We start from the raw sequence: 144,179 nt of genomic DNA on the forward strand, positions 1-144,179 counted from the left end.
CCTGAAAATGCTGATGTAGGCATTAGGGCTTCTAACACCAAAAACGTGGCAGGATCATTAGCCCAACAGAAATGCAGCTACAACCATGCACATTAAATGGAAAAGAAGCAGGACTCATTGTGCAGAATTTGCAATAATGAAAAATGGTGGGGAGAATTGCATAACTGGGGTACTCTATTAGAGGGCAATAATTCAAAGGTGTTGAGTTATATTTGCATCTTCAGCTTTATATAGATCAAAATAATTGCCTGAGAAAAGCAATAGAATACTCATTATTTAATAATACATTTTTCCAGAGAAATAAGCAAAATTTGTCATAGAGTTCAGTATATGCTATATGTTCTGCCAGTTATGACCGGACAGCTCAGGTGAACAATTCATAGGGCTGATGACGTGCATTGTGGGGTCTGAGGCTTTTTTGATCACTGGGGCAATACAAGTACAAGACAAAAGCATAAAACCCTAAAAGCAAGCCATTCTTCAAATACTGAAATCTAAATCCCATTTTATTATGCTGTCAATGAACTGCCGAGATTCTCCTGTGCTTGTTAACATGATAGCAGACAGATGAGAAGAAATAAAAAGTACTGGCGTGTGAAAGGCAAATCAAAAGGGGAGATTGAAGGGATTTCTCGAGTTACTCAGGTGAGTCTTTAAGCCCCAGCCAGTGACCCAGCCAGTGGTCAGGACGGTGCAGGTTCCGTTTGGTTGCTCCGAACACTTAGACACGGTATCCAACTGTCTGCCCAAAAGGCTGAGAATTTGCAGTTTCTTTGTAAGCTTACTGCACAATTAACAAAAGAAGGCAATTTGATACTAACTAAACAGAGAATGAATAGTCAATAACGTTGTATAAACTTTTTCAAGTCACAAATCTTAATGCAGCAGGAGCGACTTTGCATGTTACTGGAGTTTTGCTTCTTTTTTGCTCTCTACACTCATGTTTTAGTTGTAAAATGTATTTTCTAAAATGGAACCCTAACCTGTTGGCAGATAATGGCAACAAATCCCTAACATAAAAAGAAAGATAAACCACAGACTAAACAGAAGTTACAGTAAATTAATAAAACGAAGAACATTGTGGTTAGATAGATCCTTAAATATGCAGAACTGCAAAATAATTATTTTATTACTTTCAACATGAGTAGCATATTATTTATGAAAGAAATTATTCCAGTTTAAACAAAGTATATTTTTTCACTGCTGGATTTCTAATTTTTAAATTTAAAAAAAGCATTCAAAGTACCAGAAGCAAGATTTTGAATAAAAAAATAAAACATGGAACAAGTTCCATGCTATCATAACTCAAAATGAGGTAGAACATGAAGAAGAAATGAAGCAGACAAAATGCAAACACAAGTATATTTGTTGAATATCATTTCACAACTTTGAATGCAGTTAACTAGAGTTTATAGACCTCAACCTGAATACACTTACAATGGAAACATTATTGTTTGCATGATGGTGTATATTTCTCAGAATGCACTAGCTGTCAAGTTTAAGTAATACTTTACATACTCTTTTCATAACTGCACAATTAGCTTTATGAAACCCAGCTGTTCAAAATAAAGCCTGGACTAGCAGTGCCATCTAGCATCTTTTAAAAAACCCCAGCAACAACAAAATCTCTGTGCACTTACAGAATTGGTAGATTAGCATTTATTAAGACTATCAATCTTCGTAATAGATCTATGCATCAAGTCATAACCCTCAAGTGAGTAACAAGACATGTTTTGATAATCTGTGTATTACCAAATATAACATCTGTACACGTCACAAACCATCTGGACAATAAAAGTGTCAGACAAAATTCTTTAGGCTTTGAAGGAGCTCAGTTGAGACTGGGAAGAGGGGGACTGCATTTACTCAGTGTTGGGTTATAATACATGGATGGTGTGAAACTGGGATAGTGTGGGAAGAAGGAACAGTAAGGTTTTCTTCTGGGAACAGAGGCCAAGTATACAAACTGGACCCATTTTCTAGAGAAGACTACTGACTGCCTGGAGCCCAGGTTAAAGATGTGAAACAAATCTTCCCACTCTAATACTGCTCTCTGATTATTATCAATTTTTCTGGTTGAAAGCTCTGAAGTTGCAATGAGAAATTTGAGGGCAATCAGAAGAGACTTCAGGGCTGACTGAATGAGGGCTCAAAAGCAAGTGTTTTTTCCTCTATCCCTGCATTTTCAGGGATTGATAAGAATCAGAGACATAGCAGATCAATACCAGGGTCCAATCCTGGTGTTGGGGGTTTTCATCCCAGGTCATTCCATATGGCACCAGGCCTGATCACAACAGGAGGGGCACACCTGTCCCAAAGGGGAAAATGATTGTTGTGCAGGAGTTAGTAAGTCTCACTGAAAGAGCTTTAAAGTAGATTTGAATAAAATCTACTTTTTTTATTTATTATTTGAATAAAATAGGGATAAAATCAGGCTCCCTAGAGTAGGCCTGAGGGTGGCATGCCAATGTCAGAGGACAGTGTGGTAGTAAAGTCCTTCAGTCTTGCTGCTTCAGTGGAAAGAGAGGGGGATGGAGATTCATGCAATGACAAAGATTCAAGGGTTATTGATCTGTTAGAAACCATGGAACCACCAGAAAATGGTGACTTAGCAATTAGGGCTTCTAAACACAAAAAGGTGTTGGGATCAATATCCCAAGAGAAGTGCAGCTACACCAGTGTTCATAGCATGGACAACAAACAGGAGCCATTGAGCAGCAGGAAAACAATCGCGCAGCTGAGATAATGAAAAAGTGGTGTGAGACTTGCACAAATGGAGTGCTGTAATAGAGATATAAATTCAATAGGCAATGATGAAGGAACAGTGGGGTATGTTAGGGAGTGTTTTGATTGTCTAAAGTTTAAAGATGGTGACAATAGGATTGAGTGTTTATTGGCAAGGATGGGGGGAAGGCCAAGAAGGCAGGTATCCTGTTGGGAATCTGTTATGGAGCACCCAGTCAGGACAGAGGAAAATGTGACATATTCTACTAACAGTTTGGAGGAGCTTGTGGTCATGGGACACTTCAACTTACCAGGTTCTGCTAGAAATATAATACAAAGTAATTAACAGTAACAGTCTGTAACATTCCTGGAGCATGTGGAAGATAAATTTCTGTCATGGTTTAACCCAGTCAGATGGGTTATATATCCCCGTTAGACTGGGATATGTAACTTTAGCAATGATTTGAATAAAGAGATCAAGGGCACCATTAGTAAGTTTTTCAATAACATCCAGGCTGGGTGAGAGTGTTGATCTGCTGGAGGGATGAAGGCTCTGCAGAGGGATCAGGACAGGCTGGATCAATGGGCTGAGGCCAGTGGTGTGAGGTTCAACAAGACCCAGTGCTGGCTCCTGCCCTTGGGTCACACCAACCCCAGGCAGTGCCACAGGCTGGGGCAGAGTGGCTGGAAAGGAGCTGGGGGTGCTGGTGGCAGGAGCTGAACATGAGCCAGGCTGTGCCCAGGTGGCCAAGAAGGCCAATGGCATCCTGGCTTGGATAAGTAATATTGTGGCCAGCAGAAGCAGGCAGTGAATCCTGTATTCAGTTTTGGAAGATGCTGAGGTGCTAGAGTGAGGTCAGAAAAGGGCAACAGAGCTGGGGAAGGGTCTGGAGCACAAGTGCTGTGAGGAACAGCTGAAGGAGCTGGGGGTGTTTAGCCTAGAGAAAAGGAGACTAATGGGATACCCTAATGCTGGAGGTCTTTAAAAGACTTGTAACTGTGGCACTCAGGGACACAGTTTAGTGGTGGGCTTAGCAATGTTGGGCTTACAGTCAGACCAGACGACCCTAAAGTTCTTTTATAATCTAAACAGTTTTATGACTCTATGATTCCACCATTTCTTAAGCTACACAAAATACCTAGAATGCTTCAGATTACCCAAAAAATATTTGCTTGTGCCAATTAAGAGTTTTTCATAGTTTAATAAATGAATTCCTCATTCTGAAATCTGATAGGCTTCTGCTTTGCACAGGTACATACTGACATGTTACAATACATGTGAAGTATATTCATTTTCTCCTTTCTATATGGAGTTAAAAGACTTCAGATTTGCAAAAGTGTAACAGTGAGCAAAATTTCATCCACTTTTATTGTTTGTTGAACAGAATGAATTGCTTGGCATTGCATAAGACAAAACATGAAAACAAATACTGCCTCTCAGAGCCTACAATGTAGAAGACAGGCTCTGAAATGACAGGATGTACTGGGAAGCCTTGAAACACATTCATTAATTATTGTCATTGTTGGTAGCAAGCCTTTAGAAAGAACTTGAGTGCAAACAAGGATGGGAACACTGTAGCATATGAAGCTCAGGGAAAGATAAGTGAGATATTATTGCAAGTTCAACCACATTAGCTGATTGATACTATGGTATATAGAAATGGATATATAACCACACATTTTTGCCCTATAGCTAAAGATAGCGTCTATATTGCATAGAACAGATTCATTAATTGCTTTACAGAAATGATAATGAGATTATGGATCTTTCAGTTAAAGCCTCTGAAGCATCATTACATGTTGAAAAATAATGCCTTGCTGAATCATAAACAGATTTTACCTGCCACAGATTTCCCTTGTTCCTGTGTATTTTTGTGAGGATACCACCTTAGAAAGGTTTTGTTGATATAGAACTCTAAATTTAAGATAAAACTTGCAATATTTTAGATTATTCTGCTCATGAAAGAAAATTTTCTCACCATCTGACAAAAGTTTTGTGGGGACAGAAATACAATACAAGGCAAAAATTTAAACAAGTATCTTTGGAACAAAAATAACCTCATCAACTACAGATGCCAAATAACTGAATTCAGGCAACCAGTGTGACCAGTCTATGAAACACCTCCAACAAACTTTCTTTCTGAAGAAAAACATACAAAAAAACCAGTCAAGACAACATACATTCTGGCTCATATTTCAGAAATGAAATTATGTCAGTGTAGCAGTTTGGCAGCCACTGTAACATCTCCTCCAACTATCCCAAAAGCTCTTTTGCTAGCCCTAGTAGAAAAAAATTCTATGGCTACATATATATAAAAGTTTATTTTTTTTCAAGGAACAAGTATCTTTTTCAGACACAACTATTATCTACTTATTACAGCTGGTATTACGTAAGGTTTTGTGGGCTTCAGCTACAGCTCAGCACTCAGCTGAGTAAAGACTCAAACACTAAATACATATATGTGATATTCTCATTTCTGTGTTTGCACTTGGACTGTTTGTTTTCCAAAATACATTTTTTTCCTCAAAGGATAATCTTCTCTGTAAGAATTATTTGTAAAATGTAATGTCTTTTTGAAAGGATCAACATGCCATGTGTAGAGAAGTGAAGCAAGAGATTGTCAACACTATAGATGTTTTTACCTCTGTAAAGAAAAAGAAAATTACAAATGGTGGGAGCATGCTATGTGTTTATATGTGATAATACAATCACCCTACCCTTGGACCATTTTTGCCATTTTCTAAGAAACTGTTATTTTCCCTTCTAATTTTTTTTCTGTTACGGCATGCTGGTGTGATTGGGAATTCATGCCCCCGCCTTTGTCCAGACCTAGGGAGGCAAGGTCCCTTCTATTCATGCAGCTCACATCAGTTCATTCACATCACATGCCTGCAGAGCTCAGGGCTTGATATAAGTGTGCTCCCATTCGTCAAGCATCATCCCTTTAATGATTAAATAGTAAGAGTGTTTACAGGAAAGGAAACAACAAGTAGAGATTAAAATGGGGGGGAAGGGGTATGATAGATTCAAACTAGATTCTCACACACACAAGTAACCCACTGGCGCAAAACTGATTAGCTGCCTAAGGCCACTGAGAGTGTAGGCACAGGATGTTTTCCTAAAGGGAGGAGGGGCGAGCTTGACCTTTTAATTTATAAAGGGAAACCACACACCCAGGTGTTGCAGCTCTGCTCACAAAGAACAATTAGGACATAATCTGGGTTGTTTATTTTGTTGGGTTCAGAGGTCCATGCTGAAAGATCAAAAAGGTCTTATAGTCATTCAGTAATCTCCATGCATGTGATGTTTTTCAACAGTCTTTTGTGTTGGGACTATTTAGTTATTTGTTTGTTTGGAAAGAAAAAACAGTCTCTTTAAATAGGAAATCCCACTTGAGCTACAACAAGGCAAATTGCCCCATTCATGTTAAAGATGGATTTAAAAGGAAAGGAACAGCTTCCTCAGGAGGGGAAGAGGATGGGGCAGGCACTGATCTCTCTGATAGCAGTGATGGGACCTGAGGGAATGGTGTGAATTGTGTGTAAGGTGAGGTTTGGGATATCAGGAAAAGGTTCTTCACTCAGCGGGTAGCTGGGCACTGGAACAGATCCCCAGGGAAGTGGCCACAGAACCAACTTGACAGATTTCAAGAATCTTTTGGACTGCACTCTCAGACACATGGTGGTGCAGGGCCAGATTTAGACTCAGTTATCCCAATGGGTCCCTTCCAACTCAGTGTATCCTATGAGTTTCTATAAGAGTCTGTGATGAAGAAAGCATTTAGGCATCAATTACAACCAGTATTTTAAGGGCAAGAATGACACCAATGTCACAGACAAAGTTACACTATTACCTCTGCAACTTTCTCATAAAGAAAGCACCAAGCTTGCATGGCTCTTCTGACACAAACTGAGCCAGCAAGGCAAAGAAACTGGGGCAGTGTTTAAAAAAAATATGAAAAAATATTTCTCAGGCTGTCAGCGCAAAACAAATAGTAGAGAAACAGAAAATTCTGTGGCATACCCAACCTCTGCTATGTTGAATCTCTCCAAGGATTTGTAGGTGCTCTTCTAAAATGACTGCCTATCAGCAGGGCCTCAGGTTTCTTTAAAACAGTTCTTTACCAAAGATGTGCACAGTAGACTCTTTGGCAATGGTATTGGTTCAGGGATAAACCTGACTGTAGCAGCTTGTGTTACAGTTTCTTTTTTTATATAAATGGATGTGTAATAGAGTACTTTAATAATAATATCTTCTGTCAATACAGGAAATCGAAGTCCCTTAGCAAGACAAAACCTGTCATTTATTATCATTGTATATATTGTTGTAGACGTCATTTATTATAGTTGTGTATATATATACAACTTTTAGCATAATGTAATGTGCTGGACAATCTTGTAGAACAAAAGAGGTTTTTTTCCTCTACTGAAATGCTGAGAGAGTAGAAGGTAAAAACAGACATTCTTCACAACAAATTCCTTTCCAAATCTTTCAGATTTCTTGTCACTGCCTCTTCTGTGGCTGCAGTTCTTGCAGCTACAGAGGACTTTGGCAGACTGGATTGCAGGCAAACCATACACTGGAAACTCTGAAACCTTGAGACTGGCACAGAAAGATGTCAAAACTCACCATTGGAGTTACTTTACTGCAACAAATAACAGGTTGGGATACCACAATCTGATCATTCCTCTTGCAAAGACTTGTACAGGCCCCACGTTAACACACTGTTGGCCTGATTCAGAAAATACAGATAATAATGGAGACCTTTTTCCAGCTGATGTAACAGGGTGTAGGTTCAGAAATTGTAAACAGCCTTTTGTCTGGGTACCATTTCTTTCAGTGTGTGAACTTACATTAAAAAGTTTATGATGGCAACACTTCACTGGGACATGTTGGCACACAGTATCCAAAAGCATTAGAAAGGAAATAATACAAGGTGCATTTTTTTCCTTGAAATATTTGTTTTATTTCTAATGTTTGCTGGCATTTAAACTTACAAAAAGAAATTTTAAATAAAGACAAACTGGCTATTTTGTCTTGTCTTCACTATTTGGAAACTTTCTAGCTTCATAGGAAGAAAATAAAACCCCAAGTCTAAATTCTCAAGCTTCCAGTACAACCAATAAGGCTGTAAATGTTTATTTCCTTTCTTTCTTTTTTTTTTTTTAATTTTCCCACAGAACTGTAGTGAGTTTTTTCCAAAGAAAATAGCATACAAAAAAAAAAAAATCAGCATTGTAAGATCTGATCCACTGCAACATTTTGACTAACACAGAAAACAGTGATGTAAAGATGTGAAGCTTCACTTTATCTCACATTAATATTTTCCACAGGTTTGATAATCTAAGACAAAAAATACAGTGGAATCAGTTCTGTTATCTTTAGCTTCACTGAAGAAAATCTACAGCATTCTGTAGGATTAAAACTAATCTTTCTTTCATCAGAGTAAAAAACCAATTTTCCAGGACACAAAGAGCTAAGAGAGATAAAATCTGTTTCTGAATGCATCTGTTGGTTATGAACACAGGTTCAGCTAAGTTTTTTTGTTCTTTTTAACTGATGGAGAAGATTAAGATGTCAAAAATACAACAAAAGCAGAAAATAAAATTTAAGTTTCTACATTCCACCCAAAAATAAATGTTCTGAATTCAAATACCAGTTTCTTCAATTTTAAATAACTGGAACATATTTTCTTTGTATAATGTTCATTTTTTGGTAAGTGGGGGTAAGGATGTTGCACAGATTCATACATTTTTAGTCCAGAAGACAGTGAATGTCACACTCAAACTGTGCTCCTCCTTATGGTGTTGACTTGACTCCACTGTTGGAGAATTTTGCAAAGCTCCTTTTAACTACAAGTTATTAGATGCAGGGATTATGTGGAAGATACACGCAGGAAAGAGGAACTTTCTGCAGCGTAACTTAAAACACAAGACTGACCTGATAGCCATGATACTTACTCCTGGCTCTAATATTTATGAAAAAAATGGAAGCTTTATCAATAACAAATGTAAATTTGTTACCATGTTTTAAAGAAAGTCTTCCACGTACAAAGCTACAGAGCTGCAAGGCTGGTAGCAATTAAAAAAAGAAAAGACATATTTGTGAAACAGAGAAGCAAATTCAATGGTTTATTTCTTGAATTTTTAACTACATCAGTTAAGCAAAAGATCAACTGAATAGAAAGATGAGCAAGATTTTATTTTGTCAGATACTTTACTGTTCCAAGTATATGAGAAGAAAGAATGTAGTATTCTTTTCAGATGAAGTAGCAGACTTAGATTCTGGAGATTTTGCTCTTGCTTCTGTTACTGGCCTTCTGAATTGCCATAGCAAGCACAGCTTGTAGCTCAATTTCATAGATTTCCTCTGAGAGGTATTTAGTGATGTCTTGGTAATCTGTCATAAATTGCATTTTTTTTTAATCTTTTACTGTGATCTTACCCTTTGTAAAGACAAAATATATTTTAGGAAACTGGGAGACAATTTTTCCACCCCCATACCCTTGGGCAAATAATGTTAAAACCAGGGTTATTTGCAGGATCCAAAACGGGATTTAAGGCAGATTTAGGCACCTAATCAATTGAAATCTTGAAAGCCTTTGGTCAAAAATTGTTTAATGTTCCTAGGAGCATTAGGCTTCAACAAAGGTGCATTGGCATCTATAGATCAACTTTTACTGTGTTAAAATGCACCTGAGCACCTAAAACTGGACAGGACCAAGAAACTCTGCACACTAGTACATACGTATCATAGGTACATATATATCATGGTGTCAGCACATGTCCTGCTGGAGTTCTGAAACTAAATCTCCTATTTCCATGAGGGATTCAATCCATTGAGTGTTAACAATCAAACAACAAATTACTTGAACATGAAGACAGACTCAATTATCAATTGCCACTCATTCGTTCTTCATTAGGTAGTCATCAAAAACATACAATGGAGCAATAGCTGGAACACAGATCTTTTAGAAGAAAAGTTTAGCCTTAGGTTACAGCTGGTGTTTCTCTGGACACAGGCACACAAAGTAGAAAAATTTCATTAGAATTGATTAAGAAGATAAAGAGAGATTTCACCTAACACAGCTTAAGCCCTTTTTTGTACTGTAGAAAAGACCAAAATCTGCTTCAGGAAGAAGGATTTGAAAGAGGAGGTCCTATCACATTAGGAAGAAATGTGGGTGAAAAGTGATCACTGTTCTGCTTTCAGATCTGTTTCAAATTATTGGTTCACACTTGATCTGTGCAAAGACTTACCTGATGTGCCTATAAATTCAAATGAGAAGAAGGGATCTTCCCCTGTGCAGAATCAGCACCTTGGCTGGTATTTAGGTAGCTGGGTAAAAGGCTTTCTCTTTAGCTACACAGACAACAGATTAGATGCATCAAGATGTAGCTTCTTCTCGAGGAACCAAGAATCATACTTAGGGACTGTGATGGTGATCATCAGAAGTGCTGAAGCCCTTTATTGTGAGCAGATTCTCATAGTAGTTCTGCTGCACAGAAACAGAGCTCACTCTCAACCTAAAGATGCCTCCAGATACCCAGTAATTTTTGGCAGTTCTTGCAGTGTTTCAGCTCAGATTGCAACTTTGTTATTCATACATTTTCTTATAAAAATGAATGTTTAGGTATCTTACATTTACTAGTAAGAAATGACAGTCAAGTCATAATCCACAACATCTGTGGATCTGAATCAAACACTGTATGTGTCTGGTTCAGGTATCTTAACCTGCTGTCACATTTATTACAGCTAATTCCTATAGAGCTGCAAAAAACTACTGGTAGGTGGGTCAGGAGTGAGGGTGTGTGTATGCACAAACAGTTCTGAAAAGTTTGATTTGGTATAAATTACAGCTTCCTGACTTTTTATTATTGCATTATTTGTTTAAATTCTGGATATCTGATGATGCGATTCTTGGTGCAGTTTCTCATATCCAATATCTTTATAGAAAACAGCACAAAACCTGGCTCAATACAATTCTTGCAGTTATATTTTTGATGCAATTCAAAACAGCAGAGGTTCTATGAGTAAACAGGCTTCAGAACTGGTCTTGGACAACTTACAGGACCTGGACTGGTAACATAGCCTTAAGTAAGAGTGGCAAATAAACAGCATCATGACAGAAGAAGGCACTCTGAATAAGATAGCATCTTGTGACTATCCCTTTTCTATGAAGGCTGATAATATCACCAGCAAAAGATTCCTCCTCTAGCTCAGTACTACAGGAGTGAAAGGAACTTAGATTATCTGTTATTATCTGCCACCACCATCCCCAGCTAAATACCTTGGTGCATCACACACAGATCCTACTTAGGCTGTCACAGCAGACCCATGCCCAAGACAGCAGAACAAGGGTCTGATGAGGTCCTCTTTTTCTCAGCTCTAAGGATGCATTCTTCAGACTAATTGGTTACAAATGTTCACTTACCAGGCAAAATTATTCATATGATACAGTAATGCAACAGTGAGTCTTGAATACTTCAAATGTTGTTCACTTGTCTTTCTAAATCAAAATCAGACAGAAATTATTATGGAAAAAAAAAATCAGCACTTAAAGAAAATGTCATTTTTAATCTAGAAGAAATTCATATCCCAGAATTTAATAGATTGTTAGCATTCTTTTATTTTCTTTTTTTTTTTAATTTTATTAGAGAACAAACCCTTCCTTAGCTAGAAATAAAATGTGGGGATTAGAAATAGAAGTAGAAGCCTTTTCACAGTACTGATCTTTTTCTCTACGATGTGATCAAACACTCATACTGTCTCACAGGTATTCAGTGCACTGCGTAAAATGAAATGCTAAATCAAATTTTTAGTGGATGTGCACATATGACACAATTATAAACATTGCCAAAAAAATATATACCAAATGAAAAAGAAATCAGCATACGTTGAATGAGCAATAATTACTGTCTTCCTTAGTTAACACTGGGAATTTCCAGGGAATTTCTAGAATTGCCACACACTGATGTGTCTTCTGCAGTTTGGTCAGTGGAGGAAAACCACACAGAATCTGTTGAAGTCATCTGCCCAGAATCAACTGAAAATTGAATCCTGTTTATTCTTCAGAATTAGAGTTTTAGAGAGAGGATCCTTATAAGAAAAAATGGAAAAGAAATTATTTTGAAAGGATGAGAAAGCTTGTTCTGTTCTTGATTGGGCTGTAGTTTTACAAAAGCTTTCACTTAGTAATGCAAGCATTTTGATAAACTTTTTATTGAAATCTATTCATTTCCTTCAAAATCAGAAAAACTACAGATAAAGACTTGAGCAAACATTTAAACAAGTCTTTGCACCAGATCAGGTCAAGTTAGAACAAAAATTCCTTTCTAACTGCCTTTTGAAACTTCCTATGAAAACGATCAAACAGCTTCTCAGTGCTCTTCAATGGTTCTTCTCAATGATCACCAAAACAACTGAGCACTCAGTCCATAAAAATTAATTTCTCCTGAGAGGAGAGGATGCATAATAGCTACTTGGAAAATTATGAAAATGTTAGTATCTTTCAGAGTAGAAAAAGTGCCCTTAAAAATAATTTTCTGAGCCTTACAGTTTGGATAATTTTTACTACCTTAAAAGTCTTTATCATCTCACTCCTGATACCCAGACTTCTACAAAAAGAATTCAACAACTTACTATTTACTATATTACTTCAACATCAAACTATTTACAGGCTATCTGAAAGTATGACTAGGAAATTATGAATAAATCTGCCCTAAGAGTACTTAACTCTACCTGTAGCTTTGAACATAGGTGCTGTCATGTTGAAATTTATTGGAATATGCAGCTACTTCAGCACAGGTGTAAGAACCACAAAGAATCACAAAATGAGTGAGGTTGGAAGGGACCAGAGTGGGTCACCAGGTCCAATCTCCCTCCTGCACCTTGAATATGTTACTCAGAATTCTGTCCACAGTTTTCTTGAATATCTGCAGTGAGGGAGACTCCAGAAGCTCTCCAGGCAATCTGTTCCAGTGTGTGGTCACCTGCACAGTAAAGAATTTCTTCCTCATGTTCAGGTGGAACTTCCCGTCCATCAGTTTCTGCCATTGTCCCTTGTCCCCCTGGACACTGCCAAGCAGTTTCTGACAGACATTGATGAGCCTTAGTCACCTTGAGGCTGAACAGGCCCAGCTCCCTCAGCCTTTCCTTGTAAGAGAGGTATTCCAGTCCCTTAATTGTCTTTGCATGTCTCCCCTGGACCCACTCTAGGAGTTCCATATCTCTCTTGTTCTGAGGAGCCCAGAGCTGGACACAGCACTCCTGACATGGCCTCACCAGGGCTGAACAGAGGAGCAGGATCTCCTTTTTTGAGCTGCTGGTACTGCTCTTCCTAATGGAGCCCAGGATACCATTGGCCTTCCTGGCCCCAGGGGCACACTGTTGGTTGGGCACCACTTGCCGTCCACCAGGACCCCCCAAGCCCTTCTCTGCAGACCTTTCCAGCAGGTCTAGCCTGTACTGGTGCATGGAGTTATTCCTTGCCCAGGTGCAGGACCCTGCATTTGTCTCTGTTGAACTTCAGACAGTTCTCTGTCCCTGTCTCCAGCTGGTTGAGGTGTCTCTGGAGGGCTGCACCACTCTCCTGGGCATCTGGAGAGCCACTCCTCCCGGTTTTGTACTGTGCAAGAAATTTTCTAGAAGGCTGACAAAGGGCTGCAAAGTTCTGCAGACCCATGCCCAGTTTTGCCTGAAGATTTCTAACAGATTAGAAGAATTTATTTATGGATATTGTTTTCTATGTCATGATTTCATGAGTTGACTTGTACTTACTTTTCTGCCATCAGTGTCAGTAGTGACCTCTTCATAGATACAACTTGTATATTCACTTCTATTGTAGAGGATAATTCATTTTACATGTTAGCTGATGTTGACTGGTTTGCTTTTGTTGGAAGTCCAGTCTGGATGTAGTCATTCCTGGTGGTAGGCCACTCCCTATTCCTAGTTCTATTCAGTTTTCAGAAATTACATCTATATGTGTCACTCATCAATCAAAATACTGGGAGACAACATCCTGGCCTCCATTTTTCTGCTGACATTTTATGGATAGGATAGGTTATCTAAGGGATAGGATAGGCTGTTCTCAGGGTCCACAGTACTGTGAGCTTCTGAACAGATTTTCAAGGACAAGTTTATATTTTGGAGGATGAATGGCTACTCCCCTACATCCCATCTGATGATAGTAAACAATTGCAAGACATTTCTTCTGAAGGCCACCAGGGAACAACATGTCCACTGCAGCTATGCACAAGCTACCTGTCTTAGACTTCTGGAGGAGCACAATTTCTGTAAACCATAGAGAAACTAAGAGTTTTAGGTCCCTCTTCTCCCTCTCCTCAGAAATATGATTCTGGTGGTTTATCTGATGACATGATTCCTTGAAAAATATGTATGCATGACCATAGAAAGATTGTTTGGTAATCAAATGGTATGAATGGTTTGAATCAATATATTATCTGTAAATGTTTTTAAAAATTCTTTTAATTGCCATTTAGCAACCATTAATCTAGCTAGCTCTCTCTCATGCCTCGAGTTTTTTGTAAGAAACATTAACCTGCCACTTTGCTAGCTGACTAACTAACCAAGTTAATAATAGAATTAGTAATAACAGAATTGTTAAGCTGAAATGTTTTCTGACTTTTGATGTCTGACAAAAGCACCAACAAGCAAAGCTGTCCTCGGCAGTCTGAAGCAAGGGTCACCAACCACTCCTTTGTTAAACTGTACAGCAGACTCATAGAAGTTCACACGACATTAAAAGTACTGGTCTTAGATGCCTCAGAAGCTAAGCAAATCTTTTTACCCATATTGAAGCTATGGATTTTATAGGTTAGCCTACCTATTCAGCCCTTCCATATGCTCTTCTCTGTTTAGACAGCATTTTGAATGTGAGTAGCACTTTTTGCAGTCAACAGACAACATTTGCCACAACTAAATAACTTGCCCTTTCCTGTTTATATAATTTAGAAAGATATAAATGGCTCCAAGATGACATTCTCTTCTCAGTAACCGCATGAATAGAAGAACTTAATGATTTAGGGCTGGAAGGAATATCAGAGGCAAGGCAGCATCACAAACAGGGTCCAAGAGGAAGAATGGATGTAAACCCCTCTTTCTTTGACCTCCTCCATTCTCTGGGTGCATGAAGTTCTTGTATACTTTTGAAAGCTACTCAGAGTGATCTTATAACGTATATACAGGCTTTTGTTGCTTGTTATGAACATTAATGGCTCTTGGTACACAAATCCCAGTCTGCTTTATGGGGTACATATGTCTGAGCTGCACCAAAATAAAAAAAAACCAAAAACCAAAACCCAAAAATAATAATGAAAAAAAAAAAAATAAAACAACACCCCAAACCCTAAACCAAACTAAACCACCAAAACAAAGCAAAAATCATCAACAAAAGAGAAAAAAACCCAAACAAACAAACAAAAATACAATAACAGAAAACAAGACCTGCAGTAGTATTGCTATTATTTAGAAACATCCAGGGAAGGTATTTTAGCAAAAGTTGGCATGCAAAAAAAAAAAAAAAAAAAAAAAAAAGGTGTATAATTTTCAAAGTTTCTTGCTTTGAACTACATGTAGGATACATGAAATGTGACATCCATTTTACCAGATATGTCATTTAGGAGATAATCATTATCATCAGTAACTGGCAACATGGTAAGGTCTGCAATGATTTGGAGCTGTGTGGCCAGTTGTTACCCATATGCCATAAAGAAGAATAATTAATCCTTAAGCCTTGCAGAATGGATGACTGCTCTTCAGAGAGTTGCTTAAAATCTTTAACATGCTGCAAACATTTTAAATAATGCTGGAAAGAAAATACCATATTGTTATCCTTTTTCTCCGTGTTTGATCTTAATAAAAAGTTAAACAATCTGCTAATAAACATAGAACTAATTAAACTGCATTTTCAAAACCATAATCCGCAGCTGGAGAGTACCCTATAACAGACAAAAACCATCTTATAGAAGATCACAACTCAGCAATAAGCTGATTTTGGGGGACTAATTCTTTGATACAGAGACTAGAAAACAGCAGAGTTTGGCTATTCTTTTTGAAATCCAGGACTGCATAATAAGAGCGTATCTAGCTTGGGCAATTATGTATGAGTCATCGTGTTCTTACATACAGTATTAAGTGTACTTAATACTAATGCATATTCTAAGCTGCAAAGCATTTAGGAACATATCTTCTATGCTCGAGCTGACTCCACTTTTTGTTCTTGCCTTCATGGTATCATTGGTGAGACAGGTTTGTCCTATATATGTGAAAATGTATAGTCTTCATAGAGGCGGTGTCTAACCCAGCACAGCAATTACATGGAAATAGAGGTGGAATGTACCCTCTGAGAGACACCACACTGCACATCTCCTGGGTGATGCCACCCTCGGGAAGGCTGACACCTGCCTGGCTTAGCAGCAGCTCCAGCCTGGACTGCACAGCTGGAGACATGGGGAGCTGTCCCTTCCTTCTGGGCCATGCCCCAGGCTTTTCTGCTAGCCAAGGGCTCCCTTCCATCCCCCTTCTTCACGCTGAGAGGTGCTTACTCACAGAAGTTGTCCCAGTGACTGCTACAAATTAACTGACAAAGAAGAGGCAATGTGTGAGCTCCCCCTGCAATGTGTGAGCTATTAACCAACTCAGAGGGAGCCCAGCTGGCTACCCTGGTCGCCTGTGGTGAGGCAAGCTGTTCAGCTGTTGGGCTGATGTTCCTAGCTGTCAGCTCTGTTTCAAATAGTTCCACCAGCAAAGCCTGGAAGTGACTTATTCACTCCCTTTCAGTAGCACTCAAGAAGGATGGAGCTGTGGAGTTTTAATATGTCTTTCTTTGCCTTTCCAAAATGGATTGTGATTGGATCCAGGTAGAGTACTGGATAAGAGTACTTTCAGGGTACAAACCATGGTGTGTGAAAAAGTACATATAACTTTTTTTGTTTTATCTGTTACATCCCCCACAAAAACAAACAAAAAACCAAATTTTTTCTAGTAAATAAACATCACTCATCACTCATTTGAATACCATACTATCTCCGTTTCTGGAAAGTTTTTTCCAGGGAATGGAAGATTCAGTGTCGCCAATGAGCCAACAGCTTGTTCCAGCTGAAGTTTTTGACCCTGGGCTAGTGAAAATGTTTACAGTGTATCTTGAGAAAAAGTTGGATAAATAGATAAAACACTACCGGGGAAGGGGACAAGGGGGATCATTACTGTTGCCATTACACATTACATAGAGTGTTCACAGGTGTAAAGGTTCTTGTGGAACATGTGTCAGAATGCATGAAGTGTTTCCTCAAAGCTTTAGTAGGATACTCCATGGAAAATTCAGGCTTAGATCACACTGCGTGTGAGGAGAAAATAATTTGCAAAGGCCTAATGGACATTTGCTTCTTCTTGGCTTTTTCTGGCTGGTTTGTTCTCAATTGCTCATATTTATAGGAAAATCTAAGTGGTCCTCATTCAAGGTAGTATGAAAAAAGAAATACAAATCCTCTAAGATTAAAGTGCCTCCTTGAAAATACTGCCTTTTTGATTATATTTGTGTTACAGAGTAGGAAAAACTGGCTGCCAGCAGACCATTACTAAACACAGTCACTCTCCAACCCACACACATAGCTACTTATGGCACTGCAGCTCAGTGTCTGGAGGTCTGTCATCTCCTCTTGCTGACCTTCATAGAATGCATTTTTACTTATTTCTTATTCTTCTCTCAATAGCTGTATTTACCAAACAAAATCATACAGAACTTTTCAAATGTCATACATGCCTTTGTAATTTTTTATTTTTAACAGATAAACTGTAATTATAAATGCATTTTTAGGGAATGACTATAATTAGCATTTTAGAGAGAATAAACCACTTTCCTAATTGTTTGCTTGAAGCTCAGCATTCAGACAGTTTTGCCAGTGCATCTGTGAGAGAGACACACACACTATTAATCTAAGTAGTGCAGCAAAACCCTCCTGGTCCCACAATTTATAGGTCTATTCACAAGACAATGACCTGTACAGTCCCAAGGGCTGCTACCTTTTGTTTGTGTTTCTCAAAAAACATGAAAGGGTATATTCCAGTTAATCATTACCTGTCACCTGTGGTAGAGCCAATGCTTTGCTCTTCACGAGGTCTCAGAGAGCAAGTGGCATCTCACTCCTCTGGAGGACTCAGCCACAGCCTGGGCAGGGCACCTGGCCATTCTCACCACTGACTCCAGGCTGGTGGAACCAGCTCTGGCTGAACTCCCTTTTGATAATCTCAGACACATTTTCCATGTCTCTGCTATGTCTGACCTAGAAACACAAGCGTTTTTGAAATGAAAAGGGAATGGTAAAACATACATATTATTAACCTTTGCAAAACTCTGCTAGAGTTCTTCTTCAGTTTTGGATATTTGGTTGGAAAGCAGTATGCATAGAAGAGTCAAGGAGTATGCTTTCACTACCAAGTTCTGCTATAGGCAGCTAAAATAGTGTTCTGATTTTATGTGTCTTATTCAAGCTACAAACACACAGATGAGTTACACCACTTGTAGTCTTGATCTTTGACAACTGAAGAGTAAATATGATACTTCACTCTATACAAGATATTAGAATAATATTAGTGTTTTGACACTTTTTAAATGTCATGGAGGCACATGAAATGGTAACAAATAGAGATTAGATTGTGATTTTGCAGATTTTTCAGATGAAAAAAAAATTAAATTTAATTTTTTTTTCAAGTTTTAAGACATATTTTATTAGATAAAAACAATGGCCTTCAGTCCCTGTTATTAGGAGGCATGAACTACACAGTGCAAATATTTCAGCAAGCAGCACTGTATCTCAAATCAAACAACTTGTCTCATTGATGTCTGCTGCTATGTACCAGTGTCTTGTCTTTGTAATTCAGAGATTCAGTGCCACAGGCTGGGGCAGAGTGGCTGGAAAGGAGCTGGGGGTGCTGGTGGCAGGAGCTGAACATGAGCCAGGCTGTGCCCAGGTGGCCAAGAAGGCCAATGGCATCCTGGCCTGGCTCAGCAATAGTGTGGCCAGCAGGAGCAGGGCAGGGATTGTCCCCCTGTCCTGGGCACTGGTGAGGCCACACCTGGAGTGCTGTGTCCAGTTCTGGGCCCTGACTGCAGGAAAGACACTGAGGGGCTGGAGTGAGTCCAGAGAAGGGCAGGGGAGCTGGGGCAGGCTCTGGAGCACAAGTGCTGTGAGGAGCAGCTGAGGGAGCTGGGGGTGTTTAGTCTGGAGAAAAGGAGGCTCAGGGGTGACCTTATCACTCTCCACAACTGCCTGAAAGGAGAGTGTGGCCAGGTGGGGTTGGTCTCTTCTCCCAGGCAACCTGTGACAGGAAGAGGTCATGGCCTCAAACTGTGCCAGGGGGGGTTCAGCTTGGACATTAGGAAGAATTATTTCACAGAAGGCATGATTAAACATTGGAATGGACTGCCCAGGGACGTGGTGGAGTCACCTGGAAGTGTTTAAGGAAAGACTGGAAGTGGCACCCAGTGCCATGGTCTGGTTGACAAGGAGGGGTTCAGTCACAGGTTGGAGTTGGTGATCTCAGAGCTCTTTTCCAACTTAATTGAATCTGCAATTCTGTGATTCAGTATTTTACAATAACACCAAGTTCTGCAGTTTTGGAACAGACATACAAAGGGAAGCATCTGAGCCATTGATGGCATTTGGCATTCTACACCCCATTTCTGGCAGAGCTGCCTCTCTGGCAGTGACAATCCTGGCTGAAATCTCTCTCAATGAAATCACTGGCAAATTTCCCAACACCTTGAACAAGAACAGAATTGGGTACCATGACCAATGATGCATGTGCATCTCTCATCATACTGTAAGCAGCAAATCTTCATGATCACAATCTAGCAATCTAAACTGAGGGGCTAGTGACATCTGTAAGTTGATTATATTAGCACCCAAAGACATAAACAGAACTTATTTATGTCACCAAAAAAGATAAGACCTTGACTAAGGGAAATCATGCAAGGCAAAATGTATTTTATTTTATGTTAAAATAATCCTTGTCTGATCCAAGTCACCTACTTAACTAGGGAAAAAAAACAAAAAAAAAAAAACAAAAAAAAAACAACAAAAAAAAAAACAAAACCCAACCCAAAAGGGACCAAATATCCCTCCTTGCTGATCAAAAGACAAAGACATGACATAAGCTATTGCTATGAGTATTTAAAAAAAAAAAAAGCCTATCTTTCATTAAAATTCACCTGTGCAACTCATTTCCCTGAACACTCTTTAGAGAAAAAACAGCTCAAAAAAAATTTTTAAAATACGTTTTCTGCTTTTTACAAATTTTTTGGAAAGTGTTTTCTATATTTCATTCTGGATGGATCAACTTAATTCATCATTTATAAAATTGCAATGTAGGAGATATTTCACAGAATTTTACAGTGGTAAAAGGCAAAACAGAAGCACTGTTTTTGATCAGCAGGTACCATTTCTAGTCTAGGGCTTATACTGAAGGTAGCTGCTTTTCAAGCTTAGCAATGGAACAATTAATAAAGAAACCCATTAAGGTCTGATTGTTGCTGCTAAAAAGGAAGGTTGAATTTCAGGCCTTTGAAGTAACTGAGAATGATTCAGGCCTCATTACAGAGATATAATCTACATTCATACATTTATGTTAGTGATTCAAATCTATTGGGACAGATTGAATTCCGTTAAATTGTGCATCTTTCCTGTGGAACTTTTCTCAGGCTTTCTCAGGCTAACCTAAGAGGTGACCTGACAATACAAAGTAGTGGGGTATTTAGGGATTCAACTGTGCTATAAAAGAAAGGCTATACAGAAAGTAGAAAAAAGAATGAGATATAATCTAAAAAGCTATGTCAGCTTTTCATTTGGACTCTGTTTTGTAAATGCCCTCCTTGTCATCACACAGGATAGAAAAGGACTCTATGCCTTGCAGTGCTTAAAAGTACTGCCCTGAATATTGCACCTGCCAGAAGCAGATCTTATGTGAAATTCTGCATATGTTGAATTCTCTGCTCTTAAGCACAAAATCTTACAATCAATACATAGTCATGAGCTAGAAATAGGTTTCAGCATAACTCTTCTTGAATAAATACAAGACAGTACCTATTTTTTCAAGGTTAATTATAGCTGTTTAATCCCCAAATTATTTCTAACTCCTGACAGAGATCCTAAAATGCAGATTCACTTTATTTTCCAGCATCATTTGACAGGAAAAAGAGAAAAACAAAAAAGAAAGATGTCTTTAAATCTAAAATTTTAAGATATTTTAGAAATTGTTCATAATTTAAGCTGTTGGAATCAAAATAACGTCAATTTTAGAAATAACATGTTGTATCCTTCATGATCCAGGCAGCACTCTTGACAAACATTGACATAAGCTTTGTAGACACACATGTAAGCTGTCAGGCATTCACAGAAAGGAGGGGTTTCCTTTACATTTTATTTTGTTTCTCTACTTTTTCAAAATTAATTACCAAAAGGAAAAGCCTTTGGCAAAAGGAGAGCCTAAATCAGATTTGCAAAACGAAAGAAATTTCTGAAATGCTTTGCACTAGTGCAAATACATGCAGAATAAATACTCTGAAGTACCATAAACAACATCGTAAAACATATTGATTCTAACATTAAATGGTTTCATTTTTAAGGCTGTTTAAATGTCACCCCCAGCAGCTGAACACATAAATTTAGGAACCAACTCTCTCCAGAATAAACACCATAATTGGAGAAAATAATTTCTAATTTCTGTTGTGAAGTTAACAATACATTTAACATCCTAATCTAATGAATCTGTCTAATTTTAGAACTGTTTGTTCTTCCTGCATTTTCTGTTGTTTAAACTAAGATTTACTCCAAATGCCAAATGGAATTGCATAGGAGGTTTTCCACTGCATTCCACTGATCTGCATTATTTAACTGCCTCTATTTCAAAAAGGTTTTGGTTTTACTTATTGAGCTACTCACAGTGTCTCTGTACCTATTTCCCTGATATTCCATTCTCTTAGCAAATGTTCCGTCCACTTGTGTTCCAAAACAGGTATTTAACAATGTTAAATACTGATTAAAATATAATAGCTTGCATGCTGCCCATACCTTGTCAGTTCCTGATGCTTTATTCTGGTGTTAAAAGATAGTACATTATACAGAAGATGCTTGTTATTTACAGGGAAAGTGGACAGTTCAGTGATGGGCCAGAAATATTAATCTGTCATAACATTCAGTATGTGAAATGATAGATCCACTAGAAGACATGGAATCATAGGAAAAACCAACAATGTATGCCCCTCCAGGAAAATAATAGCTTGAAAAATTACTTAAAATAGCCTTGAAAATGGAAAAATTGTTTCTTTCTGGCAAGGGAAACTGCATTAGTCTAAAAAAAAATTAAAAAGACAGCAAAGTATTCAGACAGATTTTATGGGGAAACCTTTGCAATGCCAATAAAATCCCTTTTGCTTTGATGTCAGACGCGTGATTCAGTAAACGACTCATGTTAGCAATTAGAAAATGGTCATTTAGGGCCCTGATTTCTTTTGAGACAAGGAGAGTGAGGGTGGGGAAAGAGACACAATAAATCTTGAGAGGCTTAAAAGGAAGAGCAGGCTAAAGTGTGAACTTTTTATTTCAGCAACGGAAGCGAGAAATCAGTGATTCATTGAAGGAGGGAGAAAGACCTCCATGGAAGCTGGCAGAGAAGAAGGAAAAGGAGTTAATTATGTCTCTTCCCTTTTTACTCTCTCTGACCAGTTTATAATCTGCTTTTCCAGGGTCTGCCTGTAGTATATAGTCCTTTCCAACCTCTCCACCCAACCCCTCCTCCAGCGGGGGGGAGGGGGAGATCTAGCAGGCAACAAGCTCCAGGTGGCTTTCTCAATCATTTCACTGCCAAAAAAAATAAAATAAAACCCTCCACTAGAAAACAAGTTGGGGTTTGGAGGGTTGGTTTTTGCTAGTTTGGGGGGATTTTTAGGCGAGGAGGTTGGTTGGTTGAGGGGTTTTTCTCTTGGGGGGGGGATGGGGGGGTGGGGAGGGAGAGTGGAGGAAGAGTGAGGGGGGAGGAAAGCCTCCCTGGAGGGGATTGGTTCAACTTGGAAGACAGGGAAATTAGTAAAGCATGAGTCTCTAAGCCATGCTGGTGGCCGGCGCTCCGAGGAGAAGGACGCTTTAGGAGCAATTAGCAGCGAGCCGAAGGCGGCGGCTGCCGCGGCTGCCGCAGCCCGGGAGGAAGCGAGGGCAGCTCCCGGGGCTGCCTCCGCAGCAGGCACCGCTCGCTCCAGCTGCAAAAAGGTTTCAGATGTCCCACCACTGCCTGACCCCCTGCAAATAAGGGCTGACCACCAGAGGCACATCCCACCTCTGACTTGTAATCGCTGACATTTAGGCTACAGCTTCCAACCTGTTTACAACCAAAGGGGGAGGGAAAGGAAAGGAAAGGAAGGGCGGGGGGGACAAGTTGGGATTTCTCCCTCTCCCTTTCTCTCGGGATTTTTTTTTTTTTTTTTTTTTTTAATACTGTTCTGGAGAATTCAAGGCAAAACAAAGAAACTTCCTCCTCTGGGGTTGTCAGTGAGAAAAGGAAGAGTTGTGCAACTGGTTTGGGATTTGCAAAAAGGCAAGAGGGTGGGGATCAGAAGAAGGTGCAAAGCCACAAAGTGTGAGTGCATGTCCGTGTAAAGGTGTATGTGTGAAAAATCCATTCCGGCACCACTCTCTGCTGGTTATTATTTATCTTAGTTGTTGTTTTTGTTGTTGTCATTGACTTTGCTGTCATCTGTTTTTCAGACCTTTCTGCATCTAAGATGGTGAAGAAAGGAGTGAGGAAGAGAACAAAATAACTACTGGAAAGTCTCAAACCAGGTTGGGGAGTGTGTGTGCATGTGGGGAGGTGGGGAAGGGAAAAAGGAAAGAGGATTAACCACAGCAACCCCCCCACCCAAAAAAAAAAAAAACCAACTAAAAAAACCAAACCAACAACCAACAGCTCTTTTTTTCTGAGGGAGGACTCGAAGGATTAAAAGGCAGCAACTTCTGAGGCGATTTGTCCCCTGAGTTATGGATGTTGGTGCACTTACTTCAGGCCAGATCAGAGCTCAGAGGAATCTAACCAGAAGCAGCAACCACCGTCTCTCCACTTGCCTTTTACCAGGTTTTACCCTTCCAGTATGTTTCATTTGATAAGACATTTTCCAGCGCCCAGAGTTTCAGTACAATGTGCAAATGGATACTGACAAATGGTGCCTCAGCCTTTTCCCACCTGCCTTGCTGCTGCTTGCTGCTGCTCTTCTTGGTGTCTTCTGTGCCTGTCACCTGCCATGACCTCGGCCAGGACATGCTGTCCCCGGAGGCCAACAACTCCTCTTCTTCATCATCCTCCTCCTTCCCCTCGTCCTTCTCCTCTCCTTCCAGTGCGGGGAGACACGTGCGGAGCTACAATCACCTCCAAGGAGACGTGCGCAAGAGGAAGCTCTATTCTTACAACAAGTACTTTCTCAAGATCGAGAAGAACGGCAAGGTCAGCGGCACCAAGAAGGAGAACTGCCCGTTCAGTAAGTACGGCTCTGCCGCCGCGCTGCCGGGCAGGGGCCGCTGCGCCCCCGGGCGCGGCCGCCGCGGGCCCGAGCGCCCGAGCCCGGCTGGGGAGGGAAGGGAGAGGGGGCGCCGCGGAGGGGAGGGGGCGCAGGGCAGGGCAGGGTGGGCTCGGCTCGGCTCCTCAGGGACGCCGCTCCCCGCCAGCCCGTATCTGCGAGTCTCTCCGGTTACATTTGTTTTGCAAATGGCCTCGCTGAGCACCGTTTGTTTCTTCGCCTGGCAGAAGAGCAAATTAGAAGGATTTGCAAGGAAGTGGCGGGGAGTGTGTGGGGGACATTGTCTCCCGAATCTGAAAATCATTATCCCCTGTCATTAGAGTGCCTTGAGGAGAGCGCTGCATTGGAACAATTAATCGATTGCCCGCACGCTCCTCTCCCCGAGCCGCCCGCTCCGCGCTCCCTCCTCGCCGCTCCCGGCGCAGGGGTGTTTGTTCCTGCGGGCCGGGTCCTGCCCGGGTGCGCTCCCCGCAGCGGGGGTGCCCGGCGGCGCTGGGAGCCGGTGCGCGGCCGCGCTGCCGCCCGCCGTGCGGCGGAGGCGGTGCCGGGCTGCGTCCCGCCGCTCCCGGGCTGCAGCGCCGCTATACCGCTACTCGCTCCATTGTAAACATCTGGGGCTGCCTTCCCACAGACCTCACACGCGTTTCATTGTCCTTCTCCTTCTTTCTTTTCTTTTCTTTTTCTTTTCTTTTTTTTTTTTTTTTTAAATAAATTATTTCAGAGCAAAAGTCATATGGCAGTCTCCATAGCTGAAGTTTCGAGCTTTTCTCCAGACGTAATTAGATGCTTAGTAATAGCATGCTTCTGATAATGTGTATTTTGGCTGTTAATGGTAGAAATGTACCCTTTACTTGGTTTTCCTGCCTGTACAATCTCAAACTTAACTGTACTAAATCACAATATATTGCTTTCTCTTGCAAATCTTAAGTGATTATAGGAACATGCTGAGAAAGTAAGCTCTGTTATGCAACTTGAGGAAACTCTAAGGCTTTCTTCACTGGTTAAAAAAAACCACATTTGGGATCTTGTGTTGTTTTACGTAAATCCAGATAAATTTGGGAATAAATCTGCTGTTAAATTAAAACAACTGAAAGTGAATTAAGTAGATCCCTTGTTAGCTAATGTGTAAAATATGGAGTACTTCAGCAGGTTGCCATGCTGTATTGATAGACACTGCTGTTAATTCAGCTATATTTTTAGTAAATACTCATAATATAACCTAACAAACAGTGAGAAAAGGCTGGAGTATCACGTGTCGCTTCTTCTCTTGCTCCACCTTGAAGCTTCATGCTTTATCGTGCACTCTAATGTTTGCAAATACTTTAGATGTCAAAGCATCTGAATCTTACCACCTCCCTTCCTGTATTTCATAGAAAGGCAAATTTGTAAAAAACAGAGCTGTGAGGGGGGGCTTAACTTTGATGGATTTGTGTGGAATGAGGTCCTAGAATGGTGTTTCTTAGATTACCTTGGGATTTGGAGGAGAACCTAACCCCTAAAATAGGATTCTGACGGCTTTGCACGCATCTCTGAGATCATCAAACCATTCTGTATGTCATACTGCTGCCAAAAAGGGCTCTAAGGTGCCCACTCTGACAGTAGCATACTCAGGGAAGTAACTACACATCCAAGGAGTCCCACTTAGCCAGCAGAATTCTTCAGTGAGTAAACTTACCCACATGTTTAAACTCTTGCAAAATCCTGCCAAGAAGAGGTGGAATACACTGAATACATATACATCTTCCTACCTTTTCAGGCTACAATGCAATAAAACCCCCCCCACAACTGTGGGAGGGGGATGTGTATGGTGTGTCCTGGTTTTCCAGTCAGTGCATCAGAAAGAGAACTGGCCTCCTTACTGGTGTCATGGTTACTGTCACATCTGCAGAGTATCTGCTGAAAGAGAGGAGAATGTAATTTGTTTCATATAAAAGCAAAACAGTGTCTTTATTATACATAATTGCATCCTATCACTGAAGATTATGTGCAGTGAAGAAAGGACTGCCATCACCCGAAAACTTGTAACTTCCCTACTGTATTTACATAACAAAGGCCGACCTAGCGCACAGCCTGCAGTTCAAAACTATTACCATCCAGTTGACAGACGTCAGAGTTCTGTGTTGTTGATTAACAGTCATTATAATATGGAGTGTGAAATTGTGTTTTCTGTAAAGACTTAGTCTGAGATCGTTTAAAAATATATTTATTGTGCCTTTATTCAAGACTGTGTAGCAAAATGTTGCAAGTGAATTCACTAAACCTATGTTTTTCACAGCATCATGTGTAGCAGTGCTATCATAATACTGCTATAATCCCCAGCTGGACTGATTCCATGAAAAGATATGGTATCTTTCATATGGTCTGAAATAAGTAATTGCATGTGAATTTCTGCCTCACAGAGAGCTAGCTAGAGAGGCCACTAAATTGTAGCCTGTTTAACATTACAGGCTATTCTCTAAAATTAGTTTCTCCCTCTGAAATCATGTTTTCCTAAACAAATCAGAATGACTATTGACACACAAGACTGAAATATTCTAATTTGGAGGCTCATTTTCTCATATGCCAATGTTTAAAATCCCTTTATGCTGCAGTAAAGCCTTATCAGTAGGTCTGTAAGATCATGATAGGTTGTGTAATTAGACAACAGCTTTCATGGCTCACTGCCAATTAAGCAGTGTCAAGTAAGAAGAACAGTTGGAGAAAGTCAGAATAAACATTCAGAAAACAGAATTTAGTCTCCAGCCTTCAAACAGCTCAAACAGTGTTCATGGATTTGCTCTATAAATATTGTGTGGAGTGCACTAAATTAAAGTTTACTCTGGCAGCTGTGTTCCAACTTGACTGATTGGAACTATTCCATCGTCCGTTCTTTACCTATGGAGTACCAGGTGGTTCCTGACTGTCTGTCAGAAGAACTTGCAGCACTAGGCATGGATGGGGGTATCTGTCACTAGATAGATGTAGGGCACTTTATTTTTTGTTCCTTACATCTGGAAGTCAGTCCTCAAAATACAGCTGCTACCTTGTCCTGCAGCACCACAGCTGTGAAGCCCCTTGCCCCTGTTCTTGACAGAGCCCTCCACAAGCACAAATAAAGAGAGCTGTAGTGTTTTCTGGAGGCTTATATACTAGATGAAGGACAAACAAACCCAAAAATCCTCCAAAGAGCAATTAATTACAAAAGCTTTCACTATAGCTCTGGCTCAGGCTTTGGGATCACCAAGAGAAGCTTAAGACATATATTAAAATTGAGAGACCTGCATGTGTGCAGTCTGTGACTTGACTCTCATATGGACAGTTCTCTTAACTAAGATAGTGAAACTATCTGGGATTGATGGTTGGAATGCATTAAAGCTACGTGATACATGATAAGCTGGTTCAGGAAAACTTTAATGTATGTCTCAGTGCTAAACAATTTTCAGTTGACTTCAAAGGCAACAGTTCACAGCACCATGAGGGCACACAAACTTCAAATTTGCAGCACAGACCTTATCATTTGAAGAAAATAACAAAACACACAATACTTTGTTAGCAGCAGCTGACCTGCAGTCTGCAGAGGGAGTTCTGCCTGAGCAAAGATTGCAGGATGAGGCTCTTGCTTAGGTGCGTGTTCAGTGAGTGCCACTGTGTCACTGAGTCCGGAGATGAGTGGGAAGGATTGCCGGAGGAATCCCTGCGGGCTTTGAACCAAGCAGTGCTATGCAAAACCTACAGTAGATGGCGGCACAGCCACTGCCTGGTGTCACCTCTGCTCAAAGAGGTGGACGAGAAGCGTCTGCATCCTCAACTCAAAGCTAATTCAGTTCAAGCAAAGACAAAAGGGCTTGCATCCGTAGATTCTCTATTAATTTGATTTCTGACAAACCCAAGTGGACTATTTCAAGAAAAAAACACTGTGTTGCAGAAAAAAATTGTACGTCAGGGGAGCCAGCAAGAAGTAATTGGCCACTTCCCACAAGCTAACCTATTCTGGGCTTTTCTTCTGGGTATTCAAGTATCTTTTATACGAATCTTTAGGAACTCTTGAAGCTCCTGATGGTCTTCGGTTTTGCTTTGGTTAGCGTGGGATAAGCTTAGCAACACAGTGAGTGAAAGCAAGAAAGTTTTGAGCCTCATTCTTAAGCCCAAAAGATTGTAAGCAGCCATTCAACTACCAGACGTACTGAACATTACTAATGAGGATTTTAATTGTGTGCATGTACACACGACATATAAATAGGTATTTGTATTATAGATTGGATTATATGCATTAAATGTGTTTTGATTAAGTATACTTCATTTGATACTCATTTTTTTACCATAACTCCAGTGCAGAAAATTAATAAAGTGCCACAGGTACCTTAATATCAGTTATGAAGCCACAAGAAGGTTAGAACAATTGATAAAATACACTCTTTTGCTCCTGTAAGTTTCTAAACTAACTTTTTGGGATTATTGACTCCTTTTCATATGTGTTTGTAAATTAATGTGAGAACTTTTCACCATTTTTCTAAAGACTGATTAGTGTTTTGCTGGTTTACTCTCCAAAGAGTTCTGTTTTATGGCCTTACCAAACCAAATACTTAAAATAAGAAATACTAATGAGCATTTTAAGGTAATTTGAAACAAAGACTTCTTATTGTAACATGTATATGTTCCTAAGGACATGATTTCTCAATTTCAGTTTTTTATTTCCTTCCCTTTTTGTTGTTATTTTTTGTTGTTGTTGTTTATTTTGGGTGGGGTTTTTTGTTTTGTTTTGCTTGTTTTGGTTTTTTTTTTTTTTGTCTGTAGAACTCAGTTAAACAATTTATAACCAGCAGTATAAAACCATAGGCACTTAGGATTTATGAATGTGGAAAGAATTGTACTATTTAATGTCTACATGACACTCTCCTGTTACCCTTACTGCATTCCTGCCTTGTAGACCCTCCATGCTGATGCTGTAGCCCTGTCATAAATCTTTACAAAATACACAGTTGTAAGAAGTCTTTTTGTCTTCATAAATCCAACTTACAGCCATTTGGGAAAAAAAAAAAAAAAATATCCCAAGAGTTAGGAGCAACTGAGAGTTTGTTCCTAAAACCCAGAAGAAAGAAAACAAGGGGCGTACAGGTTTATAGATGCCACGTTTCTGTTTTAATAGGAGGGTTCACAGGTAGTGGCTCGGTCAAAACTTCCCTTGAAGATGGCATTAGCTGAGTGAGCAGTATAGAATGTGCTTACACTTCTGAAACATCTTGGATGCATTCACTCATAGGATAAGATCCTCTGTTTTGAAATAAGGCATTTTAAGATGACTTTCAGATGTCTTTGAACTGTGTGTGTGAATAGGGGCCTTTTCACTTCAAATGAAAGTCAGATCAGATCCTGTAATAGGGGAGTTTTCATTTATTGCAGAGAGCCTTTCATGTAAAAAAAAAGAAAAAACTTTCTATGCAAATCTTGCTAACCTGTGTGTTAAGTTAAAAATCATGGGTACCTGTATGAACACAGAGCAGCAACTTTTGTGATGTGCATTGCTCACTTTTCCTCTGAGAATGCAATATAATTGCACGAGAAAGATTCTATGTGGGAAAAATGTATATGTGAATAATGTTGTATTTCTATTTTTAGGCTTAGTATTTGGGCTGATAGTGACAACAGGGAAATTACTTGGTCAGCTTGGGATTTCTTATATACTCCCTTCTTGGCATTGATAAGCCATGACAAAACATCATTTTCTATTTTGTGAAGAGGTTTTTGAATCAAGCTCTTACAGTCTCTTTTTCCGCAAAGCAGCACCAGGTTGAAATTTCATCTTGCTCATTTAAACACTTGCTTTAAACTACTGCTTGTAGTTGTATACATCACTGAACTACTTAGTCCTAATATTCTGGGGTATATCATCTAATGATCTCTTTGTCACTTGGAACAGCACAAATATTTTGTTTATCAGCATTGCCAAGCAGTGTCAGCTTGATGAGGCTGCACGGAAAAGCAACTCTTGCTCACTCTGGGCTGTGAATGCCAAACTACCAGATGAGAAATGGAGGACAGGATTAGTTAATCTTAGCCCATGTTCATTTCTCAGTTGGTAGGTGTATTAGTGCCACTAGTCCAACTGTGTGTACCTGTCAAACAAACTTCCTTTCTTTTGCTTTCACAATTTATTTTTATGAGATATTTTGCTATCCTCTCATTGCTCAAGTGCTTTAACACAGAATAGTCAATGGTTTTTTGCAATGTTAGTTCTGTTAACTAGAGGGATCTTTCCCTAGCTCCCCTAATTGCTTCTGGTTCTTGTGCCAATTTATTGTAAACCAACATCTCTGTTGGTTACAACATAGTAAAAAGGAGACAGGAAACAGTGTTTCATGAAATTTTGAAAAGTCAGCCTGGGAAAGCTCTCTGTGTTTATTTAGAGAATTAAAATCTTCAAGGGTAGGAGTCAGGAGGAAGTGGCTAAATCTTTAATCACTGAATGAATTTAATTACTAAATCTTTAATCACATTAAAACGGAATTAATTAATTAATTAATTGTGCAGACTATTAAAATTGATATTGGTGTTTCATGAGTACAGTGCAACAAATGGAAGTTGCAGGGGAAAGAAATGGTTACAAGTAAGACAAGTCTCATACTAAATAGTGGCTTTAAAGGCACTGTTTTTAAATTAGGTCACTTGTGTTCTTTCTTTGAACATTCAGTTCTAATTGCAACAGTAAATCAAAGAATACGCTCAAAGTAGATTCCCATGTAAGGTGGACAACTGGACAGTGCCTTTTTACTGCTACTAACACGTGCATCCAATTACTGGGTTGATATACTCACAATGTCAGCTGTAAAGCATTCCCCTATTTTATAGTTAGCCTAAAGAATTATTAGCCTGTCCCCTTTCACATTTACCTCTAAATAATCTGTCAGTAGTGTATATCTTCTACAGTTAAAGAGGAATTTTCACACACATCGAAGCTGACTTTCAAGAAAAAAGGAAATGTTGAAACTACACCAGATTGTTTTGTTTCTTTTCTATTTCCCCTCTTCCATAATTTTTGGTGTTGTCAAAGAGAGGGAAAGGTTATAGATAGTAGAAACATGAACAATTGTGAATGTTATATAAAAATAAAGATCATATCTTTCATAAACCTTGATTTAGGAAAGCAATATGATGCCTGCGCCTTTCATGGTGGAAAACATATGTGAAGGACAATTAGTTGTTTTTTGTCATTCCTGACTCGTCCTCCTACATGGGGAGCAGAAGTGAAAATGAGGGGGTTGTGAAGGTAGGGGGGAGATTGTGAGGAGTCTCTTTGCTCTTCTTCCTTCTGCCACTGATATTAGAGGTTCAAACATAGCATAGAAATAACTGAAATGTATGTTTTCTTTTAGGTTCCTGACACACAGCTGTGCAGCTGTAGTCAGCATGTGTGGGAGTTGGGGAGGGAATGCTGAAGCATTTTGGAATCATTCAGGATGTTATTTAATTGGAATTAAGGCACAGTGCTAAGTGGAGACTGGGTATAAATCAATGATATTGTGCCCGCATCAGAGGAAGTGGGTGGGATGTGTGACAAGTACCAGATCAGTACTAGAAAGGATGACAAGAAAGAAATAGGGGCAGCATGTGTCATGAGTGGGAGAGAAGTGGGGAGAGGGGGAGTGCGGCTTACCCCTTTTGGCAGCTGTGAACTGCCGGTGATGTTGAGTTGTCCTGGCTGAGCACATCTGTTTGCTCACAGACTGAAACTATGAAGACATTAAGGTGCCTCTTGAGTTTGTACAAAGTGTGTGCTCGGTGTTAGGTATGAACTTTCCACCCCAAATTTCATTATGTCTTCTCTGACCCTATTCTGTAGATATTAGATACTATTTGGTACCTGCTTTAGGGTTTTCTTCCATTTTATCCTCCTCAAGAGGATTAATAACCTGCTTTATTCCTAATATCAAATTCAGTATGGACTACTTGCATGCAGAAGGGCGGGTGAACTGGCCCTTGAAAGTAATAAAATACTTGAAAGAGCTACAAGATCTGTATTAAAGAAGAAAAAAAAATTAAAAGTTTGGGCTTTATTTGGTTGTTTTTTCTTAAATTTCAGTATGCTAATACTACGCACTATATTTGTTAAGAGAAAATATACCTGAAGGACATCAAGGCACCCTAGAATTCCTAGAACTGATTTTTGGAGCATGGAATAGGGTGGAATAGAGTGTTTTGGTTGCTGGTATGTTTAGTGTTATCAAATACGTCATATTTTGCAAGCTTATCATTAAGTTTAGAAGCAGATACATAGTTAAAAGTTTGTTGCTACAGTGAGAAAGGTAAAAATGAGTGCTCTAGAGGGGAACAGATGACTACATTTAACACAATTAATATTTTATAAGACTACATGTTTAGTGTCTTCTTTTTACAATTTTATTATTGCATTTTAGGAGACGCTAAAGCTTCTGATATTCTCTGAAGTGGTCTTTTAACTTCAACAGAACAAAGTTTTTTCTCGTTTATTTCCTAGATACTTATTTTTTCTTTATGGGTTTTCCTGAATGCAAACACCAAAAGTATAAACCATGTAATAAAGCTGTAGATTTGTATAATATCCCAAGTTAGAAGGATCTCAAAAAAACTATCATGTCCAACTTCCGATCCTGCACAGGGCAATCTGGGAGTTAATCTGAAAGTACCTCTCTTATCCTCATGAATTATCCTAGTACCTGTGGCACATTTCCCTTGGAGACAAGCTAATGAAAACCTTCCCCTGAACTGTAACCTGGGCTCATGACTCTGCCCCTCTGCCCTGTCTCAGAGGAAGCTGAGTGGTGCATGTGGTTCACATTCTGATGACAGGACACCTTTCCCTTGTCAAAACACTAGTGCTAATAACTGCAACACAGAAATTCTGTGCTCACTGAGGATCTGTAACTGCAAAACTAATGGTAACATGAAAAGATGCAGAAGAAGAGTCTAGAGCTAACCTCATCACTCTCTTAGTCTGCTTCTGTATCTAGGCCTGGTTACTGTCTCTTCAGATGCTAAAAAAACCCTCCCATACAAGATACACGTGTAGTTTTGGTGCTACCCTTACAAGTAGCTGGGTCAACAGCTCATTTTCCGTCTGAAGAGCTGAGATAAGGCACCACCATGTGTAAACTGGAGCATAAAATTACTACAAACCTAGTTTCACTGGGCATTCCAGCATACAAACCATTGCAACTTGCTTTTCATGTGGTTCTAACACAAATACCTTAGAAAGTAAGTAGAATGTAAGAAATGGAATGAAATTGTGATTGTTTCAGCTTCTTAGAGGTGAAGATGGTGATGAAAGCAAGTCCAATTCTTATGAACAGACAGACATTTAATGTCATGTTTGATAGCTTTTATTCATAAAGCAGCATGACCTCTGGTTCTAAACACCCATGAACACACATAAGCAATGGCTCACTTCTTAGTCCAATGAGTTGTTTATATCCCTTAAGCTTCTAATAGAAAATTCAGTAAGGCAAGTACTGGGAGGTACAAGTTGTATCCTTTCTGAGGCTTAAAGGTAGATTCAATATTAGCAGTTTTGGTGCATTTCTTGAATTTTGCTTTGTCGACAGCTTACTCCTAGACCAAGAATTATGGAGGGAGATGCTGAGACAATGCAGATTGGGAATTATGATGTTTCCTATTGCCAATATATGGTGGGAAATACTGCAGGACAGGGAAAGGATGACGAGGCTAAAAAGAAATCTGTGGTCCAGGTGCTATGAAAGACCATTCACAGCTTTATGTGTCTGAATAACCCAAAAATCGAAATAGGAAATGGGTTTTAAATGGGTTCACAATGCCATGAACCCATTTAAACTAAGCAGAAACTCTATATCAATTATTCTTTGGTACTTCCTTTTCTCATATGACATAAACCAGTCAAGAACAACAACTGCAGATTGCTTAAAAGCTGGTGATTATTGTATATGAAGGAACTCCAAGACTGAACACACTGACATACTAAAAACATTTTAAGAACACTATGGAAGACAGAATGATTACTGTCAGTAAATGCAGTGTACAAAATACCTTGCTATAGGGCTTTGGATGAGAAAATACTTTTCATTTGAATGAAGAGATTCTCACAGAACAGCTGTTCAGCCAAGTTTGTCTGGGAAAGAAAAGGTCCAACAACAGCTCTCTTTATGCAAGGGATTGCAAGGTATTTGAAGTTCAGAAAGATTCTGAATGACTATGGAAGATTTTTTGTCTCAAAACAAGACTGAAATAGATACAGACTGGAGAAAAGATGTAGGATTGTAGGAATGACTGTCTTTCATCATGTGGTGTGAAAGTATTGAGGGGAAAAAGGAAGTTGAGGGAATCCTCAGAGTTACTAATGATCCTCCTGGTGATTGTGAAGTAGCACAGAGTAGGAATCTGCTTAAAGGGAGAGGGTAGATGACTGGAAAATTCAGCATAAGGATAGTCTGCAGGAATTAAACTTTGGAATTTCATAAAGTATTAGGAAATACTAGGTCTTATATGTTGGTCATCCATTTTGCTTCAAAATTTCTGAGATTATTTGAGTGTCATTTCTCCTTAGCTCTTTGCTGCTTATGAAATGAAATTAGCAATGCTTCCTACACAAGCAAGGGTCTTATGAAAGACAGTTATTTGTGAAACACACCAGTAACACCATGGTGAGTGCCAGGGAAAAAAAACCACCCAGAAAGTAATCATCCTCTTCACTGAAAGGTTTGGATATAAAAAATACTAAGGGCAATTTTGTCTTCCTATAGAGCAGGAGAGAACAGGCTCGTTCTGAATTCTGTCACACTAAGGTATTCTTGTCTTTCAGCAGGAAAATCTCTTAAGTTCCAAAAAGTATTAATATTGCAAGCATTCTGTCAAGATTACCCAATAGATTTTTTGCATACCATAAAACAAAGGTTAATGACAAAATATCTCCTAATAACATAGGATGAGTGGAGGCACATATTGGATCTGTACTGTAAAATTGGATCTGGTTCTGCTGCATGAGCATTATAATCACAAGCAATGTTAAAATTTCTTTTGCTTTGAAGGTATGAACCTTAGAGTGTTTCAGCTCAAGGATCTGCATAATTTCCATAACTAAATAGTTAAAATAATAACTGTTATTTCACTGTCTAGGCCTATTAGTAAAAGAAATTTGAGCAGGATATCCTTCTAATATTTATTGTATTAATGTAATATGTATTTTTGGAAGTGCCTTAATTTCCCCAAAATGTTGTCAATCTATTGGAGTTAACTAGAATTATTTGTTTGGGTTTTATTTATTTTCTACCATTTTTAAAATTATTGATACTTCCCCTGTAGTGTTACAGACATTATTCTTTCAGTTTAATTTATTACAATAACTTCTACATGTCACAACTTTCCTTTGAAATGACAGCCATCCAAGCTAAAGTCTTTTCAACTTTAGTGAAAACACTTATAATGAGGCTGACACTTGGCTCATGTGGAATTAATCTGGTCCCTTGGTCATTTCTTCAGTTTCTCCTGCTGCAGTCAGCTCTCAAAAAGACATATCTGCAGCTGGGGAGTACATAAGATTAACTTCCGCCTCTCTGTGGCTTCTTGCCTCAGACCACACACCAAATAATTCCTCAAAGCATTATCCAGATTTGCTCAAAATTCACCATGCTTGCTTTATTCCTTTAGTTCTGCCACACATGCATTTGTGGACTCTGCTTACAGCTGATTCTCCTTATGAAACAGGAAACATTTTGCATAGATGACTATTTAGAAACAAACACTCTTGAAAAATATCTATATTAATTTTTCTGTAGAATTCTTCCTTTTTCTTGTTCTAGTAGTTTTATACATGTACACAGTAGACTATAAAGGTCAGCAAGACATAACCTTTTTGTTTCCAACTGTACTAAGGATATAATAAAGACTGATACAGCTTTTCATTACTAACTGAATTATAGTAACTCCTTCACCTAAAATGAATTTTTTTTAAAAAAAGAAAAGCACAGTTCAACAAAAGCTTATACCCATGAAGAACTTTCATTAAGTTCAATAATGTTACAAAAAAAATTGCAGCTGGAGGAAGTGGAGTCAGGTCTCTTATCCAGGGAACTCCAAACCTTAATCACAGTTAAAATCTTTTAAACAGGAGTCACAGATGTGAGGTATACATACATGTGCTCACACAGCAATGCAGACTCGAAAAGTATCTGATGATCAGCCAAAAAAACAGTAGATAAAAACATTGATTCTCTCTATTACCTTGTACTTTATGCAAGAATTTATAGATGAGATTTCATTAAGCCCATAATGGGGAAGGGAATGTAGTTTTGGGGTTTGAGTCAACTGCAGATTGACAATTTATGATACTCTTAATGTTGGGGTTTCAACTAAATATTTTTTCATGGAGGTTTCAGAATATTTTTTTTAGAATATTTCAGCTTTCAAAGAGCCAGTAAGTATATATAAATTCTTCATTTCTAGATGTGCTATGTGCACTAAGCTATAGAAGTTCTACATGCAAAACTCCCTTTTCAGATATACTGACAATGCAGGACAGTGCAGCTAATGTAGCACGTGAGATGAAATTTCCAAAGAATCTGTAGAGGCCTGTCTGAAGAGCACACTTACATTTTGCCCCAACACGAGAAAGATATTCAGCTCTTAGAATGAGTCCAGAGGAGAGACTCTAAGCTGATCCCAGGCCCAAAATACCTCTTGAGAATAAGTAGAAATATGTGCCATTGTTGCAATATTTGAGCACTTGAATGCCTTCCGAACAGTCTTTACCTAGAAAACGATGACAAATAGAGACTTCTAGACACCCAAAAGCAATTTCAGAGTTTAGTCAGTTAAAGAACTTATCTGTTCTTCAGCTCTCTTGTTCCACTGGTAATGAGCCCTAGTCAGCATGACCTTGTAGCAGTTTGTTGCTGTTGCTTTTTCTTTTTTTGCATTCCTTATCCAAATGGTAGATTTGTTTTCTGATTCTGAAGGAGAGTTAATACTCACAAGTCATTTGTCACAAGCCACTAAAAGTGTCAAAGTCTTACAGCAGGTCCTTGGTGGCTTGTTAATCTCTCCTTTTTTACCCCCCTCCTTTTTTTAAAGGAAACAGACTAATTCACTTAAGCATAATGAGACCCATGCTTGCTATAGCCTACTATGTCCTACCAGCCCAAGTAAAATCTGTCTTGTTTCTTCACCTCCTTTTCTTGGCTTCAACAATTAAACACAGACTAAAAAGCACAGGCTTTTATGGCACAGCTATTTCGTATGTCAAACAAAAAATGGAGGCTGCCGTTTTCGTAACAGAAAAATATACAAATGTGCTTTTCCTTTGTTCCCCCCTCCATTCTAAATTATCATCAGCAACATACAAAAGATAAACTTCTATGTTAAATTGGGGGACCAGATGTATGTTTAACCTCTCACCCTCATTTTTCTAACTGGCTTCCATTAGGAACAAAAAGTTAATATATTCTAAACAAAAATAACTGATATGGTAAGGTGAACTTTTCAACTGGGTAAGAGTTCTTTAGTGAGAGACAGTATTACAGAGTCCAGTGTTAGGCTAACAGACTGTTTTACTGTAGTGATATTCAGACCAACAACTCAGTGGTTACTTTCATAAGCAGTAGCTGAAATTTAGTTGAGTTGCAGCAAAACCAATTGTAAGCACTTAAATTCTCACTTGTTACAGAAAATCTAGTAATATGTTAGAGATAATAAGTATGCTTTCCAGTTAGAAGTTTTCATCTCTACAGTACTTCCATAATCCAAACTTGAAATATGGCTGTGTTATTTTTCTCTTCTTTGGAGACAGGGACTGAGGCAGAGAGCTTAAAGATCAGGATTTTCTCTGTTTTATCTTTACTCGAGCTCATTCCACTGTAAAGCCATAGACTGATGATTCCACTCTGTTCATTATTTTGTGCTTACAATACAAGGATGGTGTTCTCATTCTTAACAGATAGGGGAATTGAAGGATAAAGGGTAATACCGTTCAATTTTTACAGCACAATATTTCTCCAACCTAGATGTATATGTATGGCAGATATATGATAAATATAACACTAATTAAGGATATAGAAAACAGAAGAAAAGTCCACAAAAGTGATTAAACAGAGATAATAGACAATTCTGTCTAAATACAGTGGTTTTGGAAAGTGTTGTGTGTTAGTAAAAATGCCCAACAGACAGCTGAGTAAAGAAAGTTGGCAATGTTTGAAAATGAGGTGTTCTTAATGAGCAAAGTTAGGAGCTGGATGTAACCTGTAAGGTGTCCTTTGGAAGACTTTGGGAACTGAGTTTGTTTTATCTGGAAAGATAAATGTTTAAAGTGTTGTTAATGTATTCACTAATCTACCATCTGTAGAGAGTCTTTTTGAAATTACACAGTCTGAAAACCATAAGATTTTGCATACAGAGTCTAAATTAATAGCTTTAATTGCTTCCTTTTCATACTGTTAACCTTGTATGGATAAGTTAACGTTTAGGAGAGATTTAACAGAAGAAAATATATTCACCCAGGACTCAAGGAGAATTGCTTACAGAACAACAGGAGAAACAAGTCTGAAAATAAACTACTGCAATCAGGGAATTATTAGCAGGAGTGAGTAGAGAAGAAGCCCTCTAGGAACTTGTTCTGACTCCTCAGCTGGAGGTTACTAAATCTCACTAGCTCATGTTAGCATTTTAAATCTTCCCACAAGCAAAATCACACATCTTAGCTTTACTGTCATAAATTCTTGAATTATGTTACCTAAAGCAAGAATATATTGAAGTGTTTGGAGAACAGTTAAGCTCCATCTGGGGAAATAGCATACAGAGTGGCTGGTATAGATTTTTTTTCCTTTAGGTATGATTCATAAAGGGGGCGTGAGGTGTTTTAAAAGGGGAAAAAAAGGTAAAGGAAGTTTTAAAAATTGAGTGACATTTGAAATAAAATTATCAAAAATTACCATTTACACTCTGAACAGAGAAGACAGTGTTTTGACGCAGGATCTCAGGATTTCAATTATGTATTTCTAGTATTTCTCTGAAACTGGCAATTTATTGGATTAACAGTAGTCAATTTATTCCTACTGTGATTTCAATTTCTGTCAAGTGTATCATTTCAGCACCTTATAATACCACCTTAGAACCTAGTCCAAGAGTAAATGCCAGTTGATTTCATGAGCCAGTCCTGAAAAAAGTTGCAGATGTCAGCTTTGCAGAAGGCTGAAATAGCCAAAGGAAAAGGTCATTTGTGGAATAAAAAGGAAAAGGAAATTAAAAATATTTCTTTGTGCTGCAAGATGCAGTGAGGAGGTAGGAGCACTCTGAATTCCTACAATAAACTCCTCATTGTTTTGCTACTTCAAACCACTGTAGAAGCTTTGTCTTCTCATTATCTTCATAAATTTCAAAGGCAAAACCATATTGGAAACATTCTTACTGGATAGTTCCAGCAGGCAGTTTCTGTGGAGCAGCAGCCTATGCATGGCAGCAATAAAATCTTTACCACATTTCCAGAACATGTCATCCACAAGATGGGCAGTCCCAGATGGCCTCTCTCCCACCAACAAACATGTGGCAGTTTGGGAGCTGAGGGCAGGTGGGAAGTGGTTTGTGGCTCTTGGTCTAGAATATTGAAGTTCTGTAAAGCCATGTAATAGGTAACTTACCTATGAAATAGGTGAACTTGCTGTATGACAAACCAATATTTGCTTGTCTTTCCATGACTCCTTGTAACATCAGCCTTTGGTGGATCACTTAAGGCCAGGTAGGCCTTAAGTTCCAGGATCAGGAAGTAAACAGCATTGCTCTGTGATTTATGATGACCTGGGAGCTCTCTTGCAAGAACAGCCTTGACACAGGCATTTGTTATACTTAATAAGTGTGTGTCTGTTAATTAAAAATGTGTGAAATCACTGAAAAGGAGGACCAAAAAAAGCCTCTTGGAAGCACTAATAGCAGCTCCTGTTCTCACCAATGTTCATTATATAAGTTTGTTCAGAAGTTTAACAAATTCAGTCAACACCAGGTAGGTTTGCTCACCATACTCCTTGGCTATAGGCTGTTCCACAATAGAAGGGCTACAGATACATTTAACTTTCAGCCAAAATACTGTCAACAGAACAAGAGGAAATGGCCTCAAGCTGCACCGGAGGGGGCTTCAGGTAGGACCTCAGGAAGAATTTCTTCCCTGGAATGGGCTGCCCAAAGAGGTGGTGGATTCACCATCGCTGGAAGTGTTCAAGAAATGATTGGATGTAGCGCTGTGTGCTATGGTTTAGTCCACAAGATATTCAGCTGGACTCAATGACCTTGCAGGTCTTTCCCAGCTTTAATGATTCTATGATATTGTGATAGTCAGAGCTGCTCTTTCAATTACTTTTCTCAAGATCTTTAACTGCCCCAAAGATTTTATTCCATACAGTTTACTACACAATGAACATGTAGGAGGCAGTTGTATTCTCTTCTTTTTCTTTTACTCTGCTAAATTTAATATGCTAAGTTCACTGCTAAACAAAGAGCAGTGTGCTAAAGCAGAGCCCACTGTCTTGACCTTGGGATTAACTCAGTGGGTCTGAGTATGGTACTAATAACACTCAGGTGATGGGTTCAATCCTTGTATGGGCAATTCACTTAACAGTTAGACTTGATGATCCCTGTGGGTCCCTTCCAACTCAGAATATTCTGTTATTCTGTGATCTTCCTGTAAATTCTGAATCCAAAGTAAGGTAGCTACATTCTCATAACTTAATGAGCTATGTGTCATGTTGGAGATTTTAATTACTAGGTAATACCCTGAAAACAGAGATTTCTTGTTTTCCAAGCCTAAGAAATTCTGGGGCAGTTTAATTTGAAGTATTTCTTGGTGATCTGTTTGGATCTGTCTCGACATGTTCTTTGCTTGTGAGGTAATGCTTTTATTTCCTGTCTTTTGAGAGCTGCTTCTAGATGCCTGGCCTTAGACTAGAACTGTGCACCATGTTCAAGACCTAAAAGAAGAATACAGAGATTGCCAAAACTAGTAAGCCTTAAAACAGACTTAATTTCTGCCACCTGGCAAGAGATAGTCCCTCATCAGTAATCTGAGTATGGCCTAGGCCTGGTTTACAGTGTATTTGATGGGGCAAAGTGTTGAAAAGGTTGAAGTACTCTGTCAAGGGCTATGGTCAGAACACAGTGATGCAGACAAATGAGTGATGTAGGCAAAAGTAAATTTAAGACATTGTGTAATGTCAAAAATATAAATCTCATTGATTTGCATATAAAAGCACTTGAAACTTGAAAGAATAATGTTAGTTAATGGGTGTTTTGGGGAAAGAACTTATTTTCCCTACTTTCTTAAGTATGTTGAAATGCCAAAGCATTTTCCAAATAGAGTGAATAAGAAATAATGAGAAAAATTTTCTTACAAAATCAAAGTCCAAAAAAATGTCAGTTTAGAAGAAGCATGACATTTTCTGGGAATTAGCTAGAAATATATCATGAAAGCTGTCCAATTTAATTTTCTTTTTCACTATCATAAGTTTGACAAGATGTTTCTCTGTTTCTTTTAGAAGTATAAAAAATAATTTTATCATAATATTTAGAAAGTTGAATTGCAAATTTGTTTGAAGCCCATTACTTCTACGTAGAAATGAAATTAATTTAGTAATATTTTAAAATGAAATAATGTTTGATTATAAAAGTTCCATGTACAGCTAACTAATTCAAAAAAGGAAAAGAACTGAAGAAAAAAATAAATGCTCAGAAGACAGTTGTACTATTCTTTGCCAAAATAATCAAGCTCTTCGCTGACATGATGCTAAAGGCAGAGAATAGCAATGTTGTGTTTTGCACAGGCCTGTGTCCAACTTCTTGGTCCAGGCAAGAAGTTTCACAGTTTATAAAATGTCTAAGTCAGTGCTTGAGGTTCAAGGCACTGATGCCTGTATGACTAAAGAAGTCAGCCTTTCCAGCCAGTGCTTAGGTAGCTTCTGTTGCTAGGGCTGATTGAATTAGAAATACTAGAGAATTGCAGCACACACCCATTATGGCTTAACACTGTACACACAACTGCTGATTTTCTTGCAGAAACCTCCCCATGGGTTTTTCTCTCTCTGTCCCAGATACAGAAGGGAACAGGCAGAGCTCCACCTTTACTTCATTGGCTTCATTCCTCATACTGAGTGAATGGATTTAGTATAAACATTAGGAAGTGTGCTTGCTTCCTCCTCCCCAAGCAAGGCATTGCTTTCCCTGACATTTTTTTCAAGAGAAGCAGGACAACTGCCTTTTTTAATGGATGTAGTGCAAGCTAAGCAACCAGGAGGATTTTTCATGAATTTGTATCTTATTTTGTGGTAAAAACACATTTGTATTTATGAGAACACAATAACATAATACAGGTCTCTTGCTTGTGTGTTGATGAGGGGAGGGAAGAAAACTTTGGCAATTGTGGTTTTTTCCATATTGTGACAAAAAATAATGTTTCCTGATGTCTTTAGGTATAATTTCACCTGTTCTGTTCCTGTCATTCTAAGATGGATATATCAGCCAAATCTAGTCTTAGCCTGCCCCGATGCATCAGGATGTCACAGAAGTGTGGACTGTTGCAGCTGATATATGGAGATAATGGGCACCACATGACTTTCTTTTTTTTTCCCCCTCTGTTTTCCTTTTCTTTTACTGTCTGTATGTCTGGCTTTAATCAGTCACTTTTCTGTGAAGTGTTTCAATTCGGCCTGAACAAACTCTCTGCTCTTCTCTGATATGGACCTGTGGATTATAGGTGAAACTACATTAAGAGGCTGCAGAGGTTAATTACGCCTGAAAGTTTCCAGTACTCTCCACATCAGTTGACACTCTCAGCACACTACATAAACAACCTGGGAGAAGCTATCATTAGCAAAGCATGAGTGCTGCACTTGCCCAGCCCCTGCACTTGCATTTCGAGGCTTTCATACATGCTTGTGCATTTTGCATGACCTATTTATGCATAGAAATAAATTTGTAGGTCAGCTGCATAGCCTCTGTGTGGTTTTTCCTTCATGTATATAAGCAAAAAGATTCCTACCTGTCCTACAAAAATTTAACAGCCAAACAGTCCTTTATAAAACCTTAATTTTTATTTTAAAGTACTCAATCTTTCTTTTTTTAATAAAAACTTGTAGTAAATTTGGTAGAATGCCTGCATGTATTGTACTTGTCAAGAACTTTTGAGGTTCTGTAGGCACATTTTTGAAGTTTAAGAATTTTTTTTCTCTGTTGAGCTGAATGCTAAGTTTTTTGGGGAAAATATTAAAAACTGTTTAAACAAAAGTGTCATCAAGAGTGCAGCATAAACATCCTGATAAATTATTCCTCTCTTTTTAATAGAATCCACATAGGTGTTAGATTAAAAACCAGAAAGCATGGGGTTTTCAAACAAATCAATCAGGACAATCACGTCTCATTTAAGATTATTTCAGACCAAACTCCAGTTAAATCAGTTATCTCCTACGCAAAACAAAGAAATGAAAGGGCAAGTAGCTGCTTCCCTTTATCTCTTGTTATAATGTTTTCTTACATTCCAACACCATTTTCTTTACTGTTTTTGAAGAGAGGAGGCAGTTTTATGCTTTGGAGTGTGCAGGAACAAGTTGAGGAAAGGTTGGAAGGTCAGCCAGTGAGCTCAAAGTGTGGCAATTCACTTCTGTCTCACCTCATTCCTGCTTCTTCAGAGCAGCAGCACAATAATCTTTTAAATCTGTTTGATATGGCTCGTATGCTTGAAGCAACTTGGACACTGCTTACATAGGAGCTGTCTTGAATTTGCCTATATGAGATCACAAAAGAAAAATCCTAGGACACTCAAGGAATTCTCCAGGTTGCTAGATTTAATTACCAGAATTTCTAAGGAATTCTTTTGTACCAAAAATAATTGGATCATCATTTTTTTTTAAGTGGATTAGATACAAAAATATAATTTAAAACAGCCATTATGGTGAGGTATGATGTGGGACATTTTTAGCTGTCAAAATGTGCTTAGAAATGTATAACAAATGCCAACATGATGCTGTGAATTGTGAAAAGAAAAAGACGTGAGTTCTGCTGTTTGCTGTTGCCAGTAAATGTCTACTTTTGTTTGGACACTATTACTACAAAAGCCAAGATAAGATTGTGATTTGCCAATTGTTGCATTGTGCTGTCCAACTCTGGTTTTGAATTAAAATACACAGATGCCAAAAATTATGTTTATATAATTGAGTATGTTGTGTAATAAAAGAGTGCTAGGTAGTCCAGTTAATGAAATTGTTAAATTTTGTCAGAGTGTTGTTAAATTAAGTTTATATTTAGTGCTTTTTTAGGACATAGGGTGGAAGGACAGTTGAATTCTATTTCATATTAATTGAAACAGACTAAGTTGTTGATATAATAATCCCTGTAAATAGCAATTAACTGCATTGTGACAGTATCTTTTTTTCTAAGAGGACAACTCAGAAAGTGCTTGCTTTGAAATAAAACAGTCTGAAGTGAAGTTTTTATTCCCCATAAGCAAGAGCATGTGTAGCCAACATCCCTTTTGGACATGTTAGATGTTGCTGGTCCCAGGGAAGCTACATACTGAGGAAAATGTCTTATAACTCAAGAGAAAAAAGGAGAATTATATATTTAGTGCTAGAAGCTGGCCCATGGGATATTGCATACATTTTTATCTTATGTCAGATGAGGTCTTGATTCTCAAAGTGAGTGCAGCAGTTCTGGGGTTTTTTTGAGTACATGTACAATTTTAAGGATCTAGTTCTTCATATCAAAACCCTATTGCAGTCACTTGGATAAATTTCTTGAGTGTGAATATCACTCGGATGGAGGAGTTTGCAGTATCAACTTTGGACTCTTTGTGAGCTGCCCAAGCACTTTCAGCTGAACAAAATCAGCACACCCCAACTTTTATGAGTTGTTTGTTGTTTATTTTTCCATTATCAGGATGACCAATTATATATTTCATAAGTAGGTTTAAGAGTGTGGCAAACAGGCTCCGGTCGTCCCTTGTTTGGTTTGACACACTTCATGGACACTAACACTTAATTAGTCATTGTCTGTTCCAAAGAATTTGAGTAGCTTGTTGGTTTTGTTTGTTTATTCCATTCCATCCCATCAGCCAGTAGAGAAGTGTAAAACATATCTGGAAACAGAAAATTATGTGAAATGCCCACGTTGAAAAGTTTCAAATCACAGGTAACAGAAGTTTGACCATTGACCCATTCTTAAACTTATGTTCAACGAGGGATGACGCTCTCTGTGAATCTCTGTGTAAAATACATATGAGAAACAGCTAGGAAAAGATTCAAATTGTAGTTAGGAATATAACAGGAAACTGAAAGTGAATCTAGAAACTTTCCAGGGCAAAAAGAAGGTCAGTCAAAATTTAAAAATGCAATCTGCTTATGATAGATTGAAATAAAGTTGTCTGGAAATCAACATTAGCACTTTCAAAGGGTTTGTGCTGTCAGTCGAAATATATACTACGCTTTCTTCTGAGCATTTTTTTTTCTAGTTTGGGTTTTGCTGAATAAAAATGTTAAAAATATTTCCATGCAGACAAAAACACCAGCCCCATTCCTTTTTGAATGACTTATATAAACACCTGCAACAACTCAGTCCCAGGATGTTCATTAAAGTCAGTGTCTGCTAAGCCTCAAAATTTCTGGCTTTACTGTGAATATTTCCAGTTGGTGAAAACTAGATAATTAGTTTCTTTCCCTTTAATATAGCATATTTTTCTGCAGCAATAAGCAAAAGAGGCTGGTAAAAAAGTTTTAAAGTATCATTTTTTTTGGCCAAGTCAAGCCAAACCTTGACAGTTTGTATTTGTACGAAACCTTTCCCATTGTATTTATTGTAAATTTAAATTTGAAGAAAACCTTTGATGCTACAAACTAACCCTAAAATAAAATATCTAAACCTAAACTAAATATCTACTGATAATGTCATATACAAATGTCCATTCCTCAATACCTTAAACAAAAATATCATCACTGACATACAGATCATGAACATTTGCTTACCAGAAGTGTTTATATAGGTGACCAGGTCTTACTGCCCAGATGCAGGAGGGCATTAGGTTCCTTGTAGTGTTACCAGTCTTCACAAACCAAAGGAATTGAAAAGAGCAGAGGGAGGTGTAAGATATCTTACACAAGGTGGTTTACTGCAAAATAAGGAGTTTTCCAGATTTTTCTGAACTGGGTGAGGGGGGGTTTTGGTCAGTTCGATTTTCATTTCAGTTTGGTTTTGTTTTGATTTGGTTTTATTTTTTATTTAAGTCATTTGTGTTGTTATCCAGCTGACTGCTCTTCTTCTCCTGGCTCCCCTTGTTTTGCCCAGACACACTCGTGCATGAACATTTATTGCAGGGAATTTGGAGGAAGGATTTACAGTAATTTACAGAAGTTAGCCACATGTAATAAAAGCAGGGGCATTTCTGTTAGAAACCTGGTTTCAGCTAGTGTCTGCCTAACCACTGTTGAGTCTAATGAATAGCAATGGAACCTGGCATTACGAAGTGCAGGGAATCATCAAAGGTAATAAAACTAAGATCAGACCAAAGCAGCATCTGGGAGTGAAGTTTTAAGTAGCAGACAGGAATGTGTACTAATTATTGCTTTGTTAATATGTTGCATGTGTTGGTTGAATAGAGATGGTGTGACTAAGGGCAGTCAGTAGCACAGCCAGTAGCCCTGGATTTTATCCATCACAGATTCTGTATTAAATCTCCAGCTGCTTTATAACCTTCCTAATGCGACATATTCCCATGCAAAACCTGTCTGTCCAACTGAGCACACCACTTCTTTCAGATGTCACCAAATTTATGTAGCAGCCTAGGACCACTTGGCTTCCTGCTGAACCGGATTGAAGGCTTAGAAGAGACAGCTGGACAATGTTTCACTGCTACTAAAGTATTTGCATTGTATGCATCAGACACTCAAGTTCATCAAAGTGCTTTCATGGCTCTTTTCCTATATATAAAGGAGGAATATTTAGTCGGGATGGTGCTGCAGCGCTAGATTCAAACACAGCATTCCAAAATGTCTTTTATCCTTAGAGAAGACTCTTCTTTCTCTATATAAATCATGAGGCTTTGGATAAAGTATTGTTTTATCCTGGTATAAGGTGTGCCAAAAAAGTACAAAACAGGCACACTACACCAGTCAAAAAACCTTCTTTATCCTGAATTTTACATGTCTACTATTTGAAATGTCAAAACTGTGAAATTAAATTTAATCTTTATCAACCTGTTGAAGGGAGTAACATATAGCAATTGCAATTCAAGTTTTCAAAGCCATTGCAGCATAAGATAATTCATGTTCTGGAAGCACAGGAAGCAATAAAAATCCTGTCATGCTTTGAATGTGATGTATCAGGATAACAAAATCAGCTTTCTCATGTCTGCATAGGAAATAGTCTTGAATACTAGCTGAAGTAATAGTGGTAAGTGTGGTCATAATCTACCTCCATTTTGTCTTCCAAATCTTCTGGCTTTTATCATCTTTACTGTTTAAAATGCAGAAAATTCACCTATTTATAAGTGGTATGAAATGGAGTTTGTTTATCAAAGGCCTTTGTAAAAGAGGTATTGAGTTCTCCACTGACAGTCTATTGATGTAGCTGGCAATCTATGATGAAAGCTTTTGGCTAGTGAAAAATAGAAAGGCACTGAAGGAGCTTACATCACCATTCTTTTGACCTGGGAATGGAATTGCATCTGTGATTCAATCAAGAGCCTACATGAGAACAGTTAGTTTTTGGCTCCACAGAGCCATCAGGAGAAAAGGCAGCAGGACACAGGCCACCAGCTTGATTATCGTGCTCTGGATTTATTCAGTGATGTTCAGTCCCAAACAATACAATGACCAGATTCTAAAGACACTAAAGCACTTATATTTGAAAAGAGAAAGGGGAAGTGTGTTGTGGTTCTTCTGGGCTTTGTTCATTCTCCTGTATACTATTTTTGCTAGACTGTCAGGACTGTACTGAGGTGTTGCCTTTTCAAATTTTGTTCTCTTCCTCTAGGGATGAGAAAGTCTGATATTTTTTTCCCAACTCTCTGTATTTTGAAACCTATATTTTCACTATGTATTTTGCTCTGTAAAGTATTTTACTTTCGACAAAAATGCCCACCTATCTGATTTCTGATTTTAGTTTGGTCAGCCTCCATGGTGCAGAATGGGAACATTTTTGAAATCTGGAAATGTTTCCTGGGCTAGAGAGATGGTTTCCCACCCAGCTGTAACTAGCAGTTGCATATTTATCCATGGAATCCCCATATGGCTTTGTGGGTGGTAATGTGTAGAGGGCAGATTTCCCACCACAGCAGTTTCCCTCAATTTTTTTTATTTCTTTTTTGCTCTGCAGAGTTTTCAATCTTAATCACTGCTAAACTTAGGCCTGGTGTTTGTATTAACTGTATGATGAAATAGTCTATATTGAACCTTACAGCTCTTTGGATACCCATTTGTTACTTTTGTCTTTAAAATTGGATAATTATTTTGAAAGTTTCCTCATCCTGACTAGAGGCAGAATAGAATGTACAAAATCCTGGCACCAAGACTTTAATTACAAACTCCAGCCTGGAGGCAAATTGGTGACTCTGAGAGTTGAAAACCTCAGCCATGCAGAAAGCAAAGAACCAACAAAAACCGAGTCCTCTGGCTGACTCCTGCAGATGAGAGCACTGCACTGCTCTGTGTACATTGTGGGGGGCAGAGAACAGTCAGCTTTTGGCATCTTTGTCAACTCTGAAGTCAGCACTCCTCAGAAATTCATGGCACAGAAATATTAGAGCAAAGGGGTCATCCTGGAATTGATAAATACCAGCTTGAAAATGTCTTACATTGTATGATTGGCCAGAGCCAGCCTGAGTGGGACATATTTTGCAGTACTAACTTGTGAGCTGAATCCAGGAATTTATCTGTGTACCTGACTTTTGCTATTAATATGCTTTGAGGGGTTGAGAAGTTTTTTTGACTCCAGTCCAGTACAAACAGATCTTAGCGCAGTTGGAAGATAACTTTCTGGCAAATGTTGCTCATTATCTTATTTTGAGGAAATACTGTTTTTATATTGTGGTGTAAAAGGAAAAGAAGTAAGGAAGGCATGGTTCAGTTGAGACCTGGGATGCAAGAGGCCTTTTAATACACACTGTGACCTTTGACTGTGGCTTGGTCCAAAGGCAGATTCCCTGGCTGGAGATAGCAGGTGACCACCTCCTCTTCCCTTACAGGGTGTATGGACTACTGTTATTCCACTCATACCACACTCATGGGGCCCAAGTAAATTTTAAGTGTTGTTTTGCTAAGAGTTTTTCTTCATTTCATGGAGCTCATTGAAGGTTTCATACACACAGGCCAAAGTGTTTCTTAAACCAGTAGCTTTTGACAATATTGTATGATGATTTAATATAAAATATAAAAGCTGTTAGAGGTATTGGTGTCCATGCAGAAACCTCACAATGGTACACCAACATTCATCATCTGGGTCAAGTCTGAGTTTTTGCTTTTAAGATTGTTTTCAAAGTATTATTCTCCCCTAAATGCATAAAGTTACATTAACATCACCATCATCTCACTGTGGTTTATTACTTCATAAGTGCTACTTCAAGGCAAAAATCTTGTTGAGTACCTCAGCTTTCTCCTCATCCATTCTTACCAGTTTTCCAGCACTGTTTATCAGAGGGCATTACAGCTTCTTTCACCTTCCTTTTGTGAATCACGTACCTGTAGAAGCCCTGTTATTCCTTGCAACTTTTGCTGGGTTCCGTTCCACCTTGTCTTTGGCTTTTCTCACCCTATCCCTATGTAATCAAACTTTGTCTTTATGCTGTCCTGCATCCCCTATCCTGGCTTCAGCTGTCTATGCATTCACTTCTTTCTCTAGTCTGACCATCATTTCCCTACTCAGCCATGTCAACCTCCTGCCTTCCTTGCCTGATTCCTTGCCTGGGGCTGTTAGTTCTTGCTCTCTATAGAAGGTCCCTTCACTTGAGACATGGCAGAAGAGACCAGCCCTCCTCTTTTCAGGCAGTTGGAGAGAGAGATGAGGTCCCCTCAGAGCCTCCTCTTCCCCAAACTAAACTGCCTCAATTCTGTCAGCTAGTCTTCTAGTACTAAAGTTCTACTTCCCTCTTTGGACATTCTGCAGCACTTGACTGCCCTTCACGATAATGAAGGCCCCAGCCCTGTTCCTGTGGTCACACTGTTGATCCAGGCAAGGATGCCATTTGCCTTCTTGGCCACTTGAGTTCACTCCCAAGTCGCTTTCTGCTGGATAAATGGACTCAGCCACTCTTCCCCAAGCCTGTGGCACTGCCTGGGTTTGTTCTGACCCAGGATTCAGCACTTCCCCTTGTTGAACCTCACAGCAACAGCCCTGGTCCATCAATGCGGCCTTTCCAGACCCCTCTGCAGAACCTTCCTGCCCTCCCACCTGATACATAATTAGGCACCTAAGGCATGCAACTTCCTTCCTCCTAAGTAAAACACCTTGTAAAAAAATCTGATTTTCTGCTTGTGCAATTAAGGGAAAGATTGTCCTGAATTTTGCAGTTTGTGATTTAAGGACATGGGGTACGTTCTCCTCTGTAGTACCATTACCCTGATTCAGTCTTCTCATTAAAAGAAATACTGGGTATTTTTGAAAGTGGATTTAAAAGTGGTCAGGCTGCTTTTTTATGATTTCTGGTTGTCTAGTGATTTGAGGCAGTTTTCTTTATATGAAGAAACTGGATTCTAGGACCACAAAGGCTGGTTTTTGAGGTGTTGTTCAAGCACTAAGAAAGCATATTTTCAGTACTTATTTAAGTGAAGACTTTCACCTGTGTCTTTAGAAACAGCAAGGACAACAAAAGCAGGAAGAGAACATGTCATGAACTCTAATCAGACTGGGGATTTCAGGATTTGTTGTCATAATTGTGGGACTTTAACCTTACAAAATGAGGCATTTACTTCTGCTTTAGGAACAAAAGTTTTCCTTACCTAGTTGCAAGTTTAGTGTATGAGAAGACTGAGTAGACCAGCAGCAACATGCTCTGGAGTAAGGTGGGCCCCAAACACATCAGCCAAGTTTGTTGAAAAGTATAAGAGAAGGCTGGTTCTTGATGAACACCCAGAGAATCAGATCGAACGAAGGGAGCTGAGCACTGAAAAGAGATAGGAAGAGCCCTTGACCCTCTGTCTGCCTGAGTAACTTAGTGGCATTATATTAAATATTGCAACTGACTGCAAGGGGAGCAGACGGCTCAGTAGTTCACGCATTTTAGTGCCTTCTATTTAGGAAAAAAAATTCAGAATAAACCTTAAAAGAGGAAGCAACAAGCATAATTCTGAGTGTTTCTTTGGTGCAAAGCACTAGAGAGCTCTTTCTTAAATCCAAGACAAAAGTTTTCTTTGAAAAAGAAAGCTATCTTTCCCTGACACTGTGATGCAATGTCTTATCAGTGATAGAGTAACAAAACATACTCTTTTCATTTTCTTTCCTAAGTTGGCAAAAGTTAGTTTTTTGACAGAGATAAAGTCAATATCATGTCCTCAGCAAATTTTATTCATCTGTTTGCTGTATTACAGCACAGTACAAAAGTAGCAGCTGGAATTGCAGGACCTGGTAATGTTCTCTTTCAAACAAGCTGTAGTTTTACCATTGACTTCATTGGGATCAAGGCAAGTTTATATTCATTAGTGTAAACCACTGATTTCTGAAGAAGAATGGCACTTCTAAAGCAACACTTGAACTACCTTTTACAACCTTCAAGTGTTAAGAGTGTCATGCAGATTTTATCTCATACAAAATAATCAATTGAAAAAATAGTGTTCTTGGTTGTCACTAACAGAGGCATTCCCAAGGGTGGTCTTTGTGCATAGCAGATCTCAGCAGAGATTACTTTATTAGCAGGAAGGAAAACCTTCACTTTTTCATCTTACAATGACATTTCATTTTAAGCAGCTACTGCAATAATGTAACAATGTGTGAACTGACAAATCCGAGACTGGTTGGTGCATGCCTTGATTTCAGGCTTATTTATCTCTGTTGAAGTTGCTGAGGCCATTTGTGTGTGCGTATGTGTTTTAAAGTAGTCTCTAAATTTGGTGTCACAGAAATAAAAAAGAAAAACATTTTCTGGACATTAGCTCTTTGTGGGTTACTAGCAATATTGAAAAAGTGACAGAAGCTCTGAGCAACCCCATTTGAAATTAATTAATTAATTAAGTCACTGAAAATCTAGAAATCAAATACTTCATTAGGCTGTTATGTGCCACCAATGCATTTACACATCATCATGCTCACAGAGCCCAAATAATCTCACATTCAACAAACTTTTTATACCGCCCACATAACATCAATAAATGATGTAATCCCTCAAATTAACATAGAAGAGGATCTCCACTGATTACAAGGGAACAGCTTTGATATCAAGCAGATGAGGTCTTGATGCCTTTATTTTACTGAGTTTAATATTAGTTTTTGCTCGTCTTTGTGAATGAGAAGTATTTTGCTGGGTTTTTTTTTTTTTGGTATTCAAATAGTTCCCTTTTAGGGGTCAGATAGGAAATGTCCTCTTGTATGTTTGTTGATAGAGTGACTATATTTTTTTTCTTTGAAGAAAAATATGTCCTTCATTGTAGGTTGATTAAAAACAACTGTTGACTGTTTTTGGCACACTGCTGATCATCAACGTACATTAATACATAATTTTGCTCTGTTTTATCTTACAGACATTTTATGTGTTGTGTGTATATTTTCAGATTGTGATAAAGTAATAGAAATCTAATAGAAAGTTGAGTCTGAGTTGCAAGGAAATGGACTTCACTGAGATATGTGCCACTAAAGGATCTAGACTGAAGTTCATGAAAACTTTTCCACTGGCCCCAATGAACTTTAAATCAGATTCCTAATGAATTTCCAATTAAAGTTGCCTTATTTTCTTTGATTACTCAAAAATACTGCCCCATGGTTTTGGTTCACAATTTGACAATAACAACGTATAGCTTAAACACCTGAGTTCCAATTCTCCTGTGTAAAATACTATTTTATATGAGAGAGGTTTGTTCCTACATTGATAATATGATTTTAAAAAGCAGGTACTTTTTCGTGAGATGAGGAGATTGAAAAATATTTCATGGAACTGGCTTCTATTTGTTTGATTTTTGAGCTTTTTGTCTTCAAGAGCTACTCTTTACCTTAACTTTTAAATGGGATCTTTAAAATCATGTTTAAATGCAGCAGAAAAATCAGCTTCTATTATGGTTGTCTTGGCAAAATACCTGTCTTAAGTACAGTTTCTTAGAGTACCCTAGATGTGTAAATGTGTATCCTCTTTAAAAGATCAAATAATATCCCACCTCTCCACTCACCAGTCTCATAAAATGCTTCCCATATACTACATCTGCTTTATGTCTGAGGCTTTTCAATGTCTCATGACCAATTTAATTTGCATGGTTTTCCAAGTTACTAGTGAAAACACGGAAAATGTATCAGCTTTCCTAAAGTCCCACCAGAAAGATTGCATCCATTTATCTTCCTTCTCAAAAACAAAAAAGCCCAACTAACCAGTCATCAAATTACCTTGACATTATACCCTTTGGAAAAAGCATGTTAAATTTTTATTTTTATTTTATTTCCATGCATTTTAAGTGGACGTAGAAGAAGAGAATAAGTTTATACTATGATTTTTATATTATGTGAGAATTACTAAAAATAGTCTTCTTTCTCCTGAATCAGAAGTAAATCCCAGCATTGTTGGGGTGGGTTTTTTTCTTGTTGATATTGAGCTTTTTTCATGATGATATCTTAATGGTAAATAATTCCATTTCTTTATTCCACTATTTAAGAATATGTAATGGACCAGTGTGTCCATCTACTACAGGACAGAAGTCTCAGGATGCCACTTTTTTTACTAAGACCTGCCTCTAAGGCCCTGTGTCCTTGGGGCACCCCATCAAGTGATGTTTTTCTTTAAAAAGTGCTCAAATTCATCTTTTGGGGAAAAAAATTATGTTCTACACAAGCATATGGGCACTGTAAAGGGTTACAGTCTGTCCATGTTTATCAGCAGATGGAAGTGAAATTACAACCTTGCTGTCTTCGTGCAATCCAAAAGGTGAATGTAAAGGCATGAGTAGGAGATGAATATATGGAGAAAAAAAAAAAAAGAGACAAAGTGATTCCTCTTATCTTGTAATTATGCGTCATCTGAATTTAATATACACAAAGATTTCTGCAATTCCTCCAGATGTCAGAGACCAAAATCTTTGAGGACAGCCATTTGTCCAGCAGGACCCTTTGAGAGAAAACTCTTCAGATTAAGATGCTGGCAATGAGGAATTCAAAGTTATGTTGAAATTGCTATCTAAGATCATTTTTCAGGAGGATCCATGCTTGTCTCTAAGGCAAAGCAAGAAATTTGATACTTTGTCATCTACCCCAAGCCTATGATAATTTTTATGGTTCATTACAACTTAGAAACATAAAATGGCTTCACACAAGTAACTTTACTCAGCTTTACTGCCATTAGTTCTTTATACTACTATGATTTAAAGCATCCAACAGGAATGTGTAATTTAGAAATAATCATTTTGCTTTTGTTGGTTTTAGCTGTTTTGTTGATTCCCAGTGTTTGGTACTGTTTAACACTCTTTTTACTAACCACAAAGTATCTGCAGATCTGTATATACATGGTTATATGACTTCATTAACAGCTACTCAGATTCATAATTTTTCATTTCTGGTTTTGCTAGAAAATGGTTGGTGATAAGTTAGTTATTTGCAAGATAGTCATTTACATATGGCTTTTGTCAAGCCACATTTGGAAAGAAATCAGCATATAACTAAAAAATTCAAATAACAAATAATTCAAAATTAACAATAACATTGTTTTGTTAGTTAAATTACATTAAATGATATTATGTTGGATGTAAAAGAAGTACATTTGTTGGGACCATAAAAATTTGTCAAAAATTTCTTTTCATTTAACTTTAACTAATTTATTAGGCAAAAGAGGAATAACCAGTTAGTTACTAAATTAGCTGTTTCTGGTTACTGTCCCTTTTTTTTTCCTTAACTATCTGACACATTATTTCTTATTGCTAGTCAATGATTTCTTTCCTCTTAACAAATTCCACTATTTTTCAAAATTCAAATCACTTATTAACTTTGAATGGATGACTTAGTGATGCAAATAAGTTGAATAAGTCATAATGAAGTTATTTTGTCTGTTAAAATGACATAAGCGACCACATCCTCTGATGCAAGGCGTTTCCTCCACATCATTCACTATTTAAGTATTTGACACCTAGCTTTATTAGCAAGTGCACTATTCCATTTACTATCATAATTTTAGTTTCAGTCTTAAAACATTGTCATACAACTAAACTTATTAAATAATAGAATCATAGGACCACTTGAGCAACTTCCATGAATTACTTCATAGAATTACTTAAGCAACTTTGATGATTCAAAACCTCCACACAGCTAGTCAATCACTCTCTCCTCCAGTGAGATGGTGAACAGAATCAGAAGTGTAAAACCAACTAACATATGCCCAGCCAGCCCCTGAGCAATGTCAGCCCTGGTCAAACACCCTCCCCAAACCCAGATTTTTCGTTGTGCCTGACACTGTATGGAGTGGAACATCCCTGTCATCATCTGGAGTCTGCTGTCTCAGCTGTGTCACCTTCAGGTTCCCTGTGCTCCCCTGTGCTCACCTGTTTCCTCACTGGTGGGGCAGTGTGAGGGCCAGGAAGGGTCTTGGCTCTGTAAGCCCTGCTCAGCAGTGGCTAAAACATCTCTGTGTCATCAGCATGGCTTTCACTGCTTACCCAGAGCACAGCACCATACAAGCTGCCATAAAGAAATTTAGCTCTGTGTCAGCCGAGAAACAGCACAAAAAAGGCCAGTGTTGCATTCAGACCTGTACACCCTGCTACAATCACAGTATCTCTTGAAGGGCCTAAGAGCCAAGTGCTCAATCAGTAGATACCCAGTAAGCATAATATTCTGAAGAGATAGAGGGATGCAGGGTTGAAATGAATACCACAGTGATTTTAGTGGAGTGGACTTATCAATGAATGAACTTTAGACTTAGGCCGATCTTAAAAGTCATTCTGTGTTTATCTTATATGCCCACTCTAATAGCACAAATAAAATATTCCTGCAATAAACAAGGCAAAATAATGTTGCCTTGGAAATTATATGATGAACTGGTTTTTTGTGTACCATATTATGTGTAATAATTCTGCAATATTCAGAATATAATAACATTTTAATAAAAAACAACAAAATTAAAATAAACTTTTAATTATTCATGACATTTTCAGAGTCCACAAGTTTTTTTGAAGTAGATTTTTTCCAGGATTAACAAGACTTCCAGGCAAGTAAAAATATCTTATGTGGAGAAGTCAGAGAACAAAGAAATTTTACTATAGCTGACACATGTATACTGAAACTGATATCACCACTGTATGGTGACATACAAAACAAAACAGCAGCTGTGTTTACAGCTCACAGATAGAAAATCAATAAATCCAGCCATTTTGTTCACCTGCTGTCAGATCCTGCACTTCATAATTACATTTAACAATTCTATTTAAGCAAAGCCAGCCCAAGGTATTTTATCTCTTTATTAACAAAGTGCCCCTTGTCCAGACACATTTTTTGATGGTGCTTTGGTGATGTAATTGCAGTTACTCTGTGAGCAACTGTGTGAATTCAGTTCAGTTCAGTTCAGTTCAGTTCAGTTCTGTGCTGTAGTGCACACTGGAATACAGTCCATCACTTTCAGTTTCCACCCAATATTTATTTTTATGTCACTTAATGATGCTTCTGCTTATTTGTAATATACAGAAAAGTCATGCATTGAGACATCTGACTGACAATTTCTGTGGCATGGAGAAAGATGCAAACACATTAATGAGCTTAATATTCATAAACTAGATTATCTGTAGTGGATATTATTGTCTTAGGGATATGTCTGTGTAATCATATGTGTTATCTGATGTCACCAAAACAAATTCATGGTCTTCACAGATGCTTGGTAAAAGTTGGATAGAACAACTAAGCTGAAAAGATGCCCATAATTAGTGAAAAGTTTGGAATACTTTCTGAAAGATATCATTCTCTCATTCTAGCCCTTATTGCATTTGTTTGGCCTGCTTCCAGATGGGAAATAGCTTAGACAAGATCTACCCATTAGACAACATTGACATCTGTCTTGTGGGTGGAAATATGAGAAGGGAAGATAAATGGTGTCTCATGCCTGTGCTGAAATATATCAAATTTTAAGGGAAACAAATTCACCCTGTGCCCTTGGATTACACGAAATATTTACAGTGTGTCACTATCATTTTGCCTGCATGTAGAATCCCTTAACTGTTCTTTTTCTACATATTTTTTGTATCAAAAAATTAATAACTGGCTAGTTTATTTTACACAGGTTCAATCCAATTTGAGAGTATGAAACACTACATAGCTACAGCTATGTAGCAGTTTGGCTTCTGATGGGAAATGTACCAGGGATTTTGCATCCAGGTAAATGTACTTCAGAGCTAGGGGGTATATTTAAATAAAATGTTAAATGCTCGATTTGTGCATGTAAACGTGTGTGTGTATATATATATATATATATGTCTTCACAAACAGTACATCAGTAGCTAGCATTCATATTGTTGGATCTATATTTTAACATCAGCAACATAATAGAGGACATCTATGTACAATATTTAGTATGTTTGGTACAACACATGCAAAAATACACATATTTAAAAAATCCCTTTCCCTGCATGAAGTTTAATGCTGTGAACAGTGAATGTAGACACTTCTAGGTGCATAGCTGAAGGTATTGCCTCTGGCACTTCAGTATTATTGCTGAACTTGATTTGGTTTTTTTGTGGTGTCTTTTAAGTAAAGAGTAATGAAAAAGTTTTTGTGGCAACTTAGCCTATGCAGCCAGATGCCAGTCTACAAATATTATTGTTTAAGGCACAATAAGATAGAAACAGAAGTGGAAACATCATTGCTCAACTGGACCAACAGATTGCTCAGAAGCAGAGAGAATCAGAATTACTCAGACAGAAAGAGCGAGCCTTAGTCTAGAGAAGAGAAAATTTCTTCACTACAGTATCACAAAGCTTTTTTAATTAGCTTTAACCAAGCTAGCCTGAGAATTAGCAGCAATCCAGTCACTGGGCTGAATCCCTCTGTAGAGCTAACACAGTGGCATGGTGAGCACTTAGAAATAATTGAATATTCAGGGTTGGAAGGGACCTTAAAGAGCATCTAGTTACCATTCCCCATGGTGCTAAGCCCTTTAGTAAAAAATAGGAAACAATTCTTCTGAAAAAAATGTGCTATATATGTACAAAATAGACATAAATTATGTAATAAATACATTTAACATATATAAATAAGCATGTACATAATTATAAAACATATAAAATAAACACATTATTTGCTTGTTTGTTGGAAGGCTTTATCAGATAGAGTGTAATGCCCCTAAAGGCATTACATTCAAGTTGAACTATTTAAATTAAGTAGGCTAGGCTCTTAGCCTGCATAGGAGTTTGTCACACAGGTAAGTTTTCTCTCTCAGCCACTGAGATGTCTTAACAAGGAGACAAAGCCTGCTTTCTTTTAAAATATTCTCTTTACTGCCTCAACTGTTGCAAAATCTTTGTAGTTCTAATTGTTTTGATAAGTGATGTTACCCAAGTTTCTCTAGTCACAAACACTAATGAATTCCTAGGGTTTCAGAAGATCTGTATTCAGTTTACATTGTGGTATTTTAATTTCTCTCTAAAGGCAAATTCCTGCTTCAATTTTTTTCTATATATTTGTACCGTTTCTAGAGTGCTACCTATATTTACTAGTTCCCTCATACATGTGCTATATGTATCACTTTCATGAGAGGCAACAACATTCAAATTAAAACAGATATTTTTATCTTGAACAAAATTTTTGCATACATGAGGTTTTCTGCTTTCTTCTGCTTAAGTTCTTATTACATTTTTTTTCTAGAACGGAATTTTTCACAAGGAATCCTATATCCAGTTCACAGTCTGTATATTCTTGGTGTCCCTAGGCATCTATAGCTTCTTTCCATCACAGTGTAGAAAATAAATTAACACAAATTAATAAAAATATTGTTTAATAAACTTATATATTATGGTATTTCTTATTATTGCTAAACTGTATGTGGCAGTTCAAACTGCGAGAAAGCTTTTGTTACAGTTCAGCTTTATTTATTTATTTATTTATTTATTTATTTATTTTATTTTTTATTTTATGTCTTCTCTGAACTTGCACTGCAATGGGGAAAATAAGGAAAAGGCTCTACTAATATTTGAAACACATCAAAGGCTAAAGAAACTAAACATACAAGACAAATGCTTTTGTTATTGTCCGCTGTATCTCATTTCAAAATCTTTAGCAGCACATTCAGCTTCATGATTTCACACAATCACTGCTTTCCTTCTTATTAATCTGAAAATTTGATAGAGTAAAAACACTTGTTTCATATGAAGTTCTGATTTTTTCACAAGAATTATAGCTTAAACATGCAATGATGGAAAAAGGAAAGTAAAAGCAATAAGTAGATAAAAAATTGCTAGTATAAACCAAATCATAAGATTCTTTATTGTATGGAAAGATCAATAACGTCTAGTCTGACAGTTCATGAATTGCAAGTTATTGCATTTAACACTATAAAAGAGAATAGTAACTTTCACTTTTAGCATCTGTAATATATTGCTAATCATATAGCCAGATAAGCGTTAATCTTGGATTGGACATCATTATTTAGAAAAACTTCATTTTTTGTTTGCTAGGTGGTGTACCAAATCCCAATCCAAATTTTTCACTTAAGTGGTTTCTTTTTTAATGAGATACCCAGACTTCAGCCTCTGCAATTTGATCTCTGCTGAGCCTCTAAGTATTTTACATTAGGGAGTAATCTTTTTTTTTTTTTTTTTTTTATTTAGCAGAAACCTCAGCACAGAAATAATCCTAGAAGTGAGCAGAGTTCACCTCTATGATGGTTAGAGCAAATCCTGCCTAACAGGCACAGCTCTAGACTTCAGTTCTGTAGTTTGAATTGAAAACTGTAGAGAAAAGGGAGTTTGAGACTCCCCGTTCCTACATGTGGAAGGATTCCCCAGGTATGCTTCCCCTTGAACTCCTATATTACTTTTGGATTGATGATATCTTTTCTTGAAATAAAGTTATAGTTATGGTCAGGATATTCTAATAGATCAACTAATTAATATGAAACAAGTTGGCCTAATGAATTTGCCCTATACTGCAACAATTCTAAGGATGTGCATAGGTCGTGTTTACAATTATAAGTTCAAGTGGTAGAGAGGCCTCTTACTGAGGAAAGAGCTGGGTACTATCCTCACTTCTGCTTTGTAACCACAAATTTGTTACACTACTTCACACATACTGCTTTCCATTTGTAGGCCTCATTGAAAATACTCATCTGTAAATATTCCCAGCTTTCCTCCTCGTTCATAATATGATATACCACTGGGATTTCCTTATCTTGTTTAAACTGAAAATGGGTATGGACTAAGACTGTCAGTTTTGGTTTATTCCATTATAGTTAAAGTAGCAGCCTTTAATCATTACCAGCAATATTAGTGCCACAACAGTGTTTACATCTCAAATATGCTTCTAATTTTCCCAGTCAAAGGCAAATTGTTGGTGATATCTTAATGTTTTTTTAGGTAGCTAATGCCAAAATGCAAGGTTATGATCTTGATCTGAATATTTCCCAGATGTGTGGTAAGGTGAAAGGTGGAACAGCTAACAGAACTTGACTTCCTATCTGTGTTAGACTAAGTTAAGTGAATTCTAAGTCAGGCATAATTAGAGAATGAGACCCCTAGAAACCTTCACCTTCACAACTGTTTGAGATGAAAGCTTAGCGCTTGGGTGAGTGTAACATAATCCACATGTTGGAAGAGAAATCAGAATCAGCTGTCACTGTCTTCTGCATATGTTTTACAGTGCCCCATTAGCCACCTTCTTGTCAAAAGTCAGTGATCTTCTCTGAGCTTAATGCTTCTAATTCATTTACAGTGGAATCAGGACCAGATTCTAAATCTGATGCCAGTTTCAACACAGTGCCTTCAGCTGAGGTTTCAGTTTGCATATGACAGATCCAGTTTGGAAAGGTGTAGTTGATAGAGATGGATTCCAATGAGTCTCACCGGAGTCACTTAAGTCTTTTTCAAGACAGCCACATCAGATATAACACAGATAATAAAATCAAGAAATGGAGCAACGTATTCAAATTTTGAATTTGGCCCCTGGGGTTTTGATCAGTAGCCTTCAAAGGCCTTTTCAACCTGGAATATTGTCAGAATTGAAAAATCATCTAGAAATCTCTGCTATGTCCAAGAACATAGGAATTGTTAAGCTGGGAATCAGATGCTGATATTAAAATCATTTGAGATAATTAGGAAAATTTGTTTTTTTAATTATTGTCTTGTCAGCAGATAAAACACTGACATAGATTTCAGATAGCAGAGTCCTCTTTTAAGTTTTAATATTATTCTGCAAGGTCACTGCAACAAATCAATCAACCCTCTGAATCAAGCATTTGCTGGCTTCCCAAACTGATCTTACTGGCTCTGATTGCTAATGATCCTGCAATGAGGGTCACACGCTTTCAGGTGTGGTAATATGTATGCTAATATGTAAAAAATAAGCAGAATGGCATTCAGGGGCATGTCTGTTAACACTTACAGAGGTAATGACGTGTGTTTGATGTACATGAAAAATATCTTTTTACAAGGGTAGAGTGGGAAGACATTTTAGAGTGGTCCCATAGTAAATCCATAAGTGATTTGCCTTAGCTCCTTTTTACTGAGACATAAGCCACATCTCTTGAAGTGAAGTTTTTGTTGGCTTCTCCTAATAACCTTCACTTGTGCTGGAAATTTTCATACACTTTTGTTAATGAATAACTCCGAGTTTTCATGTAAATGAAGATCTAGTTCCAATGAGAAACAAGACAAGAAATTGAAAAAGTTGAAAATTTTCAGTTCTGCACTAAGAAAATGGTAGATTTTAATCCACCTCAGGCTACTGATTTGCAAGAACGTATTTTCTATAGTTTTCCAAGTTATGTATGTTTTTCTAGAAGTAGCACAGAAATTAGAAATTGCTGAAGTATAAGCTGCAAATTATATTGTAGTATAATTTGTGATAGTAAAAACAGAGCATACTTCCCATTAAAACCTTTCTGTTTTTGAGCATTGGACTTAAAATGTTTTTGAGCAAACAATGGTGAAATAGCTGAGAACAGTGACAACCTGGTCACTTACCCATTTGTCTGACATGTCCAGTTGAAAGGAAATTTGAGGAGAAAAGGTAAATCTGGCATAAATTTATCACCCTTTGGAAATCCACCATCTTCTTGACTGCATGCATCTTGTCTTTCTTTAGGAATGTGGCCAGACTTCTCCCTTTTATGTGCTCCATTAGCACAGGAAGTGTTGCTTTTGACATCAGAGATCGATATTTAAAGTTGTCAGATCAATTAGAAGGGATTTTTGAGGTCAGTGGACACTGGATCTTCTCAGCTGATATTTTAGCACTGGCACTGGAAGCTTTGAGATATGTAAGGCAAGATGCTATATCCCTTTGCAACACAACTGTTTCATTTTGATACGAGAGAGCTGAAAAGGGGGTTTGCCAATAAGAATCACATCTGTCCTGTTAAAGATTTTATAGAGCATTTTCTGCTGCTCAATTATGTAAGCGAAATATATGAGACCTGGAAATTAAAAATCAACACAAATAGTTTCAAATTGTGTTATTCTGTTATTATAACAAAGAAAATATTTGAAATACAATTTTTACCCTGATACAAAATTTTCTTCCATCTTTCCCTCCAGATTTTTATCTTCTGCTCTCTCTGAAGGTTTTTGTGTTTTCATAGGCAGCTCAGAATGTAACTGGTGGGACTGAGTGGGGTCAGGCAGTTCAATTGCTCTGTATTTGCATGGAAGTGAATTATGATTGAGCAGATGCATGACAATAGACTCAGCAGTATTGTAACTGTTGTTTATTGTGTTCATTTAAAACCAGCAAGGAGGTCCCAAAGCGTGGTCTTGGCAAAACCTTTTTAAAACAGCAAAATATGTAAAGTAAATAAATAGACTGAGAGATTAAAGGAAGCCACTGTGATCCTTAGTCATATGTTTCAACTTACTCTTTTTCTATCAAGTTATTTTGTTAGTGTCTACAAGGAAAGGGGAGGAGATTACAGTGTGGGCTCGAGGATAAAAAGAGGCACTGTAAAGTAAAGAAATGAAAGTAAAGAACTTTACTGAAAGTAAAGAATAGAAAGAAAATTAATAGAGATAGGCAGAAAAACATGGCCATTAAGAATCAAGTATTCATACATGGTATCTTCATGCTTTGCCATGTGGATACTTGCTGTCTGTGAGCCTGATTTGGGAAAGGAGACCCACAACTTAGTAATTCTTGTAGGAACTTCAGTTGGGAGTCCAGTTTTCATGTACTGAATCACATGTTCTTTAGGACTTACAGTATTCAAACATATTTTTTATTTTGTTTTTAAAAGTCCCTTCACATCTAAGGACTAATATGGTTGTAAGTTATTACTTATTTACAGAAAATAATGCCTCGTATATAAACAGCACTAACTGCAGCATTTGAGTGGTTTCTAATAAAACAAAAAGGAAATATGGTTAATGTTGCATTTGATCAGATCACAAGCATAAAATAAGCATAAGAACATGGGGTTCTTCATTTATGAGGGACATAAATCTCACAATTTAGAGGCAAGTATCTAAACTATATGTAAACTATAAAGACAAGGAAATGCGAAACATTTACAGTCTTGAATTTTTTGTGAGCATAATGTAAATGATCACACTCCTGCTATTGCCTGGGAATTCCACATATCTGAACCATCTTCTGCTGCTGCCTGGGCCTTTTATTGTTTCTTTACACTTCTGGAATTCCAGTGCATTAATCAGAAAGATCATACAGTAGTTTTGACTGATTCCTTTGTAGTCAAAAATCAGCAGTACACCATGCAAATACTGTAAAAAATACTGCTCTGTAGTGTAGTAAGTCCAATACATTCAGAAATAATTGATTGACTTCTTGTGTGTGAAAACACAGTTTTATGGGCTTGGAAGCATTCTCAAGAGATCATGTGGTACATCCCCTTGTCCCACAATGTATCTATCATCAACTCAGCTGGACACTTTTATCACCTGCTCTTAAAGTCTGCACACACTCCAAAGCATCTTTAATGAATAAAGTGAATTTTTATCACCCTTATTAAAATCTTATTATTCTTAACATCCTCTCTTACTCTTCTGTGTAGTTGAGCCCATTATTTCTGTTGTCTCTTGCATGGAATATTCCTTCTTCTTCCCAGAAATTTTAAAGTATTTGAAAGCTACTGTTACTCTTTTTCCTCCCAACTCTCCTCTTCCTAAGATAAACAGGATAACTTTATTTAACTTTAAATTACAAATCTTGTTTTTCTATGCCTATTACTGTGCTGGTTGCCCTCCTTACACATACCCTGAAATGAGCATGAAATCAGATGAAACCTTCTAAGTGCTGCATTATATGGAAAGAATTTCTTTTTCATTTCCATCATCTTTAGATATGCTACAAAGCTATTTGTTTTTAATGTTACTCCATCAAGGCCACATGGCACATCAGTAGCCACTCAGAAACTTTTCTGCAAAATAGTTATCTTATTTTTCTTCATCCTGTATTTGTGTTTCCTCAACACTTCATTCCATTTTTACAGTGAATAATTGACAAAGATTGTCTAAATACAGTTTTCTAGCCTGTTTTTCATCCAACTTAAAATAAATTTCTATTGAACTAGTGTATTTATGATAATGTAATCTGGTTTTGTCAAAAGCCTAACTTCATAGCCCTTTTCATGACGTGACCTGTTACGCTGTTGTAAAATCAAATTAGATTTAATGGAATTTGCTCTTGACAGGTCTTTGCTGGCTGCTTCTCTGCTTTTTTTCATATCTCTGTATAGGGGGATGTATATGTAAGAATTAAAGGGTGACTCCACTGCTTCAGGCTAAAGGTCACTCTGGTTTCCTGTCTCTGACAGTAGCAGCAGAAGAAGCCCCAAGAGGCAAAGAACAAGCATACAGTGCTAGCTGTCTGCTATACTTCCCTAGTGTGCATCAGTATGCAACTCAGAGACCAATGATGGTATTGATTTACTTGTCTTAGGAACATATTTTCAGAATTAATTACTCTGATTGCTTCTTCAGCTTAGGTAAACTGACATCCTAACAATGACTGCTGTAACCTAACAAGTGTGGAAAAATAATTTGTTTTGTTTTAAACATTAAATTGTGGACAGTAATTTTATTTAAGATTCAGTGCACAGTAGCTCTTTTTTAATTTTCTCAAAGTTACCTGCAGTTTTACAGATTTGCACTACTGAAGTAATTTCTGTTGCACCCTGTAAAGCCCAGTGGTTTAGTTATTTCTCAAGTATTAGTTAATCCTTACTTTGGATCATGTATGTTGTTCTCTCCTGTAGCTTTTCCAGTTCTGTTCTGTCTTTTAGGAGACAAGAGAAGAGGGTAACATTTGCATTCAATCTGCAAACATGACTGGATTTAAACTTTGTGGCTGTATTTTTCATTTCCTAAAAATTCCCTACTCTTTCCAGTAAATTCCTAATTTTTTTAGTAGTTATTATAGACCAAGAACTAGCAACTGGACCATAAGCCATTCTGTAACACATTCTATGTTTATAAACCTACCATTATTTTTCTTGTGTCCGTCTCTTTTTACAACATTCACCTACACTGAATTTTTTTCTCATATTTTATTGCCTTATCAGCTTGGGTTCTGAGAGTCTTTTGCAATTATTCCCAATTCCTTCAGATTTAGTACCTTGAATAATTTAGTATAATCAGCAGGGGTTTTTGTGTCATTGCTGTAAATCATTAATGAATACACTGTGGGCAGAAAATACTAGTACTTTGTTAATAACTTTCCTGAGAAAAATTACTACTTTTTTCCTCTATTTTCAACTCAAAACTTGTTTCTTAATTGTGTTCTACACATCAGCTATACAATGTGTAGAAAAGTAGAAAAATTGATAGAATCTGGAATAAAATTACTGAGCTGGTCATGCACAAGCAATTGTAGATAGTTTTCCATTTAATGTCTGTGCAGTCTGTACAAGGAGCATGCACACCACTGATCTGATATTCTCAGGTGTTTCTTCATTCATATGCAAAATCCTATCATATGGCAGCTCTGTTCTTCAGCTCCTCATCTCCAAAGCTGTCTGCAGGTCTACACTCTCAAGAACATATTTCCCAAGATGACTGCTGGATCCAGCACTCCTGTTTTACGCTGCACGTGTTAGTTCACACTTAGCTTTATTTGCCATGAACTATTCTCTATTGGGATCAACTTCCACAAAATTTTCGATATAATTCACTGCAGGGACCCTATAAGTGAGACCAAGCCAGTCCTAGTTCCGTTGGTTTTTAACAGTTTGATGCCAGCAGCAGCAAAGCAGTGCCTACATGGCCTTGCCATCAGACTACACAAGGAGCAAACTGGTGGGCTGCCACGCAGTCTTCACAATATGTCAGACACTCAGAACAGAAAATCCACAGGTGTGACTGACATACAGGTAGTCTCTAGAGGTAATATTCTGAGCCCTCTCAGGGACACACCAGACCCACCCTAGAAGGTGTGAATTTGATTATCAGACAGTTTTCATCAAATGGCCTAGGGACAGGTCTCTGCAGCGTTAGAGAGTGGTGTAAGCAAAGGTATCTCTGAACCTGACACAGAAATATGTAGAAAAGATGGGACATTTTTTGCCTGCCCTCCACACGTTTCCTGACACAGATTCTGCTGGTCTGACAGCAAAAATCACACTTACTGTCATTTGAGTGGTTGATTTGGGTCGGTTGGCTGAGCATGATTTGTGATGTTAAATTACAGAATATTGAACAGAAAAACTGGAAATAATGTATGTGTAAAACTATGTGGGTTGTCTTTTAAGTGTCCTAAGCATAGTTTTGTGAGCATTTGTGCTCACAGTTACACAGTTCAAGGAAAAGGAACCCCAAAAAATTTCAACAATCCAGGCTAGGGAACAATAGTTTTTATAAAAGGGAAGGACATGAGTAGCAAGCACGTGCAATTAGGTCACATAATCCTGTGTGCAAAACATGCTTGTTAGCTGCTATCTGAGGATGTCAGCAGGGAAGATTGAAACAATATAGAAGGAGACTTGAAGATAATGAAAGCAGAAGGGTGTGAAGTGATTGTGCTCTTCAGATCAGCCTTTTAAGTTTCTGTGCAAGATTGACGATTTTGTAATCCTGCTTTTTTATGAGGTGTTGAATGAATGCCTAAGAAGACAGCACTTATCAGTGCTCATCAAAGTTTAAAAAGAACTGTTTGTACTAGCAGTCTGAAGATACCAGGTCTAACCAGGTTAGAGACAGTCAAGTATTAAAGATGAAAACACTGTGAAAGACATATATCAGGTGCTTGCACTGTAGCAGACCATAGTTTACATATGTGTGCTGGAGTACAGACCTTGTTACATGCTTTTACTGCATACCTTTGATGAAGAAGGAAATGCACAGCATAGGTAAGACAAAGTATAAATCCAGCATTAAATGTTGAGAAGTGGTTTACATAGCATTGTAACAAGAATAATACAGTTATTAAATGTTGTCTTTTTAACTGTTTGTCATTTAAGCTGAATTAAGTATACAAAATTTTTTATGTCAGAGAAAACAAAGCAATTAATGGATTAAACCATTAAACCATTAAATTGGTGATCAGAGGTCATCAAATTCTTTTCAACTGCTAAATTTTGGCCTTTATATCTTCTCATATAGCAACAACATGCAATTAATTTCTGTTTCTTTACTCCAAGACTGTTGAACAACAATTTTTATAACAATTGCGTCTTTCAATAAATATTTTGTTTTAAAAAGTTTAGACAGTAGTTTGTTTGCATAGTACCAACCAGGTTATGAGCTACTCAAAATCACCCATCAAATCATATACAGCATTGTCCCAAACGATACAAATATCAGTATTAAGGTCAGAAGCCTGCCTTTCATTTGATCATATCCAGGCTGGCTAAGAAAAAAAGTTCTGGAGAAAAAAGCTAGAAGGGACAAGAAACAGATGTGAATTTTAAGGAATTTTTAGATACACTGAAATACTGTTTGCATTGATTTTCTTTATACTGATTACCCATACCATACAGTTGCCATAATCTACACTTCTCAGATGTTCATTCTGTTCCCTGAGCTCTTATAAAGCTTTCTTGCAAGAGTGATTGTTATGATCATGTAACATTAGGAATATTTGTGGCATTACAGAAGAAAACTGCTGAAAGTGTTGATGAGTAACTACCACCAAATATAATTATGTGAAAAAGAATGATCATTATAGCTGTCCAGGGGTAATCTTTCACTATAAACATGTGGATCCCATATTTTAAAATACCATGGATTCCTTTTTCCTGTGTGAGGCAAAGACAGACATAAACCATTAGAACCAACAACTAATTGATGTTGTGGATTAGTGTGTTTGGCAAATTTCTGATTTCAGGGAATACACTAAAACACCCTTTTTTTCCCAGAGAAACATAGCAGTAGTAGAATACTGCTAGAAACTGTTTTCAGTTCTGGTATTTTAAAGAGGAGCCTGTTGTAGCTTATGATTTTATTTTTTTTTCTGTTTTACCTCATTACAAAGTCATTATGCTCATAGAGGTTCAGGAGAAGATCCTACCTGCCACAGGCAGTGCAATGCACACTGCCAAGCTTTGTGGTAGCTATGCAGTGAGTTATGCTCCTGTCTCCTACCTTCCACAATAAGATAAGTTTTTGAGATAAAATAATAGACAATATTTTTACAGTCCTGTTTTCTTGCACAAAGAGGAGTCAAGTTCCATCATAAGAGCAAATGAGGTCCGAAATGAAACAAAACCGATGAAAGAGAACTGTTGTCTCACTTAGCTGTTGTCCTAGCAGCCTTAGCTAGAATAACAGCCACAATATGTGTCAGACAGTCTCAGCAGCAGACAACAAACTTGTGATTTGGATAAAGATTGTTGGTAGACAAATTGCAGCGCACTGGGTTTCCTGTCCCAAGACATCTCTACAATGTCTCATAAGGGTTTTTTTCATCTATTTGTACATACTATGACTGCTTTAGCACCCTGGCTCACTTCCATCTGCTCATACTTGTCTGTGTCTAAATACTGCTTGGCTCCATTAAATGATCATTTGCACCCCATTTGCAAATATAGGTATGGTATCTGCTGGCTAATTTCTACCCATTAGTTCTTTTTGCATACATTCCATGCAGCTAGAAGATCCTCCCTTTCCCAGGAGGGAAAGGACAGATTGCAGGTGATGTACAGACACTTCTGTTATTCACCATGCATTTGGACTGTTTCTTCTGCAGTGCAACTGTCTGTTATCCCTGCCTAGTCTGCTAGGATGGACATTAAATGGAATAGCCTTACCTCTAGCCAGTTTCTTCCAGTTAAAGTTACTCACTTTGAATCTTACACAAGTGGTAAAACGCAGGAGGTGAATACAGTAATCATGAATTTGAAAGATAACTTGGGATTTCACTCAGGTTGAAATAGGCAGATCCACACAGCTCTCAGAAAATGTACTGAGCTGTACTACTCACTTTTAAGCTTTCCATTCTCCTGCATGTTTCTGTGGAGACATGGAAATTAAGATTTGGCAGAAATCCTGAGTGCCTGGTCCTGTCTACAAAATGGAAACATACACAGACTGCCAAGTTTCGATTAGGATTTGGATTAGGATCCAAGTTTCCTTATAAACACATGAAGTAGTCATTCTGCTCAAGTCAGTACCCATCAGGCCTTAGTTAGAACATTGGTCCAGTCTTGGGCACCTCGGTTCAAAAAAATTAGCCAACTGGAAAGAGACCAAAAAGAGAGCACTGGAAGGTCTAGAAAATATATATGACTAAAACTGACTGCAAAAACTTGGATTGTTTAGTCCTTAGGGTTTTAGGTTGATTTGTTTTCTATTGAGAGTTTTTTCCAAGCCAGATCATTCCAATGATTTTGTTTATAGTGCTGCTCCACAAACAGTTACATTTGAAGGGTTGGTGAACTTCAGCACAGAGGCAGGAAAAAGAAGCTGGAGGAAGGGAGGGCTGAAACTCCTCAAGCCATCTTTGTCAAGAGATCTAATCAGATAACTACAACCCTGCATCTAATCATATGTACTATACTGTGGTGGTGGTGGTGTTTTGTTTTCCATTTTTACTCTTGGCATATGAATCACTACTCTTCTTTGGTTAGTATGAGTTGTCACTTACAGCTTCTCTGTCCCAAAACCAGATCTGATAATGTATTCTTACACTGTCTGTATCTAATCTAAAAGTTACAAAATCTTGCAGTGGTGGGGTCAAGTAGGCTGAGATGCTCAGACATCAAAATTTTCCATCAATAGTCATACAGCTGTTTATATATCTTCCCATCTTGGCTCAAAACATAGAGCTCAAGAAATCTGAGTTCTGATTAACAGAACCAGGTACAGTTGGCTCTATGTGTAGCTACCCCATCTCAACAGCATGAATTAAATCCACCTGAGGGAAGAAAACATGTTTATATTCCCTAGCACTTTGGCTAAATCTGATTACATGCTTGTGTGTTAATGATGAAAGTGACAGACATGGTGTGCTTGAGAGGACATCTGAACTCATCACAACTGACAAAATAGAAGTGTCCTCAGAGTCACTTCCAGCATTTCTTTTGCTTCAGTTTAACCCATCTAGCTTTGGAAACTTAGTAGGGGAATAGTGGTATTTAGAACTGTCCTTTGAAGTTGCCTGTCTTCACTGACCAGAGGGAAAATGTAGGCTAACTATGATCCTGAATTGATTGTTTCTGTTACATGTCAGGAGGTATCCTAGCTAAATTGATTCCTGCCAATTTTGTAGCTAAACCTAAACTCCTTCTTTGCTAACCAACAGCTCTCACTATTGGTCACTAAGAGGTTCTCTCATCCCAGGTGCCACTCTTCAATTTGTTTGGTCTACAGAGAACAATCGAGACATCTGTGCTCTGCTCCAAAATGAAAGCCATAAAAGCAGTAGAAGAAGAAAAGGAAGTTGGAGTAGACTGTGTGGATCTGAGAATAGGCTTTAATAATTAGTCTTTTATCTGATTTTTATGCACTGTGGAGACGTCACTTCTTATACTGGTACTATGCTGATATAGGAAGGTAGATGTTTTGTTACAATAACTTTCCAGAAGTTTGGATACATATCTCAGGCTTGTCCAAATGTATTAGGTATGGGCCCTGGACAGAAAAGTTAATGGGGCAATAATATTTTGGCTATAGTTGATCTAAATATGACACATTAGCAGGTTGTTTTGTGATCTTTCAGTCTATTAACTTCTGATTTAGAGTAGGGACAATGGCAGTCTCAAAAATATCAAGTGTTAATATAAAACAAAGAACTGGTTTAACTATAAATAAACTTATTTTTAAGTCAAAGCTTACATTATGGTTCAGGTTGTTAATTATTTGAGATTTCTGCCCATAGCAGCAGCACTATGGGTTGATTGTGTGATTTGTATCTTAAGCTCCCTTTCAAAGTCAAGCACAAAGTCTGTAAGATTGCCTTTCAGTGGAACTACTTTGGCTAATTGAAAAAGTTTTCAAAGGCAAGACTTGGTTCCCATCTTCAGTTTCCTATGTTTTCTTTTATCTATTAATCCATCATCTTCCTTTTTTGTTATCGCTAAATACAGGTAAATATAGAAATACCAGTATAACTTGTCATTTGGGGATATTTTCAACTGGCTTTGTACAGGTGTAATTGATGAAACAGAGTGGAAACAGAGGCAGTGGCCTCATATACCTTTGCACTTCACTATTCCACAACTACATCCAGGAAATCTATTTGCTTCAAACCACATTTTTTCAAGACAGCTACTAAGAACAGCTTTTTTAACTACCATGTCTTCAACATTACACCTGAACACCAGCTTGTTTTGGCTCAAGCCAGCTTCACAGAAATTCCCTGTAGGGCACTAAAGCTGTGAAAAGTCAGTTTAGTCTCAGCTGAAGTTGCACAAAGCCCTTTCTTCTCCAGTTACCAACCAAGAGCTGCAGCTTCCTTCATGGGCCCTTCTTGTCACCATTTGGGAAACCAAAAGATTTCACAAGCTCTCAGTCACCATCACATTCTCTCCAGCTGAACTCACTCTTCATCTACAATATTTTTTCAAACGGAAGAAAACTCAGAGGGGGCAGGAGTGTTTGTAGATTGCTACATATACGAGACAATCTCTGAAAGGTGTAGGAGGATGCATGGTAGTCCTGTTCTCCTGCATGGAGAGGACTGCAACTAGTATTGGAGATGTTTTAAATGTATTTATAAGAACTCCTTACACAAATGTTGCAAATACAGAAAAATGACCACTGCCTCACACTTCAAAGAAACTGAACTTGGTCCCAGAATCAAGGGTTTCTTGTTGCAGACTGTCTGCATCCACTGTGCTTCTGCCTTGACAATATATCTGATATCTGATATTCTGTCAAATTATCTTTCCTGAGAATTGCTTGACATAATTTCATCCAGTTTCTAGGATATTTTGTAATTTTTTTGCTTCATGTAATTAGCATTTTTATAAAACATAGGACATTTTTAATTAACATAGCTAACCAAGGAAGCACAATTTTCACTTGTAGGTTTTAGAGACCCTCTGTGTAAAGGGTAAGAAGACAAACAGGTTTCTGTTGCAATACGTATAATGATCACTTTTATAAACTATAAAAATACAGTTTATTTAAGGTAAATACATTTGTGTTCTATCTGGAATATGGTTAAAGCCTTTGGGACCTGTAAAGAGAGCACATGCATAGCTACAGGGCACATCTCAAGTTGATATTTGAAATCTTTCTAATTATAATGAATTGGAAATGGTTTGGGTATTGAAAGCTATGCTTTTTCAGTGGATGTGGTCAATGGGGATTAGTTGTAATCACTGGGTTTTACAGAGGTATGGCTGTACAATAATAGTGTGCTATCTAGTTTAAAACCATAACAGAGGCCAGAGCATTTTGATTTTTTTTAAAATTAATTTATTTTCATTTCCAGGTTCCTAAGTAGCATGAAACCAGAATAAATAGCTCCTAAGACTTTTACCCCAATAAAATTATTTTTTTGCACTGCTTATAATCAAGAATAATTACAAATCCATGGAAATTATTTACCTTACACGTCTTCTTGGAGCTATGTCTTCAGGCATCAAAATACATAAGCCCAAGCAATGGTATAAAATCAGATACAAGAAACATGCAAGGAATTATGTTGAAATGCCTTTTTCGTTTCAGTCATAAAGAAAAGAAAAAAGAGCTCCAACAAACAGTTAACATTCTTGGGAATAGACTAAGAAGCTGAAAAAAATTTAGAGGAAAAGGGAAAACACTGTAGTTTTAAGCTTCATACTGTATGTCTCAATTTCCTTTTTTAATATATTCCTGCTGAATTTAATAAATCTTTAAGAATAATCAAATGCATATTTTCACCCTTACATCAAATGTGTTTTACTTATTTTTATTCAAATTAATTATTTCAAAGTTCTAGAAAGTTCTTAGGCCTTCTTGCAGATTCATGTCAGATGAGTAGATGCTGTCCTGCTGATCTTTGAACTTTGTCTACACCACTTAAAACAATGAAAGATTCCTCTTACCTTCAAACGATTTCCATCAAATTTGGGATTCTTCTCCTGGGAAAATCTGTAAATAACGGCAAATAATTTGCAATCTAGACAAAATCTAGATTGTAACTGTGCTTGCAATTAGCAGATAGCTCTTGGGGGACTATAGAGAGTAGCAAAGTATCAAATTAGGTCCCTATTACCAAGAGTTAACAGATAAAGATAAAATTCATTTGAAAGAAAAACATTCATTAAAATTTCCATTTTTCCCAAAAGAAATTCTGCAGAGGATAGAATATGAAAAATTGTCAACGAAAATTACACCTTTTTCAATTTTCAAGTGCACAGAATGTACACAGTAAGAACATATCCAGGATCACTAGTGATCATATTGTCAACCTAGTAATAATTTGGAACAATTCTGCTATATTTAGCTAAAACCAAATAGCTTCATCAGCTATAATCAAGCTAGTTGTTGTGGGTATAATGTAAATGTAGTAACATTTCTCTTTATTGACCTCCATACAGCTGCTCCACTAGGAATATAATGGAGTGTGAAATTGCAAACAAACTTTACTAGAAAAACCAGACTATATTTTCATTAATTATAGGAATTACGTGTGTTGCTTTTATTTAAGTGTTTTACTGAAAAGCAGGGATGTCCATCATTCTAGTGCAAGACACTTAAAATGGGTCAATTCTGTACAAGTGTCTTATTTAGGCACTGTTGTCTTTCAGCTCTTAGTGAAATAGTTAATTGAAATAGCCTAATATGATGTTATTGTTACAATTGTTTATGGCTAAATCTAAATCCGTTTAATCCCTTTCAACATATAAATTTATAATGGCACATGTTATGCCAGTATTTCTCTTGCTTATTTGTTTGTGTTTTGGTTTGGTTTTTTGTCTTGTTACTGGTGTTAGAAATGGATCCAGACACAGTTCAGAATACAATTCTGTAGAAAGAATTAGCTAAATTCTTCTCATCACTTTTTGGCATAGAAAATACAAAAAAAACTGTCATTCATGGTGTAGTAGCAGTGGTTGCATCACATTCTTGCCCTCTAATAGTTTGCCATCCACAAGTTAGTTCACTTTACTCTGATTTTGAGCACAATTACTTTAGCACATGTCCCATGGGAGAGCTGCTCAGTCCTCTGTAACAATGCTTTCTCAGAAGATCAAGAAAGCAACTTTGGCTTTTCTTTGGTGTGAAAATGAGCAACATTTTAAGAATAATACAGATTAGAGCCCTGCAAATATGGACTCCCTGATCTGCCTCTATCAATGGCGTGGCCCTGTTGTATGTAAACTATCACAACCTAATCAAGGAGGACAGTTTTGCCCCTCCTGTAATTTCTCTGTTGGTGCACCCTTAGTGAACCACATTTAGTCAGGCTATTGATCCAGCTATTGCTACATAAATGTCAGGAGGAGAAATGTTGGAGTCAGGCATTCCATCTCCCACTCCCATATCAGTATGCTTCTGGGCAGAAAACAGGGATGAAAAGGTGTTATCTCCCATTACAGGTCCCTTGAGCCATCCAGTGTCCCAGAAAGAGTCTGTTTGTAAGGGAGGGTCAGAAATCATATTTATCACAAACAGAGCAAAATGTTTCTGATATCTGGAAGACAAAGATAGTGTGGCCATTAGTGCTGGTCTTTCCCACATTGTCAACACAGTTGCCAAGAGTGAATTTATCAGCTCAGTGCAACCAAGAGATTTAGTTTATCTAAATGTTCTACAAGGAATAAATTATTTACCAAGGGTTTTAAAGATTGGGGAAAATCCAATATTCTATTGACATATGGTATATATTTAATTTGATGCTGTGGTTTCAATGTCTTTTCTGATAAATTTTTGTAAAATCTATGCTAAGAAGAATGGTGTTGTTTCAGTATCTATGGGCTTTAAAATGCAGGGTTAGGATATATGTTAATTGACAAAAAGTTTGTTTAGATTCTTGCAGTGGTTTAAAGAATACTTCTGTTAATTTATTTTTGTCAGTTGGTCATAAATATTACAAGTTTAGTATTTTTCAGGTTTATTGCCTTTTCTACGGTGATAAAATCCTGTAAAAGTGTTTAAACAGCTCAATTTTTATTTTTTAGGCATATTGGAGATAACATCTGTAGAAATTGGAGTTGTGGCGGTTAAGTCTATTAAGAGCAACTACTATTTAGCCATGAACAAAAAAGGAAAAGTCTACGGCTCTGTAAGTACCTTTTTTACATTCCAAATGGATTTCAGGAGTCAGCACAGTTCCCTGTCTTGCCTATTGAAAACACTGCTTGTCTGTGTATTGCTGCTAATTAGAACTGAAATGAGCTGTTCATCAGAATTTCATCCTCTGATAAACCAGGATCACCCCTCTCCAGAAGCTTCCTGTTGTTTCCTAAGCTCATGTCGTACCAACATAGCTGCTGGGATTTATCATGCCTACTGCCTCAGTCTCACTGCTTACTAAGGAGTGCTCAGTAAAATGGGTCTCACAAAATGTAATCTTTAAGGCTTGCTTTCCCTGTTCTTTCAACAGTGCAATCACACTTAGCAGCAATTTGAGGCTGGGGGAGAAAGGGATAAAGTGTGCCTGAGATCATGGAAACTTGAGCTGATGGAGTAAACACACCAAATCATTAAATTAAAACTTTGAAGAAGATTCCTATGGTAGCAGACTTTAAATTGACTACTTTTATTAATGAAAAAGATTATGGACACTACAGAGAGACATGAACTTAAATATCAGCAGATAAGATTTGTCTGAGCAGAATTCAGGTAACACTTGAAAGTTGCCCACATATACTTAATTTGTATTAATTAATTTGTAATAAATTTGGGGGTACTGAGACTTTCAGGGGAAAAAAAAATCCAAACAACAAAATAATGAACCAAACAAAAACAAACCAAGAAAACTCAGAAATTATCCAAATATTTTTAATAGAAGGCAATATGATCTGTAAACCTAACTAAACTCAAATATACCATAACACATCGCCATGATGACACAAGCACCAGATTGTTCTGGTATTACATCTGGTTTGGTTTGCAATTTTGCAATGTTGTTCCAGTTCCTGGAAAGGTTATGAGCAAAATTGCAGGTTGCTTAATGTTCAGATCATCCATATGGTTTATAAAAATGGGGTCACGTATAGGAACTGAGTTTATCATTGAGCAATGCAGCTAAGCCTTCTTTTTCTGCTGAGAACAGTGAAGCAATGCCAATCTCAAGTGAGACTCAAAGGGCCTCTAGTCATTTGTCCTTCTGTTTTAAGGAAACAGAGTGTATTTTGTTCATACAAGCTATATAAACTGTCCTCCCTCACCTCCACTGTGGTTAGTCACTTATGGTTCAACAGCAGACTTCTGACTTTCTAAATGCTGTGACCGTGTCAAAGAATCACATTAAGAAAAGACCAGAACAAAGAAATTTTTCTTGTATTCCTGTAAATGTAGATTTAATGTTTAGATTTATACTGGTCAGAAATACAGGATGATCAGTGCTTATTGAGAAGATAACTGTGTACTGAGTTATTCAGTACAGTCATTGATTATGGGTTTGCTCCAGTGAATCATAGGTGAAGGTTTTAGCATCAGTCTTCATCTTCCATTCAGACTTCTAGTTGCACACTTCAGTAATATGTGATGGCCCATCCCAAAGCCCAAGACAGTTGTTAGCCTTCCCTGGTGTGGTGAGAGTCTATTTAGAGTCTATTCCAACACTATATATGCACAAAAGACATTGAGACAGCTTTCATGTACCATAGATGGAAATTGCTGCCATAAGATTCAGTTATTCATAGTGTATTAGAAATAGCGTTGACAGGAAGATACGAATGTGGGAAACCTTTTTTTTTAATTCCAGCTGAGATAATTTTTCAATATTCACATCATAAAATCACAGTATAATGATTTATCAAAACCTATTCCATAATACTTTAGCGATTTCAAGAATGCTTCTGTCATTATTTTTGCCATAATCCCAGGATTTGCAGTTAGCTTCATATTACTACAGTGTGGCAGCTTGCAGATGGATATGAATACCAGAACCAATAAAAATTGTAAAAACACCCTTGAGCACATGCACAATAGACATTGGTGCAGGCTTATGCTGAAATTTATTTGAAATGAGCAAAGCAGTCTTGTGTAGCATTCAGATCCCTGCCAGTAAGACTTTTTAAGCACATCACAACATCATCTTTTCTCTGTTATCTACAAATAGAAGTAAAAGTTTGATTTCAGTACAATTCTGCATCTAGGAAAACAATCAAAGCTCCTTCTGTGTTAATCAAATAGTTTTCCATTTGACTGATTTTGGTAAAATGAGGGGGAAAGAAGACTCACTATTAGTTTTTGTTAAAACTCATTTAACAAAATGAGTTTCTTTAAGCTTTTTTGACAAATTGGCAGATAGAAGTTACTGTGGTTTAGAACTGTGATTGATGAGCATCTGCCTTTTTAATACCTTGACACCAGAGGTGACGTATTATACAAAATAATGCTAAATTATCTATGTGGTATCTTTGTGAGTGTAGGCAATGTCTAGAGTGGTCTTGTAAAGTCTTGTCTTGATAGTGTCTTCCTCACTGATCATTGTTCAAATAACTACCAGTCCTAGAGTTAAAGAGTACTTTGGGAGCCAAATAGAATTTGAATGTATGAATTCCATCAAGCAGGTCTTCCATGGTCATAGAAGCCACTAAGGGATACATAAACTGCACGCACAGAATTCTCACTGTATCAAAGTACTTAACATTAACTAGTTTAGAAATTCTAATTTAAATTAATAGGTATGTAAAATATATTTTAACTTGATTTTATTAACATGAACCTTGATTTACTATTCAGACTTATTTCTTGTCCTGTTCATGATCCTATTGAAAATAGTGCATGCAGTTATTCTATGAAACTCTGAGATTCTGACCTGTTTCTCCCTGAGCTGTGAAATTACATCTTATCTTCTGAAATGCAGAAACAACAAAATCATGATTATTCATTTTAAATTAATTATATTTCCAACACCCTGCTTTTAAAAGCCTTCCAAATATAATATAAGTAGTTTGTTCAAATTGGATAGGGTTATATGTAGGAATTACTTGTTTATGAAAAGATTTATTCTTGGCTTCAGTACAGAAAAGTGTATCAATGTAAAATTATATTTAACAGTATAAGAAAAAAGTAGTGTCCCCTTACATGCTTACACAGGCTCGTATTTTTGATTCCTTCTAACAGCCAGATGACTTGTTCTCCTTTAAAAACAGAAAACCTTAATCCCTGGTCCCATAAATAAAATTACTTCCAGCTTTGTTTAGTCAATAAGGTATGGGATCATACATGATTCTTTTTTAGGCTAAGCCTCTTTCCAGGTCATCCAAGTAAATAGGTATCACATCAATTGTGATAGTAGCATAACAGTGATTTGCACCTATCCCAAAAAAGCCCTTTTTCATGGCCAGTGTGGTCTAAAGATTCTTACTTTAAATAAGAAACAGACCTATAAGAAATAGTATTTGTTTAATGTATGGTATCAATAATCTCATTCAAGATATTTAAGAGTTATATTTGTTAGAACTTAAATGTGATTAATGATTCCGTTAATGCTTCCTCATACTTTTGAGTTTATGACTGAGAATTTGATTTAATATTCTTGCCATATTTCAACACAGGGAAGTTTAATTTCAATTCTGAATGAATTATATTATTCAACTGCTACATCTATGTATTGGATAATTATATCTTTTGTTAATTTCACTTTTTTGTAGTCTAACTGATGCTGCTTTATATGCTGTGGACACAGTGATACTTTTGTGTAAATACAGTGCAGAATCCTAAAAGAGTCTCACATACAAAAGACTACAGTCTTTGAAAACATTTTTTTAAAGTATTTTCCTTCAGTATGCTGAAATATTATGCTTGTTCTGAATTTGTGGGTTTTTTCTTCTTTTAACAGAAGGAGTTTAATAGCGATTGCAAATTGAAGGAAAGAATAGAAGAAAATGGATATAACACATACGCGTCCTTAAATTGGAAGCACAATGGAAGGCAAATGTTTGTGGCCCTGAATGGGAGGGGAACCACAAAGAGAGGACAGAAAACAAGAAGGAAAAACACTTCAGCTCACTTTCTTCCTATGGTAGTCATGTCATAGATGAACAAACTAATTTTTTGATGTGGTTGAACCAAAGGCTGTTATGTCAAGAATATTTGGTAATTCTCTTAAAAGGTAGATGCGGAGAAGTAGCACAGACATCTGCATGTTTGAAATGAGAGCAGGGGAAGCCTTTGAAGGTTTTGTACTTATTGCTGGCACATGAAATACCTTTATTTAGTTCGTTGTCATATCTTATAATCAAAATGAAGCTGGATCAAAGGGGATGGAATTTATTGCCAGTGTGAACTTTTTTTTTTTTTTTTTTTTTTTAATCACTGCAACAGACCTTGATGGACATAAGACAATCTGTTGCGTGATCTTCATGGGGAATGCTATTTATGGAATACTAACTCATATCAAAGTCCTTAATTGCTCATTCAAGCCTAATGATTCAATGAACAGTTAGACACACAAGCATTTACTGGAAGCACTTGGGTCATATGCACAAATAATGACATTTCTGGAGAAGCCTTGTGGACGAATGGATAGGATAAGCAAAGTAGTGTATAACTGTTCTAACAAAATGAATAGTATGGTTTGCTTGTATGTCCTAAATTCATTTCTTTTTATTTCTCTCTAAGTTATTTATTTAATAGGATGTTAAATATCTTTTTTATTTGAAATGTTTCTTCATTTGCTTCTTTCTTATTTTCCCTTTTTCTTAGTACTTCAGAGAGAGTTTGATAGAGTAAAATGTCAGAACCTCAAAAGTACTCAGAGAATAGGTATTAGACAAGGCTTTAAAGGCAGAATTTAGAGTGTATACTCCATTTTTTTCCTAAACTGTCTTGCACTTAAGCATAAGACCAAACAAGCAGTGCTTGGATTTATGGTATTGGGTGTCTTTATATTGGAGAAATTTTTGTACTTATCAGCACTCAAGAAAAACCTTCAAGAAATACTTTGTTCAAAGGGTCTTTCTGCTATTTTGAAATTGAGAGAAGGGGCCACATCTGTACTTGGGTGTCAATGCATCTGTGTTTATATTCATCTGACTTTGATTTCAGTTTGGAGCTGGGATCTAACACACTGCTATCAGTGCGATATTTTGCAGCACACGCTGGGCTGGAACCTGATGTGGTCAGCCCTGTTAAAATCACTGAGACTGCAAGTGTAAAAATAAAACAGTAGTGTGTAATTCCTAAGTGTAACGTTTGGCCGCTGAAAGGAAAGCAAGAAGGCAATACAGTCCTGCACACCTTATTCGTTTGATACTCTCATTCAACCCATTTGCCTTTGGTACCAACCTGAAGAATCACAGGCATATAGTGGGAGTGATACCTAACTAAGGGCTGCAAGACAGGAGATCCAAAATCATGCTCATGTGTTTTTCAGAGATTATTACTCACGTGTATATTATATATGAGAGCCAACCAAAAAGCTGTGCTGGTTTCCAGCTTTAGCATGCCTTTCATAACCATCACAGTAACTGAAGGCTCAAAATACATAATATCCAGCACATTTTTATGAAGTGTTATTCATCCCGTGGCTTAACTTGAGCAACTGCAGTATAATAAAGTTGAGCATAATATGAAGTCTGTTCAATTAAAGGTACATAAGGTTTGTTTTATATTTTGCTTTACTCAGTAATTTTAGAGAGCTCTGGATAGCTCACCAGTGTAACCATATTGACATTCATTTTGTTAGAGCAGATAAATAGAAAACAGTACATCAAACAATTTGTACCACTGTCTTCACATTGTATTCCACTAAATAAATAAATAAGCCTTTGCAGTGTCTTTAGTAAGAAACAAAAGTAGTATAATATTATTTTGTTTTAAATACTTTAACTGATAACTATAAGATTATATTGATGCTGCAGTTTATCTTCAATATTTCTCGTTGTGAAAAAGTTGGTTTTATTTTTATTGTTTGGAGACTGTATTTTGGTACAAAGGAGAGCCTTGCTTAATGTGTCTTTTTGAGAATGTTTAACCTCTATAAAGGCTGGTGTTGTTGGAATCTTCTATAACTTATTTAAGTCAATGTTTAACCAGCACTTCAATCTTACTCTGTTATTTAAATACTAGCTCTTTTAAAAAAAAAAAACAAAAACAAAAAAAAAAGCTTTCCCATAAAATACAAAATGGTCAGATTATATTTCCTGTCCTTAAATAATGTCAGCTGTTTTAAAACTAGGAATTCATTGAAAGACAATATATTTTTAGTTGATAGCTGATGTTGTATTTCATGGTACTTTATCTCCAGTTTTCTTCTTCACAAATGACATTTTTCTAGAAAGAGAAATAAGAATTTCAGATTTTAAATGTAATTGCAGATCACAGCGAAACTTAACTACCACGATAAAAGCGAGTTTCTGTTGTTCAAATTTGTAATCAGTAATTAAAACTGACAAGACATAATGGACCACCCGTACTGAACCTTCAGTATGAGTTTGGATGAATGCAGTATTGAATGACGACTTAAAGAACATTTAGGGTACAAATGAAATTCTCTTCTTACAGAATTACCTAGATGACTTGGTCAGGGGAGGATTATGCATAAATATTATCATAGTACTCAAAACACCATGCTGCTCAAACGACAAGATCAGGAAATATCACTTTCCCAAAGTGAGCCAGGAGCCATTTGTGACATGAAGAGTGGTTTCTGAAAATTAACCAAAATAAAAAACCCTTGAAGGAATCAATGATTCCTGTGTGTTTGGTATACTGTAACGCCCACTATAGTGGGAGCAAACTGCAGATATTAGAGTATCCCAGATCCTCAACCATAAGCTCTGTTTTCTGTCACCCTGAGCATAACAGTCTCCTGAGTAAAAGGAAAACAGGGGGAGGGGTTTAGAAAACAAAAGGGATACCAAAATCACTGAGCAACAATGTATAGTATGTTATATTTAAATAAAAATAATAAAATGTGGGGATTAGAGAATAAAAGTATTGTCTTTGTTTGTTTTATTAACCTGAAATTGTACTGCACAATAAAAATAAAAGAGAAAAAGATCTGTTGCATTACCGCCTGTGATTTCATGTATAGCCCCCAAACAAAAATCACTTGAACATTTCTAAGTACTTTTAATATTTTGTATGTGTGAGGCCACTATCTCCGCACTAATAACAACCGAATGCTTCAGATTCTTCGTGTATTTGTATTCACCTAGTTTTATACAGTTGAATAAAGCAATGAATTTAGAGGAAGCATGTTTGACGAAAAATTGAAGGGGTTTAGGAAGAAGAGAATGTACTAATATTTTTTAAGTAAACTTTCGATATGGAAAAATAGTTACATTTGGTATAAGACTTTATTCAAGAAATTTCAAGATATGAAGTTCACCAAAGGTTGGCAAGCTTTAGAAGTAGGAGCACGACTTCGTAGCTGATGCCTATCCTGAAACTGGTTGTCTCTATTCAAACAAACAGTAACTGCTTCAAGGAGTGGTCTTGAAACTAATGCATGAAAACAACCCCTCTTTTGAAGCATCAAGTGTCATTACTTACTCCCTTAAGGTAGATAGTGGAACCAAATTAATCTTCCTAATTTCCTATTAAATTGGAGAAAGAAAAGTGTAACATGTAACAAACACCTTCTGCTCCAGCTAGTCAATGTGTCAATTCTGATGGTATTTTTCAGAAAAAGATCCTTGCGTGAAACAATTTCAGTGCAACTTCAAGTAACAAAAGCAAAGTTGTTTGCCATGGCACTGTTAGCAAAAAATAGAATATGAAAAATCAATTTGCTTTCAGTCTATAAATTATGGTTCATAGTTACCCTTACCTCCCAAACTTTTTGAATCTCATGCTTAACTATATGGAAGTTTCTTGGAATAAGCTTAGAATTTTCTACCAAAGCATCTCTAACAGTGCAGGACAGTTTCTAACATTGAGTCTCATACTTGATTTACATATTTTCTCTTGTTAATCCCAGAGAAAAAAAGTTATATATCCTTTGTCTACTGCAACAGTTTATAAAAATATGCTCCTATGAAAGGCAAAATAAATAAACCATGACTAAACCTCAAACAACTGTTAAGGGAGAACTGATTTCTGAGTTACTACAGTACAAATGAAAAGAGTTTCCACCTCTGAAATTCCTCACCAGGACCTTTAGTGGTGTCACTGTATGCTATTTTTTTTAATGCAGAATAGGATCATAGAATGTTAAGGGTTGGATTGGACTGTAAAGATTGTCTAACCCCAACCACCCCTGACATGGGCAGGGACACTCCCACTAGACCAGGATGCTCAAGGCTTTACCCAGTCTGGCATTGAACTCTTACACTGCTGGGGCAAAACACAGCCTCCCTGGGCAATTTGTTCCACCACACTCATAGTAAAGAATTTCTTCCATACATCTAACCAAATTGTACTGTCTTTCAGTTTGTACCCAATGTTCCTTGCCCTATCACTGTAGTTCGTGTCAAAGAGTCCCTCTCCAGCTTCCCTGTAGTTCCCCTTCAGATACTGGCGGGTTGCCATGAGGTCTCCACACAACCTTCTCTTCTCCAGGCTGAACAGCCCCAACCTTCTCAGCCTGTCTTTGTAGGGGAAGAGCTGCTCTTACCAGCTTTGTGGCTTCCTCTGGACTGGCTCCATCAATTCCATGTCCTTTTGATGTTGCAAACCCTATTGCTGGACATAGTGTTCCAGGTGAGGTTTCAACAGAGCAGAGCAAAGGAGCAGAATCCACTCTCTCAACCTGCTGGCTACACTGCCCTGGATGCAGCCCAGGATCCCATTGGCTTTGTGGGCTGTGAGTGCACATTTCTGGGTGATTCAGTGAGTGGAATGAAAAACTGATACTTTTTCTCCACTGTTTACATGATGCCCAGATAAGTTTTATACTTTCCAGCATTAGAAATACTCTAAACTTCACTTGCACATGTTTTCAAAAATGTGCATCACTCTTGTACTGCTCTGTGCAGGGTATTTCTTGTCCAGTGATGGTCATTTCCTATGTTTTCTTCCTCTATTGCATGTAACAGCAAGATGCATAAATAGCACACTGAGGGAAATTATAGTACTGATTTGTGCAATACATGGTCAAAATCACAAACTGAACACTCTCATTTCTGGTTCCATGTAGAACATTGCACAGAGAGCCTGTGATTTCTTACCTTTGTCTCCCCTGAAACTGCACATACACTTACTAGTAAATGTACTAATTAGGCTCAAAAGTATGCATTGAGGATAACTTCATAACTTTAACAACTATGTCCAAGATATGTCCTTTCTTCTATACTATGTCCTTTCTTTTCCATGGTTCATCTGAGGAAAGGATAGATGTCATTAGTATTATTATTGTTGTTACTATCGTTATTACTATGACTACTATTACTACTACTACTACTACTACTACTACTACTACTACTACTTCTATCTTCATTGCTATTATTAATTGGTAGCCAATACATGACCTACACTGGTCTGTGACTGAATCTTGCTTCAGTGATGAAATAGGACAGAGATATCAGCAATCTTGTCAAAAAAAGATCCGTCTCTTCCTTATGGTCAGCCAATTCAACTTACTGAGTGCTACTGATTTAGCACACAGTTTGTGCTCACTTAAATATAACTTAAGCTATAAAATTCCAGCTTTGGAAGAAGAGATATGGCTCTGTTTATCATGTTAAATGAGTACTGTATCCTTTGCCTGACAGAGACAGATAAGATTTAATCCATTTATTTATTTAACTGATTGCTTCTTAAATGTTATTAAGTGAACGATATACTGTGAGAGAAAAGTCTTGCTGATAGCCATAATTGTTACATTTCTATGGTAATTAGGAGATGCAGTGGGAAGGCACAGTGTCAGAATAGTTAAAGTGCTTTAACACAAAATCCTGCAGCAAGGTTCAGCCTGTGTTCACACTGAAAGCCACCATCAAGTTGCAGATGAATGCCTAGGCCAGAAGACTGAGGAAATCATTTATACAGGAGCTCTGGTTGGCCCTTTGCTCCCCTGAATGGTCTAGCTTCTTAACCGTTCTCCACGTCAAAGTCATAACAAACTTAAACCTGATTACATTCACAGATGTAGAATTTGAAGCCAATTCTATCAACAGTCAGAAAGTGAGAGCGACAGAGTTTAAGTCACCTGCAGAAATCTTTTGTTTCTTCCACTCTTTTTTTCCCCTAACATTTTCCTTGGAATTTTGTCAGAGGCCTGACACAGTTTTGCCTCATTGCAGATGAAGTGCAGTACAGCATGTGGTTTCTAACAACACGTCCTATGTATGCCAACTAAGGATGAAAATTCATTTGTGAAGAAAATCAAATGAAAACCCTTAGGTAGAACCTTGCAAACACAGCCATTACTGAAAACTGTGACACACAGGACTGGACATAAGAGCAGACTTGTCCTCAGCACCCATGTGATGGCCATTAGGCTTGGTTTTAAGATTTACTTGTATTAGATTTTCCTCAAACTTGTCATCTATTTTGTTATGAAGGATGTCAATTATGAAGGATTCAGACAGTCATATGAGCTTGTCCACTGAGCATGCTTAATACTGGGCACATAGTTTTGGCCCAAGAAGTACTTGCGTTTCTTAGTGCTGGACTGTGGAAGTGTACTTTTAAGGAAATATAAAATTTCTTCATTCTTCTGCTAATCCCTCTGGCTACAATTCTGTGCTCACTGTTGGAGACAAAACATTACAGAAGAAAATTTTTTGTCTGTAAACTGATGAGACATGGATTTGAGAGATGGTCTGCTCAGAAGAAAAAGAAATTGTGGTAGGGTTGCATCTAATAGTGTTGTGGAGAGAAGGACTGCTGTCATTTGTCAGTGATGTGGACAGTGGGATCAAGGGCACCCTCAGCAAGTTTGCTGATGACACTGAGCTGGGTGGGGCAATCGACACAGGAGGGAAGGGATGGCATCCCCAGGGACCTGGACTGGCTTGAGAGGTGGGACCATGCAAACCTCAGGGAGTTCAGCAAGGCCGAAAAGACAACGTCCTACACCTGGTTCAGGGCAATTCCCAGCACAAGCACAGACAGGGCAGAGTATGTATCTAGCCCAGGAGAAAAATACTTGGGCATGTTTGTGGTCAAAAAGCTTAACATGGCAGAACACCTGCTAGCAAAACAGAGTGCCAGCCACATCCTGGGCTTCATCAAGAAGTCTGACCAACAGATCAAAGGATGTGATTCTCTGCATTTACTGTTCTCATGAGACCCCATCTGGAGTACTCTGTCCAGATCTGGAGTCTACAATGCAAGAAATATGTGGTCATGTTGGAGCAAATTCAGAGGATGGCCACTAAACTGATCACAAAGATGAAACACCTCTTCCGTGATGACGGGATGAGAGAGCTGAGGTTGTTCAACCTAGGGAAGAGGAGACTCCAGGGAGACATCATTGCTGTTATCCAGTACCTGAAGGGGGCTTGCAAGAAAGCTGGAGAGAAACTTTTTACAAGGGGGAATTGTGAAAAGTTGAATTAAGTTGAAGGAGGATGGGTTTAGATAAGATATTAGAAAGAAATGTATAGTCAGAAAGAATGAGATATTCTTAAAAACCACAATGCTTATGATCATCATATAAGAGCATTTCCATATCACCACACACATGTAGCATCATCTGGTTTTGAGGTAGAACCTTAAAACTACTAAGGAAAGTGGCAGTTTTGGTAGGTTGATAAGTAAAATATCCCTATTTTAACCACAGGTAATTTAAGAATAAAATTATCCAACTGAATTAAGGAAAATTCAAGATAAATTATTTGGAAGACCCTTATTAACACTAAGAGCTCTGAAGTAAACTTATTTGGATAAACGTACAACTTACTGAGTTTTAGGCATGTAAGGGCTATCAGGAACGGTTTAAATTGCTGATTCTGCCACAAAGATTAACATGGAGAAGACCTCTTCCAAAGTTCCTTACAGCAATATTCTGTATGGTCCAACTAACCATCTACTGCATCTATATAACACAAGACAAATAGCTGCAGGCATGACTTTCAGTTACTACCAACAAGTTCAAACTCAAGCCAGTAATACGTAGAGATCCTCTTAAAATTATCCAGAGCCATACAGTTGCCCAATTACTTCACCCAAGTGTGTTGCAACAGGAAAGAAACATTAGTATTTAAAATCTTTCTAAGTAAAAGAAATCAGAGTGACTAAAAGCAGCCAAAGAACAAGTTTTCTTGACAGAGCCTGCACTTCTGGGAAATGTCGGCAAGCTTTTTGGTCCCATCTTACTAACCTTTGTAAAGAGATGCAATCTGGGTCTGACTCAAGCTGCCATTGCACACTGATTGCAGGAGGCAATACTGACACGAGCAGTTACAACATGAAAAGGTCAGTATCCACCTCCTTTCAGCACTCAATAACTTGTATGAAAAACAAAAGATGATTTCCATAGATAATAACTATATTTCACAGTGGCTCTTGCAAGAATAATGCCACAAAGAATAAAATCCTTCATTAACCCACTCTTCAAAATGCATGTCCTTCTAGTATGAGTTGACTTACGGATATTGTTCAAGAAAATTGACTTATTTTGGCTTTAACTAACAGCACTATAAATTAACCTGTAAACAGAATCACAGAACATTAAAATGGTTTGGGTTGGAAGAGATCTTAAAGATCAGATAGTTCCCACCCTCCCTTTTATGAGACATGAGAATGAACACCTCCCGCTAGACCAGATTGCTCAATGCCCTATTCAGCTTGGCCTCACCACATCATTTCAGAGATGGGTCATCCACAAACACTCTGGGTAAACCTTTTCCACTGCTTCACCACACTCACAGTAAAGAATTTCTTCCACAAATTTTTCATATTTAATACAAGTTTTTGATGGGATGGCAGTTTAATAATTTGTAGTGTTTCTTTCATGTTTGTTTTCTTCTGTTAATTTTAAACAAAGTGTGGTAGTTGATCAAATAGCAGACTGACCCTTCATTAAATAGAACCCTCTATTTATACTGGAGACAGATCCACTTACACTTCCTTCTTTTGACACTCTGTATGTGTCCATTTTAATAAATGAAAAAGGGAAAAAGGGAAGAAGGGAAAATACACAATGTTCATGACTATTGTGTTACTGCTTGAACTCTACGAGCATGGTGAAGATTCGGCATAACTAATATACAGAGAGAAGAGGGCAAAATTATTCCTCCAGTTAATTGTAGCTGTAACAGATATGGATATATCGTGAAATATACAGTATGCTGCACATTCTAAATTCTATATTGTTAAATTAATTCTATGTTTATGTATAAAACATGTAATAATATTTATACCCGACAGTTATAAATAGCACACACATATCATGGTTATAAATAGCACACACAAGCACAGAGTCTTGCACCATTGATAGTTTCCTGCTAATCTCATTCTATTTTTTCATTTCTTTAGCTCTGGAGGAGCACCCCTGTTATTCCCTGCTGTTGCTTCTATAACTTTGGTAGGAAGTTTGCTTAACCAGCAACCTTTAAAGATAATGCCTATCTTTAAACTCCACAACTCTTACAACTCCATCTGACAAAGCCCTGTATGTCAAAATCACTAATGCAGGTGTTCTCATTTCTCTGTATAGCTGGCAGCTATCAGTTTGCTGTTCATAGTGAAAGTACAGCTGTTAGCTACATCTACTCCTGTTATCAAAACTCCATTGTTTTAAATGCCAAAAAATAAAAGGTAATATGCATTAATGGTCCAGTATGATTACTTATCTCTTTTTTGATATGGTGGAATATGACAGAGAACAATATATGAATGAGTGTCATCATTAAAGTATTATTATGCATATTTCTAAGATGTGTCTTAAGGAGATTAGGCTAACCTCTTTACTGAAGAGATAGAATTCAAGGAGTGATTTATTTAAAAATAAAGCAAAAATTATACAGGTTTCCATTGGGAGAACAGCAGTTTTTACTCAAAAAGTTAAGGAAAGAATTAGAAGTAAATTAATATTTACCCACTTGGAATATAGTATCTAAACAAGCCTTCATTATTTGAATTTAGTGAACAAAGTTAGTGAGAAAAACATAGTAATTGTCTACTGTGCCTTGGAAAAAAAATACTATATGTACTCCAGAGAAGCATCATATGAACATTGTAAATGCACTGTAAGGACCAACATAAATGCTCAGTGTTGTTGAGAAATGGCAGGATCACCTACGTCAACAAAGACACACAAAACTTTCACTGAAAATATTTTACTCAAATACTTATTATTTAAGCAAATTTTTTACCTCAGAGCTATAATACATGAGAATAAAAGAGATTGTAATAACACTGTAGAGCAGCAGTGTTTCTTAATTTAGAAGGTATGTCCTGAGTGCAGAAAGATGATATATGGAGTTTTATGAATAGGAGATCACTGAAAAAAACAGCAAGGCCAGGACAGGCATCATATCAGGAAAGCAATATAAAAAATTTGAATGTGACTAGATGAGGAACACAACAGGAAGACAGGAATATTGGGGTTGAATGTATGAGTTAAATTAACATGCAGAATCTCACAGCAAAGTTTCAGTTTAAGTTTTGGGCAGTGTCTGAGCCTTAGGGAGAAGTTGAAACTTTCTTCAAAATCAATCCTAGAAGTAAGCAGCTATTGGCTTCTAAATATTAAATTAAATGTGATTTTGTTTGTTTCAAGCCCTCACAGATTGTCCACATTGTAAACATTTTCCTGGTAACATTATTTTATGTAAATATGGACAATTTTCTTAACTTGAGCCAGATTACATTTTAAACAAGCACCATGTAACAAGGATGGCCCTAATTACACAGAGGACTGCTGGCAGTAGTATTGCAATACATAGAAATCTTGTGCCATTTCCTGTCTTTTTTTTATTGAGCATGAAATCCACAACAGATTTCCTGCCACCTAGGTAGAACTGAACAAGACACACTCTCACTCTTACTCTGCCCTGCAGATGCATAAGCCAGTCACAGCATGGGCTGTGGGTCTCTGCAGCAATCTGTGCTTACCTGGGTAGGTGACAGAGCCTGTGCCTCCCAGGAGCTTCTACAGGGAGCACTGAGACAGTTTAGCATGCATTGTGAACCAGAGCTCTGCTTCTGAACGTGGTTAGAAAATCCAGACACTTTCTGAGGGAAGGAGTACTTCACACAACATCAGGCTTCACTTTTTGTAAGAGTGGCAATTTAATCAATAGTGTAAGTAGTTAATGAAGTGCAAACAGGGAAAATAGATCTGATGCAGTCAGTGTTTTGTATGACATGGTCAGGTAAGCCCCTCACTCTGCTCTAAATATTGCTTCCTAAAAAGACCTGTAAGAGCAAGAGAATCATAAAAATCAGAAGGAAATAATGAAGTCAAGACAAAAGAGAAGAGCTGAAGTAGAAAATGCAAGGAGATGGCTGCACAGTGGCTGGCAGACCTTTTTTTGTGCAGTCATCTGCACTTTAACTTACTGTCTGCAGTGGTCATGAGAACTCCATCAGTACAATCACTCCCTGGACACACTTCACATTGCTTCCATTGCTTGACTGAACCACTGCTTCCACACTCCCGTGCTTTTGATCATGAGCATTTGAACAATAGTTTTTTACACATATTTAGTTATAGAATTTTGCAGTAATTACGGTTGCAAACAAGACAACTATTTTCTTCTCTTTCTTAACACATCCAAAAAACATGAAACTAGACAGGAATATCATTTCATCTTCACAAATGCCTCTATTATGACTGTATTTTCTTAACCAGATTGTAAGAGACTATGGCCTAATTTGTGCTCGACTGAAGTATACCCACTTGAAAGTGATCTTATCTTGACAGGAGTATTTAAAGAGAGACAAAGTCCAGTTTTGTCCCAGTTACATGCTTTATTCAAATTTTGTTTTTCTAGTTTATTGCAAATCTTAGCTTCAGCTTTCCTTTTTTTTATTCACTGTAGCTAAAAGGCAGAGCTAGCTAGTGTTTTACTCTCTGTGAAGGACCAAAATCAAGTCACTCCTTATGTTTCTAAATAGTAAAAGTTCTTTCAGCTCAGCATAAGGTATGTGGTTCCTTTTTTTTTACAGCAGCTCTAGTGTCTGCAGTATCCTACCACAAAGATACCAATCAAAAATTTCTGTTTTTTTTACCCCTACTTATATTCACAGCATGACATTAGGTCACCTTTTGCCCCAGAATGTTTTTCATGGTGTTAGTTTGTACAGATATGTAAGAAATTGATATTTGTGTCCAGAGCAGTGATTAAAGTTCTTAATAGCATTAGGCCTAATATGGAATTCCTGTATGTTCAGTTGGATTTTTTTCTGATTACTACTTTTTGCCAATGTGTTTTACTGCTACTTCATAATTTTGATTTTTCTTTTTTTAGCTATAAGACACAATGACTAATGGAAAGTTCATAAAATGTGGTATATCTACACATCATTCTTATCTGTCAAACTTGTTATCTTATTAAAGAAAATCTAATTTACTTCATAAGGTCTAAATTTCCTTTCAGGTCTATTAGCTATTACAATACTTTCGTTCTCTGTTTCACAAATCTTGTTGCAGAAATTATGTAATACTGGCTGGTTTACATACCCTGGAGTTGTCCCACATGTCTTTCAGATGATAATTGAAACTTTGTATGCTTTGTCTTAGGGATATGATTCAATTCAATAATTTTGAATACAGTCTTTGTAGATATCTCCCAAAGAACCCAAATGATTAAGAAAGAAACCCTACCATCGACAGGCCTAGTTGCTAAATATACATTCATATCCTCATTTCTACTGAATCTGCAAATGAATTAAAAATTATTCATCTAAACATTAAGACAATATTTTGCTGCAGGAACACAGCAAATAAGAAAATTCATGCTATTGTTGCTTCTGAATTGTTTACTAATGGGTCACACACAAAATTTGGCAATATCCAATAAAACAACCAAGCAATTAATTACTGAATCTCTCTGGAAATTTACAGTTAATCTTCTGTTTGCTTAGTACTTATTACTACTACAATTATTTTATCAGTGGCCTGGATAATTTTCTATTCCAGGATTTTTTTCCAAGGTATAATCTATACCTAATGTCTGACAGAAGTTCATCTATAAGTTTAACACATCTAATTATGGAACTTCTGCTGCTCCTTCAAGCAGCTTGCTTGTGTCTTGATCTGGCCTTTTGATGTGAAAATTTTTCTTAAAATCCAATATAAATGGTCCTTGCTACCAATTAATCTAACTAGTTCACATTGTCTATTACAGAGATGAAAACATTTGATCACCATCCTCTTTACAATAACCTTTTATGCATTTGAAGCCTGTTATCAAAGCCCGTCTTCATTCTTCTCTTTACCAGACTAAATGAAATTCTTTCACACCTGCTTTGGAAGTCATATTTTCTAAACTTCTTATCATCTGTATTATTTATGACAACTTATCTCCAACTTCTGTGTCTTTCAGCAAAAGTGTCCCCTCCCCTAAAAGTGCTCACAATATGAAGTAGCATGAAACAAACACAATTCTAATGAGACACTTGCTTTCAATAACCTTCTTAAATAACATTTGCCTCTTTTATAAAAGACATTCAGTTGCATATGTGTCCCCAGCTTCTTTCCTGCATTTTCCAACCCAGTCCTTGCAAGTATATCCTATTCAAGTAGTCAGTGAACAATAGGTAAGATAATTTTCAAACATCAGTGACCTCACTCAATTTCACTGACAGCCATAAGTCCTTAACTTGCTTGATCATGGATCAGAGGACTGCATGGAAAACATGTAACCAATACTGATAAATATTAACCCAAACTCAGAGCCAAAATTTGTATGAACTAAGAATTTCCTCTCTCTGCCCTCCAACATTACTCACTACAGGCTTGTAGCAATATCCTATCCTTTTCCTGCTCTAACAATTTAGTTAATACATTTGTTTCTTGAGAGCCAGAAAGTAAGTCAAGCTAAATTGGCTCAATTTTCATATAAACTTCATATAGACAACTGTTTAATTTAGTTAGTTTACTATAACATGTAACACATGTAACGTGTTTATGTTACTTTAACACGTGCCAAGCCTCAGTGTCTAACAGACAGCTAACTGCATCTATAATAATATAGAGCTATCTTACAAATCCCAGATATTGTTTTCAATATCTCTAAATAAGTAGCTAGCCTTTCTGCTGAACATTGCTCTTAATATTATATAACTTTAAAACCCAGGAATATTGTTTATCATTACGGCAGATAGTTAATTGAGTTCAGCTAAAGAAACCCTTTAAGGTTTTTGTTTCTCTGCCCTAGGACAGGAGTGATGGAGTATACCCCTGAAATGCTCTCTATTCGATTGGATAATAGGGACAATTTCTTCACTGAAAGGATTTTCAAGACTGGAGCAGGATGTGCAGGGAACTGGTTGAGTCACCACCGTGCACAAGGTTGAAAGATGTGTAGATGTGGCACTAAGGGACATGTTTTAGTGGTAGATATGGCAGTGTTCTGTTTATGGTTGGACTAGATGACCTAAAAACTACTTTCCAAGCTAAATGATTATATGAGTCTGGAATATTTTAAGGAAAATCAGTGTCACATTTTAGGATACTTATCTTAAACTCAACAAAGGAGAAAAATGAAAAGTATTTTTCAGAATTACATGCCACCCAGAAATTTTCTGCTAATTATTTTTCAAATTGCAAATTAGCTTTCATTTGACTTAGTAAAAAAAAAAAGCCAAATTTCAGAGCTGAAGAGAATACTGTTCAAACAATAGCCATCATTAAAAACATGCTATTGTTAAATATGATAGCAGCTTACTCTGAACAATGAATGCTAGAACCAATATGCTTTGAAAAGGGATATGAAGATTGACAAGAACTTTAAATTTCATAACTTTATTCTCCATGTGATATGTCCAACTTCAGACATATAAAGTGATTCTAATGCCTACATCAAGCTGCTTTTTAATGCAGAGAATGTTCTGAACCCAAGGAGCAGAGCCTAGAACTCTGTCCCTGACTACATCCCCATCACATTGATGTGCAGATCATCAAGGATAACAGTACACTTCAATTCTTCCCCTTAATTTTGAGAGAACTCATATTTTTTAATCTGGTTGTTAACTGTACTTACAAGACTAAGTACCAAGAAATTGCTTTAATTACCTGTTACTTTTTTAACTGTCACTATGCATTTAGTAGGTAGGTTTTATAAATAATGTTTTACTTGGCTTTCTTTTCTTTAAGATTACATACCATGCACTTCTACACCTACACTCTGTTAATTTACAGTGTTAATTAACAGTGTTAATTAATGGGTTAATTAACAGTGTTAATTCCACATAAGCAGAATTACCTGTATCCCAAAAAAAAAAAAAAAAAAATCTTGATTTTCTTCTTTCACTTTCTATGTTTAATGATAGACCATTATTTTTTACGCTTAAAATTACTCTAAAGAAATTCTTCAGCTGCAAGGTCTGTAACCCTTTGCAAAATTTATAGCTAAAAAGAAGGCATCCCTCAGTTTTAGAAGATATGTTTTAGAAAACATTGTAAATACACCTGCTGACACTTCTGCTACATGCAGAAGTCTGGGATGGTCTCTATGCCACTGTTCCAGTGAAACAAAATGTAAAAATACTCATCATACAGGTCGGAAGGGAATGGAAGTGAGAAAGATCTTTAGAGCACATTGGGCTGTGTTTAGGTGATAAATAGGTAGTTTGAAGATTAGCTTATCTTTAGACCAAAAATCTGCAGAGGCTATGATGTTATGGTACGTTCTGAGAGCAAGCTGCTGAGTATAAACAGTGTCTTACTGAAACCTGCTTGATGCTGACACTGGTGCTCTTGCGAGATTTAAATCTATATCTTTAATTACAAAATTACCTGTTGTGAACTTCAAAAATTACCTGTTGTGAGCCTCAAAAAAGCCTGTTTTTCAAACAGCATTTCAGCATTGTCTTCGAGTGATATGGCCACCGAAATATTGAAGAACCTCAAATAATGAAAGCAGGTTAAAAAATATAAAAGTGCTATTTTATTTGTCTTTTACAGAATGAAACTCTTTCTAGATGAAGCTAGGTAGAATGGGGAAAACCCGTATTAAATGCATGATTGCAGCCTTATGCTCCACTTCTGAAGGACAACTGTTGAGTGCTAGATCCTCCTGTCACCTTGAACCAAAAGCTATCCCTCTTTGAAATGCTAAGTGTAGAAGTCAGGAAATCTGCTTGCAATCTTAAACATGACCAAACTTTTCAAAGGATGTATGTAGTGTGTAAGCACAAAGGTAATCTTGTGGGTTAGGCACTGGACTGAAATTCTGACCTCAAATCTCAGCTTCCAGAGTGGTTGTATAGGACCTTGGCAAGACATGTAGAAAAATAGAAATGCAAATGCCTATGAAAAAAATTCAAAACTGTCTTTGGCAGATATGATGACTGCATCAAATATGTAATTTTATTTACCTGTTTTTCAGAAGCACTGTGTAGTTAGTAGATAAATTTTATAAGGAATGTATTACTCAGCCTTCCTTTCTTTAAGGCCGCTTTCACATTTTTAATCTGACAACCTTTGGTTACAGCCTAAATTCATAGGCATTTCTTTCTTTTTGGTTGGGATTCCCGACACTCGTTATGCTGTACCTCTTAATGTGCTCTTCCATCTAAGCTTCAAGCTGCCTCCTAAGGATGCTTTACTTCTGTAGGAGTAAAGGATTTACTGTAGGAGCTGAGGATTTGCACAGCTAATCTTACCTCAGCAAAAATCAACAAAATATATATGGGAGTTGTGATGTGACACAAAGTGGAAATTTCTCTCATGGGGTGGATGAATCCCTGAAAGTTCATGCTTGCCAGAGTTCTGAGAACACACATATGAGTGATAGACAATGAAAACCACTCTGCCAGTCACTATGCTGTGGAAGACAGCACACATAATTGAGGCAACAAACAACAATAAGGTGTTGTCATTAAAAATTATGACTTCTCTGAGTTTACGCATTATTTTAAGCAATCAGTTTTAACATCAAAAAGCAATAACTGATACCTTGCACTCTGCCCTCTACAAAAAGAAAGTAGTTGCTCATTTGTTATTTCTTTGGTTAAACTGGACTCAATGGTATTAATTAAGATCTCAGACCAAGATGAGATTAATCTGTCTAAAGGCAGTTAAGTATATTTCATGAATCTCATGATGAAGCTCTGAAGTACAGTTCCCCCATTCTGACACAAAGGAGGTCTGCATGAAGTTTATAAGTTCTTGTGTTTTACAAGCCCATCTTTAAATGCTCTGTTTGATGCTGTTGTTCAATGCTAAGGATCAGAACATTGTTCCTGGATGTTCATCCCAAATCAAAATACCACGGCATTAAACATTTTCAGACGAATAGAGCATCTAGAGAATGTTCCACATGTTTGGCCAACAGAGAACAGCCTATAACACTATTGCAATTACATCCTCTACAGATGGCACATGCTGTATGGATTACAATGTTGCTTGTTCTGTTGCTTTGGACTCAGTTTGAATTGTCTCTGAAACATTTGAACCATAAATCAATTCTTCTCCCTCTCAAATTAAAATTAAAAAGTATTTCAAAGGGAATTTTGTGCAAAATGGCAAGTCAGGGGTCTAGGGTATCCTTTCACTTTGTATCAAGGACAAGGGGCCTGCTGAATAAAACAAAGAGGAAGTGGCCTCTTTTATTTAACAATTCTTTTCTCCTGACCTCATGCATGAGAAAGAAAATCTTCATTGGAACAAAGCATAATGGAAGGCAGACCATGCTCAACCATGTCTTGCATAGATCTCCAGGGCTGGCAATTGTTCTCAAGAACAACTTTTCCATCAGTGGAAAACTGAGCCAAACTCCTAGTCTTAAAGCCAAAGTTGTTCATGGCTAGAAGAATTGTAAAACATTATAACAAAATGGTTTTCAAACTGAGTGTTGAGCCAGATGACAAGGTAATGTCATGGCTTACATAACTGTTTAGGTATGTGGCAACATTAACTATCAGTTGCTCTCACCCACATATACTGATCATCAGAATTACTGTATTTAGAGAAACCCTTTAGATAACAATGTCAAGTGATTTTTGAAAAAAATCTATCTTTCAATCTTGATCTTGTGTTGCAATTACTCCCAGACCTTATTGTGGTTTCCTGCACAGAATTATATCCTTAAGCATACCAGTCCAGCATTTAATACAGACACAGGACAATAAAAAGTCAGCAGCAGGAGACAATATGTTTTATATGTGCAGTTAACTTTACACAGTGCTGGAAAATATTGGCAAGTGGCACTTAATTATGTTACCCCTGGATTTTTAAAATGTATCACAAAGAACACAAAGGCACAAAGCACTTATTTACTGTAGCTGGATTTAGGAACGTTTTACAGACATACAGTCTTTACATATTAGAATACAATTTCAATATGCTCTAATTTTGCTAATACAATTATACTTTCTCACTTATGTTCTTTGCTTACTCTTAAATAATTTCCAGTTAATAATTCTATAAAAAGTGGTTTCATTTGAGACATCTGAGATATTATTCCAGACATTGATTCCAATATTTTTACCGTGTTGTCTCTGTGTCTGGAAGGTAGAGGAGAGCAGAGGATTTTCTGCTCCATTGCACAATGCCTAGATCTGGAAATAGTATGAGTGATGGAAAGAACCCTATTAAGCAAAAGTGAGTTTACAGATATATCACTAGGAAGACATTTTAGTTTGTGGTCTATTAAAGCTGCATCCTAACAATGAATTTCTGGAAATGCTGAGTTGAGATGTTCACAATAAAAAAAAAAATTAAAAATTTAAATTAAAAAAAAAATTATCTGATGGTCGAACCTTCATATTTTTCACTTAGTGATGTACTCAGGTTCCAGTTATTGATTCCCATCTAGGTAATACTGACCAAACTTTCATGCAGAAACCATATGTCATTTATTTTGTGCCTTGACAAAATATTCTAACAAGATATTAAGCTGACTTATCACAGTCATATCCCTAACTTATGTAACAACAGCAAAACTTACCACAAAATTTGACACAAAAATGTCTGTATAGTAGCTTGTGCAAGATCAATTTTATATATTAACATGAAGAAAAATACTCAGGACAACAAAGACCACCTGAAAAATGTACTATGTACATTGTGCAGTCCCTACTGTCTGAAAAAGACTAGCTCAGGATCTGATTCAAGGTAGTCTGAAGGAAATTCTGAAAATATTTTATGAGAAATTTTCAGTTTAAGATGAAAATGGTAGAAAAGGGATAGCTGTGAAATAGCTTATTTAAATTTATTAAAATGCCTACCCCCTAAAAAAATTATTCACAAGTATTTACTTACTTTTTCATAGATACTTGACTGACATTACTTATTTTATTTTTATTGCATTTTATTAGAAAAATAAATCTGTAATATGTTACTTCCATGTGAATTCCACAGAACTTGACAATGCTGTACTTTCAATACTATGAAGGTATCTTTAGAAATACTGTCTTTACTTTCACTTAGTGCAATATACTGCATAACCTTGCTCCACTAAAAAAAAACCTTTTTTTTTGTTGCTCCTCTGGTAAAAGTGCTAAGAGTTATTATTGGATTCAGTAGTGTTAACTTTTGAGTCACACATTTTTTATTACCAGACCCATATTTTGACTTTTTTGACAACATTCTAGTTTTGCCAGCTTGATTTTAAAATACTGACAATTGTCTCATTGCAAAATCTTCAGAAAAACAGCCATTCCTGCCATTCTTTTTTAAATTTTATTATTACTACCAGGACTGCACATAGCCACAAAATTGCTGCTGGCAATTTATAAGCGCATGTGGAGATGTGGAGTGTGCATGACACAAGGCCATGTTTGAGCATCTACAGTTCTCTTAAATCCTCCTGTTGAATCCATTCTGACTAGCAGAATAAAAAAATCTGGGATTACTGTTGTCTTTGGGTTTTTAAAAAAACATTTACATTTGGTCTCAGTTCTAAAGGAAACCACAGAGAAACCTTTGACTAGATCCCTCTCTGACTTCTGCAGCATCTCTGCTGCTTTTTATCTGTTCAGGAGCTGTTTCAGCATGTCTGTGTTAACTCCAAGGTAGAACCTGCATCTGTGCTGAGCTCTTCTGCAAAACGAAAGCTGCAAAATGAGCTAAACAAAAAAGACATTGCAATGTGAAAAACTGGTACATGTTTTCCCTCCAAGCCTTATTCATGGAAAAATGTCTGTTGTCTCTGAAAATCTGAAGGTGTTTTCAAAGCTCAAGATGTAATTCACGGAAAATTAAGACAGCACAGATTTGAAGTCACATAAACCAAACAACTTTTATAACATTTAGATTTGTCATCCAGAAAAAGTACTGAGAAATCCTGTCTGACAAGCTTGCACTAAAAAATTGGAAGAAAGGAATTCTGCCCTGTATCAGCCTGCTTGAAATTTCTCAGTGTGTACCTGTATCCAGAGATTCACATAGCTCAAAGAAAATTCACCTTTTCATATTTTCAGTCTCCCTCATATAAAAAGAAGAAGAAAAAAAAAAAGTAGTGATGCCATTTCAGTACTCATAGAGTACACACAGATACAGGTATTTTACAAAGAACTTGCAGTTAGGGTGGCAGCCCAGAAGATGAATCCTTGTTTTCCATTTATTAATTCACTGGATCATCACAATGAATTATTTATTTTGTTTACACTTTCATAAAAATTAATAATAATTTGAGAACACAAACATACATTTCTTCAGTCAGTTAGAAGTATTGTTGCAATGCAACAATTTAGTGTAATTTAACACTGGAAAAGCAGGATGCAAATGTTGATCCTTACCTTATAAATTGATATGAGACTGACTAGGATTTGCTCATGACATCTGGAAGAATGTTATCATTCTTTGTAGGAATGATACTGTAATCCTATGAATTTATCTTACTTTAATTACAATGGACAGTCTGTCAAACCATAAAGATGTAAATAATTACACTTGACTTTGGTCCTTTAACTTCATTCTATCTCATTAAGCAGATACACTTGTGGTTTCCACTGCTTTCTCAGGGATGATATATCTTTGTTTTCCATATTTTTTTACTTAAACAAAAGGTGTTCTAGGTAGGAAACTCCTTCCTGAAGTAAATTTTTAACCTGCTGGTTTAGACGTTATAGGTAGTGTTATAATATATGTTTATCTGATTTATATCCAGCCATATAAATGGCAACAGGGTAATCTTTATTAAGTGTATAAAATGACATTTTAGGAAGGTGTATGTCAATCTCCAAAGGTACCAACTTATTACCATTGATCATCTGGGGTAGTCACTCTAAGATAATAGGTGAGAAAAATTTCACCCTTATTTTTCAATGGAAAGAAACACATACTTCCAAATACACCAACAGGCATTCTTTGGGCACATGACACTTTGTAGCCATGAACAAACATCAAAAACAACAACAGCAGCAACAACAACAAAAACAAACAATAAAAAACCCCAACACAGACAAAAGACACCAAAATCAAATAATGTGTAATATACACATCCAAAAAAATTACGGGTTCTTTTGACTGAGCATAAACAGAATGGATAAGGGAGATTACAAAATACCTTTGATATGATTACACTATGCCTATCCCTGTGAAAGTCATTTCTAAACATATCTATTCTGAAAACTAAAATCTTGCTCCTACTGCTTCTTACATAGTGTATCAAGACCTGGAGACCTTGAGAGGACTTGTGTTCTGCCCATGAAAAGGCACACAGCATTTGAACTAACCACATATTTTCAATGAGTTAAATCAACTGAAACATTTGAAAGCCCTTACAAGATTTTTCAGTTAAGCAATTTTAAATCTCTATCATCTACTGACATGCAACATCAAGCCCATAACAGGAGTGAGCATTATCAGGTAGTTAAATTGGCATAAGCAAAAGCTAAAGCAGGTCTCTTCAATATTCCATATTAGTTGCTGCTTTTTAAAATTTCCTTTTTATAATAGCTGTCGCATCTTAAACTACTTAAGCCAGTATGAAATCGATACATATTTATATACTATATATTATGTGTATTTTCAATTATTCTTTTCCTGATATTTTTTGTTCAAACTGAAAAGATACAATACATGAAATTCTAAAGAGTACAATGAAATATGTCAACTTGCAAGCTACACGTAAGACAAATTAATAATGATGTACATGAATGTTCTAATGTGCTGATTTGATCTAGAATAATTTTCTTCAAAGTAGCCAGCACAGGCTGTATTTTGTATTTCTGCTGAGAACAGTGTTGACTATACAGGAATGTTTTAGTCACAAGATCTCTTCTGCTTCTCACCCCACCCAACCAGTGAGGAGGCTGGGGGTACACAAGAAGCTGGGAGGAGACATATCCAGGGCAGCTGACCCCAGGTGACCACAGGGATTCTCCATCTCACAGGGCATCATGCTCAACAAGCTGGTGGAAGAAGGACAAAGGAGGGGACATTTGCAGTGATGGCATTTGTCTTCTCGAGTCACTGTTTGTGAGGGATGCTGCTTTGCAGGGGATGGCTGAACACCTGCCTGCTTGTGGGAAGCGGTGAATGAATTCTTTGTTTTGTTTCACATGTGCATGCAGCTTTTGCTTTCCCTATTAAACTGTGTCCCAACCCACAATTTTTCTCACTTTTACTCTTCCAGTGATTTCCCCCATTCCCCTGTGGGGGAGAGTAAGTGGCTGTGTGGGGCTTAGTTGCCAGCTGAAGTTTAATCATGAAGGCTATTAACCCACTTCTGAAGGCACTGAAGTCTCTCAGACGTTGGTCTCCAGACTAACATCTCATCCAAGAATTATACCAGCAATCTGCTAATGTGGACCCCTGTTGTGGCATAATATTATATGTCTCAGTGCAACTTCCACATGTTCCTGCTTTAAAATTGTCTGACATTTCTCAATGCTGTAGTACGTTGCAGCTAAACATGTGCAGGAGCAGCTTTTCCAAAAAAAAAACTTAGTTATTTTAAAATGTTTATTTCTTTGAGTAGCCAAAAGTACCAGTCCACAACCACTACAGAGTGGATTGGAAGGGCTTCCAAAATTACATTTAAAAAAACAATGCAATGCTTGAGTTAAGAGAAGTGTGGAAGAACATCTGAAAGCAGTAAGTTCCTTTTTATTTCTTTTTAGCTTTATTTCTATTTATTCATTTGCACTACTGTAATTTGAAAAAGAACCAAACAGGTTTTTCAAATATTATGAAAACAAATGTGCTGCTGGATTCAATACCTAAGTGTCAGGCTGGGAAAATATTTTTACAACCACATTATAATTCCCTGAAAGATATCAAATGTCTTATTACTGAGTGGGCAATAACTCAGGTTTTAAAGCAGTTCTATTCTGCTTTGCATTGTTGCGTTCATGCCTAGAGCTTCTGCACTTTGAGTGTGCAAGAAGGCAAATATATTAAAATGTCATCATTGTTTGTGGAACTCTTGTGATCTGAATGGAAAAGAGTCGTTCACTTTTGGGCAATTTTCTTTAATACTCATCTCACATTTTAGGACAGTTTTGTTCAGCACTTTGGGAATGGAATGTTCAGTTTGTTTGTTTGTCATACTTTTATTTTGTCATGTTCTGTTTGTCATATTCTTCTTTTCATCCCTTTTCCATTTTTCATTTAGGCCACTCCTATTGGAAGGTTCTCCTTCCATTAGGGATCAAGCATAACTAACTGACTGACAATAATAACCTCTACAAAACCTCTCACTTCTATCCTTATTCTTCTGCCTTACTGCTGCTTCATTTCAGGAAGTTTAATTACAGCCAATTGATATTCCTACTATTCAATAATTGTTTACTTACATGCAAAACACCCCCTCCCCAAAAAACAAAAACCAAAAAAGCCCAAAGAAACCAAAAAACAAACCAAAAACAGACAAGCAAACAAACCACAGACAAACAAAAAAACCACACACACACACACAAAAAAATCCAACACAAACACTTCCTTTTTAACTTGCTCGCAGTCCTTACTGCAATCAAATTAAATATGGACTGCTCACCTCCTCATCTACTCCTCTCTCCAGAGCCTCTTGCACTTAGACTGTCAAATGCAAGGACCTCACAACCACTCCAGTGAAACTCCAGTCTTATCAGTTGAGAAGAACTTTCCTGAACTGTTGTGGATCATGACTACACCAGACCATTGCAGTAATTGTTCTCCACAAAAAAAAAAGGAAGCATGCATCCAGAGACAACCAATCACTAGCCTATACTTTGCTTAAAAAATGAGGTATCTTTTTTCCTCCTACTACCTAGACATGGTCTGCATATCATCTCCCAGCAGATGTGAGAGCTGATCCACAGGAGACGTACATGAATGAAGACTGGAATCCTTATATCTCTGGCTATTCCTCAGTCTGTAAAACCTAAATAGAGCACCACTCAGTTCAATGTACATTGGATGTTCTGAAGGATTTGACCTGTGCACACAGGAATGGGAAAAAAAAATCAAACATAGTTGATTTTTTGTGCGAGAAACAAGCATTGTAACATTAAGTTTCTGAGGAAATTATATAAAGTTGCACTTAATTTGCCTAAAAATAGACGCAAAAAATTATAGGAATGGAAAAGTCTCTTACTTCTAGAATAAATAACTCTTGGTCACAGCTCATTTTTAAAAATAAGGCACGATAATACTTCAATTTCATTCTGATCTATTAGAATTACAAAATCTATGTGTGGTGAAATTAGGTCAATACTAAAAGGCAGACATGATTCTGACACTGAACATTGTTCAAACCAGACAAAATGTAACCCAAAAACAGATTACAATATGCACTGCAGAGCATCTTAATTAATTTCCTGAAACTGTGCAACTTAAAAGAGAAAAACATTCAGAAAATGGTAAGACATGAGAAGTGTTTACATCTGTGTATGAAATTATATTTGGATGAAGTATTTATAATTTAAGATACAAACCCTGGGGTACAACTCTCAAATTTGTTATAGAAGACTTCAGGTAAAGTCTGAAATTCCTGGTGGAGACTTCTAGTCCATGCTGAACTCAGTTTTTCTCTTTATCATTCCTAAATGATGCCTTTAGGGCAGAATTTTTGAGGTATTCAGTAATGGAGACCCCAGAATAATCTCAAAAGAAAAAAAATCTGCTCTAGAATTTATCCATCTTTATAGACTGAAGGATTTCTTCTTCATGTTCACCTTAAATTTCCCATAGCGTTTCACAAATACATCCAGTTAAGAAAAGAGTTTATTTTTTTTTCATTTCAATATTAAATTCCTTTACATTTGTAGCGAACAAATTCTTTTATTTCTGCATTCTCTTCTAAGTAAGACCAATTAACAATGATTACTCAATCCTTTCTCATAGAGCATTCTCAACTTTGGGTCAACACACATGCTGTGATCGATTACCTAAAGCTAATCAGCCACAACACTGAATAATGGGGAACAACTCAATAATATTGAATACTATTTCAATTTATACTGAGTTCAGCAGCTCTTACCAAAGCCTCCATCTAGTGCTATCACAGTTTACAATATTCTTGAGGTACTCTGAACAGGATCATTAAAATCATTAAAGCATAATATTTTTAATAAAAACATAAGATCAGTATAACATTTAGTTTTCAAAACATAGTAAATTGTGAAAACATATTTAACAGAATGTTTTCTGTATGTAGATACAGACTGTAACTCATCACATTAAAACTTTTACATATTTTCATCTTGACTTATTTCCTCATCTTGTAAAATTTCTTTGCCAAATTCAGTTACCATGTATCTCCAGAGACTATACACTAAATTAGGATGAGAAAAACTTTACAGTCTGGTACGCTGTTGATCCACCAAAAACTGCACAGCAGATGGTCTAAAAAATGTCTGCCTGAGACTAAAGCTACAGAAGTAAAGCATGGTATTATTGCTTTTGCAATGGCAAGGCAGATTTTTGCCTAAATTAAATTGCTGGATGACTCACTGCTGGTTTTACATCACATGGAATAATTTAATCCCTCAGGTTTGGCTAAATTGGAAGTTGAATATCATGAAGTGACTTCAGTGGGTCTTTACTCGCATAGAAATTTTACATTAAAGGAATAAATTCATTTCAGTTTCTTAGGAATCAATACACAGTATTTAATGATTTAACTAATAAAGAAATTACTAATTTTATAGTATGTGAAAGTATAAGCTTATGATTTCTATGACTCTTTTTCATGTACTGAAAACATCAGTATAAATACTTTTTTCTATCACTCTATGTTCTATGTCCCACTGTAGAAGGAATAATAAAAACCAGACCAAGAATGAAAAAAAAATATTTGCAGAAGATTTAAATGCCAAAACACTGGAGCCTGGATGGCAGTGGAAAAGATTATGATGCAAAAAATTAGGTTGCTAACTATTATTGTATCTGAAGACAGGCAGTGTTCAGTACTCCTGGCAAGTCTGAATGTTTCAAATAGCAAACCAAGACCATATAGTCCAGAACTTTTTGCTTTGTGAAAGGATGGAAGGACTCTTCATTTAAATGTGAGTCCACCCAAACATTGTGGTTTTCATGTTTGTTTTCTTTCTAGGGGAATGAGAGAGGGAGACAATCCTGCTATGAAAGTGAATTCAAAATGACACAGAGAAAATGACACACAGACACAAGAAAACATATATAAAAAGACACAGAGCAAAGAAAGAACAAATAAAATTCAGATGGAAAACCAACAGGTGGAAGAAAACCAACTAGTAACAACAATCTGCTTATGCTACCCCTGGAATGTAACTCACACCTTAAAACAAGTCCAAGATTATTTTTACTTTAGCTAAAAATATCACACAGTTTTAACAATAAGTTTTTCATGCACCTTCTAACATGCCTAAGTTGTCAGTGTTTACTGCCTCAACAGATTTAAGATACAAACAATACAAGTATAACTCTCCCTTTCATTACCCAGAGCTTTATATATTTGTACAGCAGGTCTATACAACTGAAGTAATTTTGAAGTTTGATTTGAAAACCTTTTCTTTGTTTTGGCATGTGATCAAGAAGCTGAATTTATGTGCTGGTGTAAGGTTGTGCCTGAGCCACCTGCTTCCCACTGTCATAATCTAAACTGACAAATAGCGGAAAATGGTCTGTTCACGACTAGCAGTGCTGAGTGTAGGCATCTTTTAGACATGCCTAAGACTGAGATGTTCTGACTCCTAGCCCAGTGCCATAATCATGATTGTAACTTACTCTCAGAGAGTAGGTATGTGTGTATGTATGTAATTGTAGCTTACTTCTCAGACACTTTAAAACAGCACTTCAGAAAAAAACTTATAGGATTTACATGGTAGTGACCTTAGATCTCAACTGGGATAAGCCGGCATTTCACTGATAAGTTAGTAAGTCAGTTTTCTTGACTTATATTGGCCAAATTTTACTCTAAATGTTTGCAAAATATAATAGAACCAAAGAATCATAGAATTATTATGGTTGGAATAGACCCCTAAGATCAAATACAATATTCAACCTAGCACTACCATGGTGACATCACTAAACCATGTCCATGATAAACATATTTTTTTCAATGCTTCCAGGGATGGTAACTCTACCACTTCTCTGGCAAGCCTGTTACAAAGTTTTACCTTGTTTTCCATCAAAAAATTTCCTAATATCTAATATAATCCTCTCTTGGAGCAACTTGAGGCCATTTTTTCTTGTCCTGTCACTGGTTGCCTGGGAGAAGAGACCAACACTCATCTCACTACAGCCTCCTTTCAGGGAGTTTTCTCCCCTGAGCCTTCTTTTCTCCAGGATAAATAACCATAAATCCCTCCTCAAAAGGAGGGTCCTACAGACCCTGCCCCAGCTCCCCTGCCCTTCTCTGGACTCACTCCAGCCCCTCAGTGTCTTTCCTGCAGTCAGGGCCCAGAACTGGACACAGCACTCCAGGTGTGGCCTCACCAGTGCCCAGGACAGGGGGACAATCCCTGCCCTGCTCCTGCTGGCCACACTATTGCTGAGCCAGGCCAGGATGCCATTGGCCTTCTTGGCCACCTGGGCACAGCCTGGCTCATGTTCAGCTGCTGCCACCAGCACCCCCAGGTCCTTTCCAGCCACTCTGCCCCAGCCTGTGGCACTGCCTGGGGTTGGTGTGACCCAAGAACAGGACTCAGCACTTTGTTTTGATGAACTCATATCATTTGCCCATTGATCTATCCTATCATGATCCCTCTGCAGTGCTTTCCTAACCTCCAGCAGATCAGCATATTTCATCAATAAACCTTACAATAATTTCTACTATAAGAAAAAGTAATAAAGAGGCATTATATATTTAAGTGTATATGGCCTAGATTTTAGATCTAAAAAGGATAATATACTGTCAATAGCCCACAGGTCAATTAAGACCCATTAAGTCTGCAAACAGGGACAGCTTTGATAGCTCCAAACATCACACCATGTGTCTGAAAGCATTGTCCAAATGCTTCTTGGACTCTGGCAAGCTTATTGATGCAACCACAGACCTGTGGATCCTGTTCCAGTGCCCAAACACCCTCTGTCTGAAAAATGTTTCCCTTATGTCTGACCTAAACCTCCCCTGACATAGCTTCCCACTATTCCCTCCAGTCCAGTCACTGGTCAGAGAGAAGAGATCAGTGCCTGCCCCTCCACTTTCTCCTCACAAGGAAATTGTATCTGGAGTGAGATCTCCCCACAGTCTTCTCTTCTCCAGGCTGAATGGATCAAGTGACTTCAGCTCCTCACTTCCAGGCCCTTCACAATCTCTGTTTCCCTCTTTTAAAAAGGAGGGAAAGGAGTACAAAAAAATATATTTTTTACATTGTGGCACCCAGAACGGCCCCCAGCATTTGAAATGAGGCCACCCCACAGCAAAGCAGAGCAGAGCAGAGCAGAGCAGAACAGAGCAGAGCAGAGCAGAGCAGAGCAGAGCAGAGCAGGACAATCCCCTCCCTTGCCCAGCTGGTGATGCTGTCCCTGATGCCTCCAGGACACACTTGGCCCTCCTGGCTGCCAGGGCACTGCTGGCTCATGTTCAACTTGAACCCCAGAACCCCAGGGCCCTTTCCATGGCACTGCTCTCCAGCACTCCCCAATCTGTTCATATATCCACAATTCCTTGCCGCGGCGGCGGCGGAAAGCCCGGAGCACCGCGACTCCTCTAGAGAAACAGCCCTGAGAAGGGCTGGGCCGAAGCGCGTGTGCGGCTTCGAGCAGGCGAGTGATTCCAGCTCAGCTCAGTAATAGTATAGTGATTTCAGCTCAGCTCGGCTCGGCTCGGCTCAGCGGCGGCGGGCAGGCAACACAGGAAGTAGGGACGAGAATGCTGGTCCAGCGTTCCACCGAGGCAAAACCTTTTATTCAGGCATGGCTTTGGCGAAGGGTGCCGGCAACAGCAAATCCACCGAACAGGGGAGAACCCGGGATATTTATAGGAGAGGAGAGGGGCGGGGGGAAGCCCGAGATACCTGTATTGGGTTGGGACAGCAGGGGGGAACACTAATGGAGCACAACAGTTTAACATATCTAACTCAAAGAGCCCTGGGAGCGATACATTGTCTCTCTCTGAGTGAAAGGTGTCTTGCCTCCAGGAGAGAGCCAGGATCTCGGGCTTGGCAGGCTCCTCTGCACCCACAGTTCCTAGGTGCAGAATCCAGCATTCTCCCTTGTTAAACTTCATATAGTTGGTGGTTAGCCAGCTCTCTATTATTTGTTGATGTCTCTCTTTCCTTGTCATAAAAAGAAATCAGGTTTCCTAAGCAGGATGTGCCTCTCATGAAGCTGTAATGGCTGTGACTAATGACTGAGTTGTCTTTCAGGTGTTTTCCAAAACCTGCCAGAATAATCTCCATAACTTCACAGGGCACTGAAAAGAGACTGACATGTGTGTAGTTTCCCTCTTGCCTTGAAAACTGGGAAAACATTCACCAACTTCCAGTTCAGTGGGACCTCTCCAGATTCCCAGGTCCTTTCAAAATAATTGAGAGAGTTTAAAGACAACACCAGCCAGATCTAGGAATTCTTGAATTAATCCCATCAGACCCCATATTTTTATAGGGATCCAGCTCAAGCATCTTGCAGTAAATGACAAAACAGGAAAGAATAAAAACAAAAGGAAAGTAGATTTCCTTGCATTCTGGCACTTTCCTCTTGTGATCTAAGTACAATTTCTAGTTTAGACTTTCTAGGTAACCAGAGCAACACTTTTTGCCTCAGTTTTTAGAAAAAAATGTGAGGCAATACCTCCAAATGTAGTAGAAATTTTTGAGGAGAAAATTAATTCACATGAAATATTCTATTCTTACAAACTGGACAGTTGTATACCTTGTTTGCCATGACAGTGCAAGGATGTAAAGGTAAATTTTTTGCAATAGGCTGAAACAATGATTATCAGTAGTACACTGGTATGTCACAACAACAAATCATTTTTTCTTTTTCACTCTTCTAAAACAGAAGTGACTAAAATAAATGACTCTAAAGTCATTCCTATTACTTTTGTCCTAAAAATTTACAATCATGGAAGGATCATAAGATTCTTTTTAATGCTTTGCATCATTTTGTCTAGAATATCTTGACTAAGTGACTTTGTATGAATAATTTTTTGTCTTTTTAACTTGTTAGGCAATTGTCAAAATGCACAACCTATTCTAAGTAAAAACAAAATAGGTAAAACCTGCATGGATTTAGAGCTATTCACTATTTGATTGTTTAGGTCACTTCCTCTCCCTTGCTCTTATTCTGTATCAAAAGATAAAATGAGTTTTGCAAACTTGAAGACTGCTCCATGTGTCAGAGAGTCTACAAAACCAGCAGGAATCTACCCTGTGTCTGTGTCAGCAGGCATGGGATTGGAAAGACAAATGTTGTCATAACCTCCACCCACTGGAATCTGGTTGTTGGTTTAGTTAACACATCCTCTGGCTATTTGAACTGGTCACCCAAGAAGTCAACAGTAAGTCAAGTTGTCATGCATTCCTTATTAGTCATTTCCTCCCACAGCTGGATCTTCTGCATTCATGTTTACAAATCAGCTGAAATCTTGTTTGTGCTTCGAGGATGAACTGAAGACATTAGAAGAGTATCTACGACTCGGCAAAGATTTAGGTTCTCCCATACAAGCAAACTCCACCAACTTTCTGTTTGCCAGCTGTCTTGCTGCTCCTGAATTGCATGGCTTTTAGTGTCTGGGATTTTGTTTGTTTGTTTGTTTGTTTGTTTGTCTGGGGATTTTTTGGAGGGGGAAGGGGCATTGCGGGGGACACAGACAACACATCCTTACTTCTCTGTAAGTACCCAGGAAAGAACTTCAGCTGTTTTCAGTGAAGGAAATCCTTGAATTGCTTTCACTTAATGTGGTAACACTGAGCACTTGTGTTTGTACACATAAAGAAAGATGCACATATAATTGCTTTTTTTTTATTTAAACAGCTATTTCTGATCAATTTTCCCAGCTAACTGGGCAACATTGAGACCTTTAGTCCACATAACTGCTTACTCTTGCTTATTTTTACAGAACAGATTAAAAATTCTACCTTTAGGATTTTTTCACTTTACTAAATGCAGAACAGGCAGGGTACAAGAGACAGGAAAAATGGCCATGATACAAGGGAGAAATCTGTAAAAATTCTAGCCAAATCCAGCTCATTGTGAATGATATTTCATTTGACTTACTGCATTTCTTGGCAAAATTGTTGTGTCTTCCCTCTAAAAATTACCTACCTTCATCCTGCCACATCTGACTTGTGTGTCAGCCTTTTCTACAAAGATTAAACAGAGAATTCTTCATCTTCCCTTATTTTTTTCTCTCAAGTATTCTTACTGAACCTATATGGTTATTGACATTTAAAAAAAAAAAAAAAACCAGTACTAAGAATTGCCTGGAGAGAGCATAGAATTGGCTGGAGAAAAGCAGAACAGATTTGCATTAAAATGAAAGCAGAAATAAATAAACATGTCCAACAGGTGAATTTTGTTATTCTATGCTGAAAGGCATACTGCTTATACACTAGTCAGAAAATATTTTAAAAATATGTTCTTTACATATTTAAAATTTTTCTCCCTAATTAACTAATATCTAATCACCATCTTTTTGGAGAAGTGCTTGTATTCTATGTTTATTTTTTTATGCCATCCGTGGCAAATTAATAAATAGAATACATGAGCTGTGTAGGTCAAACATGTCACACTTGAGATGGAAAAACTGAACCTAAGACTCACAGCCTTCTCTCTACAGTTCCCCCACACCAAGCCCATCATTGAATGATAACAGATTTACCACTAAGAGGTTCTATAAGCAAAGTGATGCTATAAGCAAAGAGATGCACAAAAGCTCCTATCACTGTCTTGTCTCCATTGCTAGGACCCAACCACCAACAGATTGAAGATGAGGTTTCTCTAGCTATCATTGGGAAATTTCATGGATTTTCTGTCATTTAGCAGAAAAGTGACATTTCAATATAGTATTCCATGCTAAAGTTCCAGAAAAGAGTCTTCCCCAAAACTCTAAAGCAATTTTAATTTTAAAAGAGAGCCAATTGATGGTTATGGGCCACGGAGATGCAAAGTCATTCCTTCAAGTTTTCTAAAATTGTGACAATTCTTATATAATGTGTAATAGTTTTACTATCAGGTCTCAAGTATTTTTTAATTAATAAGAAGTTAAATGCAAAATAATCCCATTGCTTGTACTAACAAAGTTGCAGCAAAATAGATGCCAGTTTCATTTATGCGTATTATGAAATCAGTACCTTTTGCAAAAATGTCTATTTGCTTTGTCAGGATGAGAATTATTTTCTCAGAGTTCGTCTCACAGCAGCAATTTTCTTAATCCAGATTAAACTTGAACCAGTCATATGTATATTATACACCACTTACATGAAGACAAATTAACTGCTTGATGTTGAACGCTTTCTTGCGTGCTTGCTGTCCGCAATTAAATATCACAGCAGAACAATGTGTCTATTGGCACTAAAAATGTTTTTACCTTGACATTAGAGTGTTGCATTAGAGGGTTGCATTTGTAAAAATTCACTTTTGTGCTAATATTTTGCAACCCCTGCTGCTGCTTCTGCTGATGTCCACAAGCAGTTACCTTTCTTGTGGTACACTGTACTATTGGGCTTATTTCCATGAACTGATACAAACTAAATCGTAGGATCATCTACTTAGCCAGCAGATGAAAACAAGCAGAAGGAGGAGGGATATATGGATTCCAATCTCTGTTTATGAGAACATCCTTCCTGTCATCAATATCCACATTCCATTAACGTATGGTTTCAATTCTGCCTTTGCGATGTGGTTCAAGCACAATAGTCAAAGCATATATGTTCCAGTCAAGCACATTTCACTTTATATTAAATCAAGTAAGAAGGGATACCATAGCAGTTCCTGTGAAAGCTCTAGCTGTTTAGTAACCTGCTGCTCCTAATAATTTTCAATGGTACTGCAAAGCTTTTCCATTACGTAAGAGCAAATGCAACCTCTGATAAAATATTATGGATAATATCCATGAAAAATAAGATGTACTCCAAAAGGCTTATGGTTTTCATTATTTATCTACTTGTTTAAAATTTACATTAGTTAAAATATTTCTCTGTCAAAAACTTGTTTGAAAGAGCACAAAATGAGAAAAGAAACCTGAAAGAACAATTAATCATCAATAAATCAAAATTTCTATATAATTTCCTTTATTTCCATAGTATGTACACTGTATCCAGGTTCATGGTCTGCAAATAGGAAACTGGAATGTGAACTGATACTGCAAAGGAACTGAGGAACCTATTGAAAGGAATTTGAAGGTATATAAGTTATACTGTGGCTTGAATTGCTGGGGTCAGCTCTAGGGTATGCACCAGAGCCACAGTGTCTGTGGTACAAGTGTGAGTACAGTGCACATACAGACACCTATATGTAACCACCTAAATCTAGGTGTCTCAATCTGAAAGAGGAATTCCACATCAAAGGTCTTACAAGGCAGCTTTAATTAACCTGGAGATATATCAAATAGATGTCTTTATTTATGTCAACAAACTGCTGCCTATATAATCCTAGAAACATTTGCATAGCCTGTCAGGAATACTGGAAGGTAAGTTTACTGCTTATATTAATTTTCCAACATCAAGAAGTCAGATATTTCTGCACAGCATTGCGTCACCACATGCATATCAAGTATGAGCTGAATTAGCTCACCCCAAGAACTGGATCTGCTTGATTTTTTTCCCATACCTTTTTATGACATTGGCACAACCCATGGACAAGGAAATTAAGTCACCTTGATTTGCAGCTCTAGTATCTCTTTTAAGAATTGAACATTCTCCACTAATGTGTAAAATTTCAGTAGAAATTTGATCAGAATCAGTATTATAACTAAATGAATAATTCCTGAACTTTGCACCAAATTTGTAAATATGTGTAAATGCATTAGACTACTACACACCAGCCTCTACTTTCAGACAACATACATTCCACTGTGAAAAAAGGATTGATATAATCTGAATAAAAGACAATTTTTCTTATGATGTTGGGAATTACTCAAGACAAGACAATTTTAATGCTGGGAAAGAATAGTGGCATGCCACCTGTACCAGTGATCCATCTTAAATCTCTGTTATCTTTTCTGAGGCTTCTGATGACTTCTGGAAAATTTGTTTCTTGCTAGGGGGATATAAAAGAGGATCAGACTACTGGTATTGCAGAAACAGTATCTACAAGACTGCCCCTGGATACTGAAGTGGCATTTTGCTTGCTTACACCAGGTGCTGTATCTAACTTAAATCTGCTTGGAAAAATAATATAGCCATAGAATATCTTAAATGGGTATTAAAATGTTTTCTCTATTCATTATGTATGCTAGATCTATTTCTTCTTCTTTAGACATGAATAAGACCAAGATAAAATCCTTGGTTTTAGTAGAATTACTTCTGATTCACAAGCTCCTTAGCCCAGAAGTGAAACAATGTTACTGTGGATGTTGTCCAATGCCTCTTAAACACTGACAGGCAAGGGCACTGACCACATCACTAGCCTGTTCCAAAGTTTACTACCCTCTCAGTTAAGAAATGCTTCAAAATGTCCAGTCTAAACCTCCTGCAGCACAGCTTTGAATCATTCCCGCACATCCTGTCGCTGCATACCAGGGAGAGGTGCTCAGCACCTCCCTGTGCCCTTCTCCTCCTCAGGAAGCTGCAGAGAGTGGTGAGGTCACCCTCAACCTCCTTTTCTCCAAACTAGACGAGCCAAATTCCTCCATTAGTCTCCAGGACATGTTTCTCAGCCCTCCCACCAGCTCAGAACACACTGAAGGACCTTCCCATCCTCCTCCACCTACCGGGCCCAGCAGGGCCCAGGCTGAGGCAGCCCCAAGGCTGAGCCCAGCGGGACCATCCCCTCTCTGGGCCGGCTGTGCCGTGCTCGGTGCTCTGGGATGGGGTTTGTGCTCAGTGCTCTGGGATGGGGTTTGTGCTCAGGGCTCTGGGATGGGGTTTGTGCTCGGAGCTCTGGGATGGGGTTTGTGCTCAGGGCTCTGGGATGGGGTTTGTGCTCAGTGCTCTGGGATGGGGTTTGTGCTCAGTGCTCTGGGATGGGGTTTGTGCTCAGGGCTCTGGGATGGGGTTTGTGCTCAGTGCTCTGGGATGGGGTTTGTGCTCAGGGCTCTGGGATGGGGTTTGTGCTCAGGGCTCTGGGATGGGGTTTGTGCTCGGGGCTCTGGGATGGGGTTTGTGCTCAGGGCTCTGGGATGGGGTTTGTGCTCGTGCTCGGTGCTCTGGGATGGGGTTTGTGCTCGGGGCTCTGGGATGGGGTTTGTGCTCGGGGCTCTGGGATGGGGTTTGTGCTCAGGGCTCTGGGATGGGGTTTGTGCTCGGTGCTCTGGGATGGGGTTTCCTCAGGGCTGCCCAGGCACTGCTGAGCCACACTGAGCCTGGCACCAGCCAGCCCCACCTCCCTCTGCAGCTGTCCCACCACTCCTCTTCCACTTTACCCCTGTGCCTGGTGTTACTCCATCCCAGGTGCAGAATACAGCACCTGGACTTGTCAAATTTCACCCCATTTAAGACTGCCCAGTGCTCCAACCTATCTAAATCCCTCTGCAAAGGCCTCTTGTCTTTCAAAAGAATCCACAGCACCTCCCAGTCTGGATCATCAGCAAATTTGCTACTGGTGCATTCACCTGCTGCATCCAGATGGTGGAAAAATACCCAGAACAGAACTGGCCCTGGAATGGAGCCCTGAGGAACACCACTGGTGTGACCAGTCACCAGCCAGATGCTGCCCCATTCACTACAACCCTTTGGGTTCAGTCCCTCAGCCAGTGCTTTAGTGCTCAGCCAGCATGAACGTGTTGTCATGGTTTTAAAGTAGTAACTAAAAAAATTACTAGAAAACTTACTTATTTCTTGCAGTGAGATATGGATTAGAACAAGAGCAAAACAGGCTTAAAACTTAAAAGGAATAAAGAAAGTTTATTAACAAAACTACAAGAATAAGAACACCAGAATAAACTTCCAGAAAACTCCTTTATCCCCCACTACCCAACCATTCTTTTGTTTACATGACAACATAGAGACAACAAACTTTGGAACTTTGGTGTTTAAACAGTCCCCAATTCCTGCTAGAATCTTTTCATCAGTCTCTGTAGGGAAACAGAAGTCTTCTTCTGCTAATCTATGGAGCTTCTCACAAGAAAACTATTTCTGTTATAGCTTTCTATTTTTCTGATGCCAGCTGCCCGGAAATATGTCATCAGTTCACTCCTCCCATTTCACATCACTCTGAGGTGTGTTATGGGCCATGAGTCATTTTTAAGGATGAGTTATTCAAAGGCAAAAGTTCTCTTCATCCATCTCTGTGAGTTTCCCTGGAAAACAGAAGTTTTCTCTTTGCCTCAAGTGGCCCCAAATCTTCAACTATTACTTCTCTGCTTCTGTTCCAGCACCTCACTGTATCATAATTACTCCACCTTTTGCTCAAAATCCAAACTTTGAACACTCCATTCCTCCCCATATACTCTGTCATGAATTAAAGGAGTTTTTTCAGAACATTATTGTCCATCTCCATAGCTTTAACAGAAAAATATTTCAGCTTAATTAAAGCATCTCCTTATTCTCTACTTTTTCTGAAGCTTAATTCTTTACTGTCTCTGATCGTTTATAAAGTCTCTTTACATGCTGATTACTCTCTTTTTCTTTCTCTGGAAAAAAAGGATTAATCTGCAAGTCTCATCTGGGTAGTGAAAGAGTTAAAATCTTTCCCAGGCTTTGTAGATGGTTCTGTGATCTCTGCCGGAGCAGCAGCTGGAGCTGTCAGGGATGGAAGATTCTTCATGGCTGCTCTGGAGAGTGTGGTCACTGTCTCAGCCTGCCGCAGGTCAAGAGCTTTTCCTCTCTTTATTCGGCAGTCTCTGGTGAATTCAGTCACAGCAGAAACTGCAGCCGAGCCAGGGACCGGCCTGGCCCGGCCAGAGCCCGGGGCAAGCCCCGCAGGCCCCATCTCCCGGCCGGGAGCCGCTGGGCCCAGCCCGGCCCCTGCCCGGGCCGCATGGCCTGGCCAGGGGACGGGAGCCAGCTGGAGCTCTGTTACCTTTCACAGCCAGGAAACAAAGAGACAAATTCCCAGGCTTAGGTCTTAAGGTGGTGTTCACAGGTTGATCTCACTTTTCAATGGTCAAAACTGCTGTCAATTCTTAGAAATGGCCAGCTGTTGCCTAGGAGACAAACTCCCATCAGCCTCCAGTGGTTTTAACTTCCTTAGGTGTTTCTCTTTGTTTTCTTAAATGCCAGTCTATCACACCTGCTCATCCCACAGCTGGACAACTGGTCCAGAAGGATGCTGTGAGGAACAGTATTGTTGAGGAATAGATTCAGTGCAGATAGCCCTGTGTCCAGCTGCGCTGGACCTGCAGGCTGAGCTCTGGGTGACAGGAACTGCAGACAGGAGGCCCCACAATACTGACCTTTCCTTAAGAAAGGGCATAGGGACCTGCAGCCAGGGACACTCAGAGACACAACAGGAGCTAAGGACCCCAGGCTCTTGCAAGCTTATACTCAGGATGATATGTAAGTCCAGGGTTTCCTTTGAGGTCCCTCCTTGGAGGCACCCAGCATGAGCTGTGATTTTGTCACTTTGTTATTGCACCAAGATGGAATTATTTTAAGGATGGAGATGTCCAGGATTCTACTATGAAAAACGTGGGGTTGAATCAGTGAGGAAGGCTTGTCTGACCGTGTGAGTGTGGTGTGTGTAGGGAGCTAGCAGGGCACTTAGCAGCTCTGGAGATGCCCACTGAAAGGGGTTTCTGTACCCCGGTGCTCAGGCGGTGCAAGTGTGACTGCCAGGCTGGCTCCTGGGTGGCAGGACAGGAAAGCGTTCTTAACAGTATCTAAAGCCTAGCTAAAATCCAGGGAAACTACATCCCCTGCCTTCCCCTCCTCGACTAGATGGACCTTATCATAGAAGGATAGCAAATTAATTAAACAGGACTTTCCCTTTGTAAAACCATGCTGACTGCATGTGGTGATTGCATTGTTTGTTACATGCTTTTTAATAGTACCTAGTACAGTCTTCTACATAATTTTTCCAGGAACTCAAATTAGTTCTGTCTTGGTGTCAGCCAGGACATAGTTCATTTTTTCAGTAGTCTGGAGGGGGCATGCCTAGGATTCAGAGGTTATTTTATACCAGCTCATTGCCAGAGGCGGGGGGAAAGCAGTCACTTTCCAGAAGGAAGGGCTCATTTCTGTTTGGGATGACATGGTGCAGTCAAGTGGTAGGCTCCATAATGTATATTTTGGCACATGAATCACTCTTACGTTTGCACACTTTTTGTATTAATTTTGTTGCTGTTACTGATTCTTTTATTTCATTGCTGTTTTCAGTAAATTGTTCTTACTTAACCTGCGAGCTTCAGCTTTTGAGCCTTCAATTCTCCACCCTACCCCACCACAGCTGGGAGGGGGAGGGAAAGCATAGGAGTGGAAGAGTGGCTCAGGATTTAGAGAGCATCAGTGGAGAGCACTGAACTGGGGAGTACCAGTCCTAAACCATGACAAGTTCCCTGGCTCTTCCCTAACACCTTTTTAGTAAATTGGAATATCACTGTCTCATTTCCAATCAGCAGAAACCTCCAAGATCTTTAATTGATTATAAAGATGAGTTCTGCTACAATATTCAGTGGTTCTCTCAGTATCCTGGAACAAATCCCACCAAGCCCTACAGACTTGAGAACATTCAGCTGATAAGTTGTCCCTGACAACTTCAGTGTCCACAAATGGAAATTCACAGTTCCTGCACATGTGGTCCACAGACTCAGGGCATTGGTAAGCTCCAGACCTATTATTAAACATTGAGTCAAAAGTCACATTGAATGCCTTTATTTTTTTTTCATCCATAGCAGTCAGCTAGCTATTTTCACAAGTATTGGTCCAATGTTTTCTTTAGCTGTCCTCTTGTTATTAACATACTTATAAAACCATTTCTTGTTGTCCAGCAGACCACTGGCCGGTCTCAACTCTAACTGAACTTCCACCTTTGTGTCTCCCCCCTGAATATATGAGCCACAGCTTTGTAACTTTCCTGGAAAGCTTGACCTTACTTGTACAGGTCATGTAGTTTTCTTTTCCTCTTGAGCTCCATGAGGAGGTCCGGTTCAGCCAAGGGAGTCTTTTGCCCCTCTTGCTTCACTTACACTGCAATGGGATTGCCTGCTCCTGTGCTTCTTAAAGACTGATTTGCCCCCATGGACTTGTAAGCCTTCAAAAGCAAATCTTAGGATAGTCTGCTAAATGACTTCTTCAGTATCTTAAAGTTAGGTCAGGGTGTCAGCTCTACTCTCTTCTTTTCTCCTTACACTAAACACATTGTAATTACACAAGTAATTTCATGATCATTGTGGCCAAGACACCCACCTACTATCATAGCCCCTATGAATCCTTCTCTATTCATAAATACCATGTCTAGGGGGACAGTCATCCTAGTTTGCTCACTTAGTATCTATGACAAGAAGCTATCTGCTAGAACCTTCGAGAATTTGAATAAACAGACATAAAAAGAGGAGGGGAAAATTATTCTTCCATTTACTAAGTTCAGTTGTTGAACAGAATCAAACATTCTGAATATAAACAAAACTGTTTTAAATAAGCATGTCATCTGAAATTTTCTTGTGGGCAAAATAGCTATCATTTCCTGGAGTGGAGCCTAACTTTAATAAAAGTGACTCCAATACTATGAGAAAGAACTGGAGACTGGAAATTTAGAAAAAAAACAAAAAACATTTGACCACATTTCAATATTGTGATGCAGGAAGTGATGGGGAGACATAAAATGACCTGAAATCCTGCCAAAGCTTGCAGAGGAGCTGTCAGTTCCTAAAGAACAGGGTGTGCCTCTAAACCATTGCATGGTTCTTGTAGCAAAAAAATAAAATTCATTTTTATGAACTAGGTATTCAAGGGTAGGGGGTGCTATTTCCACAGTTCTTTGGATTATAGCAATTGACCCCTAAAGAAAATGTTCCTGCCATATGTGTCACAGCTAATCTGAGGTACTATATCTGCAGATGTGTCATTTTCTATTAATTCTTAGGCTTCTCTCTGCATGCAGCTAGAAACACATATCTATTTTCTTGCGGGAATTCAGTTGTTGTGATTCAAATACCAAAGACAACACGAAGAAACCACATTCCCAAGTTGTTTCTATTACTTTGAATATTGATTTTGTTCCTAGCGGTAGCAGCAGTCACAGTGCCTCAAAATAGTTCTTTGTTTATATTCATAAGTAAAAGAAAAAGTGAGTTTCAACAAACTCATATTACTTTTACTGGATCAAATCTTGCTTCTGATACTGTGAAATCTCCCTGACAGCACTTGAGTTGATGTAAGTTCATTTCATGGGAGCAAAGTGCTGTGGACACCAGGATACAGATGTCAGGACACAGAAATTAGGAGTGCATGGACCAGAGTTTGTGGAGGACTGGGTAGTGAGTCACAGGGTTATGAATAATACCAGTCATTAAAACCAGGGCAGAACAAACAGCTGTTGGAAGTTCTACAGCTTCAGGGTTTCTTTTCACAGAGCCTGTTAGTTGGAAAGAATTAATTTGAGATAATAGAGTACAACTGGCCTCTGAGGGATTGTGTAGGTTTGTAAATTACTGCAGTTTCATATCCATAACTAAAGCCCTTACTGCTTGTAGTAGAGCAAGCTAGCTAAGAAAATCATACTGTAAGCAAGGCAAATTAAAGTGGACATGACCTTTGCTCGATTTCTTGCACTACAAGAGAAATGTAGAATGAAAGGCTGAACCTGAACAAATGCTCAATCCCACAGGAGTCCTTGATATTTTTCTGTAATTGTAAGTCACAAAGAAAAGATAAATGCTGGAAGCCATTGGTATAAGGAATATGGCAAAAATATTACAAAGAGAAAAATGCAACCATTCTCAAGACACTCACACAGCAACATGAAACCCTAGAATCAAATGGAGTATGTCACTCTAGAACCCATAAGAGGAGTTAGCCCAAAGAATCCACAGCTGGATTAGCTGTGTGGATAGGAATTCAACTAACAACCTGTTAATATTTCTAGAACTGATAGTGAAAATACCAAAGGGGGACACTAGTAAATTATTCTTCAGTAGTTCTTTCAGTTCTCTTCCTGAAAAAAAGAAGCCTAATAATGCTCAAACAATACAGTTGACACAATAGCTCCAGCCAGAGATTTATAAACAAGTAAACTACATAATAGAGCTAAAGAACATTACACATTCAAGGAGGGAGTCCAAAACCTAGGACAACTATAAAATATCTGTTTTCTAGAATTAAGTGATTAACATCTCATTACTAACAATGATCAATAAACTGAACAGAATTACTGTCAGTCTTCTATAGAAATTTCTTTCATTTGCAGAGACACAGATATAGTCATAGTCATACAGGCCTGTTGACACCAACCTGTGATCTGCTGATTTTCACAAACAGCTTTGCTAGCAGTAATCTTCTCTTCCACAGGCTACCTTGGTGATGGTTCTTACTCTTCTCACCATTTTCTGTCCTTCCTTGGGCAATATACTGATGGAAAGAGTATCTTTCAAAGTGGTGTACCCTGGAGGCTGGTCATGAACAAAGCCATCCTCCATCACTTACAAAAAAACCCAGCAACATTAGCAGCTGGACAAATGGCTTGATCCAGTGGGTACTGAACTAAGAACCTGAATTTTTTATAGAATTCACAAATCAGTATGGGAATTATGAGGAGATTGATTCATTTTATACTGTGGTTTAAATCCCAAATAGAAATAAATAGAAAATAGGTGTTTATTCCTCCAAGAAGCAACTGTAAAGTCATAATTTGGAACTCCTATTATGCCAATGTTTTGTGGAGACCTCAGCAGGTACCTTATTGCAATTTTGCTTATTTTTCCAAAAATACTACTTAACTGTATTCATAAGAGCAACCTAAACATTAAATAATTGTGTGACAGTCAAGACTGTTTATATCCTCAAAGTCTTTGAAGAACTTCCTTTCAATCAATTTTCATGAGAATTTTATCTACTACAGGAAAAACTCTTAGCCAAGCAGAAACTGTTATTCAGGAGGGTAACTAAACTACACAAATAAACTAATACCCTCATTGGTTTTGCCTTGTCAGATATAGTAAACAGGGCAATGTATAGTGGTTATGTTTATGGTTATTCCATTATTATCATTTATAAGAAGCCTCACCAAAGCATATATTGTTTCTAATTTCTTGGGAAAGGAACCCAAGGGGATCACTTCTGAAACCCACAACTGCAACTAAAATACCTTAGAAAAGGAAAAATCAGCTCTGTAAAAACCTTTTATAATCTTACAAAGAGCAATACTATTGAAAATTACTCATCTTTTTTTCCTAGAATCTGTAGATGTATAATATTTAGAGAAGTACATTGTCAGGCTCTTACCACATCTATTAACTGCATTAGGCATCTACTTATCCCTAATTATTGACTTCTGAGTCATAGAGAACCAACATTTAAATTCTTCTTCCAGTCAGTGAAGAATAATAAAGTATTCACAGAGATGAGCATTAACAGATAGATAAGCCTGACTTGCACTTAATTACTTGAATGCAATTCGTATCCTTCTGAGAGTGTTCAAAAATCATCTTCTCTTGACAAAGTCATGGTACTTCACCAACCCTGAAGGAAGTCTTGGTATGTTTGTCTGTTAGATACCATTAAATTGGACATATTATCCATCCCTAAATTCCACTAGTACTTCAAAGGCCATTACATATTTATAAGTTTTTATGCTCAATTTTATTTAAACTTTGTCTTTTAAAGCCTGGGTTTCAAGCTAGTTGCTTCCTTCCTTCAAGTAGAAGATTCTCCCTACTGTGCAGGCTTTGGCAATCTCAAATCTAATCCCTAGTGTTCTGAGGGAAAACTGGGTTCCTCTGTGAAAAGGTGATTAACCTCATTTATTTAATTTTGGACTTGTTTTTTCTTTTAACAGATGGTGACCTTCTCCAACTGCCAGAAATCCTCATGCACGTGCTGACCTGTAACTAGTCATTTATTCCAGGGAAAGTGTGCAATAGTTTGACTCTCCACTTTATCCTGGCTGACCTACAAATTTTTTACTAATGTTCCTACTCACAGCAAGCTGGACTTCTCACCATATGACAGTGACCTCAGAAGCCAACCACATACTCTGTTAGATAAACAATATGTTTTCAAGATAAACATAATGGTGGATCAAAGCATGAGCTTTTCCAAAAAGGGGCATGTTAGCTTTATTATTTGTTATGCAATCATCCTCAGTTTGTTGCATCGCTGATTTTCTTTCCCTTGCGTATTAGTTTTCATCTGCATTTTACATATCCATGAAAAACCACCATATACTCACTCCAGCAGAGATTAAATGTCTAAAAGATGGATTTAAGTTCATGATCTCTCCTATTTCTATGTAATTACATTGCCTTCCATGTTGCAGTACAGGTCTCAAAATAACTCCTCAGCTCCCCGCAATCAAAACTCTCAAGCTAGTTCAAGTTCCAGGAATTCGGTCTACAGAGAGCTCAATCTAAACAGACTCTGGCCCGATGAAAATCAGGCACTCTTCCAAAAGGTGATAATGGATAGACACCAGATGGCCGACGGTGAGGAAAACAAATCTCCTGGTATGTGAAAAAAAAATAAAAAGGAGAAAACAACAATTAAAAAACAAAATGAAAAGTTGATTAAAAGATTGGCATCAAAGGGAAATGCAGCACAATGTAAGGTGAAGGTGCTTCCTGGCAGATGGAACAAGCCGGAAACAGAGATGAAGGACAACAGGACACAGGAATTCTAGAGGACAGGGTCGGGTATCAGTGGCAGTGTGCAGCCCAACACACAGCTGAGAAGAGAGGCAGAAAATATCCTGGTGGTCCTGCCCTGACAGCAGAGGCTCCAGTCCCTGGAATGTTCCAGAGGGAGCAGCCAGGTTAGAGCTTGGCAGCCTGGCCAAGCTTGACCCGTGGGCACATTGTGGGTTGTCCAGGGAGGAGTGGGAGCAGGTGTAAAGCCAGCCCTGAGCAGAGAAGGGCCTTTCCCAGGGGCAAAAGGGCACTGCAGGTGTCTGGACAGGGAGCCAGATTGGAGCAAGCCATCCTTCCCTCTTCCCCCACAGGCAGGTGCAGCACCCGCTGGAAAGCGTTGCCACGCCTGCATTATCCACTCCCTGCACGGCTGTGATTTTTAAAAGTTTGCTGTTATGCATCTTTTTAATTGCATGTTTTCAGTTTAAAACATAACTTTGGAGTTTAAAAGGCTCCATTGGTTTTTGTTCGCTTTCAGAAAAATGTGGCATGAGCTGCCTCAGAGCTTTACTAGACAGGGAATTCATCAGGGAAGAGAAGTGGCATCTCTTGGAGACAACACAATAACTCGATTGCAATAAGCAAGATTGTTGGAAATATTACCCTTAGATTCACTCTAAAATACTTTGCCAATATCATTCAGAAAAAAAGTGTAACACACATTGGCAGAGCTCACTCCCAGTGAACTACAGGTAAATTTATTAGATTCAGCTGTATATTTTACACATATTTATTTTGAAAAGGCAAATAATGTCCACTCCCTCTTTAAAAGTTCAAGAAAATAAATGGAGTATCTGCAGAGCTGGGATAAATTATTATCCCCGAAAATAACTGACTTTACCATGCTTAGAAACTCTGAAGTAGATATACAATTGCAGATATCTGTGCTGATTTGAAAATCAAATTCTGCAAATAAATAGAAGACCGAGAAAGGCCACAGATAGCACAAGCCATTGCATATTTCAGAGGATCTTCCTACTTTCATTAAGATTAAATAAATTTAATAGAGATAGTGGATTTTTAAAAGAAAAGGCAAATTTGTCCAATATTTCTTCTGCTGTTAGAAGTTCTAAAACTTTGAGCTCAGAAGCTGTACATTCCATGCACCTTGGCTACCACCTTAAACAAAGAAGACTGTAAGTCTTCATGCTTCAAACTACCCTAAAATACATATGTGTAAAAAGGTCTGTTCATTTAAATCGGTCAGTTTAAAATCCAAGTACGGTTAGACTTCAGAATTGAAAGGTGCCAAAGTACGAAATTTCCACAGCTGTAAACAGTAAATACCTGAAGTGGGGAGAGTAAGAATGCATGAAACTTCTAGTTGAGTGTGTTTTGCATTAATGTACACAAATCAAATGTTTTGTGAACGATTTAAGTAAGTGGATGAAACATCAGGAATGAAGCAATATAATCCAGTAAAGTAAAGCATGCATACCCTGAGGCAGAAGTGGTTTTAGTTTTCTTGTCATAGCACAGCATTTTGTTGTGTGTTTGTAATGAGGTAAGGGACACTAGAAACAAGGAGCTGAGCAAAATTCTACAGTCTTTGTAGATATTTCTGTTGCTAAAAAACAGGTCTCTTTTTAGAGTCAAAATCCATACACTTTGAAAAAGTTGTACTTTTACTCACATAGGTTTTCACTTTTCTCTCTGTTCTAACCAGCAAAGTATTTCCCTGCCTTTTCCTGTATGCAAATATAATGCAGATTGCAGACAATGTATACTTGTAGCACTGCTTGTTTATTTTTTACTGCCACACTCAAGAATCCATTTTCATTTGAAACCACATTTTTCGTCATTCTTTTTTTTCCTTCACTCTGAGCTAAGGAATTTAGAAATGAGGCTGCAGTGTTCCCAGGGCTGGGAGTTATCCACAGTTTCAGTCTTGTCCTTCCCAAACAAGGAGTCCAGGGAGAATCCAAACACCCGAGATTTTTTTAACCCATTGCAAGATCTTGCTTCATACTTAAACAGGGACAAAAATGCCTCTCTAGACACCCTGCCATCCACTGACTGAGCTTTGCAGAGTTCAGACATTTGCTATAGTGTTATCTTCAGAAAAGCTCCTTTTAATTCATTTTTTTGTTCCTATCTTTGCCCTTTGGGTTATATATCCATGTATTCACTCTTCTCACAAATCATCTCTGTGTTTCATTTCAGGTTCATACGTTGTTGATTACCTAATTACCAGTAGTAAAATAAACAGCTTGAACTATGTTTTTTTGAGGGAACTTTTGAGGGAATTTAAAGACTTTAGAAGTAGGGTAAGACTGGGCCTTTCCAAAAACTGTCTTGGGATGATCACCTCTGTACTGAAAACTTGAACTTCAGGTGTAGTGCTTTACTGCACCATTTAATTAGAGGACCAAAAACCAGTGGGTTAAATCAGATTTCTTGTAACTTCTTTTTCAATTGTTCTGAAAATATATATCAGGAGCTAGAAGTTGGATAAATATTAAGCCCTCCAATATATTTCTGCATGATTTATTTTCAGTAAACTAAATATGAAGTGCTCTTCATTAGCAGCCCACTGGGAAAAGAGGTAAATCACAAGAACATCTGTTTACACAGTGACCTTTTCACAAGGAAAATGTTTGTTACTATTATGTTTTACCTTTCCCAAATCACACATCATGACATTTTCATGCCTGTCACCTTACTGTGTCCTCCTGTCTTACAGGCTGGTAAGAGAATGTAGGCTTACCAGCCTACAACAAAAAATTGGAAACAATTTTTCCACATTTTGCAGGGAGCTGGGCAGGACTTTGTGTGAATCTTCTTGCAGGATCACTTTGAGCTGCACTACCCAGCCCTGGGCTGCCCGGAAGGTAACCCAGGTGTTAGGACAAGTGCTTTGCTGGTCAGTATACAGCACTTTCCATGCCATCTTGGAGCTTTTCACACTTCAGGGTGACTCTGCTGAAAGCCTATTGTCTTTGATCTCTCACAGCTCTGCCTTGCAATGATGTGTATTTTTAGATGCAGTGGAAGTAAGCCATTGACTTTTTTTCTCCTTTTTTGAAGAGGGCTTCTCACATGTTGTTTACACTCTCTGTAAGCTTTAGTGGAGTGTTTCTTCTCCACTGAGAGGAACATACTGTTCACGTGCACTCTTTCTCCTGCTCATGTTTGTGTTGCCTGGAAAAGACCAATTTTCCCTAACTGCATCATGCCATGCACTATAAATCACATTTGTGTCCCATTTAAAATATAAACCACAACAGACACAGAAGAACAAAAGGAACCACACGCCCAGCTTTTTTTGACAAAACTCCCACACATTGATAATTAGAAGCACATAAAACCATACACAAGCTAGGAGAGCTTGAGCGGCTGTCAAGCCTCATGCTGTCTGTCTCAGCCTCCTCCACTTTCAATTCTGCCACAAAATTGCCTGGAACAGTAAAAAGGGCAGGAGAAGATTAACATAAACAATCTGTGAAACAATGGAGATTAAAATAATAGTAAAGATTGCCTGACAAGTGTGCTTTCATGAGACTCTGGGAAATCTTTGCTTTAATTAATTAACTGCACTTGTCCAAGGGATATCTGAAGCACTTAAACACTAAAAGGAGAACAATGTGTTTTAAAAGCCATCTGTAACACAAATAATTGTTGAAAATGTTTTAAGTAACTTAGTCCATAGGCAATGTGAATAGAGGATTCTGTCTGCATATTTGTTCTATATTTTGCAATTGGTCTTATTGGCCCTACAGACTTGAGCCATAACCCTGTGACCTCACACGTATAAGTATTCCCACTGGACTGAACAGAACTCTTTGAGGGACTGGATTGCACAGTTTGTTATATATATTACCAAATGTAATTAATAGCACTCACTACATATTGTTGCTGCTGTTGCAAGGCTCTGTCTCTTGTGCTTAAGCAGTGTAAGGCATGGTGAATCCACATGCCTCATACAGCCCACTGCCCTCTTAAGAAACCCTGAAGAAGAAACTGAACATGTTAGACAAGTGCTGAAAGAGAAATAATGGTTTGAAGGGCTAAAGAATTTTACCTAGGGATGTTTAACAGAAAAAATACAAAATTCAGTAGAAAACTAGAGCTCTTAATTCCCCACACTGTATCTCATATTAGATGGCAGTCCCTACTTCACACTAGGATTTTACACGACGTGTATTACAGAAAGTGCAACACATGGCAAAGAGGTGAAGAAGAACTTCACTGATCTCAGTAATGTAATTATGAATATTTTAGATGTCTAAAAATTACCAGCACTGAGCAGTCTCATTTATCAGCTTACATCATCTTGGCACCAATTTTTTCACAGTGAAATATGTTTATCTTCCATATTATCTTTATATTATCTTCCATATTCTTCCATATTTATCTTTGTATTATCTTTACCCTCTAAATCAGGTTAATAATGATTGATAGGACAAGACCATCCTTAAAATAAAAGGTGTCTTCTTGTAAAGTCAAATTTTTTATGTTTTTTCACTTATTTTTAGATTTGCTGTTAAAAAAATCTAGAAATTGGTACTTGCTACTACTCGTCTACGTCAGTATATTATGGGTGTTTCACACGAATCAGTGGGGATGCACTTGAGGAACTTACGCAAAATCGTATGAACTTCACACCTCCAGGTCATCCTGCCACACATTCTATCACACTTGCTCACTTTGAGCAGTGCTATCTTTCAGGAGACCATAATTTCCCCAGAGTTACCAATAACTACTGAATGTAAATGAATGACCCTGTTAATGACTCTTATTTATAACAGTCATTACTCCCACAACAAATTTACTTCTCTGATACAAATAGTCAGAAGAAATCAACATGAACATTGATTTAGTTTAAGACCCTAAATTAGTTCTTGGGTTGACATGGATTGCCAATAAGATGGAAAGTTGAAAGTTAATTTGCTATATTTGCTAATTTTCCAAATGCTAGCAAAAGAGATCCTCTCATCCTGAAGTAATTAATTGCCTTTTGGCCATTGAAGTTGTTCCTGATTGCAAGCCTAAAAGGGATTGCTATCTCCCAAGGAATCAACAGCCTTATAAAACCCTGGAGCATGCCATAAGAAAATTCAAACACCTCTTTGTTGATAATTCAAAGAAACAGATAAGAACACCAGAAGAAAAAAAGCAAAAACAAACCCTTTTAAACATGGAATTCTAGGAAAGAAGTTCTTGACTTCAAGTATCAAATAAATAGGAAGAATAAATTATTTTTCTCTTCAGTTGTCTAAAAGCCAAACAATTACTTATACTTTAGCTTCAGTAAAACTGAAGTCATCATGAGTTCTGCTGCTTCTTTCAATAAAACATTTTCTTTTCCAGCTATTACTTTCTATTCCTCCTGTTTTCCAAATCTTAACAGTAAAAGTTTATGGAGAGATTTATATAAAATATTGCTCAATATTTAAAATATTTTAAAGAGTAAATAAAATATTTGTTGTATCTGAATTTGTTCATGTGCCAACAAGAGATTCTATGTTTTAAATTTTCCAGTTGACGGTTATCTTATAGTATTACTCTGGAAATTGATCACAAAACAATGATGCTCTATTAACGTGAGTTCATAACGTTTTAACTAAACTTATACAAAACTGAGTCTGGATATAGTCTTTTTTTCCCTAAGAAATCTTTTTGAAATAGAAAGTATTATCTAAAAAGAAAAGATAATTGTTCTGCTTTCTCTCTGGAATAAGGATGAAATCTGTAACCCAACAGCTTTTCATAGTGGTCTTTTGGAATTGCAACTTCTGAGCATAATACCAAAAGCTATTTTCAAACCATTTTCAATTTTTTTTTAAAGAAACAGCAAATAAAAATTGACACATATATATGTATACCCCAATTTTGCATAGCTTTTAATAATGAGTTTTCGTGTTGTTTTTCCTACCTGTTTTATTTCAACCTTCCTATAAGCAGCGTTTTTAAATGGATTTAATTTTATCTTATTCTTTCTCCAATTTACTGTTACAATATAAAAGAATTATGACTATACCAAATTAGTCCAGTAAGTAAACATTGTATGTGTTTCCTACTTTCACTTCTCACAGTGCTTCACACTTTCTAGCACATTTCAGGGTGGTACCTAAGATAGAATCTGCACAAATCAAAACTGCTTTATATAAGCCATATTCAAAGCTCAGCAGTGTTACATATTTTTTTCTACATTTTTCTTTAAAATTCCCTGTAGTTAAGTAGATACTGATTAAGGTAGCTGACTTGATAATCACTGCAAATTACATAAATTTTCTCAGTTTCTTGAAAAAATCATTTCACTTGTAATTGATGAAAACCATCCAATTCATACCACTACAATTCCTGCATATTCTCAGCTGAGAAAATCATAAATTATTTTTCTGGGGGAGCTTAATCAGAGCTCTCAGAGCTCACATTTGGGGTCATCCCATATGCCAAAAAGGAAACTTAAACCAGCCTTTCAGTAATTATCCATCTTTCAGTAATTCCTATTCGTGAACTTTATTTGAATCAATTATTTAATGGAATTTTTTCCTTAATGGTAAACTCAGCTGGCTATTTCCATGTTTTCCGTAACATTAAATGAGACGCAGAATCCTGACCCAAGAAATGGTAACTTAGAGGTTCCTCATTATGGTCATGTGGTCAGTCATCCGTTTATGGACATAAAATTGAAATAATATCTTAATTACTTATAAGGTAGACACTTCCACCCACTGGAACTGTTCACTGAGGACACACATGTGCACATTATATTCTACAATTTACCGTATTCAACCTACATGTTTAATCTTGCATGAAAAAAAATGTTATGTTCATTCTTTATAACTTTCCTTATAAATTTATAATATGAATTTATGCTTGGGACTATATTTGGGACTGTAGTTTTAAAATTTTTTCTTGTGACGGAAGGGAGAGGAAGATTTTTGTTCTTTCTGTTTAAAAGTGTTGGGAAAGGAGGGAATTAGAAAGCCGAAGAAGTGGATGTTATATACAGTCAAAAAACATATCATTCCTGTAGTTCAGTTGACATCCAGGAAGAAAAATCTGAGTGAGACATCTTGAAGCCTTTAAAATAAGAATTTTTAACTCTGAGGAATTCTTATATTACCCATGCTAAAAAAAAAAATAAAAAAATAAAAAGGAGTACAGATCTTTTTTCTCCGTTCAGTTTTTCAGATCACAGTTTACATGCTTTATAGGTACTGGAGGTGTTATTTTTAGGTCTGTTGCCTGTATTCAAGGCACTTTCTGTATGGGTCAGAGAGAGTTCAGGAATAGACATACACTGCTACTTTGCTGCATGTGTAGAAAGTATCTGTCCCAAGGCCTTTGTTTTTTCACAGAAACATTTGAACTTTATAAGACATTTTGAAGGTTTGATGGTTTGTTTAGGGTTGTTGTTTTTTTTTTTTTTAATTTGTAACACTCTGCTTATGAAAGTTTTCATTGTCCTTGCTTTGTTTGCTCTTTTGTAAGCCAAGAAGCCATGTTGGCTAGGAATTAATTAGCGTAACTTCCCAGCTCAAGAGTAATTGACCCTTGGAAATGAAGTTAAAAATGCTGGTCCAGCAGAGAACCCATACATCAGGACTGTTTCAGTTTAAGTGTTTCTCACCCTTCACAAGCACACGGACCACATGAGACAATGGAAACCCGCTGCACATGTTTCATAAGCCTGCCAAATTATTCAACTGAAAACTTGGTAATTACATGTAGCTATTTCTGGCCATTTAAGCAGAGGCCTCACGCAAACAGATTTCATAGGTCTTCAGCCTAGATGATTGCCAATGACACACACAGTCAGAATTTTCCTTCTTCTCTGTCTATTATACTGTGCTTCTGTCTATTATCCTCTTGGCAAGATGAAGTACACTTCTCAAGATCTCTCTTGATCAGAGCTTCTGTAAGCACTATAGAAAAATCAGCATGATTACCTGGCATGGCTGCTTCTCCTTATGCCCAAATACTCATCTTGGAGCTGCATTCTGCTTGCCACCTACGCTCTCTGTAAGTTTTGCTCACCAGTGTTAGAATCAGATTGATTATAGCCCTTCAGCTGATGGATGGATTAGGAAAAGCTTTAACAACTGCTCATTTCAAGTGCCATGTTTTTTGAAAGCAGCTCACTTGTTCCATCCAGTCAGGATTAAAAGCCAATCACAAGTAAGCCAAGCAAATGGTAGCCAAAGCATAAATCATCATTACATGCTGGCAGCTGGCTGCGACTACATGACAACTATTCACAAACAGGATGCTTGGTGCCCTTTTATGTGGATCTTGTGTTCTTTGCACATGTTTGTTCCACATGAATTGTTCCCTTGGAAATACAGGGAGAGAACTAAGGTGATGAGAGAATAATAAAATAGCTCATTGTCTCCTGCTGCCTTTCACTCTTGGACTAGGGACCTTTTTATTCATGAATAAATTAAGATTTGCCAAACTGATACAGAGATAAGAAATATCTGCAATATGTCCTTCAGACATGATGCACAAAGCATATATGTCCTTGACTCTTTGCCACTAACAAAAACAAACTTACAAAAGTGCAGGAACTGCAGCCCATTCACCAAGGTTTCCACTCACCTACAGCACTAGTACCTCTCCACAATTACCTGGTGTTCTCTAGCTGTGTGGTGTTTCTGCCCTACACTATGGTATTTTTAGTCAGAGAAAATTAAAAATAATAGCAAAGAGTTCACTTCCTGGAGTTTCAGCAGTATTATTACATGAGTGAAGATCATCTCTCCTTCAGCACACTATATAGTGTGCTTATATTGCTTCCTTTTTAAAAGTCACAGTTCAGAATTAAATATGATTTATTGACTTGAGTGACTGGATGTTTTTCTTTTTTTTTTTTCTTTTTTTTTTTTTTTTTTTTACTGTCTTTTCACTACTTCTAATTGCCCTTCACAAAGAAGTCAAGGATATAGTTATTTCAGTGACATGCTACATAAATTTGTGCAGTAATACCTAGAAGAAAAAGTATAAGAAAAACCTACTAACTTGCAGAATTTTTTTTCCTCTAATAATTAAAACAAAGTTCTGTGGTATGATTCCAGGCTAAATATTATTCTTTATGGTATTATATCATTAGTAGAATACAAAGACTCAATATCTAATGCATATCCCATATAAAAGGTGTTAGAACAATCTTAAAAATTAACAGATTAGCCACGTAGCACACTCTTTTCTCTAGCTATACATTCAAATATATTCGTACCTTCTAGCATTGAAAATATTTTAGGAAAACTTTATAAATTATCTCAAAGTATTGCCAACGTCTGCTTTCTGTTGTTCTGCCACTAGAGCTCAATACCTTACCAATGATGGTTGTAAATACCAGATGTAAATACCAAAGAAAGGTGTAAGAATTTCAGCATAGGCGTGTGTTAGATAATCATCTGTCATGTTAGCTTTCATCTTGAATCCTAATCTTTGACAATGGCATATGCATCAAAACACTTCACCTGAGTCCTTTCAAAATGTGTTAGCTTTAGCAGGTGTAAGTCTGAAATATGTAAATGTAATGTAAATGTAAATGTAAATGTAAATGTAAATGTAAATGTAAATGTAAATGTAAATGTAAATGTAAATGTAAATGTAAATGTAAATGTAAATGTAAGTGTCCTGGAATGTCTTCAGACCATGCTGAGTGCTCCATCTCATTGTCTAGAATAGTGATGCATGGGTGTTTCATGGAATCATGGAATCATTAAAACCTCCAAGATTAGCAGGTCCAACTGTCAACCAGTGTATTCACCACAAATTCATGTTTTCAAGTGCCATATCCACACATTTTTTAAATACTTTCACTAATGATGACTCTGCCACTGCCCTGGACAGCCTGTTCCAATGCATGACAACTCTTTCCATGAAGATTTTTCCTAATACCCAATCCAAATCTCCCCTGGTGAAACTTTCAGCCACTTTCTCTTGTCTTGTTGTTTCTTACCTGGGAGAAGCAACTGACATGTCCTTGGTTACAATTTTCTTTCAGGTAGTTGTAGAGACCAACAAGGTCTCCAATGACTCTGCTTCTCCTCAGGTTAAACCCCGGTTCCCTCAGCCATTCCTTGTAAGACTTATGTTCCAGACTCTTCACCAGTTTTGTTACCATTCTTTGGACATGCTCCAGCACCATTTACAGCTCTCTTCCAGTTCAGTAGACCTCTTTGTTACTGCTGAAATCTGGAAGGGCTTACTAAAATGTATAACTGTGCTTCTGTTTTGTATATAATCCCCATTTAGTTAGACCAAGAAATATTTACAGATATCCCAGAGTTTTAATTTCACAAATCTTGCAGTTAGAAGAGATACATTCATCTCACAGAAGAAATATATATGCATAAGGAAAATCAGAACCCCAGTAAAGTCCATTTATAAACAGTGCTATGAAAAGAGCTTGACATATTATGAAATCTCTTCCAAAAGTTAATGCAACTTTTCTAAGACATATTCTATGTGACTGTGAAACAGCAATTGCTTTTATGTACAGGATTGCTTCATGAAAATAACAAATTCCTTCCAAATAGCCTTAATTATTAAATGTGGCACTAGCACATTTAATCCACATTGATTCATTAAAGGCACATTAATCCACTGATGTCTTCCTTCCCAATATTTCATTTTATCATAATATCTCATTGTACAAATTTAACTACCTGAATGCTTGATTATTCATATACATTATAGGAATTATCAGTAGTTTCATACCCTGATTACAGATTAAGTACTATGAAAGTTGTTAATTCTTCTAGAGCTGGAACCTATTAAAAGTACCCGAAAGCTGAACCAGAGAACAGTGCTTTCTATTAAATTCCCAGCAGGAGTGACAAGTCTATGAATCTGATTAAATTACCTCATAATTTCTGGTTGAAACCAAGGCCTTGTTGGTCTACATGCACACTTTTTCCTGAGACAGCTTCTTTGCATAAATGGGATTATTTTAAGTAAAACCTGTATTGATAATCAGCTAATAGTGATCCTTTCATTTCAGTAAGCCTGTTTGTTGTCCTAAAACAGGTAAATCAAAAGTACCACTTTTATATTTACATACTTGAAAACACAGTAGTAACTTTCATGTCACTGCAGAAGTGTCTGTAAGGCAAAGAAACTGAAGCATCTGTGAAATGCTGGCAGAGGGTCACATAATCTTCATAAAATTATTGAGGGAAAGATGATGTCTGTTGGCTTAGATCTTCATCCACAATACCTTATGAATGTGTCTAAAAGCCACTGAAGTCAAAACACTTTAAAACACATGCTAACTGTTAAAATACACATTAGCACCATTTCTGAATTAAAAAGTTTTCCTGAATAAGGGCCACAGACAGGCTCAGAGCTTCTCTCTGTGACCTGGTATTCCATGTGGGCTGCTTCTAAGTTTTGCCCTGAGGAGCTGGAACTGGATATACCACACGATGATTCAACAATCAACATTTTTCCAATTTGTGCTGGTCCTTTATATTTCCAAGAATGGGTGGTCCCAGCTGGCATTGCCCCAGTGTTAAATAGGGTAAAGGTGTGTCAAACAGCAAGTCTCAGGAAGATATTACTATTATACTTAGCTGTATGGCTTGTAAAAGTAGTTTTCTTGCCAGCAGCAACAACAGTAGCAAGTAACTGGAATTGTTTCATTTCAGAGACTAATGGCAAATAAAAATAAAGACTTCTATGCTCGGAAAACAACAGCCCTGTAAGTTAACAGAAAACAGAATAACTGGTAGTTTACACTCTAAGTAACAAATCCACTTTAAAAACAACCCACATGTATGTCTCAGAGGAATCTTTCTGCTAAATATTTCTCCCTAGCTCAGTTGCTGTCTACAGGGACGCTACCTTAGGTTTGCTATTTAGAGCCATTCCAGCAGCTTAGAGTAAAAAATATATATTAAAGAACTAAGTTAGCAAGCCTACTGAATCTGAACTTAATTGTTTCCTTCAGTTGTAACTGCATTGTTTTATAACATGACCAGCTTTAATCACAGCTCTTCCTGCACCATAGAATAAGCAATAAGGCTTCACTCTTGATGAACTTTTTCTGTGGCTGATGAACAGGCCAAGAAACTATTGCAAAATAAGATTTAAAGTGAGATTTGAAGCCTCCTTCAAGCTAAAATCCTCCTTATGGTGCACCACTTTTTGATGTCTACCCTCCTTCCTACTGGCAAAAGCTTTTGTGATGCTTTCACTCTAAAGTAAAATTAATTTATTTTCTTCAAGATTCCTGTCATAAGACTGTAGTAAGCAAACATTTCCATCTGTTTTGGGAGGCAAATGATTAAAGATTTGCCAACAATGGAAGTGAGTATGGATGCAACACAACCCGGCTCAGTCCCCAGACTTAATACCCTTAATCAGAGAGAGAGGCAATGGACAGAAAAGAGGACAGAACACAAAGCAAAAGCTTGGATATAAATGATCCAGAACTGAGGAACAGATGAGCTAAAATATCATTCCAAACTTAGTGACTTGATCTCATCCCAATGTGGACTGAGTCTGGGTCCATGACTGCATTGCCTTGCTAAGTGGGAACAGAGCTGTGCCACAGCCCTGTGTCTGCTTTGAGAATAAGAGAATTCATTGTTGCAGTCTCGATAACTTAAATATTAAATGCAGATTGAGCTAGTAAATTCAGTTTTGAGCAATATGGGAGGTATATGAGTCCAACACTGAGTCAGGCCTCAGGCTCTCTTGCTGTTAAGCCAAAGCTGTATGTCTGCCTAATACGCATTTGCAAATTCTGTACATAATGGTTCTCTCTCTCCATATATTGCTAGCTCTGAAAAACCTTCTCCCCACCAGCTTCTTATTCTTTCCATCTTTTTTTTATTCCTTGTATTGTTTTTTTATTTTTCTCTTGTTGTTTTGGATTATTTTTTTTTTCTGCACTTTGATTTACACTTTTTCCGTATGGCCTTTCTATTGTGCATTCTTTTTTATTCTCTTTATTATTTTACTCTTCCTTAACACAGATTGGCTGCCATAACTGTGTGGGAAATTACTGGAAATATCCAGCAATCTGGTAAATGGCATAAAATGACTGAGTTCTTTTTATCTGAAACACAAAGAATCCCTGCAATTCATTTTTATATCCAGTGCAAAAGAAATGCTTCCCATCTTTAGGAATCAGCCAGAGGTTTCTCCTTTCTATATTCTGAGCTCCAGTGAGTTCACAATCTGCACTAATAATGATAGCAAGAATGGAAAAGGTAAACAAAAAACACTTCTAGGTGAAATTTAAAGCAAAAAAGCAGGCTCCACATCTTAGTGAACTTATGGATGCAGGAATCTATGGATTGAAGGGATATCTGTCAAAGTCATTAGAAATAAGGAATGTGATGCTCTGAATATCTCTTGCACAGATGCAGAACTAAAGATGGAAGCAGCAAAACCTTTTTATTAGATTTTTAGGAGCATATTCCAGGAAAAATAACACTGACAATGACCTTATTCTCTTAATCCAGAAGTTATTTTCCATAAATTTCTATGCTATGTTACAGGGAAAAAAAAAAATTCCAAACATTTCATCTGAAGTCTTTAGTCCTTAAGATAATACTTGGGAGTGGCTCTCTTATGAAAAGGAAACCCATATGACATTCCATTTTTGCATGCTGATTTTTGCATAAATTATCACTTTACAAGTACAATGAATCAGGTATTTGAAGCATCCTGAGCCATCTATGAGATTTTTTTTTTTTATCCCAAACTGCCTCTTGGAGACAATGAGACTAGCAACATCTCATTATTTTTTCTTCTCATTATCTATGAAAGCATTCTAAGATGCCTTGTTTTCTACAGCATTCACTTACACATTTTCCTGCTTATTTAGACTTTCAGTAGACTTTACAGATTAGCTTTAGGATTTTTAGGATATTTTCTGAGTCAGGTAAACTGAGCTGTATTCTCAGCAGATGTAGATGGATACATGTCATACGCATGTACATTGTATTATACATAGACTATAGCAAGGTCTGAAGGATAGAACTGATGACTATGGATCACTGAGATATTACTTTTTCCCTTGGACCTCAAGACAATTCTATCAGGCACATGAATTTCTTTGTCAGCCCCAGGATCTCTCAGATTCTTCAGTGCTGCAAAGCACAGTCGCACCACAGTAGGGTCCTGGGTCTAAACTCCATCCTAGCATGCCTCTCAGAAGACTTGCAAGATGATCCTCAAAGACATCTTTATAGCAGACTACCATGGTGTTTGCATGATGAGAAATTAGTCTCTCAAGTGCACCTTTAAAGGAGTTGGATTCTGAGCTTGCTGCAGAATATCTAAAACATTAAATTATACACGCAATTTTTTGTCTTGGGGCTATTTCCAATGCTTATCTGAAAAACTCCAAGGCTGCATCTTCCCACTGACTTGCTACTGTGTATACTAACCCCTTTTTCCTTCTCATTTTTTTAAAGAAAACATAAGCACTAGTGTGTTTTTCATACAGTGATTGTTAAAGTCATTGAAAGTGATATGTCATCTGCATCTACCAACTGAAGATCTAGCGAGCTTAAAATGTCAGAGTGGGAGAAGGCTTGGCTGCTAACCTAGACAGTATTAAAGGGCTCTGAGAATGCCCATTCTGGATGTTTCACTGGAAAACTGTAAAAAAGCGCATTCCGTATGGCTTCCAAAAAATCCCACAGTCACTACCAATGAGAAAACTGGGAGGCTTTTAGAAATCAACCTCAAAATTCTTCCATCGTCTGTCTCCCTGGACATTGTGTTCCAAGATTAGCTCTAGAAATTGAAAAAAACAAACTTTAAATAGCTTGACACAAATAAAATTAACATATAAATTGCTACCATTCAACAAGATTTTTTTAATCATATTTTTTGATAGATTTATTAAAAGTGCAGTGTGTTAGTTCATGTGCTTTCATATCAGAAAAAAAGGTTTTGTAATTAGGAATGGCGAAATTGCAACTCACAAATGTGACCTTCAGAAAGGCCAGGACAGCATAGCTGTAGGAAGGTCTCAAGGACAGAATGTTTGCACAGAGAAGCATGTTTCCCAGACTGGTCCTTTCTTTTTCAACATAATCAGTAGCCTAACCTAAGAATAAGTTATATTAGTCTCAGCAGAAGAGTGAGGCTATGTCTAGACTACATGAAGATGCTGTGATTCCTTCTGTAATTCCTTCTGTCACTGGTTCCTTCTGTGATTCCTGTGTGTCTGGGTTCCTATACTGTGCAACACAGTACAGAAGAGAAAAAAAGGCTGAGAGCAAGCTACCTAGAACAAACAATATGGATTCAAGATGTCAGTCTCTGGGACATTCTGAAATCTGAGGTGCTGGTGAGAATACCTAGCAAGTATCCCTTTCTGAGGATTTTATTCTTATTGGTTGTCATTGTCTAAACTTCCACTACTAATTTTGACTTTTGCATATCATGTATGAATGCATGTATTTTCTATGTTATCTAGAATATAAGGAGAGAAAAAGAGAATTATTATTTCTCCTACATCATGAACAATGTGCTTAATTCTAGTTATTGTTCATAATAATTGTGTGTACACAGTACTGCACCGCAAAGGAAATGTAATTCTTCTTCACTGATGAAAAAATAGTGTTGGCATACCACATAATATGATTTGCTAATTCTGGAAATCATACAGCTATGCTATCTCAAATAGGCACAAAGAAAACATATTCACAGAACAGGCAGATGCACTTAAGCACAAAATTCACAGATACCGATTTTTTTTAAAAGTTCTGCCATGCTATTTGCAGTATTGAGCAGCAGAAAATTTAACCAAATAGCTAAAACATGACAACTGACATGTACTGCAGTATATCTATGTACCTATGCTTAGACAAACATAAAAAGATCAAAATCAAACCACATTCATCCTGAAGAGAACGCATTCCAGACACAAACACTAGCAGAGCCACAAAATCTTCTAATTCAAATAAACTAGCACCTTTTGTAAAGTATAAATCACTGGTATGAACACGTGTTAAAACTAAATACAGATGAACACACTACAATAATTTTTTCCAAGTGTAACTCTTGGAATTATATAAGTCACTGTGGTTTCCAAGAAGACAAATGGTCTGGAAAATGAAAAATAAATTAGTTCTGTGACTAATTGGAGTCAGAGATGGAAGGTCAGACTTGGTTCTGCAGTTGACCCTGGTGACCAGTAAAAGTCCAGCTTGGCTCACCATACAACTTTCTGTATTTAAGAGTTGTTTACAGTAGAGAAACACTGAAAGTGTACATTAGAAAACTTCCTCTTACAAATCTAAAACACATGCCAGTTCATAGGCAAATAATAAACTTATAAAGGGCCATGTTGACAATTTCAAAGTCTTCAGTAGGACCCTGGGACTTCAAATTGGAAACATTCTAATCAACATCTCTTCTTTTAAATTTTGCTGCTTGTCCTAAGATACCTGAAAAATTTATCAGCTTCTTAAAGAGTTTCATGTCCCCCACTCTTTCCTATCACACAAGGAAACGTATCATTCAACTTTGAGCACATTTTGCTCATTTATGAATCTCTTCCAATTCTCCTAAGGTCAAGAGAGTTAAACTAGTGAAATACTGAAGTTACTTCAGAATCATGCCTCTTCTTTTTCACACAATATGATATTAATTTAGTGCATTGGCTTGGACTCATAATGTTTGATAGTTTTATTGCAGTGCCTAAATTATCTTGCTCCCTTCAAAAGTGTTAGAACTGTTGGTTTATAAAATGCATCTGCTTCCTTGCATCATGTAATCAATAATGATAAAGTCTGTTTATGAAGCATCACACATATAACATGTTAATACAATTTCTCAAAGCCCTGATGAGCACAAGACTCCTTAATTCAAGAAAAGCCTAGCTCTTCATGCACAAGTACTATTATTATTATTATTATTATTATTATTATTATTATTATTATTATTATTATTATTATTATTATTATTATTATTATTATTTACACTTGTAGCCATAGAAGAAGAGAGCATTTCCCAATTGGAAAAACTTATCAAGATCAAATCTTCCATTACCCAAAGTCCCAAGTAAACAGGTAATATGACAGATGGAGAAACCGATTTGAAGAGAGTAATCTGACTTAAGAGCTGGGGTAGGAACAGGTGCAGCTCTTACTATGCAGGAAGAGAGAAAGCTCCATGGTATCAAGGTTGCATCACCTAGTGAGTGTTAAGATTGACCTGCGCTTGTCTTGACCAGCTGTACTTGCAACTTTAGATTTCTTCCTACTTTTCTGACCTCATCTGGCCTATTCCATTTACTTACTCTGCACCTTATCCAAACTTTCTGCACATTTCCTGATGCTCTCATGCTACATGCAAAGAAGCAGAGTCCTGTTTTCTTAGCTTGCAGAAAGGAAGACATCCACAGTAGCTTCCAAATAGCAGCATATTTCAGAAAATGTTGGAAATGTTATTTGCAAATTATTCCTTTTTCCAATACTGATCTATGACAGTTTGAATGCATTTGCTGGTCTTGTCTCCAGATAATTCTCAAAGTACTGTGGATTCCATTTTAAAGTCAATCATATCACAAAAATAGCCTTCCTGAAACTGTCTCCTCAAGAGCTGGAAGCTGTGATTTTTCCATGACTAATAAATTCCATGTCTGTTTAATCTATTTTAATTACAGTGATGCATCCATTTTTCCCCTTCCATTGTTAAGCATGCCACTAGAGTACTTAAATGAGTTACTTCTGTCCTTGTTTGCCTCTAGTTTGGGAATGTCAAGGATACAGCTCCTTTACTTTCACTGTTTGCTCACAGGGTAAAATATAAATTGGCCTCCAGTGTCTTATTCAGTGGGCAATCCAGAAGTCATTCAGCAAAGAAATATTTTCAGCATGAAATATAATTATTTCTTGGACACTACTTTAAGTAGATGACTACTCTTTAAATTAGTGTCAAGTAGATCAGCTGATAATGGGTAAATAAAAATTCCTTATACTGCATAAGTTAGGAAAATAATTTATCTAAACAAATATCCAGGGAAATAAATCCCTCCTGATCTTTCTTTTTTTTCTTTTTTCTTTTTTTTTTTAAGGCAGAGACGTGGAAGATGCAGAGGGGCTTGCAAAATAGGTACAAGTTAAGTACCTATGGATCAGAGATAACCCAACCCTTTCAACTCAGAAAAGATTCTTGTAAATCATCCAAGTTTGTAGCCAAAACCCGGGCTCTATTTATTTGGGAAGTCGGTGAGGGATCTATCAAAGCCCAATAAATATGAAATCAAAGGGATATTTGCCCAGCAGCACCACTGTAAGAAATAACATAAATTAACTCTCAATACCAATTTACCCTAACGTGTTGGCCATGTATTTAAAAGAATATAAGAACATAAAAGAATTTTCCACTTTCACAAATACAAGACAAAAGGACCTGCCAAATGCTAGACTATATGTCGCAGACAATACAGGCAGGAACTGAGAAGGTACTGAAGTGGTGTCTGCCAACGTTTTGAACCAGCTTTACAATCCTTATTCCATGCCAGCAGATGGAGAGAACATAGAATGAAACTGATGCTGATCTCCACTTGGTGGATGAGACTCATGTGCCTTGGTAACTGTGAATTTTCAGCTTGACTGATCACAGTACAAGACCTGATGTCTTCAAAATACTATCAAAACCCCAAAGCCCCTGCCAGTTCTCAGGTCTTTGCAGCATCATGCTCTGGTGTCCATAGCTCTCTCCTCCATGCAGAGTAGAGGAGATGCACATCCCTGTCAAGATCTGAAAGTGCAATTCCGCCCCCAACCAACGTCTGCTCTTCACTCACCCCAGGAAGAACACAGCAGCTAGCCAGATGTTCTCTTGCTCTTATGAAGGAAAACCAAAATGCTTACAGGACATTCAATAAATGGTTCAGCATTTAGTAGGTCCCTGAAGAAAAATATCTAGTAAAAAAGTTAAACTGTTTTTCATTTTCCTAGATCCTTCTTGAATCTCTATTATAAGACTTAATTCTCCCCAGAGACATTGCCACCTCACTGTTGAAAAATGCTGACTTACTCTAAGTCCCTCAGCTAACTCAGATAAACTCTACTCCTGCAGATTAATAGCTCTCTCAGGAAATTTAAAAAACATACCACTTTGGATTAAATTAAGCCAGAATCTTACTTTAATAATAAGAAGGAATAGGAAAAATAGAGTTTGGCATATAAATGAAAAATGTGTAAGGTATCTTATTGTACCCACCTTAGGTGATAATACTAAAACATTAAGTTTAGCTTATGGTTTAAGAAAATAATGTTTCTGTCATCAGATATTCTCCACTTACATTTTATTAATGTTATAAAACACTATTTGACTGGCAGTTGATGAGATGGGAAAGGAAAATCCTCTACAAAATATGCCACATAAAAAGAGTTCAGCTTACACACTGTTATTTTTCCTAGTTATTAAAACTAAAATTTCCACATATAAATATCCCCAGAGCATGGGTTTCCAATATCAATTAATAGTTAATAAAAACAAGTAATTAAACTACTTTGCCAATAAATTGTGCAATGTTAATACAAGCATGGAAATTTACAGCAATGAGAAATAATATAATAGAAGGCAAATGGGTAAGATCATGCAGATGAGATTTGTGTGTTTTCTGCTTTGTACTGTGAACTCATCAGAGGTCATAAACTAAATCCTGGACTTTGGCCAGATGAAAATTTAGATAAGAGAGCCTGGGAGGTACAGGAAGGTGTATTTTCCTGTCTTGGTTAACGTCAACCTATTGGCAGAACTAGAAATACTGGACTGCTGGAAGCACCCACCATATTTCAACTGTCATATAATGCATACACGATGCTTATTTGTGTCATGAAAAATGGTGTGCCACCATTTGAACTTAGAATTTACATTAGTTCTGCTGTGTTGGT

The 144,179-nt window shown here is 37.5% G+C and overlaps 1 protein-coding gene and 1 long non-coding RNA gene across 3 annotated transcripts; both read left to right on the forward strand.

Annotated features, from left to right (window-relative positions):
• The first annotated feature begins 22,871 nt into the window (after nucleotides 1-22,871).
• On the forward strand, nucleotides 22,872-83,119 carry FGF10 (fibroblast growth factor 10). 2 transcript variants are annotated; one of them, XM_086869958.1, is made up of 5 exons: nucleotides 23,125-23,374; nucleotides 23,503-23,577; nucleotides 23,702-24,266; nucleotides 76,111-76,214; nucleotides 79,947-83,119. In XM_086869958.1, the coding sequence occupies exons 3-5, from the start codon at nucleotides 23,930-23,932 to the stop codon at nucleotides 80,142-80,144; spliced, it is 639 nt and encodes a 212-aa protein (XP_086726084.1). In that variant the 5' UTR covers nucleotides 23,125-23,374; nucleotides 23,503-23,577; nucleotides 23,702-23,929; the 3' UTR covers nucleotides 80,145-83,119. The 2 variants fall into 2 exon arrangements, with proteins under 2 accessions (XP_086726083.1, XP_086726084.1); XM_086869957.1 differs by lacking the exon at nucleotides 23,125-23,374 and adding an exon at nucleotides 22,872-23,007 and having other exon boundaries at nucleotides 23,503-24,266.
• A 34,419-nt stretch (nucleotides 83,120-117,538) lies between these two features.
• On the forward strand, nucleotides 117,539-126,135 carry LOC111941440 (uncharacterized). The gene is made up of 2 exons (XR_002870016.2): nucleotides 117,539-118,063; nucleotides 123,498-126,135. It is a non-coding gene; the product is annotated as an uncharacterized LOC111941440 (long non-coding RNA).
• The last annotated feature ends 18,044 nt before the right edge of the window (nucleotides 126,136-144,179 follow it).

The sequence above is a fragment of the Cyanistes caeruleus genome, chromosome Z (assembly GCF_971803275.1).
Source record: "Cyanistes caeruleus chromosome Z, bCyaCae1.hap1.1, whole genome shotgun sequence".
NCBI classification, from domain to species: Eukaryota; Metazoa; Chordata; class Aves; order Passeriformes; family Paridae; genus Cyanistes; species Cyanistes caeruleus.

Coding starts and splice junctions, on each gene's coding strand:
- FGF10 (XM_086869957.1), top strand. CDS start 23,930: ATGTGCAAATGGATACTGACAAATGGTGCCTCAGCCTTTTCCCACCTG. Junction 24,267..76,110: donor GAAGGAGAACTGCCCGTTCA/GTAAGTACGGCT, acceptor TTTATTTTTTAG/GCATATTGGAGATAACATCT. Junction 76,215..79,946: donor AAGGAAAAGTCTACGGCTCT/GTAAGTACCTTT, acceptor TTCTTTTAACAG/AAGGAGTTTAATAGCGATTG.